This window comes from Podarcis melisellensis, assembly GCF_964234715.1.
Source record: "Podarcis melisellensis genome assembly, chromosome: 12".
In the NCBI taxonomy this organism is placed as follows: domain Eukaryota; kingdom Metazoa; phylum Chordata; class Lepidosauria; order Squamata; family Lacertidae; genus Podarcis; species Podarcis melisellensis.
Genome location: NC_138544.1, coordinates 7,371,738 through 7,515,195, shown reverse-complemented (window position 1 = coordinate 7,515,195; position 143,458 = coordinate 7,371,738). Strand labels below are relative to the sequence as shown.

General features: G+C 44.3%; 5 protein-coding genes across 9 annotated transcripts; 2 read left to right on the top strand and 3 right to left on the bottom strand.

Annotated features, from left to right (window-relative positions):
- Window positions 1-54,296: 54,296 nt before the first annotated feature.
- Window positions 54,297-60,114, bottom strand: LSM5 (LSM5 homolog, U6 small nuclear RNA and mRNA degradation associated). The gene is made up of 5 exons (XM_081883518.1): window positions 59,969-60,114; window positions 59,344-59,439; window positions 58,705-58,732; window positions 57,522-57,594; window positions 54,297-56,756 (listed from the first exon to the last, which is right to left on the bottom strand). The coding sequence occupies exons 1-5, from the start codon at window positions 60,012-60,014 to the stop codon at window positions 56,724-56,726; spliced, it is 276 nt and encodes a 91-aa protein (XP_081739644.1). The 5' UTR covers window positions 60,015-60,114; the 3' UTR covers window positions 54,297-56,723.
- Window positions 60,115-64,851: 4,737 nt separating this feature from the next.
- On the top strand, window positions 64,852-100,194 carry AVL9 (AVL9 cell migration associated). Its single transcript, XM_081931108.1, has 16 exons — window positions 64,852-65,077; window positions 72,853-72,973; window positions 74,984-75,069; window positions 77,937-78,008; window positions 79,499-79,588; window positions 80,968-81,034; window positions 81,574-81,614; window positions 83,364-83,402; window positions 85,423-85,492; window positions 86,131-86,681; window positions 89,680-89,814; window positions 91,115-91,334; window positions 92,647-92,764; window positions 93,693-93,746; window positions 95,002-95,090; window positions 96,330-100,194. Exons 1-16 carry the CDS (start codon window positions 64,973-64,975, stop codon window positions 96,422-96,424), a joined length of 1,953 nt encoding a protein of 650 aa, XP_081787234.1. The 5' UTR covers window positions 64,852-64,972; the 3' UTR covers window positions 96,425-100,194.
- Window positions 100,195-101,971: 1,777 nt separating this feature from the next.
- KBTBD2 (kelch repeat and BTB domain containing 2) lies at window positions 101,972-116,222 on the bottom strand. 2 transcript variants are annotated; one of them, XM_081931110.1, is made up of 4 exons: window positions 116,205-116,222; window positions 111,212-111,740; window positions 109,020-109,185; window positions 101,972-104,683 (listed from the first exon to the last, which is right to left on the bottom strand). In XM_081931110.1, exons 2-4 carry the CDS (start codon window positions 111,379-111,381, stop codon window positions 103,148-103,150), a joined length of 1,872 nt encoding a protein of 623 aa, XP_081787236.1. In that variant the 5' UTR covers window positions 111,382-111,740; window positions 116,205-116,222; the 3' UTR covers window positions 101,972-103,147. The 2 variants fall into 2 exon arrangements, with proteins under 2 accessions (XP_081787236.1, XP_081787235.1); XM_081931109.1 differs by lacking the exon at window positions 116,205-116,222 and adding an exon at window positions 116,039-116,160.
- Window positions 116,223-116,355: 133 nt separating this feature from the next.
- LOC309380883 (uncharacterized protein) lies at window positions 116,356-129,530 on the top strand. Of its 4 annotated transcripts, none has more exons than XM_081931054.1 (6): window positions 116,356-116,392; window positions 121,228-121,374; window positions 123,416-125,284; window positions 125,950-126,075; window positions 127,789-127,908; window positions 129,283-129,530. In XM_081931054.1, the coding sequence occupies exons 1-6, from the start codon at window positions 116,371-116,373 to the stop codon at window positions 129,318-129,320; spliced, it is 2,322 nt and encodes a 773-aa protein (XP_081787180.1). In that variant the 5' UTR covers window positions 116,356-116,370; the 3' UTR covers window positions 129,321-129,530. The 4 variants fall into 4 exon arrangements, with proteins under 4 accessions (XP_081787180.1, XP_081787179.1, XP_081787181.1 ...); XM_081931053.1 differs by lacking the exon at window positions 116,356-116,392 and adding an exon at window positions 118,288-118,509; XM_081931055.1 differs by lacking the exon at window positions 116,356-116,392 and adding an exon at window positions 119,324-119,506.
- Window positions 129,531-129,893: 363 nt separating this feature from the next.
- On the bottom strand, window positions 129,894-140,257 carry RP9 (RP9 pre-mRNA splicing factor; the record flags this gene model as incomplete). Its single annotated transcript, XM_081931179.1, is given in 7 exon segments — window positions 129,894-131,580; window positions 132,518-132,579; window positions 133,077-133,168; window positions 136,353-136,482; window positions 137,108-137,138; window positions 139,895-140,232; window positions 140,234-140,257. Coding segments are annotated over 7 exon segments (864 nt in total). The 3' UTR covers window positions 129,894-131,393.
- Window positions 140,258-143,458: the final 3,201 nt, after the last annotated feature.

Below are 143,458 nucleotides of genomic sequence, written 5' to 3'. Positions count from 1 at the left end.
CGAGTTTTTTCCCTTTCCCCCCCCCTTTTTCTAAGCCGCTAATAGCCGCTAAGCCGCTAATAGTGCTAATCCGCTAAGCCGCTAATGGCCGTGCTTCGCAAAACAAAAAAACCGCTAGACGAAGAGACTCGCGGAACGAATTATTTTCGTCTTGCGAGGCACCACTGTACCCACAAACAGGGTGGATAATTTCCCACAAATAAGGTGAAAGGATTTTGAGAGGCCATTTGGGCACAGCTATAATTCTCACCTGCTTTCTTGCCAAAGAGCCAGTGAGCAACTATGGGGTGGCATCCAGTGATCCTACTTCCCACCATTGCTGTCATTCACTTGCTCATCTCTTCGGGGCCAGAGGAAGAAAGCAGGTGAGCAGAGAGCAGCAACAAGAGGAGAAGCAGGAGCAGGTGGCGCTTGATGCCAAGTCGCTTGAAGATGCTTATCTGCTTGCACACCCAGAGCATGATCTTTCTCTGGGCCTCATTAAACTAGCTGGACGTGTCTTTTGTTGTGGGTGAAGGTGTGCATTCCTGTCTGTGATCAGCAGATGTGTGCAACTGGTTTAGGATAACGGTGCTCATCCCTAGACTGAATATGTCCACTTTCCTCAGTCTTTTCGGCACACCTGTTGCCGTTTACCTGTATATTTTGCCCTTCAGTAGTTGAAAACAGACCATCATGCTTCAAGAAGGGCTTCATTGCACTCTAGTGAAACATTCAAACAGACCTGCCAGGTGTTATGTACTAAGCTTGAACAATAGGCAAGTAGGATCCTAGAATGCAACAACTGATTGGCTTGCAGGAAAAGACCAATCAGGCTCCAGGAGGGAAGCAGAATCAGCCAATCAGACGGGACTCATTGTTTAAATAACGTATATAAAAGCCTGAGGTTTGGGGGAGCAATTCAATCGCTGTTTTACAAGCTGCAATAAAGAGCATGAAATCACTGAGGACTCCGAGTATATTTCACAAGTTTTGCATAGGGTTGCCATGTGCCCTAGTTTTCCTGGACATGTCCTCTTTTGGGGGGTCCAACATGTGGGCTTTTGCATTTTATAGGAAATATCCAGGTTTATTAGGGGAGTATTATTATTTTTTAATTTGTTTGCTGTGCCCCGGAAGCAGAAGCAGTTGCCTTGGCCTGAGGACAGTGCGTCACCAACTCTTTCCAGGCCTGGGCTCCCCCTTCCTGCTCTGTTCTGGCTGCCCGGAGCCCGAAGTCTGTGAGCAGTGGGGCTAGGAGTGCTGGAGGAGGAGGAGGAGGGCGGGGGGGCTGCTGGCGAGAGACCCGGGTGGCGGTGTTTAGGAGCTGCATTGGGACAGGAGGCAGGAGCAGCTTGCTGGAGCCCACCGAGGACCCAGAACTGCCTCTCTGGCTCTTCAAAGTCACTGCTGCTGCCTCTTCCCCAACAGGTGTACTGCCATGTTCAGCCCCCAGCAGCCCCGCATCCTCCCCATCCTTTGGGTCCAAGTTTTTGCTTTTAGGAATATGGCAACCCTAGTTTTGTACCACTACTAACCCACCATTTTGGCTTCACCATAGGCCACTTCTCAGTCTGCAACCATAACTCAAGGCAGCTTACAAAGGAAAACAACAATTGCCAAAATAATAATTAAAAATAGACAATAAAGCCACTTCCCCTTAAACGAAATATATATAAAAAAAATAAAAATGCCCAGTAGCACCTTTGTTGTTGTTGTTTCGTTTTTTAATCGTGTCCGACTCTTCGTGACCCCATGGACCAGAGCACGCCAGGCACTTCTGTCTTCCACTGCCTCCCGCAGTTCAGCCAAACTCATCCTGGTAGCTTCGAGAACACTGTCCCACCATCTCCTCCTCTGTCGTCCCCTTCTCCTTGTGCCTTCCATCTTTCCCAACGTCAGGGTCTTTTCCAGGGAGTCGTCTCTTCTCATGAGGTGGCCAAAGTATTGGAGCCTCAGCTTCAGGATCTGTCCTTCCAGTGAGCACTCAGGGCTGATTTCCTTCAGAATGGAGAGGTTTGATCTTCTTGCAGTCCATGGGACTCTCAAGAGTCTCCTCCAGCACCATAATTCAAAAGCATCAATTCTTTGGTGATCAGCCTTCTTTATGGTCCAGCTCTCACTTCCATACATCACTACTGGGAAAACCATAGCTTTAACTATACGGACCTTTGTTGGCAAGGTGATGTCTCTGCTTTTTAAGATGCTGTCTAGGTTTGTCATTGCTTTCCTAGTAGCACCTTATAGACCAACTAAGCTTTCGTGTGCATGCACACTTCTTCAGATACCTGCATGCACACAATAGCTTATACCAAGAACAAATTTAGTTGGTCTCTAAAGTGCTACTAGACCATTTTTGTATTTTTTTATATATTTTGACTGCATCAGACCAACATGGCTACCTACCTGAATCTAATCCCCCTAAACGTTTGTACAGCCGAGACTTGTTTGAGCAGATATAATAGTGGGGCAAAATTTTACGATTTTATGCCCTAATACTATCTCGAGCCAATGAGGCCAAAGTGAAGGGGATGCAAACATGTGCTTCTGCATACAAATGGGTCTGCAAAAAGACATTTCAGTCTGCAGGCCTGACGTGTTGGGTTTTCCATGCATAAGAAGTGAACACTGTGACTGTGTTACATGAGTGACTATTCAGTTGTGAATTGGCTATTTATAAACACTTCTTCGCAGTACTCTCTGCTGAGTCACTTTCCACACCATAAAGGCAGTCAAATGCTAATTAAAGAACGAAAAGCAACCATGCCAGAATTCTCATCCCTGTAGTTTTATCCTCCAAACACCCTACCGTTTGAAAGGATGGATTAGAAATAAAGATGCTGTTAAAAATAAATACCTGCGTGAAAATTCATCTTTTACAGTAAGCATCTTACCTACTAAGGTGGATGTGGTGCTACTCTTAAAGTCTTCTGTTGGAAGCAGGCTGTGAAATTCTGCTGCATGTCCCTTCCCTCCCCCTGGAAATCACATGCAACACAGGTGCATAGAGTTGGAAGAGACCCCAAGGGCCATCGAGTCCAACCCCCTGCCAAGCAGGAAACACCATCAGAGCACTCCTGACATATGGTTGTCAAGCCTCTGCTTAAAGACCTCCAAAGAAGGAGACTCCACCACACTCCTTGGCAGCAAATTCCACTGTCAAACAGCTCTTACTGTCAGGAAGTTATTCCTAATGTTTAGGTGGAATCTTCTTTCTTGTAGTTTGGATCCATTGCTCCGTGTCGGCTTCTCTGGAGCAGCAGAAAACAACCTTTCTCCCTCCTCTATGTGACATCCTTTTATATATTTGAACATGGCTATCATATCACCCCTTAACCTCCTCTTCTCCAGACTAAACATGCCCAGCTCCCTTAGCCGTTCCTTATAAGGCATCGTTTCCAGGCCTTTGACCATTTTGGTTGCCCTCCTCTGGACACGTTCCAGTTTGTCAGTGTCCTTCTTGAACTGTGGTGCCCAGAACTGGACACAGTACTCCAGGTGAGGTCTGACCAGAGCAGAATACAGTGGCACTATTACTTCCCTTGATCTAGATGCTATACGCCTATTGATGCAGCCCAGAATTGCATTGGCTTTTTTAGCTGCCGCGTCACACTGTTGGCTCATGTCAAGTTTGTGGTCAACCAAGACTTCTGGATCCTTTTCACATGTACTGCTCTCAAGCCAGGTGTCACCTATCTTGTATTTGTGCCTCTCATTTTTTTTGCCCAAGTGCAATACTTTACATTTCTCCCTGTTAAAATTCATCTTGTTTGTTTTGGCCCAGTTCTCTAATCTGTCAAGGTCGTTTCGAAGTGTGATCCTGTCCTCTGGGGTGTTAGCCACCCCTCCCAGTTTGGTGTCATCTGCAAATTTGATCAGGATGCCCTTGAGTCCATCACCCAAGTCGTTGATAAAGATGTTGAATAAGACCGGGCCCAAGACAGAACCCTGTGGCAATGTAAAATCCAAAAGGCATCAATTCATATGGAGATCCCCTTTCTGAGATCTTGGCTCCAGACATGAAGGTCAGGCATGGGGCCAGCAGGGTGCAGGACATGAGGCACAATCTTGTCACCCCAACCCTACTGTTCTCCACACATTTAATGTATACACATTTAATGTATAACACATTGTTATGTGTTATACTCAGGGCTACCTCTGAAGACGGTTTGGAAACCTCAGCTAGTGCAGAATTCAGCGGCCAGGTTGCTCACTGGAGCAAGAGGGTTTGAGGATATTACACCGATCCTGGTCCGACTGCACTGGCTACCAATTAGTTTCTGGACCCAATTCAAAGCGCTGGTTTTGACCTATAAAGCCTTAAATGGCTCAGGACCGCAATACTTCAAGGACTGCCTCTTTCCATATGAACTACCCGGACCCTGAGATAATCTTCTGAGGCCCTTCTTCGTGTGCCTCCTCTTTGAGAGGTCCAGAGGGTGGCAACATGAGAACGGGGCCTTCTCTGCGGTGGCTCCCCATCTGTGGAATGCTCTCCCCAGGGAAGTTCGCCTGGCGCCTTCATTATACACCTTTAGGCACCAGGCAAAAACATTCCTTTTAAACCAGACCTTTGGTTGATTTGATAGACATCCTATGCCCTTTTAGAATGTAGTGGGGTTTGTGGGGGGTTATTGGGTTGTTGTTTTTATTTTGATTATGTATTTTGTGGTTTTATATTTTGATTTTATTCTGTGAACCGCCCTGAGACCTCCGGGTATAGGGCGGTATACAAATTCAAAAAAAACCAATAAAATAATATACCGTGGAGTTCTTTGAACACTCTATCTGTAGTGCTACACAAAAGCTAAGTATTTAAAAATGTTTTAGAAATTATATGCTCAAAAAAATAAAAGCAAACGTTAACAAAGATGGCAAAACTGACTGGAAACTCAGAAACCAAGAGGACAAAAACTTTATAAAAGAATGGGGGAAATTTATAAGTTACTTAAAGGGGTAAAGAGGACCCCTGACCATTAGGTCCAGTTGTGGCCGACTCTGGGGTTGTGGTGCTCATCTCGCTTTATTGGCCGAGGGAGCCGGCGTACAGCTTCCGGGTCATGTGGCCAGCATGACTAAGCTGCTTCTGGTGAACCAGAGCAGTGCACGGAAACACCGTTTACCTTCCCGCCAGAGCAGTACCTATTTATCTATTTGCACTTTGACATGCTTTTGAACTGCTAGGTTGGCAGGAGCAGGGAGCTCACCCCGTCGTGGGGATTCAAACCACCAACCTTCTGATCGGCAAGTCCTAGGCTCTGTGGTTTAACCCACAGCGCCACCCATGTATCCATAAGTTACTTAGGAGACCACTGTAAACAGATGGAAACATTAGCAGGATTCTGACTCACTTGTAGCATAACACTGACCATGGATAATATGGCTTGATATAAAGACTGGAGGATCGAAGAATATGTAGTAATAAATATTTAAAATGAGACCACCATGGAGGGGATGGGGGGAACTCTATATTTAAAAATATTTTAGAAATTATATGCTCAAAAAAATAAAAGCAAACGTTAACAAAGTAATTTAAGACATTATTTCAGAATCCTGAATCAACAGTTTAATCTAGCTGCTACTTGCCACACCGGTCCAGTGTTTTCACATCCTATTTCTGAATGGAAACATTTGGCTCCATCCACATAATTTGGTCAGAATTTGGCATTAACCTTTCGCCCAGCAGCTTGGTCTGTCTCTGTCAAGACAGAAACACAACCGGCTTTCTCTCTAAAGGTCGCATCACGCTCAGAGACCTTTGGCCATCGCTGTTCATCATTTAAAAGAGGAGATGAGCACTTTCTGCAACATCTTCTTGTGTTTTTGTTAAATGTTAATTCACTTTGTGATATATAGGGTATCTGGAAGTGGAATATGATTAGCAAGATGGGAAGCCTTGACAGAGCTGTGCCATTTGTTGCTGTGGTTACAAGTATCAAAGGCCACAATAAAACACACTAAAGACCGGATATGAAAAAAACATGGATTATTTCTTTCATTTCCCCATCTCCTTACACAAAAGCCCTCCAATTGGGTTTGAAAATGAGTTTTGCCAGAGCTGGCTTCAAAGGAAAAGTGCATTTCATCACTAAGCATATTTCTGATACAAACGACTCAACATTTGTTTTAGACAACCGAAGGGAGGGAGAAATGGAAACTTGATGTCGTCAAGAACAGGCCAGAGGCACCGGCGACCATACCTAAATCTATTCCCTGACAACCCAATCAGTCTTTGAAAGTGGAGCTGAAAGCTGGGAACATGCAGCAGGCAGGGGCTAAATAAGACTTGTCCAATCCAGAGGTTCCAAATTTCTTGCCCATCACAGGGGCTGATGTTGCGCTTAAACTGCTCCGGTACAGCAGTTGCCAGAACTGACAATCTGTGCATCTTACAGTATGGTGTAGTGGTTAAGAGCGGTAGTCTCGTAATCTGGGAAACCGGGTTCGTGTCTCCGCTCCTCCACATGCAGCTGCTGGGTGACCTTGGGCCAGTCACACTTCTTTGAAGTCTCTCAGCCCCACTCACCCCACAGAGTGTTTGTTGTGGGGGAGGAAGGGAAAGGAGAATGTTAGCTGCTTTGAGACTCCTTAAAGGGAGTGAAAGGCGGAATATCAAATCCAAACTCTTCTTCTTCTTCTTCTTCCTGAACCTCCTCCCCATCTAGCTGTTTTTCCTGCAGTCTTACACTCCATCAGGGAGGGGGCCACTGTGTTCTCTGTGTAGGAGGGGAGCTGAATACAATAGGACTGGCAGGCTCCTGTGATTCTGTTGCAGCCTCAGTTCCCGCCTCCTCCTCAGCTGCCTGTCCTATGTCTGCAGTGTCTTCTGCCTCTTCGTCTCTCTCTCACTCTAGCCTGTTAGTTATGCAGCCGCCCCACCTCCCCAACCTTTCTTCCATGTCCCACCACTACTCCCCTCGCTCAGAGCCTTCCTCTTCTGAGACTTCCCTAAGGGGTTCTCAGGCTGCAGCTTTCCATCACTCTTCCTCACCCAGCCAGTCCCTGACTTCAGGGTCGCTCATTTAGATTGGTCCTATCTTCATGGCCAGGTACAACTTCCAGAGCCCAGGATGCATTTCGGGGGGGAGTTTATTCAAACAGCATGACCCGACTGCAGAGTTCATGTATCAGCAGAACTGAACCAGAGGCATAAATGCCACATTCAGATAAGATTGACAGAACTGTGTTCCTCCACCATTGTGCACAAGTCCAATGTGGTGGACTTGTAAGGTAATAAAAGCTTTCTGGGAGATGATATATAATGAAATGGGAAAAAAATGCTTCAAGTTATTGGGCATTGAAACATGTCACAGAGTGCGTGCAGAGTGGACCACACAGATGGAAACACTGAAGAGACGCAAAGATATCTTTGCAAGGTTTAATAACAACTTCCCAAACATACATCTTACGTAGTGTCTATAATCGTCACCCATCCATCCACCAGGGCAGAATAAGGCACATACTGCACATGATATATCATTCACAATTGCTGACACAGTGACTTATCAGCACTTGCTACACTGCTGTAAAAACTAAGTCAAGATATGCACCCTGGCTTTAAAAGTGGTACACATCCTGTGAAACAATAATGAACCATAACATTTAAACAAACTATTCAACACAAATAACCTTTGTTAAGAAACCAGAAACTTTTCTATTAGGAATTACAGGGAATGACATCCCAAAAGAACAGAAAAGACTTTTTATGTATGGCACAACAGCCGCCCAGATGCTACTAGCCCAGTGATGGAAAGAAGACAAAGTCGCTACCAGAGAGGAGTGGCAAACCAAGCTGATGGGCTATTCCGAGATTGCAAAACTGACTGGAAACTCAGAAACCAAGAGGACAAAAACTTTATAAAATAAGGGGTAAAAGGGACCCCTGACCATTAGGTCCAGTAGTGGCTGACTCTGGGGTTGCGGCGCTCATCTCGCTTTATTGGCCGAGGGAGCCGGCGTACAGCTTCCGGGTCATGTGGCCAGCATGACTAAGCTGCTAATGGCGAACCAGAGCAGCGCACAAAAACGCCGTTTACCTTCCCGCCGGAGCGGTACCTATTTATCTACTTGCACTTTGACGTGCTTTCAAACTGCTAGGTTGGCAGGAGCAGGGACCGAGCAACGGGAGCTCACCCCGTCGCAGGGATTCAAACCGCCGACCTTCTGATCAGCAAGTCCTAGGCTCTGTGGTTTAACCCACAGTGCCACCCGCGTCTCCATAAGTTACTTAGCAGACCACTGTAAACAGATGGAAACATTAGCAGGATTCTGACTCACTTGTAGCATAACACTGACCATGGATAATATGGTTTGATATAAAAACTGGAGGCTCGAAGAATATGTAGTAATAAATGTTTAAAATGAGACCACCATTGAGGGGATGGGGGGAACTCTGTAGGTTCGGAGGAATCTCTCTATGTGGATCCTTTTTTTCAATTTATTGTTTATAATTTTGCATTTGTAAAACCAAATAAAAATGATTTCAAAGAAAAGAAAAGAAATTTGCTGGAAACTGATTAAAATCCTGTGTTTTGAAAAGTATTGATGCTTGTCAGCTGTTGTTGATCACATTTCTCCATGCCCTGCCCCACCCCCTGCACATTTCATTTTTAACCATTTTAACCTCGACCTGATGGACATACCTTTTCCTAACTTGTAAGAGTGCTTTTGACAAGTTAATTCCTCGCTCTGCCATTCTCGCCTGGCAGCCCTGTGACAATGGCAATGTCTCCTTCGGCTGTGAACTTGCAAGCATGAATGGAAGGTGGAGAGATAAGGTGGGAATGAAAAAAACTTTTGTGTGGGTGGAATAAAGTAAGAGCCACAGCCACTGTGCCGCTCGCCCCAATTCTGCCTCTGGCCCCTCCTGTCCTTGGTATGTGGCCCTTGGAAGGTTGCCCATGAGAGAAGGTGGCCCTCCAGCTGCAAAGGCTCTCCATCCCTGGCCCCTGTTGAACTGGTAGCTGCAGAGCCACCCTCTTTTCGAGCATAGCAAAGTACATTTCCAAGCACAATTCAAAGTGTTGGTGCTGACCTTTAAAGCCCTAAATGGCCTCGGTCCAGTATACCTGAAGGAGCGTCTCCACCCCCATCATTCTGCCCGGACACTGAGGTCCAGCACCGAGGGCCTTCTGGCGGTTCCCTCACTGTGAGAAGCCAAGTTACAGGGAACCAGGCAGAGGGCCTTCTCGGTAGTGGCACCCGCCCTGTGGAACGCCCTTCCACCAGATATCAAAGAGAAAAACAACTACCAGACTTTTAGAAGACACCTGAAGGCAGCCCTGTTTAGGGAAGCTTTTAATGTTTGATATATTACTGTATTTTAATATTTGGTTGGAAGCCGCCCAGAGTGGCTGGGGAGGTCCAGCCAGATGGGCGGTGTATAAACAATGAATTATTATTATTATTATTATTATTATTATTATTATTATTATTATTATTATTATTAAATTATGTTCAGCCATAACAAGCAGAGCAAAGTCCTCTTCCAAGTGTCCACCAAGCTACCTGGCAGCTGCCAATCTCTACCCTTGGAACTCAAACAAAAACAAAATTATGTTCTTGTCTTCTTCAACAGACTCATTGTCTAACAAAATCATTCTGCTCTTTTTATTGCAGACTGGTGCCTTAGGTCTGCAGGTACAAAGCGCTGTTGGGAAATAATGAGACTAGCTCTGGTTTATAGTAAGGGACACAATGGAAGGCCAATTCGCAGCCAGCATAAAGCACTTCTACTGCTGAATCATTCACAGTATTCACAGTCTAAGCCATCATTAATTCAGACACGAGCTCATTCAGAATTTGGAACTGCTGCCAGCATCCTAGGCTCCGGGTTGTAAACAACCGGATCTGAATAGAGGTCTTCTGGCAACAAGATGTTGAAAGAGCTGCATTTAGCCACAATCCTATAAAGGAATGATTGGGAGTATCTTGAGCTGAAATCAGTGGGCAAAGTCCTGCCAAAAGTAAGCAAGTTTAAGTCTCGTCTGTCTTACTGGGAGCAATTTAAGCAAATAACACTATTTACCATTTAAATGTAATGTGAACAAGCATAATTTGAATTGTGGTCAATGTGGTGAAAGCCACATTGCAGCAGAGTGAGGTGGTAAATAATAATAATAATAATAATAATAATAATAATAATAATAATAATAATAATAATTTATTATTTATACCCCGCCCATCTGGCTGAGTTTCCCCAGCCACTCTGGGCGGCTCCCAATCAAGTGTTAAAAACAGTACAGCGTTAAATATTAAAAACTTCCCTGAACAGGGCTGCCTTCAGATGTCTTTTAAAGATATGATAGCTGCTTATTTCCTTCACATCTGAAGGGAGGGTGTTCCACAGGGTGGGCGCCACTACCAAGAAGGCCCTCTGTCTGATTCTTAAAGTAGGGTGAGGATGATGATTAATTTAAATTTGTTAGTTGCTTCATCTTGCCCTGGGTGACCAAAAGCAACGTACAAACCAAACCGACAGACAAAAAAAACCCCCACATAAATACATTAAAACTATCCCTCTGGGCCGTGGGTGTAGACTCTCATTTTTTGAACACTCCCTAACTGGACAAACACAAAATACCATTCCTGCAAAAATAATTGTTTAAAAGAACAGGGAGAAATATTAGAGTCCAGCCTGTGGTGGTCTCATCCATCTCATGGTGAAACTGTACTATCACATTATGCTGCATGTGCTGCTCCACACTTTAGAGGTGCAAGGTCCACACCAAACATACATACATACATTTATTTATTTATTTATTTATTTATTTATTTATTGGAATTTTATTTACAACATAACATAACCCCCCAATACAAAAATCCACCCTCATTAAATGTGAACATAACATACAATGAGCATAACATACAACAATACAAACAGCCAAATAAAAGACTTCCTTTATCCTGCATTTGGCCTCCTTATTTACTTCTTATAAACTGTTTCCTTTATGAAGAATTATTAAGATTTTTCTAATGATAACTTAAATATCCACAAAGTCTCCTGCAGGAGCTTCTCTCTCTCTTTTTAAAGATATTTATTAAAGTTTTCAATATTAATACAATAAAAAAGTCAAAAAGAAAAATATAACAAAAATACAAAAACAAAAAATACTTAAAAACACACAAAGTTTCAATAACTTATTTTTCATTAGCTTATTTCCCAGACCTCCTCGTACCTCCCTTTTTTGTATTCCAATTCAATTGTTAGTTCAGCAAATCCTTATCAATAAGTTTTAACCTGCTTCTAAACCTTTTTTCCATATTCTCTTAAAACATTACAGCTGGAAACCGCTTAATTTCTATCCGACATCATTCTAACATTCATTAATCCACACCAAACATTTAAAGCACATCTAACACACATTTAAAGCATATGACTTCTCCCAAGGAATTATGGGAACGGTAGCTTGTTAAGGTTGCTATGAGGGGGAAACCACACTTCTGTGAGGGGGAAACCACAGTTCCCAGCGTGCTTGGGGGGGAGCCATGGGTTTTAAATGTGTGTTTGATGTGATTTTAATACATGGTGTAGATCTATACCTGCTGAGACTAAGAGTGGGAGACTGGTGTGGCTGGGGTATTAAAAAGCTTTGTGTCAGCATTATGATTAAGGAACAACAATATGGTTGCCAGATTTTTTCAATGAATCTTGGGACACTTTTTTTTTTTAAAGTTGAGTAGCAACAGGGAGTCATTAGTGGGGATGGTGAGGCAGAAGACCCTGGGCCCAAGCACACATGCATATTGTATAAAGGTGCAAAGCCCTTCTTTCACACCCTGTGAAACACAAATGCACAGTTTTTAAAAAACTGGGCAAAGGCCTTCCCGTGACACCCAAGCCTTCCCTGAGCTCCTGCCCCCTCCCCCATTTGTTTTGACAGCTCAGGGGAGGCTCAGGAATCACAGGCAGTTTTTTAAAAATTTTGTGCATTTATGTTTCTCAGGGTGTGAAAGAAGGGCTTTGCACCTTGCCCGGCAGAGAAACAGCGCGCCTTGCGCCCCTCCTGGGCAACAGCCACCCTCCCGTGACTCCTGAGCCTCCCCCGATCTGTTAAAACCAAGGGGGGGAGCAGGAGATATGACCCGTCGGACGTCCCCGGTTCACCTTCGGCAGTGGCAGCAGCAGCGAGCAGCTCCTGAAGCCAGCCAGAGCCAACTGAGCTACCAGGCTGGCTCTGGGCTGCTAAGGCTGCCGCTGCCACATTTTCCGGGGACAGATTTGCAAATCTAGGGACATTCCAGGGATGGAATTTGTCCAGGGACAGATTTTCAAATCCGGGGACTGTCCCCAGGAACCGGGGACGTCTGGTAAGCCTAAACAACAGTTACTTTGTGAGCATACATCTTCAGTTTTTGTGGAGTGCAGGCAGATTTTGAAAGGCCTACTGCTATTTTCTTTCTGGCCAAACCTCTTGGCCTCCACTCTCTCCTCTGCATGCTTCCTTTTCTCCCCCTCACCCATTCTGACAGTAAGAGCTCTTCAACAGTGGAACAGACTCCTTCAGAAGGTGGTGGACCTTCATTGGAGGTTTTTCAGCAGAGGTTGGATCGTTGCCTGTCATGGAGGCTTTAGCTGAGTGTTATGTACTGAAGTTCTCACCCTGGGCCAGCAGGGGGATACTGTAGATAGTTCAGGTCCACATATGCAAATAAGGGATCGAAAGTGACGTTTAGTGATTGGATAGTTACAGAAAGTTGTTACAATTATGTTGTTCTGGAGCTCTATATAAGCAGGCTGGCTGAACCCTTCAGTCCAGTTCTGTTCTGGCCTGTGAATAAACAAGAGCTGTTTGAAGAATCGCTGCGTTGTCTGCTATGTCTACCCAAAACTTAACACTGAGATTTCTGCATTGCAGGGGAGTTGAACGCTATGACCCTTGGGATCTTTTCCAGCTCTACAATTCTGTGATTCACACACAGCTATCTCCATCTCACTGCCACTTCTCTCACCACATCCCTTAATCTAGAACAGAGTTTAGTAACTGGCCTGGCATTTGTTGGTGGCAAGAAAAAAAGTAGGCATATAAAAGAAAATTCCCCAGATACCAAGATCCAGGTTTGAGGCAGGTACTCTTTGATGGGAGAACACCAGAAGATACGATACAATAATCTTTACTCTCATTGTCCCATACAGAAAGATAGAATTGAAAAAAATCTACATCAGTCATTCAAAAACCAACAAGCCTGCTATCCCAGCTTGGTTAACCCCCTAAAAACTCTGATAGCCCATAATTAAATACAATATACTCCCACAGAGACTACCTTACACTGCATTTAAAACTAAAATCGCATTTGGATAAAAACTGTTTCTCAGGCGGCTAGTCCTAGTCTTTATAACCCTGTACCTTCTTCCAGAAGGCAGAAGCTGAAAGAAGTACGCACTATCCTGCACTACCTCTGCAGCTTTCTTATGACACCCGGAAGCATAGAAATGATGCAAAGTGGGAAGAGTGCAAGGTGGGAAGATATTTAAAACCATAAAATATGCAACAAAGTAAAGCAGGCTTCCTCAGCCTCGGCCCTCTAGATGTTTTTGGCTTACAACTCCCATGATCCCTAGCTAGCAGGACCAGTGGTCAGGGATGATGGGACTTCCGGAGGCGGCGCGAAGGGTAATGGCTGCCCTTTCCTAACCGGGAAGGGAACTCCGCTCGAGATCGGGTCGTCCGCTACGGCGAAGCGGAGACCCACACTGGAAAACTGCAGGCGGCAGAAGCCTGCAGCCTTGGGACCCGGCGGGCGCCAGAAGCTGCCCCCGAAACGTGGAAGGAACCCCGTAAGGGGCTCCGAACCGTGAAGGAGGCAGCGGTGCTGAGGGTCGTTCCGCGATCGGCGGAGAGAAGCCGCGAAGCCGTTGCCGGTGAGCGCCGACCTTTCTTCCTGGATTTGGCTCTTAAACTAAGCAACCCGTGAGTAAAAGAGACTTTTAATCGATTGGAGATCAATTCGAGACCAAAGTAGTTGTATTTGGCTGAAAGCGGTGGACGAAAAAGAAAAAGGAAGTCCGTCTTCCGCCGCCATTGAACTTGAACGCAAAGAGCTGGAGGAGTGGAGGCTGTGAGTAACCTTGTTTTTTATGATTGGATCTGGGCATTCACTGAGCTGTATTTAAAGACAGAAAAGGAGCTTAAGTACTGGACTTACATGCTAGCATGGACTTTGAAATCTTTTTCTGCTAAAGTTACAATTTTAAAGAGAGAAACCAGGGCTGGAACTGCCTGATAACAGTAACAATCAGTTTGCAGACCCAAGCAGTTTGATACAATAACTGGGAAAATCTGAGAGGTATGAACTTTGTTACTTTATAACACCAATTGAAGTACCAGCAAGCACTGTTTTGAGACATTGTGATTATATATTACCAACTCTGCTAAAAACTTAATATTGGAAGGTTTTTGGACTTTAACTTTTATTTTTGAGTAATCCTTCTGAGAAGACATTTTAGGCTCCCCCTAGAGGTTTTTGGACTGAACGGCAGTGACTTTATTTTACTCTCTATTTCTTGGCCTGCTGGCTGAGTGCTGCACCTGGGTTGTCTCTTTCTCATGGGAACAGTCAGTTTGACCTTGACTATTAGATAAGTTTGGAATGAGTGGCGCAAAGAAAAAGGAGATTAAGGAGACTAAGGAAAAAGAACAAAGACCAAGAACAAGACAAACAACTTTAGCCTCAACTTTACAGCAACGTAGATCGTCTGTGCCTATTTTACTCTCTGAAGAAGAAGCTGCCTCCTTGCCACAGGCAGGGGGAGGAGAGACAGAGGATTTACAACTGGAGGATATGGCCTCAGGATCAGCTTCCTCTATTTTAGAAAAAATCTATGAAAAATTGGAATCTTTGGACAAGAGAGTGGAATCTTTGGACAAGAAGGCCGATGAGCAAACTGCGAAAATAGACCAGAACACAGAATGCCTAAATAGAATAACTGGGCAGGTGGCACAGAACACTCAATCGATTGCAAAATTGGAGGAGGCTTCAGGGGAAAACAGGAAATTGGTTGAAGACACGAGCCAAAGACTTGGGCAGTTGGAAAAAGAAGTAAGACCACTCAACAAACAAGTGGGTGAACATCAGACCTACCTTTCGATGATTGAATTGAAGAATAGGGAGACTAATTTAAGGATAAGATCTGTATCTGAAGTAGAAGAAGACAAACTGGCTGAGTTCCTGACCAAAATAATTTCTGTGCAGTGGAAACTTGAGGAAAAAGACTTTAAAATTATATCAGCTTTCAGGCTGGGAAGATTGATAAGAAAAGACAAACCCAGAGATTGCTTGATAACACTGAGATCAAGGGAGGAAAGGGACAAGATTCTGGGCCTACATTACAAAAACCCATTGGACATTCTGGGTAAAAGAATTGAAATTTATAAGGATATTCCTAGACAGCTGTTGGACTTGAGATCTGAATACTCGGAACTAGCAAAACTACTGAGGAGTAACTCAATCATCTTTAGGTGGGACTTCCCTCAAGGACTATCATTTACTTTTACAGGAAGGAAGATCAAAATCAGAACATTGGAAGACAGAGATAAATTTCTGAACCAGTACGGAGAAGACCTTCACAAAGGACTTGGATCATTGCCGGAGCCTGGAGCACCAAAGGAACCGGCACCCTTGGTTGACAAAGTTCCACTCCCGGAAAAATAACCAGATTCTTACAGGATGTCTCTGCAACTTCTGAGCTGGAACATAAATGGCTGTAACATTCCCGAGAAAAGGAAGAAAATTTTCCACATATTAAAAAAGGAACAATTGGACATTATTTGCTTGCAAGAAACACATGTGACCAGGCTCCACAGAAAAATTCTGGTAAATAAAAGACTAGGCCAGGAATTTATATCTTCAGACAGAGTCAAGAAGAGAGGGGTGGTGATATATGCAAAGGAGAGCCTTGCACCTAAATTATTATTTAAAGGTGAACAAGGCAGAATTTTGGCAGTTGAAATACAGCATCAAGGAGAAAAAATTTTACTATTAGGAGTTTATGCACCAAATGAAGGGAAATCGGAATTTTATAAGAAGTTGCATGAGAGCATGCTGGACTATCTGGACTTTGACAACATCATCATGATGGGAGATATGAACGGGATTGTATCAACTAACATGGATAAGTCGCAAAGCCAAAAAGTTACCAAAGATGGCAGACTACCAAAGACCTTTTTTGAAATGACAGACAATATGGATTGGATTGACATTTGGAGAACGAGAAACCCCTTGGAAAAGGAAGGAACATTCTTCTCTGAAGCCCATCTGACTTGGACAAGAATCGACCAAATATGGATTACTAGATGTCTGGCACCTAAGGTCAGAAAAGTGGAAATCTGCCCAAAGACCTGCTCCGACCATAACGCTTTGAAAATGGATTTGACATTACTACCAACCGGCTCCTTTCGATGGAAGATGAATGACAATTTATTCAGAGATCAGGAGATTGTTAAAAAGGCCCAAAAAGTTTTGAAAGACTATTTTGAAATAAATTTGAACACAACGGTGGAAAAAAGAATAATTTGGGACGCAAGCAAAGCTGTGATGAGAGGGTTCCTAATACAGCAGAATGCTATCAAGAAAAGGAAACAAAATGAAAAGAAAGACAAGATTTTGGAAAAAATAAAAGAATTAGAAAAGAAGCTAAGAGGAAATCCGAAGTCGCAGCCGACTCTGAGAGAAATTAAACTCCATCAGGCGCAATATTCTAAACTGATAAATCAGGAAATAGAATGGAAGATTAAGTCAATGAAACAAAAAATGTTTGAATCGGCAAATAAATGTGGGAAACTGCTGGCCTGGCAGTTGAAGAAGAGACAAAAGTTGAATACAGTAACAAATTTAGAAATTGAAGGAAGAAATATTCAGAACCCTCTGGAAATCAGGAAATCTTTCCAGAAATATTTTAAGAAATTATATACTCAAGGGCCGCAAAATGAGGTTGAGATTGAACAATTTTTGAAGAAAAACAGTCTTAAAAAACTCACACAAGAAAATAGATCACTCCTGAACAGCCAAATAACACGACAGGAAATTGAACTTGCCATTCAGAACATGAAGCTGGGCAAATCTCCAGGACCAGATGGACTGACCTCCAAGTATTATAAGACAATGAGTGACTATTTGATCCAACCTTTGATGGAGGTCAGCAATGAAATTCTGGAGGGAAAGAAGGCGCCGGAATCGTGGAAGGAAGCTTTTATCACGTTGATACCAAAATCAGAAACTGAAAAAACACAACTTAAGAACTACCGCCCCATCTCCCTTCTAAATGTGGATTACAAAATATTTGCTGATGTTTTAGCAGGCAGACTTAAAAGAGTTTTAAATGAAGTAATCCATAAAGACCAGGCCGGCTTTCTCCCAGGTAGACACATGTTTGCAAACACAAGGAACATTATTGACATTTTGGAACTTTTGCAAACAGATATAAACACTAAAGCAGTACTGATATTTATAGACGCGGAGAAGGCCTTCGACAACATCTCTTGGAAATTTATGAAGGGAAATCTAAAAGAAATGGGAGTGGGGCGGGGTTTCGAAAATGGGATTGATGCAATATATTCAGAACAAAAAGCTAAATTGATAGTTAACAATGTGGTAACAGAAGAATTTAAAATTGAAAAAGGAACACGACAAGGCTGCCCGATTTCCCCTCTGTTATTTATCTCAGTTCTGGAGGTGCTCTTGAATTTGATTAGAGGGGACCGGCTGGTGCAGGGGATCCAGGTCGGAGCGAAACAATATAAACTAAAAGCTTTTGCAGATGACCTAGTATTGACATTGCAGGAGCCAGAATCTAGTACGAAAAGAGTATTACAACTGATACATGATTTCGGTCAGGTGGCAGGATTTAAGTTAAATAAACAAAAAACGAAGGTGCTAGGGAAAAACATGACAGACACAGAGTCAGAACGGTTTCAGAGAGAAACAGAATTATCGCTAGTGAAAAGGGTAAAATACCTAGGGGTAAATATAACAGCCAAAAATCTGAGTCTATTTAAAGATAATTATGAAAAATGTTGGTCGGAAATTAAGAGAGACTTGGAAAGTTGGGCAAAGCTGAAGCTTTCTTTGTTAGGCCGAATTGCTGCAATTAAGATGAATGTGCTGCCAAAGATGTTGTTTTTGTTTCAAACATTGCAAATTGTGGACAAAACAGAGTGTTTCCGGAAGTGGCAGAGAGATATTTCCAAATTTGTCTGGCAGGGCAAAAAGCCCAGAATCAAGTTTAAGATACTAACAGATGCGAAGGAAAGAGGGGGCTTTGCCCTGCCAGACTTAAGGTTGTATTATGAAGCCGCAGCTTTCTGCTGGCTAAAGGATTGGCTACTTCTTGAGGACACTGATGTGCTAGATCTCGAAGGTTACAACAATGCTTTTGGTTGGCATGCATATTTGTGGTATGATAAAGTTAAGATCAATAAGGCCTTTAAGAACCATATTGTCAGAAAAGCAGTGTTTAATGTCTGGACTAAATATAAAGACTTACTGGAAAATAAAACACCAAGGTGGCTTTCACCTTTGGAAGCTAAGGCCCGAAAAGGAACCAATATGGAAGCCTACTGGCCAAAATATTGGGAACTGTTAGAAAAAGACGGAGATAATTGGAAATTGCAGAGTATGGAGAAAATGAAGGACAAAGTGCGAGACTGGTTACACTACGCTCAGATTAAGGAAACTTTTAAAAGTGACAAAAAGTTAGGATTCCAGGTGGAGAAATCGAAGTTGGAAACAGAACTGTTAGAACCTAAGACCAAGGTACTTTCAAGAATGTATAACTTGCTGTTGAAATGGAATACACAAGACGAAATGGTTAAATCGGCTATGATAAAATGGGCACAGGATATTGGGCATAATATTATGTTTGAGGATTGGGAAAGGTTGTGGACCACTGGGCTGAACTTTACTGCATGTAATGCTTTGAAAGAAAATGTAATGAAAATGATATACAGATGGTACATGACCCCAGTTAAACTTGCTAAAATATACCATTCGTCAGACAATAAATGTTGGAAATGTAAGGAAAATGAAGGAACATTTTACCACCTCTGGTGGACTTGCCCTAAGGTGAAGGCCTTCTGGGAAATGATATATAATGAGTTGAAAAAGGTGTTTAAGTATACCTTTACCAAGAAACCAGAGGCCTTTCTTCTGGGCATTGTCGACCAGAAGGTGTTAAAGAAAGATAGAACATTCTTTATGTATGCGACAACAGCAGCAAGGATATTACTCGCTAAGAATTGGAAAACTCAAGATCTACCCACACTGGAAGAATGGCAGATGCAACTGATGAACTATATGCAACTGGCGGAGATGACTGGCAGAATCCGAGACCTGGGAGAAGAAAGGATGGAAGAAGACTGGAAGAAATTCAAGATTTATTTACAAAAATATTATGATTTATCGGAATGTTAAAAAAGATGCTTAGTTATAAATAATTGGCCATCACTAAAATAGATCAGGAACTGATGATAAGAGAGATTAAGAAAAACAAATTCGCAGGAGAACAATTTTATTGTAATTAAATAAGCGGTTTTAAAATTTGGAAATAAGAGGATAATTTGCTGGACAAAATTTATCAATGATGCAAATGGGAGTGGGAGGCGTGAGGAAGCTCAAAGAGGATATGAAATTTTGTTAAACAAAGTAATATTGTATATTGTTATTGGATGTTTTCTTTCTTTCTGTAAAAACCTTAATAAATATTTATTAAAAAAAGAAAAAAAAAGGGATGATGGGAATTGTAGTCTCAAAAACATCCGGAGGGCCGAGGCTGAGGAAGCCTGAAGTAAAGCATGGAAATATAGGCTTTTAGACCTTTAAAATATCCTCTTTCTTAGTTGCTTCCAAAGTTTCCCATTTCCCCTAGCATAGAAAAAGACCATAGATTTGGTGTGTTAAAAATGGTTTACTTACAAACCCTCTAAAGGTCAGGTTCATGTGCTTTTCCATACAGTAATCAGAAAACACAGGCAGTAAAACTTGGCTTAGTGACAGTTGTGGAAGTTTCTAAATTATTGGTACAGGAACACAAGAATGGCTTGTAAGAGCCATGCGGCTAAGCTGCTGCAACCTGCCTAGCTTCTCTGGCAGAGTTTCTCAGGTACAACAATAGGCTTGAATACCTTCCTCCTAAGGTGAGGGTGAGTGACCAAAGTAAGCCTGGCAGGCAACTTACTCTATGGTATTAACCCCTCCCTGCACTGATTAGATTTAAGCATGTTGGCTCTCTGAGGCTGGTTATCCCACAGAATTTGCCTTTTGTTCACTTTATCCTTAAGACCCAATTTCTAGAAGAATTCAGATCTAAGAATCCTTTTCCTTTTGGGGAACTATACAAGGGCACTTCACTATTCAGATCAAAGTTCTCATCTCGATACACACTGTTCTTCCGTGTATTTGGTGAAACGTGCATGTTTCCAGGCCAGGTGTACGAGACAGACGGTAACCCGTCTTCCGACAGAACAGCTCCAGAGCTCTCGGACGAAAGAGGTTCCCCTAGCAACCAACTCATTTCCCTCCAGGCACTCAGGTTCCTGAAGGGTTTGCTCCCTGAAGAACACAGAAGAACAGGCTTCAAAGACACATGTTCTGAGCACATGTGTTAACAGGGGGGCTGAGGTACCTTCGCTCTTGCGCCCATGTCTGTCAGTACACACAGCTGGGCATAAAGAATGAGTATTCTGTTTACCTTCCACAACCAACCAACCTAGAGAGTAAACGTTGCAGGCTGTGTTTGACTTCAAGAGAGATTCCCCCCAGGTTTTGAATCAGCTGGTCTTGTTTCCAAAGTGGAAGCAACGTGTTCGGGAATCCTCCGTTGTTCCTTCTGCAACTACCCAATAACAACATGCTTCTCTGCACGGACGGTTGGGTTCAGATTTCAGTTCATTACTGATGCGCACGTACACAGTGGCAGGTACAGTGCCACAAAGGCAAGAAGCAGTTTCGATGCAATTGTCTCTATGAGTGGATCAAATTTCTCAATTGCATTGGGCCAACGAGCACGTGGCAATTCTGTGCATCGATGAAACAAGAAAAGAAAAAAAAGTAATTGTGATAGAATGACACAATAAGTCCACTTACCCCCTTTTAGGGGTGCGGCGGCTTTGTGGGACGGCCAGCACCTCCCCCCCACCCTGGCCAACAATGCAGGGCTGTGTGTTGAGTCAGCCTTCTTTCTTATACAGGGGTACCTCGAGTTACAGACCGTAACAGCAGGCAGGGTGAGGCCCGAAGGCATGACCCTCGACTCCTCCCTGTAGTCATGCTTATATGACGCATTTATACAGCTCTAGGTAACCACGCAAATATCCGTGAATAAGGAGCTGGAGCTCTGGGAAGCATAGCAGTGGGGGATGAAGTTAGCAGTTGCCGTATTGACAACTCCAGAGCAGCTGCAGCTGAGCTTTCGACTTGCTCTGCCTATTAACAGTTTCACTTAATAATAACTATCAGGTTCTCTTCGAGACCAAATGGGGTAGAATGAACACTTAATTGTAGCCGGGAACAATAATTTTGAGTCATTTCTGAAAATCACAGTTGGATGCTTGTGTAATTATACCCTTGGTAGTCAACTGTACTGTGCAAGTATTAAGAGCTACTAGTAACCTTTTGTTCCCCAGCAACAGGGATGCAGGACATAGTGCGAATGGGCTTTCCATGTGCTCTTCTCAGCATCATCTTCCCCACAACCATGTACTGTACCAACCCTGTTATCACCTCTAGTTACCATGTTCCCATTTGAATAGGGTTCTACACAGCCATCAAAACATGTTTCAAAGGTGTTAATAATGCAGTGGTTGTTGCAAGTGAAAGCAGTTGTTCCAGCTTTTCACACGATTAAACACTATGAAAATGGGAAATCCCCCTAAATGTTAGAATTCCTGCTCCACGATTGCAGTCATGGGATTGCTGTCTATCACATGATGGTATATGTTTTGACTCCACAGAGTGGGAAGTGACAGAGACAGGATGTTTGTGTTACTGTGTTCCATGAAGTGGGACTATTGTCCTTTGTTCTTTTTCTCTTTGCTGTCTGATGCTTGAGAGATAGGGAGCCATGTTGCAATGCTCTGTGTGTGTTTATATGTAAATAAAGTAGATTAGCCAAAATGCTGAGTTGCTGAGGTCTGTTACACAAATGCGCAAACTCTGCGGGTCCCTAAGTGTGCTGTTGTCGGTTGGCATTGGTCGCTGTGATGTTTGGGCCAAAGAAAGCTTTTGAAGCTCTCGAACAATTGACCAGGAGGGAGAGAACATGCCATTCGGATATGTGTCTCTGCCAGGGTCCTACTCGAGTGTAGACTGAACTCCTGACACTAAAACCCAATGCAGAAGTGGTCAATGTTGTGCCTTCAAGATCAGGGAGGTCCAATTTTTCATACTGACTGGGCCACAAAAATACTTCAACACAGAGCCTGCAGACCCCGCACTGAATTAAACTCCATGTTGTAATTTAAAGTGCTCACAATGTCTTCAATATTATTAAATATACACAATCAATAGATCTAATTACATACACAATTAATTGATTTAACAAATTTAATGTTTAAACAGATTTAATACACAAACAGGTGTATGCACTTTTGTGAACAACGCATGTCAGAAAAAAAATACTCTTTTTAGGCTTTAAAATGTTTTTTTCTTGAATGTTGCCAAGGGCTGCCAAAAATGGCCTTGTAGGCTACATGTGGCCCACGGGCCACAGATTGGGCCACCCTGTTCTAGAAGTTGCTAAGACTACATTAACTTCATCCCTGACCATTAGGCATGCTGGCTAGGGGGGGGATGGAAATTGGAGTCCAACAAGTTCACCACCCCATATTGCACCAGGGAATGAGTACATGCAGTCTATGCCCAGAGACCCATGCTATTTCCAAGACCAGCCTCCTGCATCCCAAAAAATCCCCAATAATTTCCAGAGCATCTGGATGCTTCGGGCTATTCATCTTTAGCACTTATTACACCTAGAGAATTTTATTTGGATCAAAGATCAACCACAGAATTGCAGCAGGTGACACTTTTAGCATTATATTTTCTTAGTAAGTTGCTGGCTTTCCTGGTTGAGGACTGTGGAGGCAGGCGTATGTCAGGGAGCTTTCAAACGCTACCTAGTTGTGCCATGGGAGCAATGTTTAAAGACCCACAACCATGTGGGCAGAGTCAACAGCCTGAGGTCTTTATCTGTAACGTGAAATCATCACCCAGCTGGGATCAGGCTGTCAATTTCACATTGAAATTGTGCCCAAATAGCTTGGGTGAAATTATGGAAGGAAGGTTTAAAATTTACTGCATGCAATGCCCTAAAAGAAAATGTGATGAAAATGATGTATAGATGGTATATTACACCTGTTAAGTTAGTGGAAATGTATAAAGTCAGTAATAAATGTTGGAAATGTAAAGAAAAAGAGGGAACATTTTATCACGTGTGGTGGGAATGTAAAAAGGTGAAATGCTTCTGGGAGATGATATATAATGAGTTGAAAAAAATGTTGAAATATACATTTATAAAGAAACCAGAAGCATTTCTGTTGGGCATTGTGGGGAGTGATATAAATAGAAAGGAATGTAAGCTCTTCTTATATGCAATAACAGCAGCAAGAATATTATTGGCCCAAAAATGGAAGCAAGAAGAGTTAGCATCAATTGAAGAATGGAGGATGAAGTTAATGGACTATGCAGAATTAGATAAACTAACAGGAAGGATTCAAAACCGGCAAGACCAGAAATTCACGGAAGACTGGAGTAAATTTACGGACTATTTGACAAGTAATTGTGAAGAACAGACGATGTTTGTAGGGTTGCAAGAAGTTTTGTGAGGAGTATTATTAGAAGTATTGTAAAAATGGGCAAGGGGGAGGATGATTTGTTAAGAGATGTAAAGGCAATATAAAGTTAAGAAATGCATAAGAAGTGGTTAAAATGGTGGATCATCAGAGGTGCTGATGGAAATCCAAAAAGATTGTATAAGTGAAAAGTTTTGTGGTACATTTTATAATTTATATGTTAAAATTAATAAAAAATATTATTTTTTAAAAAAGAAAGAAATTGTGCCCAAATAGCTATGGTGACTTTAAAAGTTCCAGCCAATTTATGGAATGAAGCTACAGAAAAGTGACTCTGTGACAAGCAAACAGGCCCCAGAAATATACAAAGCAGTGCAGAACTGGACCATGTCAAGAGCTTCAATTCTTCTGCATCGTCCATGACCTCAAGTCACCAGACATTACTTTAAATACAGCTTTGAATCACATGTTTGGGGTTCTCCCCCATGCCTATTTTAAAATCAAAGCAGCTGCAGATCAGAGGCCCGTGCAGCTCTTTTTCCTTTTTGAAGAAGGCATGGAGAATCCCATTTTGTCCTACCAATATGCACACCTCCCTCGACTACTCTGTTTCGTTCCTCCTTCTGTTAATCGCCCCTTCCCACCCACCCACAAAATCACAAAGGGAATTCTGCCACAGCTGCAACATCTTCAGACTCAAGCATAACCAAAACAATATTTAAGAGGCAACTTTGCATCAATATGCAATGTATTCTCAGGACAGAGTTGTGGCTGGTTTTTGTTTGTTTTTATCACACAGCTTGGGCCAAGCTGGGGGATAAAATTCTTTTTCAATCTCATTCTGGCTGCTTGGGATTTTGGAAATCTGGCAAAGAATGGCTTTTTCACTTCTTAAATAGTGTTTACATTTCCAGCTCTCTCTCTTTTAGCACAGGGTGTGTGTTTAAATCTTACATTTTCTCTTCTTCCGTTTTGTACGCTCACCCCCTGGAGAGTTTCCCCTTGATTAGTTTTTGTCTCAGTTGCCTTGGTTTGTTTCCTGAGAGATCGTGGCATGACATTCACATTCCTACATTTGTAAATGCAGCCTACAGTCTTTTATACCCATCTGTGCACTAGCACACTCCATTTGATCTCTGTGCGGGGCTATTAAAGTTAAGGCCACAGCCTGCTGTGCAACTAACCAAAGCCAAAGAGCATGAAATAGAAATATGTGAGCACGCCTTGGCCAGAGCATGGAAGCTTGCTTTGAAGAACTTGAATCTTGTGTGCATTTGCAAAACAAAGAACCATCTTTTAAAATGTTTGATGAGTTCTTCGGCAAAAAAAGACATGTGCACTCATGCACATTATTATTACTCTATTATGCTAGCAGGGGAAAAGCTGTTCAATCCTTTATGCCCCAAAATAAATTCCTACATTTAATTGCAATTGTCAATAAACTTGTCATCCTTAAAATACAGCAACAACCATTGCAGCTGCTTTGATGATAAAGTCTATAGGTAAAAGGAAGGTAAAGGACCCCTGGTTGGTTAAGTCCAGTCAAAGATGACTATGGGGTTGTAGCACTCATCTTGTTTCAGGCCAAGGGAGCCGGCATTTGTCCATAGACAGCTTTCCATGCCATGTGGCCAGCATGGCTAAACTGCTTCTGGTACACTGGAACACCATGATGGAAACCAGAGCACATGGAAACACCGTTTACCTTTACACCCCAGTGGTATCTATTTATCTACTTGCCCTGGCATGCTTTTGAGCTGCTAGGTTGGCAGGAGCTGGGACAGAGCAATGGGAGCTCACTCCATCATGGGGATTCGAACCGCCGACCTTCTAATCGGCAAGCCCAAGAGACTCGGTGGTTTAGACCACAGTGCCACCCCGTCCCTAAGGTCTGTAGGAGCAGTACGATGTCTCCCTGGGCTGCTCTTTAAGTAGTACTATGCTCTGAAGAAGGTATTTTATGGCTTCTTTGCTCTTGGATATGGAGCACACAAACAAAGAATCATGGAACTGTAGAGTTAGCAGGGACCCTGAGGATCATCTAGAACCCTCTGAAATGCAGGCATATGCAGCTGCCCCATATGGGGACTGAGCACCTCCTCCTCCTGCCCCCACCTCTCCTCCTCCACTGTCTCTCAGGACCAGAAAAGGGTTGGAGTGGGAGGAGCAGAAGATGACATGCAGGCGAAGTCTTCGTTTGCTTTCGGGGCTTCTCTGTTGTGGCAACTGGTGAAAGACATAGGACTGGTGGACATGCCTCTTCCTAACTTGGAAGCATAGTAGTGACAATACAGAGTTAATTCCTCACTGTGAACATTCTGTGCCCTGTGAGTCACACAGTCCAGGAGTCACACTCTCAGGTTTGCTTCCCATGCCATCTCTGTTCAGAGAAGTGGAGGGATTCCATGGGGTGAACCATGGTTGTACAGCACTGGCCCATCTCTGAAATGGTCCCTGATGGTAGCCTACATTCTTCCCTGGTAGTCACAACCCTCCCATGTGGATCCTCCATTCCTCCATTACTGGACTTGCACGGGGACAACTATGAAGAACCAGAAGGGTAAGAGAGGGAAGCCACCACAGAGAAGCAGCTCCCATGCTGTTGCTAGGAAGTAGGCTAGAGAACTACATTGCCATAGCTACTTCCTACTAATGCCATTCCACTCAGCTGTAAGAAACAGGACTGTGTGCAAAGTGGCCTTAAAAGTAGCCTCGGCCTTGCAGCAGCCCAGCAGTTAACTGAATTCAAGGAAGCAGATGCCTGATGGTTGCCCTGCCCTATCAGAGAGATGTGTCCAAATGCATTGATTACAGTTATCTCAAAACTTCCTTCCCAGTTAGTAAAGGTAAAGGGATCCCTGACTATTAGGTCCAGTCGCAGACAACTCTGGGTTTGTGGTGCTCATCTCACTTTACTGGCCGAGGGAGCCAGCGTACAGCTTTCAGGTCATGTGGCCAGCATGGCAAACCAGAGCAGCGCACAGAAACGCCGTTTACCTTCCCGTCAGAGCGGTACCCATTTATCTACTTGCACTTTGTCCTTTCGAACTGCTAGGTTGGCAGGAGCAGGGACCAAGCAACGGGAGCTCACCCCATCATGGGGATTTGAACCGCCAACCTTCTGATCAGCAAGCCCTAGGCTCTGTGGTTTAACCCACAGCGCCACCGGCGTCCCTCCTTCCCAGTTAACTGCATCCAATTTTTCTTATTGACATAGCTGTAATCTCCTATTTGGTTTGCTAAGCAATGTATGATGGAGTCCTTTTCAACAGCTGAAACAGCCAAGAGTCATTTGACAGAGTTATCCCTAGGTGCCAGATATCTTCCTCTAGATTCTTGGGTACAAGCCATGACTGATTTAAGCACATCCAAACGATGTATGATTGCATACATGTGCACAGTGCCGAACCCAGAAGTAGCCCCAAAAGACATCATGAAGAGGGGCAGGGTGGGAGCATGGTAGACTTATAAGCACTCAGCCAATAAGGGGGGTGTCCAGAACGGAACCCCTGTGTAAAACAATAATTGTGTGTTCTGGGGTTTAATCAGAGCTTTGATAATTAAAGTATGCTGAGCTTATTTTAATGCCGGACAGAGGGAGATGATGGCCTTGCCATAAACCCACCGTCAATCCATCTACAAGACAAAAGACCCGACCAGTAACCAAGGGGGAGGTTGCCCCAGAAATGTAAGTGAGATGTCACAAGGAAAGAAAAGTTGTCCTTTTACACAGAGGTTTTGGGCAAGGTGTTGTGAGAACAAGGAGGAGGAAATTGGACATGTGGCGTTGGCTGAAAGAGACTTTACCAAGAGACATGGGGCCATGACTAGTTGCTGGTTTGGACCCAAGCATGTTGAAGCTATGAAGAGAGCAATGAGAGACACTAATGGGGTGTAATGTTCTGCACCCCCTCCACAGAAGGCTTCAGGTGTAAGTGTGTGTGAATAAACCATAATTCTAAGACACCGCAGGCTCCGCTGTGCCTTGATTTTCCAACAGAAACACAGCCCTGGTTGTGTGTCTGGAACCCCCTGGAATCTTGCTGCTGCTTGGCAGAGATTGGAGGTGGTGTGTAAGAATACATTGTGGCATGAGCTTCATAAGAAGTATCTGGTGCAGGACAAGTCTGTGCTGGTGAAAGCGGAACAAGGCATACTTAACTGTGGGTTGACTTTTGTGCATGGCTAGCATCTAACAAAGAGGGATGCGGGTGGCGCTGTGGGCTAAACCACTGAGCCTCTTGGGCTTGCCGATCAGATGGTTGGCGGTTTGAATCCCCGCAACAAGGTGAGCTCCTGTTGCTCGGTCCCTGCTCCTGCCAACCTAGCAGTTTGAAAGCACGTCAAAGTGCAAGTAGATAAATAGGTACCGCTCCAGCAGGAAGGTAAACGGCGTTTCCATGCGCTGCTCTGGTTCGCCAGAAGCGGCTTAGTCATGCTGGCCACATGACCCAGAAGCTGTACGCCGGCTCCCTCGGCCAGTAAAGCGAGATGAGCGCCGCAACCCCAGAATTGGTCACGACTGGACCTAATGGTCAGGGGTCCCTTTACCCTTTACCTTTAGCATCTAACAAACCATATAAACATACAATTTTTATTTTTCTAAACAGAACTTGCTAGTCATTTGGGAATGGAGGAAAGGTGAATGAACCTCCTCCCTCAATGGATTGATGCGTGTGGTTTTAAGAACAAAGTTTTCAACTCCCTCCCTCCCTCTCTTCCTCAGCAACTAAATAAAACATGTTTGCCATTGTCAAAACAGCATTTCCTTTCTAAATCCCATGTTGTTCAATTACAAGTGCACTTTTACCCTCATTAGCTGATCAGTTTAAAAGCGGGTTTTTTTCAAGCGCCCAATATCTCAGACATGATTATTTCATTTTTTTAAGAGACTGGACAATATGAGGGATACAGTTCCCTAAGATGTTCTGCCTACTAGCACAACATTGCTCTAAAAATGAATCCCTTTCCCCTTGTAAGTGCAAACTCAAATGTATCTGGAGTTATACAAAAAGAGCCTGGGCTGGCGAATATATAGGAAAATATGAAGATGAAGATCCAGAGGGAGTAAAGGAAAGGACCCCTGGACAGTTAAGCCCAGTCAAAGGCGACTCTGGGGTTGCTGCGCTCATCTCGCTTTCAGGCCGAGGGAGCTGGTGTTTGTCCACAGACAGCTTCCCGGCTCATGTGGCCAGCATGACTAAACCACTGTTGGTGCAATAGGACACTGTGGTAAGTGCCAGTGTGCACGAAAACACCGTTTACCTTCCCCGCTGCAGTGGTACCTATTTATCTACTTGCACTGGTATGCTTTCAAACTGCTAGGTTAGCAGGAGCTAACAGGAGCTCATCCCATCACCCGGATTCAAACTGCCAACCTTCTGATCGGCAAGCCGAAGAGGCTCAGTGGTTTAGACCACAGCACCACTCACGTCCCTAGGTTCAAATGGTTCAGATCTAGCATTCCATGTTTGCAACCTGCTCACCTTGCCAAACAGTGATGAGTATATTCCATGAGCTCTGCATGTCCTCACCCATAAATAAACCCTCAAGAGGCCAATTTAGAAGTATACATCTCTTGATGTCTTAAAATAATTTTAGTCTAATTATGCATTTCCTTTGTGATAAGTGGAATGGGCTTTGATGAGCTGCTAGTTAGTGAACTGGAAAACTTTGCACTGATGGTGTGCAACTTTTGCCATTTTCTCTATTCATTCAGCTTATTGCATTATCATGAGGATGTATTCTAATAAATGTGTGCAAAATAATAATGGTGAGCTGGATACACGTCATCAGCAGAGAATTGACAGGAAAGCATTCATTGCCAAGATGATTATTTTATATCACACCCTATATGAGTCAGACTGTTGGTCTATCTACCCAGGCATTGGCTAGATTGAGTGGCTCTTGCTCTCCAATGGTCTTTCCTTGCTCTGCTACCTGTATGGTTTTTAGCAGGAGATATGCTTTTGAATTATGGTGCTGGAGGAGACTCTTGAGAGTCCCATGGACTGCAAGAAGATCAAACCTCTCCATTCTGAAGAAAATCAGCCCTGAGTGCTCACTGAAAGGACAGATCCTGAAGCTGAGGCTCCAATACTTTGGCCACCTCATGAGAAGAGAAGACTCCCTGGAAAAGACCCTGATGGAAAGATGGAGGGCACAAGGAGAAGGGGACGACAGAGGACAAGATGCTTGGACAGTGTTCTTGAAGCTACCAGCATGAGTTTGACCAAACTGCGGGATGCAGTGGAAGACAGGAGTGCCTGGCGTGCTCTGGTCCATGGGGTCACAAAGAGTCGGACACGACAAAACGACTAAACAACAACAACACAATGTGGATCAAACCTGATGCCTTTTGAATACAAAGCTTGCACTCTACCATTGAGCTATGGGATCTCCCATGTTGTTGAAGCCAAGAGAAGGGAGCAGCGGTCAAGAAAAAGAAAAATTTAAAGAGAAGGGATGCAAAGATCATGCTTACAGCTCCAGTGGCTTTTGAGCTGCTGTCAGCTTGTCTTCTCAGGATCTGTCATATTGTTTCTCTTCCCAAGTGCATCTCCATATCAATTGGGGGTGCTAACAGACCACGTAAACGAGGGTTACCAGATGTCCCCGTTTCCCGGGGACAGTCCCCGGAATTGCGATTAAGTCCCCGGACAAATTCCAACCCCAGAATATCCCCGGATTTCATCTAATGTTCCCGGGAAATGCAGCGGCGGCAGTCTCAGCAGCCCAGAGCAGTTGGCTCTGGCTGGCTTCAGGAGCTGCTCAGAAGTCCCCATATGATGGTGGTGCAGGAGCTCTAAGAAGCAGCTTCCGGGCTGCCTCCTCCGTCCCTGACCCCAGCAACTAAGCTGTGAAGGGAGGCTTCATGCTACCTATCAGAGCAGCCTCCCAACTCCTACTTGCGTGCAAGCAGGAGCAGGGCAGGGATCTCTCAGCTGTGAAGGGAGGCTTCACGCTGTCTATCAGAGCTTGCATGCAAGCAGGAGGGAGCAGGGATCTCTCAGTTAGGCAACGGGAAGCCTCCCTTCCCAGCTGAGGGATCCCCCCCCCTCCTGCTTGCATGCAAGTAGGAATGGGATTGGGGCTGCTCCGACTGGAAGGCAGGCATCGTGCTGCCTGAGAGATCCCTGCCCCCTCCTGCTTGCACGCAAGTAGGAGTTGGGATGGGGCTACTGCGAAAGGCAGTGTGAAGCCTCGCTTCCCAGCTGAGGGATCCCTGCCCCCTCCTGCTTGCATGCAAGTAGGAATGGGATTGGGGCTGCTCTGATGGGAAAGGAGGCATCGCATTGCCCAAGCCTCGCCGCTGCCGCTGCTCTAGCACTCTGCCTTCCATGCCCGACCCATGCACTTCTCCCACCACCAAAGAACCAACAACCCAGGGGCTGCCCAGGCTCGTAGAGAAAGGAGACAGAAGCCTCGGAGGAAGGGGAAACATGGTGGTTGAGGTCAAGGCGGTGGCCGCCCCTTTGCCACTGCCATCGCTGCAGCATCAATGTCCTGAACATGTAGTATTTATTTATTTAAAGTGCCCCCGGATTCATTGAAAAAAATCCGGTAACCTTGACGTAAACTAGTGTGCAGCTGATTACTGTGCTCCCATTGGGAGGAAGAATGGGATAGAACATGGGTAGACAAACTAAGGTCCGCAGGCCGGATCAGGCCCAATTGCCTTCTGGATGTGGCCCGCGGATGGTCTGGAAATCATCGCGTGGATCGCCAACGCGCATGTTCTTTCCCTCTCCCTCACACGGCGGCGGCGGCGGCGCCTCCTCCCTCCCTCCCTCCTCCTGGCTTCTCCCCGCCCTGCCTAGAGGAGGAAGGGGGCTGGGCTTTGTTGGTGCCAGCAACAGCAGCGCTTGAGCGATGGCGATTTAAAGCAGCCCCTCTCCGGAGCACTTTCGTGCGCCACTCATCATCCCTCTGCTGCTGCCGCTGCCAGCCCCTGCTACTCGCAGGACACAGGTAAGCAGCCACCGGGGCTCGTGGTGCTCTTGCATCATTTTTTATTTATTTTTTCAAAATATAATCCGGCCCCCCACAAGGTCTGAGGGACAGTGGACCGGTCCCCTGCTGAAAAAGTTTGCTGACCCCTGGGATAGAAATACAAGGAAACAAGTATAATATGTGTGTTGTAATCACAACAATATTAACTCATTCAAAGTCTTGCACATTCCTATGCAGCATTATCTGCTTTCATAAAAGTTGACAAAATAGATCAGATAAGCCCTTCAGGATCAATACAAAGCCTATCTAATCCACTATCTTGTATCACACAGTGGTCAATTAAATGCTTTGAGGCATATATATATTATATATATGGACCAGCTCAGCTACCTGCAATTAATTCTTTGTACAGTGGTACCTCGGGCTACATACGCTTCAGGTTACAGACTCCGCTAACCCAGAAATAGTACCTCGGGTTAAGAACTTTGCTTCAGGATGAGAACAGAAATTGTGTTCTTGGGGCGCAGCGGCAGCAGGAGGCCCCATTAGCTAAAGTGGTGCTTCAGGTTAAGAACAGTTTCAGGTTAAGAACGGACCTCCAGAACGAATTAAGTACTTAACCCAAGGTACTACTGTACTGGGTTACCTGGATGTGAGACCAGCATTCTCCAAGAGTTCATGTTCATTTCCCTGTGACCTCTCTCTCTCTCTCTCTCTCTCTCTCTCTCTCTCTCTCTCTCTCTCTCTCTCTCTCTCTCTCTCTCTGTCTCTCTTTCCCTGCACACATATGTAGGCTGTCAAGGATAACACTTCATCCACCTAATGACGCAAACTCCATTCACTGCAAAAGCTTATGCCATGATGAATCTGCTGCTCTTTACAATGCAAAAGGATTCTTAGCTTCCACCGTGGTTGAAAAAAGTTGCAGCACATTTTTTCAAAGGCGGGGCTTTTTCAAAATCACATGACTCTTAATTGTTTGCCATATCAATGTACTGTATTCTGCCCTTGCCAGCACCTTGGGCTTTTAAAAGCTCATTCTTTCCCTCCTCCCACCCCTTAAATTATTGTTTCGCGAAACACACGGCAGTCATTTGCTAACAGCTCAAGCAACATTCATTTATACACAGCATAACATAACCATGGTCTCTTACCATCCTGTCTCCACCCAACCATGGTTGGGATGGGAATGGGAGAGGCGGCAAAGAAATTAAATCAAGCATTTAAAAAATGAATGAGTATTTGAAGTGCAAGGGACAGTATGCTTATGAATTCTCTGACTGGGGGAGTGAATCATAGAATCACAGAGTTGGAAGAGACCACAAGGGCCATCGAGTCCAACCCCCTGCCAAGCAGGAAACACCATCAGAGCACTCCTGACATATGGTTGTCAAGCCTCTGCTTAAAGACCTCCAAAGAAGGAGACTCCACCACACTCCTTGGCAGCAAATTCCACTGTCGAACAGCTCTTACTGTCAGGAAGTTCTTCCTAATGTTTAGGTGGAATCTTCTTTCTTGTAGTTTGGATCCATTGCTCCCCTCATAAGGCATCGTTTCCAGGCCTTTGACCATTTTGGTTGCCCTCCTCTGGACACATTCCAGTTTGTCAGTGTCCTTCTTGAACTGTGGTGCCCAAGTGCAATAGTTTACATTTCTCCCTGTTAAAATTCATCTTGTTTGTTTTGGCACGGTTTTGTATTGGAAGGTCTTCCTGGAAGAACATGCTGTAAGTCACAGCTTCATTGTAACCTATCCTCATTCCTCAGCTTGCAAACTGCTAGAAGGTATGCTGTGAGGCTGCTGTCGGCCAAAACTGTTGAATCAACATCCAAGCCCTCCTGTAACTAAAGCTTATTGCACGCGTTTCCTCCTATTGTTTACTCCTGCCTGCACTTCCCCTGCTGTCTCCCCTGTGCCAGATACAGTCTGCACATTTTCTGGGCAGGGACCAACCCTCCTGCCTTTCATTGCTCTGCAGAAACAAATATATATCACTTTAGTGCGTGCAAAAGGACACCCATCAGATATAACCACACCACGGAGCGCTGGGCAGCAAACCCAGATAGAAACCTCCATTCAGCAGCGAGCGGACTTTGTGTAGCTCCGTAGAACTGTTGAGAGGCTACAGTGCCACTCTGAGCTGCTTGAATAACCAGATGCTAAACAATTTGTAAAAATATGCAACTATCCTTTGATACAGGGGGAAGGGATTTCAGCCGGCGCCGCTTGCCATGTCACAGCGTTGGAGAGCGCTGCGCTTTCCCCTGCCTGAAGTGGTTTCAAGCCAGTCACCTCGGTTACCGCTGTCTCTCTCAACTCAACTTCCAAGCAAGTTTTGCCCGACTCAGAAAGCCGAGCAGATTCAAAAGTCCTGAGCGGGGAGGTCCGTGGAGTGGCTCCGATTGAAGCGCGAGGGTAGCAGAGAGAGGCGCATAGTATGAGAGGGAAGAGAGAGAGAGAGAGAGAGAGAGAGAGAGAGAGAGAGAGAGAGAGAGAGAGAGAGAGAGAGAGAGAGAGAGAGAGAAGGAGCGAGGCACAATCGTCAAATACTCACAGGCGCTCTGGCAGCGGCGGGGATTCAGGGGCAAGGCCAGCACCACGGACAGCTCCTGTTCCTCTTCGGGGCGCTTCAGCACCACGGACAGCTCCTGGCGGGCTTCCTTGTGCTCCGCCTGGCCCGGCCGGTCGCTCCCTTCCCAGGCGCCCGGAGCTGGGGGCGGGCGGCGGGCAGGCGCGGCCGCGGTGGCCGCCTTGCTCGCCCCTTTGCCTCGGGGCGCGCGCGGCTTGCTGCCGGCCGCCGGCGGAGCCCCCGACGGCTCCGAGCGCACCTGGACCACGGCGTTGCGCGAGCGCGTCAGCGCGGAGGCGATGGAGCCCATGGCTCCGCGGGGAAGAACTGAGCGCCCGGGTCCGCGGCCAAGGCAGGTAGGTAGGGAGGCAGGCGCCCCGTCCGCGCTCGCTCCGCCTTTGCCTCGCTCGGCAAACGCAACTCCCGGGTTCTTCCGGGCAGCTTCGGGCGCCAAGCTCTGCCTTGCGCGCCAGTGCGCGGAAACCGGCAGGCTGCTACCCCCCCCACCCCACCCCACGCGCTTTTGGACGTCCCACTGGTGGTGCCAGCGCGCAAAGGGCCGCCCCCTCGGCGCTCAGAGGCGCTGCTTGCTGAGCCGGTGGACAAAGTTGTTCCAACTTGGCTTGCTCGGCAGAAGAATCTGAAAAATATTGTTCTCTTTTAAAAAAAGAGGAAGACCTAGCCTGGCTTACCGGCTCCATAGTCTAATCGTTTTTCTTATTATTTTGTTATTTTATTGAAAACATTTCAGCTAAAAAGGTTTTTTGAAAATGAAAAACAAACGGTGCATAGAAACACTATAATTCTGTACATACCAGTCTAATACAGAGGTATATGAATGAAATTACTATTCTAATGCATTTATTTATAACCTACTTTTTATATACAAAAGCTTTCCAAATGTCATAATATTTGTCGATACATAGTCTGTGTCTATAAGATATCCATTCATCTAATCTCACTAAGTCGATAGGACTAGTTTGTAACTGCTTGCTGTGATGTGCAGGGGGGGCAGCTTAAATAAAATATTGGGGGGTGGGCAGGTAAGTCCCACCCTTCATAATCGATCACATGATGTGGCACACACAGTATTTGAATGGCAATGTCCATCGACTTGTGGGGGGGGTTGGCCCCCTCAAGTATTTTATGGGGAGAGATGAAGGGACCTTGGCTCCTATTGCAAATCATAACAAGTTGATTTGCTTTTTACCATTTGAAGCTGCAGATCTACTGTTTTGTTTCCTCTGCATGCTTCTTCTCCCTCGATCTTTCAAGTGTTGGCGGAAGAGTCATTTGGACCAGGACATCAAGCCAGCTGCAGAGCTTCATGCTCTGGCACTGGGGGGCGGAGAGCATCCCGGGGGCATGGTGTGCGTCCTGGGGGCGTGGCATGCCGTCTGTGGGGGTGTGGCACCCAGCGCGGGCAGGGGGGCAGCCTCAATGGCACCCCACCAGGATCGCGCTGCCGGGGGTGGTGCGCTACCCCCTCACTCCTCTTCCTCCCCCAGTGCGTCAAGCTCAAATATGGCCTCAAATTTAGACTCATGTCATTTATTGTTGTCACTTGGTAAGTTTCACAACTTTTTTTATCTGCAACAGACCAAACTGTGGCATGCACACACACTCAGTTTGGAGCTGCAAATGAGAGATGTGGTTTAGTAAAAGACTTGCTTTGTTGTTCCCTGTCAAATTAACTAATTTTTAAAATCCCTAATATTAACGATATATATATCAGTTCTGATGGCACAAGTTTAGACTGAGGTGAACATGCCCTCTCATATCAAATAACTCACTCATGTTTCCTGCCTTATTTTGGTTTTTTGTGTTGTCATTTTATATTTTTTATTTATTTTTGGCAGAAGCCAGAAGTGGCCCAAGTCACTATGGTCCTCAGAGGGCCTGGTCTTCATGGCTGAACTGAACTCAGCCATTTGCTTCTCACATAAGTATGTGAGCCTCATACTCTCTGCTTGGGAAGCCTTTTCTCAAATCCTCATATATGGGAACTACTTGAAGTCATTTGCTAACTAAGAGGTAAACGTTCTGCATATGTTCTACTCTTTATAATTTCTGAGAATCTAGTACTACAGAACAGGTTGTGGGACTGCGCCCTGATGGAGATGGAGATATATTAAGGTTTCAAATAAATGTCTGTGTGGCTCATTTTCAGTCTTGCAGTCACTTTTGATTAATTGTTTCTTTGAGCAAGCTACTGCAAAATACAAATCTCTATCTACATCCATCTTATCCCATCCTGACACACATGCACAATTCATTTGTGTGCAGCTGTGGGAGGGCCTGTTTATACAATCTGTCATACGGGGCTAACAAACCTCTGAGTCATTTTCATGACCTGGTTTGTTTACATGTTTGAGGGGATATGAATTGCAGGTTGACACGAGCTGAGAGTAAGCAAAACCAGGAAAAAATCAGGGTACAACTGGATGTAGCCGGTGTTGTTATGGGGAGGGACAGAGGGAAACTGTAATTGTTATTTTGATGAGTGTATTTAATAGTTACATATAGTGGCACAGAGTGACCAATAAGTTACCAAAGAGATTGGCAAAATATTCTGCAATGCAATCTCTAAAGCAAGTAACAATATTTGTATGCTGACATTGTAAACAAGCAATGACTTAACTAAAAGATTACTTTTCCTCTCTCTCTCTCTCTCTCTCTCTCTCTCTCTCTCTCTCATCAGCTCACCTGCTGATGTTTCTTCATTCTTGTCTCTGCCACAGAGTGGATTTGAACATGCATGTATGTATGTCAAACACACCAATATGAGCGAGTGACTTGCCTCCACAAAACTACCACTTGAGACCAACACCACAGATGCTTCCTCTGACACGACACCTTTCAGTGGTGGCAGTTTAGACATTGATTCATGTTCAAGACCAACATGGGCAACCCAACCACAGAGTCTTGTGGCACTTTTAAGACTAGCATGTCTACTGTAACATATGTTTTCCTGCACCATTTCATCAGATGCACAAATAATTATCCTGAGTTACAGGCATATGTACACCTGGCATGTGCAGAGAAGGAGGGGTCAAGAGAATGTTCCTTTCCATCTGCCTCACCCCAATCCCACCCTCTGTTTGGACATCTTCCAACCATTATTCTGCAAATAAAAGAGTCTAGCCTCCTACTATGAAGTTGCACTTCCGTCCACGATCATCTCTGCAAGTCAACTGATACAATCCCAAGTCACAGCCTGTCACAAGCACAGAGCTGTTTGCAGAACAAACATCTCATGGTAATTCCCATAAATGAGATGTGCAATGTGCTGTGAGGGAAGGGAACACCATTGCAACCAAGTCATTGGCCAACCTGACATTGGGGGACACTACCAAATATGACAATCAGTCAGATTTGACTTGAACAAAGCCAGTCTACAAAGACAGTCCAACATACGTAAAGGTAAAGGGACCCCTGACCATTAGGTCCAGTCGTGGCCAACTCTGGGGTTGCGGCGCTCATCTCGCTATACTGGCCGAGGGAGCCGACGTACAGCTTCCGGGCCATGTGGCCAGCATGACGAACCAGAGCAGCACACGGAAACACCTTCCCGCCAGAGCGGTACCTATTTATCTACTTGCACTTTGACATGCTTTCGAACTGCTAGGTTGACAGGAGCAGGGACTGAGCAATGGGAGCTCACCCCGTCATGGGGATTTGAACCGCCGACCTTCTGATCAGCAAGTCCTAGGTTCTGTGGTTTAACCCACATGTACATACATTTAATTAGGCCCATATCTCACATCACCCAACATCCTGTCCCAAATAATAGCAGTTCCTGCAGACCAAGCCTGATATTTACATGAAATTCACAGCTGCTGAAAACAGCAAATGTATCTCACTTCCTATCTCCTTTCATAACATGTAGCAGAACTTGCTTAATTGCATTACATTACACTGTATTGCATTTCACACCCTGTTGACATCACTGGATGCCTCCCGTAGGGAGTGGGGAAACACTTAACATCACGATGACATAGAGATGGAGGAGACCCTAAACTCTGTGCCTATGTTTAATCTATCAAATTCCAAAACAATATGCAAACCAAAACACAGCCATTCTTCAAAATTTGTACTTATTTGAATTTTGCAATGCAATTCTCCAACCAACGTTTCCAAAAATGAATTTATATGGGGAAATTGCTTGCAAAAAAAAATGTGTGCATTAGTCAAAACTGCATATGTTTATCAGGAGAAAATTGCACTGAGAGGCTGGTGAATTTTCATTAGGTTTTTTCTTTAAAATAAATTGTGAATTGCTGCCTATTTGGAGAAGTGAAATTAAGGTTAGAAGCATTGGAAACTGAGAGAACCCAAACAGAACGCTATTTCCAACCTTATGAAGCCATAACACAAGTAAAGTTGACTAGATGGTACAGAGGAGGGACAAATGGTGCAACTGCCCTTTTCAGTGGCTGCAGAACACCTCATGTAACATTGGGTTTGGCCTCGGGACCAAAAGTGGGGGATGTAACATCACAAAAGCAGTCAAATACAGCATTTCCTGTTTGCCCAGAGGGGACACACAGGGGAATGTTGGTCTAGTCAGGAGGACTTCCTGTCTCACCTGGTCTGGAACATCCTCTCCCTGCGTGTGACCAGGTAGATAGATGGGCATGACCCTGATAAAAGGGCTTGTCACACAGCCATCTTCCTCCTGGTGCTCTCTCTTCCTCTTGATGCTATTCCTCTCGACTTTCTTGATGCTTTTGCTGTGTACCAGCTCTCAGCCAGCAGCAGATGGGCTCATCCCTCACAAGAGGATAAACCCACACCTTTCTTTGTAACTGTAACTAAAAGCTAAAGCCTTCCTTCAGGATCACACTGTGAACTGTATGTAAATAAACCTTATAATTACTTTCTAAAAGAAGACTGTTGTTTCATTATTTTTAAGAGGGAACTAAAGGGTGGTGCTGTGGTCTAAACCACAGAGCCTAGAGCTTGCCGATCAGAAAGTCGGCAGTTCGAATCCCCGCGATGGGGTGAGCTCCTGTTGCTTGGTCCCAGCTCCTGCCAACCTAGCAGTTCGAAAGCACGTCAAAGTGCAAGTAGATAAATAGGTACCACTCCAGTGGGAAGGTAAACGGCATTTCCATGTGCTGCTCTGGTTTGCCAGAAGCAGTTTAGTCATGCTGGCCACATGAGCCGGAAGCTGTCTGCAGACAAACGCCAGCTCCCTTGGCCAGTAAAGCGAGATCAGCGCCGCAACCCCAGAGTCGTCCTCGAGTGGGCTTAACAGTCTTGGGTCCCTTTTCCTTTACCTTAAAGGGGCTTTATCAGGAACAGTCCAATCTGAACAAGCCAGACTGGATTGTTTAACTCAAATGGTTCTAATGAATCTATCAACTAGCTTTCTGCTATGTACAAGGGAATGTGTTCTGTACTCTGTACTACTACTGTAGCTCACTAGCGTAACGGAGGAACGATAATATTTAATCAATATATCCTCTCCTACTATCCTCAACGTTCCCACAAAAGAGGGTAGACAAACAATGATGTTCACCACTCCACTGATTTCTCTGCTGTGCTTCAAGGACTGCTTGTCTCTTGCAAGGCTTTTATTAAGGAGAGCTTGTGAAAAAGCCGGAGGTGCTAGAAGGGGTTAAACTGAGTGGCTCAGCTCCTCTCCTTTCAGTGGAGTTGACAAAGGCACCAAACAGATTTTCTTATTCCCTTTTGAGGAGCAACAAACACCCTCACACTTTTCGCTTTATAATTTCAGCCTTCCTGGATCTTTGCTCGCCCTGCAAAGCTGAACATTCAGGAAAGTCTCACTTGTGGGCTGCTAGGAGCAGCCTTCCCAGCATTTCATAGAAAATCTGAGGATTATGTTAAGTCATAATTACTGTAATACAACACTTCGTCTCTGCTAAGGGGCTGATAATAGACTTGGGAGAAACTGCCTATGCTAGAGATGTGATTAAACACTGAGCACACCTCTGTAATTTCCAAGAAGGGAAATATATGATTACAGTCTTGCCTACGCCAACATGCAATGCTGTGTGTATGTATTAGGTTGGCTGGCTGATGTGCGATGGCTAATATAAATGCATATTATTTATCCACTTATGCATTACATCTGTTTTTCCTGGGTAGCATAAGTGCTGTGGAAATTTCCATAGCAAAAATGTAGCAATTAGAGCTATCCAGGCAACTCTCATTAGCATCCGTGCCCTTTTCTGCCATATTAACAGTGCAGTCCTAAGTAACTCAGTCTCATTGTGTTCAAGAGGGGGGCTTATGCATGAGTTAGCATGTTTGGGTCTGAAGCCTTAGGATGCTGTCCTATACAGAGGGCACCACGTTGGATAACTCCTGCAATCTGTCAAGAGCAAGTCCTGTTGAATTTAGTTAGAGCCGACATGTATGGGATTTATAACACAAAACACAAAGACTTTATAATATGATCATGGGACATTCATAAACATTCATAATTATAAACAAGCCTCTTAGATATGTGCCTTAAGAATGTATACAAGCTCAGTGAGATGGCTGAGCTTGCTTTTGTATCTCATTTATATTAGGTCTAATTTGAGACAAACCAGCTCTCATTTCCTCATTGACACAAAGAGCACTTCCTCTTTTTCTGATTTTTCATATTTATCAGAGTTGAAAATCCCTGTTCACAACAATACGTTGTGGAGAACTGTAGAAAAATAGCCAGTGCTCTTGACTATCGATCCATATTCTGCAGATAAAAATCATTTTGTTACTATACTATACTTCGCTACCCTACACTGAAATGTTGAAATGTTTAATAATAATAATAATAATAATAATAATAATAATAATAATAATAATTTATTATTTATACCCCGCCCATCTGGCTGAGTTTCCCCAGCCACTCTGGGCGGCTCCCAATCAGTGTTAAAAACAGTACAGCATTACATATTAAAAACTTCCCTGAACAGGGCTGCCTTAAGATGTCTTCTGAATGTCAGGTAATTATTTATCTCTTTGACATCTGATGGGAGGGCGTTCCACAGGGCGGGCGCCACTACCAAGAAGGCCCTCTGTCTGGTTCCCTGTAGCCTCACTTCTCGCAATGAGGGAACCGCCAGAAGGCCCTCGGCACTGGATCTCAGTGTCCAGGCTGAACGATGGGGGTGGAGACACTCCTTCAGGTATACAGGACCGAGGCCGTTTAGGGCTTTAAAGGTCAGCACCAACACTTTGAATCATGCTCGGAAACGTACTGGAAGCCAATGCAGATCTCTCAGAACCGGTGTTATGTGGTTCCGGCGGCTACTCCCAGTCACCAGTCTAGCTGCCGCATTCTGGATTAATTTCTTTGATTGTCCTTGAGGCTTCCTGCCACACTTGCCACCTTCACCTGCCCCACCAGTGTGGCGTGCCAAACCCTTTGAGGACCATTGTTCTAGACCAGGGTTTCCCAAACTTGGGTTTTTGGACTACAACTCCCATCATCCCTAGCTAGCAGGACCAGTGGTCAGGGATGGTGGGAATTGTAGTCCAAAAAAACATCTGGAGACCCAAGTTTGGGAAAAACTGTTAGACAAACCCAAAGAAGGCAGGTGTGAGGCATGGCCAGTATAGGTGCGCTTTGGGAAGCATTCCCCACCACCAACCCTCGCCATATTGGAATAAACTTTATCCTATTGCCATGCTGTTATCCAAGGCAACTCGGCCCCACTGACATCATCACAGGGAGTTTCCACTGCTAATGGAATTGTCCCTTATGTGAACATATAAACAATGCTAATGCACTCAGCCTAAGACACAAAACAAAGCACAGACGTGCTGCTTTCCTTTGCAGATCTATGTCTCCAGTGTCTGTCTCTGGGGCTTTTCCCGAAGGGAAGAAACACAGACTAGCATCATGAGAGATAACATGATAGGTGGCAAAAAAAGAATCCTTTCATCCCAGGAGATGCCACTTTGCTGGTGATTAAAAAATGGGGCTTCCTTATTATAAGTGGGAGTGGGGGAGGTGGAAACAGGCTGCAAGTTTTGACACGTATATTTCAGATTATTCACCACTCTCTTATTGCTACCTGCCCGGATTTTAACTTGTTTGAATTAATTTTAAGATGTATTTTAATTAATTGATGTCTGTTTTTATGCTTATTGTGTTGTTTTTATGATGTTCGCCACTCTGAGCCCGGCCTCGGCCAGGGAGGGCAGGATACAAATCAAATAAATTATTATTATTATTATTATTATTATTATTATTATTATTATTATTATTATTATTTTGGCTCGATGGCACTCACCATTACCAAGACCATCTAGCAAGCAGCAATATTTCTTAGAGTCTTAGATAATTTATTACAGTCGGAGACCAGCTTATAAAACACACCCGGGGCTACAATCCCAGAAGGAAAACAAACATTTAAAACAATGTACAACAATAAACTTAAAATTTATAAGTGCGATAAGCGTATAGACACTTAAAACTTTAAGATAAGCTACCGCAGAGAGATGACCCAGAGTCACCCATGGAATCAAATTTGGGGATTTTCTTAACGAACTAGTTTGGGTCGGAGGATGGTCTACGTCTGCAGATCTGTACACAGAATCTGGCGACCATCCGGGCCGTCTTATGATCTTTGCCTAACAGGAAAAGGTCAATTTTTTGCAGCAATATTTCTTTTTCTCATAAACACTCAGAGCAACCCGTATGAGGCGATCACAGCTGCTGCCGTTTAACATGGGCTGCCCACCAATTAAATTGCTTTACCTACTCAACCAGCTTTTAACCAACTGAAAAATCCTGGCAGGTAGAGCCAGCCCACCCATGAGGCAGAGTGAAGCAGCTGCCTCAGGCAGCAGAAAGCCCCAAGATGGTGCCCCGCAAGTGCTCACAAGATAATACTGGAACCTGCTGCCATGGCTGATTCTTGCCACCACCACACAAGCTAGGTAAGGGATGCTTCAGTGGGAGGTGGCACTGCAATGGCAAGACAGCACAGCACTTTCCTGTTTCACCTCAAGCGACAAAATGGGACAGACTGCCCTGTTGGCAGGTGGGACTTATCTAGAATCCACTGCAGTTCTGTGATTCTATGATGCGGCTCTATGATTCTGTGCCAACCACAGAACAGAGAAATGGCAGGAACATCTGTTCCTGTGTCGACATATTGTCCACTAGCCCTTCCCTCATCCTCCTCACCAAGAGGATTTGTGTAGCTTCTTGCTGAGAGTGGAACAACAGGAAGGGCCCCCATCTTCAATGTTTATTGTACATAGGGTAAATGGCCCTAGTGAGAATGGGTGTATGGGCTTTAAATCTCAAAGCCCTCGCATTTTTAAAATGTTTATTTTGTTTGGAAACTCTCTTGTGGTGTGGTGTACTGGTTAAGAGCGGTGGACTTGTAATCTGGTGAACCAGGTTCGCGTCACCGCTCCTCTACATGCAGCTGCTGGGTGACCTTGGGCCAGTCACACATCTCTGAAGTCTCTCAGCCCCACTCACCCCACAGAGTGTTTCTTGTGGGGGAGGAAGGGAAAGGAGAATGTTGACTGCTTTGAGATTCCTTCGGGTAGTGATAAAGCGGGATATCAAATCCAAACTACTATTCCTCCTCCTCCTCCTCCTCCTCCTCCTCCTCCTCCTCCTCCTCCTCCTCCTCCTCCTCCTCCTCTTCTTCTTCTTCTTCTTCTTCTTCTTCTTCTTCTTCATAATGAAAACAAAAAAACTTCCTTCCAGTAGCACCTTAAAGACCAACTAAGTTAGTTCTTGGTATGAGCTTTCGTGTGCACACACACTTCTTCAGAAGTGTGTATCTGAAGAAGTGTGCATGCACACGAAAGCTCATACCAAGAACTAACTTAGTTGGTCTTTAAGGTGCTACTGGAAGGAAGTTTTTTTGTTTTGACTATGGCAGACCAACACGGCTACCTATCTGTAACTTCTTCATAATGGTACAGCCTTGCCCTATTGATTGAAACTGTTGGGTTTTGCTCTGTGGTGCTTTCTTCAGAGCTTGCATTTAATAAACTGGAGAGGGGTTGCAGGATCTGTAACGGAGGTTACTGGTAGGGGGGATATGAAGTATCTGAGCCAAACAACAACCCAGTGTTCTTGTTGGTTCAAATGGTGTCAACAGACCAGAGCTGAAAACCAGCCCTGTGAGGTAGTACAACTGTCACCACTCCTGTAGTTTGACCAGCCTGAGTCAGGAGACTCACAGACTTTACTGAATGTCCTTAAGATTCCAATAAGCAAGTTCTTAAAATGTCATTTTCTGCTTCTGAGGCCTAAAGCAGAAAACCATCCCACAAACTATACAATTGCAGGTTTGACCAAAAGGCTAAGTCGCTGGCTTAGTAACCGAGGATCAATCCAAGGAACCGCAACAAAATAGAAGAGGTGGCACTGTGGTCTAAACCACAGAGCCTAGGGCTTGCCAATCAGAAGGTCAGCGGTTTGAATCCCTGCAACGGGGTGAGCTTTTGTTGCTCGGTCCCTGCTCCTGCCCACCTAGCAGTTTGAAAGCACATCAAAGTGCAAGTAGATAAATAGGTACCTCTCTGGCGGGAAGGTAAACAGAATTTCCATGTGCTACTCTGGTTTTGCCAGAAGCAGCTTAGCCATGCTGGCCACATGACTCGGAAGCTGTCTGCGGACAAACGCCAGCTCCCTCGGCCTATAGAGAGAGATGAGCACGAAACCCCAGAGTCGTCCACGATTGTACCTAACAGTCAGGGGTACCTTTAATTATTATTAATAAAATAAAAAGATAAAACAGCAGCATATGAAGCCTAGAGCCCGTAAGCCAATAGGAAAATATAGTTGGAGAATACAGGAAAGAAATATAAAAATATAATTTGAAGTTACAAAACAATAAAACTACCTTGTCTCAACTGTTCTTCGCCAATAGAGCAACGACCCCACAGAAGGCAGCAGGCAGCACAGATTGAAGGAATGAAGTTGGACGTCCAAAACTAAGATGAAATGCCCAGCAACAGATGTGTTGTGCAAACTTCAAAACTAAAAATGTTGGGCCTTGCACAAAGAAATATAGAATACTTTTAGGCTTTGACCCGGCAACAGGCCAGTGTCTTCTTAGCCAGCCAGAAGTTACACTCCAGAACTGAGTGTGTTTGTGTGTGTCTGTGGCTCCACAGCTGAGGTAAGTCAGCTCTAATTAGCAAGGCAACAGAATCGCCTTGACACCCTGGCACACATGACACAACACAGGTGCAATCCATGAGACCATTTGCAATGATTGTGAGAAAGAAACTGCTTTTGCATTAGCTGAGTTCTTTCCCGAGAAGCCTGAGCAAAAAGGAAAGAAACCACATTTCTGGGGAAATCTAAGAAACCAAAAACTCAATGCAGTACAGTGGTACCTCGGGTTAAGTACTTAATCCGTTCCAGAGGTTCGTTCTTAACCTGAAACTGTTCTTAACCTGAAGCATCACTTTAGTTAATGGGGCCGCCCACGGCTGCCGCGCCACAATTTCTGTTCTCATCCTGAAGCAAAGTTCTTAACCCGGGGTACTATTTCTGGGTTAGTGGCGTCTGTAACCTGAAGCGTATGTAACCTGAGCTACCACTGTATTGAAAGGTTCAGTCCACCATCTTTATCCAAAATGGTACAGTCAAACCTTGGTTTCCAAATTCCTCTGTTATTGTACATTTCAGATCCCGGAAGGAAATGCTCTGGTTTTTGAACAATTTCCAGAAGCCAAACGTCCGACACGGCTTCTGCTTGAGTGCAGGAAGCTCTTGCAACCAATCGGAAGCCACGCCTTGGTTGTCAAACGTTTTGGAAGCCAAACAGGCTTCCGGAACAGATTACATTCGACAACCGAAGTTTGGCTGTATCCATTAAAGCAGAGGCTAAAACTTGCTTCCTCATCTCAGGAGAAAGCAGCAGTAAACGGCAGATTTTTTAGTAAGTCTTAAAAGCCCTGGTGGTAGTGGGAGTAGGAAAAGGACAGGGGTTGCCTGGCCAAAATCAATGAACATTCTTTTGAATTTCAACTCAGCTGGTGACCCTAAAGGAACACAGTCTAGGTCTAGGCTTTGGACTACATACACAGCTAACAATGACCAACTTTGTTTGTTCCTCGTTTTGGAAGATGAGGTTGTTTCAAATGCTGCCCTGAATCATGTCACAAACATCATACCACTTACTATACATACCTAGAGACATGGGCGTAGCCAGGGGACAGCTGCCCTCCCACCCCCCAATCAACAAAAATCAATACAGTGGTACCTCTGGTTATGTACTTAATTCGTTCCGTAGGTCCGTTCTTAACCTGAAACTGTTCTTAACCTGAGGTACCACTGTAGCTAATGGGGCCTCCTGCTGCCGCCATGCCGCCGGAGCACGATTTCTGTTCACATCCTGAAGCAAAGTTCTTAACCCGAGGTACTATTTCTGGGTTAGCAGAGTCTATAACCTGAAGCGTCTGTAACCTGAAGCGTATGTAACCCGAGGTACCACTGTACAAATCTGAGATTCTGCCCCCCCCCCAAAAAAAATCCTGACTATGCCCACGTCTAGAGAGCTTGTGCCAGTTTCATCGCAGGCCAGTGTAATCAAGAAACCCCACCCAGAAATTGAATGATGTCCTGCGCTGATCGCAATAACCTTGATTCTCCAGTGCCTGAGTCACCAAGAATAGGAGTCACCAAGATTAGCTTCTGCTTTTTCCCCAAGTGTCCAAGACACAAGTACACCTCATTCTCCCACATCAGCGAATGGCTATCATTCACTGCCACATGGGTAGGCAAAACCCAACCCTTCCAGTGTCCCCATTTTCCAGGGACAGTCCTGGCTTTACTGAAGCCGTCCCAGCTTCTGATTTGAACCAAGAATGTCCCACTTTTCCTTGGGACTCCCCTATTTTCATCGGAGAAATGTTGGAGGGTGTGGAGTTACGTAGCCCCCGAGCCAAGGAGATAAGTAACTATACAACCTTTAGAAGACATCTCAAGGCAGCCCTGTATAGGGAAGGTTTTTTTAAGAATGGTTAATGTTTTATTATTATTTTTATATGTTGGAATCTGCTCAGTGTGGATAGGGCAACCGAGTTAGATGGGCAGGGAATAATCACACTAACTATTATTGAATAGAACAAGATCATATTGTACCAACCACACCATATCAGCAGAACTTGAGTGATACTTGTAAACACAACAAATACCGTTTGTGGAGTAGACAGAAAAGAATATAAAACTGTGCGGAAAAAACGCCGACAGTATAAACAGTACAATGAGAATGACGTCATTTTGTCTGACGTCTTTTTTATTTAAGTGTTTATTTAAGTTATTAATTAGGATGATTAAGGTTTTTTATGCACGTAAATCTTTTTCTTCTTTCTTTTTTCTGTATTTTCTTCTTTTCTTTTTTTCTTAATTCTTTAATTTTCTTTTTGTAGTATGAGATAGTAAATTCTTTGTATATGTGTGTAATTTAAATTAATAAAGATTATTTTTTTAAAAAAAATTATTATTGAACAGGACACCCCTATTTTCATCAGAAGAATGTTGGAGGGTATGCAAAATACTGCACTGTAATGTCTGAACCCCCACCAATGGGTGTCTCGCAAGGTGATAGGGTCCCTGCCTCTTTCTACAGTGTGAATAGTGGTACAACACATCTCCCAGGGGTCCCTGCTGTATTGCAATTCTCACTGCACACAGACACATTTTGCTAAACCCCCCACATTAATTTAGCAGCTTCATCAGCTCGTTCCAAAAGGCCTTGCTTCTTATAGATCCTCTGTTCCGAAAGGGACCCAGAGCTTTTGAAACAAGCTGCACAATTCCCCATCACCGCCCTCAAGCATTTCAAAGCTAACCACCTTGTTTTCAGAACACTGCTAATCCTCTGCCCACTAGGAAATATAACTCCTTTGTGCCCCACACAATGTAGAGAACCAGCCGTACAGCATGTGAAACATGGAAAGTGGTTATTTCAGTTTCTGGAGGCAAACGCCCTGACATTTTAGTGAGTTATGAGCTAGTGTTCATTATTTGCACCTACGATATAAACCTTATGACTTTTAGTTCTGGACTATATCCAACCACTAAAAAAAAGAAAAAGAAAATCAAATTAAGTGTTTGCTGAAAGCACAATTCCATAAAACAGCAAAGCCTCGAGACTGTTGAAACACATTTACTTTATTTGAAGGAAGACATCTGCCAGAGATACATTTCCTGTTTGGGGTTTGCAGAAAGAAATTACAGTTTTAGTTGAATTCAAGATGTCCATTTACTCATAACTCCTTTGAGGGTTTTCTTCAATCACTAAACAACGTCAATAGGACAGGAAAATATTTTGCAAAGAGACAAGTGCTCCCCTGGCTTAATACAGATACCGGTTGTGTTCATGCAACAATTAATTCCCAATGGATAAGCTCATAATGAATGGTAATGATTTTTTAATATAGGAAAGAGCATCTTTTAATACGTGTAAAGTTTTATAAACAAAATATATATTACAGAGAAGTTACTAGATGAAATGGTTATTCCGTTGCTAATTATCCAGTTAAATATTGTATATTGATAATTAAACTAGGTAAGTAAAGGAATCACCATACAATAGTTTTCAGGCAACTGAAAATAAACATTGTTTTGAAAGAGTCATCTCTACAGAAATGTCAGGTTCTCCCTGTGAAATATACTCAGAGTCGAGAGTGGATTTCATGCTCTTTATTCAGCTCATAGTGGTGAAGAGGAATGTAAGTCCTCTCAAAGTATCTGCTTTATATACATTATTTACACAATGGGCTGCACGTGATTGGCTAATTCCGGAATTCTCCTATAGGCCAATCAGGTTGTGGATTCAATTCCATCTGGGGCTGGATTGGGTGGCTCCTGCAGACCAATCAGACTGCTGCATCCTGAATCCTATTGTTCTAGGACCAATCAGACTGCTGCATTTTGGATCCTATTGTTCTAGGACCAATCAGACTGCTGCATTTTGGATCCTATTCAACTCAGTACATAACCCTGCATTCAGGGAGACCGTATCTCACAATGTGGACTTATTTGAGGAGAACCTAGTGTAGTGTAAAGTGACTGGAAATGCAGTTAGATCCCATGTGTTGTTTAAAATTGTATCACACCACAAAATGAAACATAATCCATTACTACCCTCAATGTTCATTGAAGAAATATAGACTTAAAACGCCACTCGCTTAGCAGACATGTTTTTATTTCGTCATAGAAACCATTAGCTCCTGTCAAGTATTTCATACTGCGAAGCCAATTCTATCTTACATTTTCTCTGCACCAGAAAAAGTAGTTGCATAACAGCATCATTTTCACCCAGTGTTCTCTTCTCATAAAGTGTTCTCGTCTCTCTTACTGATCAGTAACTAGACAGTGTAAATCCCACCCTGTCATGTTATATAAATCTTTGCGGCAAAGATTTTTGTTTTAACCAAGCGATGAACATTGCGGACTACACTTTTCATAAAGCAGTGTATATTGGGGAACCCTGCCACAACAATGACTAGGCTAGTTAGCGCTAAATACAAGCAAGGCAGGCAGCTGCTATTATTCTGCAGACCATAAACCCCCATCCTAACATCTCATATATTGTGGCTGTTGTGATAAAAGGCCATATTTTCAGCTCTCCTTTATTTCCAAGAGCAGCTGAAAATTCAACGCCCTGGACAAACATGGATAAATTTCACATTGGCAGAGCCTAACAAATAGATCCTGCCTGGAGACAAGTCACTGTGTTCTGATTAACACTGCAAACCCCTGGGCAGGATGAATCACTCACATGATTTTCTCTTAGGAGGTAACTTTTCCATGTTCCCCTACCAAAGGCAGCTGAGATTTTCAGAATTAACCTCATGTTCCTATTGATACATAAGGGACACGGGTGAGTTAAACCACAGAGCCTAGGACTTGCCGATCAGAAGGTCAGTGGTTCGAATCCCCGCGACGGGGTGAGCTCCCGTTGCTCGGTCCCTGCTCCTGCCAACCTAGCAGTTTGAAAGCATGTCAAAGTGCAAGTAGATAAATAGGTACCGCTGCAGCGGGAAGGTAAACGGCGTTTCCATGTGCTGCGCTGGTTCACCAGAAGCAGCCTAGTCATGCTGGCCACATGACCCGGAAGCTGTAGGCCGGCTCCCTCGGCCAGTAAAGCAAGATGAGTGCCACAACCCCAGAGTCGGCCATGACTGGACTTAATGGTCAGGGGTCCCTTTACCTTTACCTCCTATTGATACATAGCAATTTAACCACAAATAAGTGACTTAGATAAGCTTAGGAGTAATTCTTTATGCAACGTTTTGGAACATCATTCACACATGCATGGGCATCACTTGACTTATTCATGAAGACCAATAAGATACAGCTGTGTGGTTATTCCCTCTAAGGCAGGCATGGTCAAACTTGGCCCTCCAGATGTTTTGGGGCTACAATTCCCATCATCCCTGACCACTGGTCCTGTTAGCTAGGGATGATGGGAGTTGTAGTCCCAAAACATCTGGAGGGATGAGTTTGGGCGTGCCTGGTATTAAGTGTCAAGCTAAAAATTGGCTGTTCCTTTTCAGCTGGTCCTTCTCTCAAACCATTGGCTAAGCTGCTGTGATGTCACAACATTCCAATAACTCAAGGTGAAGTAATACTCATGGAAAGTTGGACAGTCGCTGAGAGGGAAATGAGTGAATTGGAAAAAGGTTGGCAACTGGCTTGCAACAAGACTAACATGTTGACAGTGGGGAGAAGATAGGAAGAGGCAGTGTACTATGTAAACTGGCAAACTGGGCAGAAAGAAGGAATATGAAGGGTGAAAGCTGTGATGCTGGGGCATAATTAAAACAAATGTCTGAAAGGAAGGAAAACAGAAGAGGCAAGGAGTATGTGGGATGGGGAAAGACAATCCTAACATAGGATTTAAAATGGATTAAATTACGTGCTTTTGAAAGCTAAGGGATTGTCAGCCAGGAGCACTAAGGGAAGGTTGAATTCTTTAAAGATTAACACACAAAAACTATAAAACTTGCATACTAGTATAAATGCATAAACATGTTAAAAAACTAGAGTCCAAGCCAGTAGATTAAAACACATACCAGAAAATATCATCTCATGGGTACTAAAAGTAATGTTGTCCTTCCAAAAATGTCCTACTGGCTTTCGAGGTACAACATGAGACTCTACATCTCAGGGCTGTGGGTTTGAGCCCCACGTTGTGCAAAACAATTCCTGCATTGCAGGGGGTTGGACTAGATGACCCCTGTGACCCCCTCCAGTTCTCCAATTCTATTATACAGAGCAAATTGAATTCTGCACGCTTGATCAAGTCACATGCCAACAATATGAATCACCATACATTTAAAGCACATCTCAGACCCCAAAGAATCCTGGGAAATATAGTTTACAAATGGTGATGGAATTTTGGCTCAGGATTCTCTGCAGGCATGAGGAGGTGCTTTATGTAAGAGTCATAGAACTGGAAGAGACCCTGAGCATCATCTAGTCCAGGCATCCCCAACCTTCAGCCCTCTAGATGTTTTAGACTACAATTCCCATCATCTCTGACCACTGGTCCTGTTAGCTAGGGATCATGGGAGTTGTAGGCCAAAACATCTGGAGGGCCACAGGTTGGGGATCCCTGATCTAGTCCAACCCCCTGCAATGCAGAAAAACGCAACTGTCCCATATGGGAATCGAACCTGCAACCATGGCATTATCAGCCCCACACCCTAACCAACTGAGTTATCCAGGCATGCAGGGTGTGTGTGTGTGCAGATCTGCTATCTGCTTCCAAGGAGTCAATTCCTTTGACCAGAGTTTTTATAGATGGTACATCACACCGGTAAAACTGTCAAAAATGTATAAGACGTGCAACAAATGTTGGAAATGTAAAGAAAAAGAAGGTACGTTTTACCATATGTGGTGGGAATGTAAAAAAGTGAAGGGTTTCTGGGAGATGATCTATAATGAAATGAAAAAGATGTTAAAATATACATTTGTAAAGAAACCAGAGACCTTTCTTTTAGGAATTACTGGGAATGAAATTAGAAGAAAAGACTGTAAACTTTTCCAATATGCAGCCACAGCAGCAAGAATTCTACTGGCCCAGAAATGGAAACAAGAGGAGATACCGACAGTAGAAGACTGGAGAATGAAGCTGACTGACTATGCAGAGCTGGACAGATTAACCGGAAAAATTAGATATCTTCAAGACCAAAAGTTCATCGAGGACTGGGGGAAATTTGTTGAATATCTGAAAAGATCATGTGATGTGCAAACAACACTGGTGGGGTTTCAAGAAGCACTGTGAAAACAGAGATATATTGTTAAAAAAACAAACAGGAGTGGGAGGGAAGTTTAATGGCAATATAAACAGAGAAATGCGTAACTGAGAAGTAAATATGGATGATTGTCAGAGAATCCGAAGGAAGTCTAAAATGTAACAAATTTGTGAAAATCTGTGAAAATTTGGCACAATTGTATTTTTTTTGTATTGGAAAATAATAAAAATTATATTTTTTTTAAAAAAAATTCCTTTGACCAGAGTAACAAAGACTGGCTACTCCCTTTAAGAGAAACAACTGAACAAGCAACATTACAGTGGTACCTTGGGTTAAGTACATAATTCGTTCCGGAGGTCTGTACTTAACCTGAAACTGTTCTTAACCTGAAGCACCTCTTTAGCTAATGGGGCCTCCTGCTGCTGCCACGCCGCCAGAGCACAATTTCTGTTCACATCCTGAAGCAAAGTGCTTAACCTGAAGCACTATATCTGGGTTAACAGAGTCTGTAACCTGAAGCGTATGTAACCCAAGGTACCACTGTAATCATCTTTATCCTAGTGGCATCGTGCAAAACTGAACAAAAAATAACTTACCAACCTGATCTTACAAGTTTAAATGCCTATCTTAAGAATGTCGCTGGAATTCAAATAAATTAACCCCCACTGAAAGGGCAATTACTACTGGAGTCAGGGCTGAAAGGCTCAAGCTCAGATGTGAGCCTTGAAACTCCCAGTGCATCTGGCTTGTGTAGTTGCCTGGTAACTTGTCATGTGGTACTGTACATATATTGCGTTTAAGGAGAGACACAGTTGCTGGCCTGGTAGTCTTTGGGGACGAAGAATTTGTCAAGTATTATATTGAAAATGCTTTGGCTTTATGCTGGATTGGAGTTAATGCAGGTTTCGTATAATTCATTGTCACTTTTTAAGGTCGAAGGGCTAAAAGCTTACCACCAGTCATTTTAATAAGTTCATGTGCTCTGGATAAATGAGGTCTTTATTTGAATATACTCTAAGAATAAGGTGCAAAAATGTTTGTAGAAATGAAGCTAAGGTTGATGACTTGCAGTTATCAATTCCTTATGTGATGCTCTGTAAAATCCTTACAGACACATCAGTCGTATGCACGTCTGCTCAGAAGTAAGTCCTGTTGAGTTCAGTGGAATTTACTCCTAGGTATGTATATACTGGGACGCGGGTGGTGCTGTGGGTTACAACCAGAGCCTAGGACTTGCCAATCAGAAGGTTGGCGGTTCGAATCCCTGCGACGGGGTGAGCTCCCGTTGCTCAGTCCCTGCTCCTGCCAACCTAGCAGTTCGAAAGCACGTCAAAGTGCATGTAGATAAATAGGTACCACTCCAGCGGGAAGGTAAACAGCGTTTTCGTGCGCTGCTCTGGTTCGCCAGAAGCGGCTTAGTCATGCTGGCCACATGACCCGGAAGCTATACGCCAGCTCCCTCGGCCAATAAAGCAAGATGAGCGCCGCAACCCCAGAGTCGGCCACAACTGGACCTAATGGTCAGGGGTCCCTTTACCTTTACCTTATGTATACACTGGATTATAGCAAGAATGGAATTAATCTCATCATGTCTATTCTTTAGCACATGTGCCACATGTCTTTTGGCCACAATATTCTACTTTTGTATATTCACTCAAGTAGCTCCCACTAAACAACTTCCTATAATTGGGGGGGGAAATAAATAATTCAGTTATAGCATCCTACTTTGCTTCTATCAAATGACAATGTGAACATTAATGCAGTCAGTACAGATGACAAGCAAGTACTTAGTAGAAGTATGAATTTTCAAAGAAAATATTTTAATGAAGCAATTAAGAAGCATAAGCTGGAGATTACGGGAAGAAGCATGAATGGATTTATATGCAAGTTTGGGCAAGACAAAACTTCCATGAACTCTCTTATGGTTCAGACTGGAGAGTATTGTTTTAAAGCCGCTGTAGTTCAGTTAAAATGCTAACTTCCATCGGCTCCCTCTAGTGGAAAGAATACCAGTGGAAAGAATACATTAGGAAACCAATGTAGCTTAGATCTGAAGGCACTTTCACATACAGGGAAGGAGTTTTCCCCCAATTTTCCTTCCTTGTTCCATCCCACTATGCTTTGGGGTCAATCTTTGGGAGGGCTTTTCAGTGGACATGGAGGGTTACCACCAGAAGGGCAGTGAAAAGAAGTCCCCTTGTACTGACAGAGGCAACCTCCTAGTCTGCTTCAAAGCCTATAGATACAGTGAACAGAATTCAAGGATAAACTTCCTTCAGTTTGCAATTTTTGCTTAATTAAAGCAGGACAAGATTTCATACAACAAGATCTAACATCTTGTTGAGTGCATTTTTAAAAAAGATGCTCTCAAGTCTGAAAACTGTTTAATTGTTTGTGTCTCTGTATAGAAAACTAAACTCTAGTTATCCTGCATAGTAACTTCACCTTTCTTATCATTATTTTCTAATGCCACAAACTGTCTACAGACAAGGCTTCTCTCTCAATTCCCTCCGGTTAACTAGAAATGTAAGCTGAGCAGCACAACTGTAAGGAAAAAACTTTAGCATCAAATCTGAAGATCATAGTAGTAGTCAGTAAACCAATTTCCAAGTAAATGCATTTAGGAATGGAAAGCTGGCTTTGTTAAAACACTGTAAAAAAAATCTCTCATATACTGACTGCAGTAATATTTTTTAAGAGGAAATATTTGCATTGTTTCTGTGTGGAAAGCTACTTAAAAATAAATAAATGCAGAGTAAGCATATATGACCAGGCTTTTTGTGCTTATTTTACATCAATCCATGGGTAGGCAAACTAAGGCCCGGAGGCCGGATCTGGCCCAATCGCCTTCTAAATCTGGCCCGCGGACAGTCCGGGCATCAGTGGAATGTGTCCTTTTATTTAAAATGCATCTCCGGGTTATTTGTGGGGCATAGGAATTCGTTCGTGAGTTTTTTCCCAAAATATAATCTGGCCCCCCACAAGGTCTGAGGGACAGTGGACCAGCCCCCTGCTGAAAAAGTTTGCTGACCCCTGGGTAGAGCATGAGACTCTTAAATCTCACAGTCGTGGGTTTGAGCCCTATGTGGACAAAAGATTCCTGCACTGCAAGGGGGTTGGACCCTCATGGTGCCTTTCAAATCAGCAATTCTATGAATAATGATAACATTGTACTATGAGACCAGTTTGGAATTGCTTTAAATATTATAGGAATTAACTGTGGTGTCTGTTGTTTAAAGGATACAGATACTGTACATTTTCTTCCTTCCATATACAGTCATACCTCGGGTTACAGATGCTACAGGTTGCGTTTTTCGGGTTACAGACCGCCGAAACCTGGAAGTACTGGAACACGTTACTTCCGGGGTTCGGTGGTCGCGCATGCGCAGAAGCACTAAACTGCACTTTGCGCATGCGCAGAATCACAACCCATGTGTGCGCAGACACGCTGCTGCAGGTTGCGAACATGCATCCCGCACGGATCACGTTCGCAACCCAAGCGTCCACTGTACTTTATTTGGTTCTTGAGAACATCTTTTAATTAGATAAGCCACTTCTCTGGCAAGGCAGAATAGTGTTTTAACGGTGAATGATATTGAGCAATTGGTACAATATGATAAGAATTTGGCGACAGAAATCTCTTCCTTTTAGTTATTTTTATCTCAACTTACTGAGCAGTTAACATTTGTTTTCATCTAAAGGAAATAAAATCACAACATATTTTAGCAAGGTATTTACTATCACAGCCTAAAACTCTAGGCTGTGGGGACGAGGAAGGAAAGCTGGAGAGAAATGCATGAGAAAACAATTCCCCCACACATTATGAACCACAGCTTAACCAGCTCATGTATGATATAGTTGAAAAGTAAGAAATATTTATAACCAGCTCATAACTTGCTCTAAGCAGCCTGACACAGAACCATTCAAAATTCCTGGTTTTATCTGACATCTAAAATGCCAGAGTTACAAAAACAACAACTGTGTTCAATATGGTTATTTTTTTAAAAAAAAACCTCTTTATTGCCTTGCTCTGAACAGCAAGTTAATTTTGCCTTTACAACAAAGTCATGATTTTAACTTACAAAGTCTTTGTTAACGATGCATTTTTCCTGAAATGGAAATTTGCCTTTATATAAATGTAAAAAATAAAAAACGCATCAGGTTTCATCAAAATATTCCTACAGAAGCTTTAACAGGAAGTCTTCAATGATGACATATGACTTTATTTACACTTCTGGTCCTTCTCCTCCGGGAACCAGCTGAAAAGAAAGTTCACATGAGAAGATGAAGAACATAAGCATTTCATCTAGAAAAGTTATGTACAACCATTCTACCCTCTCTCAAGGATCGAGCTACAGAAACATGCCCAGCAAGATCAGTTCTCTTGGCCTGTCTGGCAGAGCCACCCCCTGACTACCCGTCTCAGGCAGCAAGATTCCTCCCACCATTTGCAGTTTGGCTCATACAGCACACTAAGCCAAACAAGGTTCACACTTGGTTATAGCTCACAGTTACTGGGGAGAGAACTTAGCCGCAAGCTCTGGTGCAGATGGTAATATAAACCAAATCTTGGCAGCAAAAAAGGATGAAGGAGCAGCAAGGCAGCTGTGAGCTTGCCTCTGGGGACACCGGACACTCCCCCGTTCTCACCAAGTCAGGGTTAGGCTTAGCATGTTGTGTGAAGCAGGCCATTGTATAAGCCACCTTGAATTTTTCAGCTCAAAAAAGATTATATACATATGTGTGTCTGTAAATAAATTACATTAGAATAGCTTATATTCCTTTGTTTTACATTTATTGAGACCCGTCCCCACCCAAAATAGGCAGTATCTCCACCTCCCTGACTCAGAACATGCAACATCTCAGTTCTTTTTTAGGATACCACTTCAATTTTTTGGCATTTTATTGGATTCTGTTTCAGTTTCTGACAACAGTTTCTGAATTAACCAAGCTTCCACAGTTAACTAGTTTGGCTTAGTTAACAGGAATTAACTAGGGACAGAAATGTAAGACTAATTACTTACCATTGTTATGTTATTTCCATTTAGCAAAATCTGGTCTAGCTTTGTAATTCTTCGTCCTTCAGGTGTGATCTCACTGTTGAACACAAGACAAACAGAAAAAGGATACAAAACTGAAAAGTTTGATGAAAACTATTTTTCATTCAAGTCTTAATTATCTGATAAGAGACTGCTAGTCTCCATGCCAGAGTCACCCAAATGTCCCTGAAGGGGAAAACTGGTAAGATAAATAATTGCAGCAATCCTACCTACATTGTTCTGCAATTGGTACTTTCCTAGAATAGCATGGGAAGGGAAGTTGTTGCAATTATACAGTAGCTTATACAGTAGCTAACGGGAAAAGTAAGGAATGAGTACCTCTGAAAGATGCTGCCACAGTAGACTGGTTTGTAGAGAGGAGCACCCCAGTGTCAGGGGGCAGGTGCCAAGAGCAGGATAATAATAACTCACACAGCACCAATGAAGTTAACTCTTTCTTCAAAGAAACAAATAGCTCAGGAGACCAGGCCTAATGAACACAAAAACTCTTCCCAGTAGATCTTGCCTCAACGAGGCAGTTGTGAGGACTGAAGGTCCCTGTCTTCCCACAGCTGCCTAAGTCTCCACCTCCCCTGGGTCTTTCCCAAGCAATCAGACTCCATTGATGTGTCTGTCTCTGCTCCACCCTCTTCATACTTCTTTTGGTCCTGGGAGACCAGGAGGGAGGGGAGCTGGTCACAACAGGAGGGCTTCTTCAGAGGTCCACCTCATCTGCTTCTTGGCCCCCCTCCTCTCCAGCCCCGATTCTGGACTGCTCTCTACCACAGGCTCTTCCTGCTCACTAAACCCTGTTACCTCTTCAGCTTCTGACACCTCCTCCTCCTCCTAGTCTGCTCCCTCTTTCCCCTCTGACCCCTTATCGTAGTCCCACTACCAATTTCTGGGCTCTGAGCCTTGGGGGTTCCCCAGCTGGTGCCTCGTTCCACTAATATAATGCTCCACTCTCACCTTAGGAGAATTGCACTTTACTTTTTCTGAAAACTGGTGAACAGTATTACAGCATGCCTCACAAAAGTAGCTAATATTGTCAGCCTATGTCCAAGTGTGGGAAAAGTCAAGAGAGCAAGTTCTGAGGAGTGAGTCAAAGTAAAGACAACTGTTGGTACAAGATGTGCTGAGATTGAAAGCCAGAAGCAGCCATACTTACAATTCTGTAACATCTTCCAATACCATGTCTGAAGCCTGATGTCAAGGAAAAAGTTACTACGAAAGTAGTGATTCACATTTCCCCCTGCATTCATTAGATGAGTAGATATCCAAGAGAGCTAACAGTGTTTTTATATTATCAAGGTGTAGGTCCTGTTCATATAATACATGGCTGTCACACAAGTGGCTCAGAGCATGTGCAACAGGTACCAGGCTTGCAGCCTGAAGAATGATGTACAACAGGGGTAGGGAACATGTGATCTTGTTGGACTCCAATTCCCATCAGTCCCATTCAGCATGGCCAATTGCGAGGGGTGATATAATCCAGCAGCGTCTGGAGGACAAGGATATAATACCCCATCCATTATGTACAGGTACCATCTGTCAGTACTGCAGACACAGTAATCGCAGAAGCCCAGTGGCTGCAAATGATCTTGCACAGTTGCAGTGCAAACCACCAAATGTACGAACCTAAATGCAGATCTACTTTTCTCCAATTCAAAACACCAGAACAACTCCCTTTCCAGGGGAACATTATTTTAAACAGCTGCTTGCCAAAAAAAACCACCCCAACAACCCACACACACAACCCAAAAAGCAAACTGTCAAAAGCTTCCACATTATTTCCTGTAAAGGATACTGACAAAGTCATCAAATCCTAGGAGTGTGCCAACAATTTCTTTATCACTTTTCATCACGATGTGAATTCGTGAGCCTATGCACTTGTCCACCAGCTCTGTTAATCAGAAAAAAGCATTTAATTAGCAGTTACTAATGTATGTACAAATGTATGAGCATTTCTTCAAGATGTGTTTTCAGTTTCCAATGATTTTAAACATACTTCATGCACTTGCCCCCCACACCTTCTCTCATCTCCCTCATCCTCCCCCCACTCTCCCCCACCCCATTTCCCCTCCCCCTCCCTGTCCCACCAAATTTCCCCTCTCTCCCCCACCCCATTTCCCCCTCCCTCAGCCCTCTCCATTTCACCTCCCCCACCCCATTCCCCCTCCCCTCCCCGTCCCACCCCATTTCCCCCCTCTCCCCCACCCTGCCCCAACTCATTTCTCCCTTTCCCCACCTCATTTTCCCCCTCTCCCCCACCCCATTTCCCCACTCCCACCCTGCCCCAACCCATTTCAACCCTCTCTCCCCTCCCGCCCTCTCTTCATCCCTCTCCCCCATTTCTCCTCCCCCTCCCGCCCTCTCTTCATCCCTCTCCCCCGGCTTCACCGCTCAGAGACGAGCGCCCGCCATTCCTTTACCAAGAGGCAGCAGCTGAGACGGGTTGGTAGTCGCGTTGGCCGCCATTTTGCCGCGAGGCCTGACTAATCGAGTTCGCCGTCCTCTTATTGCTCACTGGCTTAATAAATAAATAAATAAATGCCGGGGGAGGCGGGCTCTTGCGTCCCCGGCCACTCATAAGAGAGCAGACTGTTCTAGCTTGAGCAGACTCAGCGAATCGATAAGAGAGCAATCGAACTAGGAAAGCCCTGGGAAAGGAGTCCCAGCGCAAGTCGAGGCTGAGGGGCACGTGACGACCGAGCGCTAACTTTAAAAGCTAAAGCCTACTCTGGTTTGTTTCTTTTTTAAAAGCGTACCTTGCTTTATATCCGAAACGCATCTCCTGGAACACTTTTTATTGCCTCCAAAGACCTAAAGGAGAAGGCACTCTGTGCATGCTCAAGGGTACCTTTTCACCCACCTGTTCCTAGATTGGACCCTGGTATGGAAAATCTCGGGCGCTTGGATTATGGCCGAAGGAGGACTCGAAAGGCCGGAGTTCTGAAAATGCACAAGCATCAGGCCTCCGAGGGTTGCATCCCTTTAAAATATGGGTTGCGTTATCCACCCGTTTTTTTAAATCTGCAGCATGTCAAAAAGATGGATTTTAGCCCGTCGTTTTGTGTTCTAACCTTGGAGATTAGTAAAGCAGTCAGTACCCACCCAATTCCTGTACCTGCCCTTCCTAAATACAACAAATAGCATTTGCAATAAGGTTTCCCAAACAAGCTAAAAGGCCACGGGCTTTGCTATGTATAATATATAGTCAGGGTCAAGGCTGCATTCTTATCTGCTCTCCACTTCCACACTTAGAAGACTGCTGCGGGTCGAGCAGTCAGGCCAAGGGATTTATGTGTATATATTGTCATATGCGCTACAGCAGGATTTCCCAAACTTGGGTCTCCAGGTGTTTTTGGACTACAACGCCCGCCATCCGTAGCTTGCTAGGGATTATGGGAATTGTAGTCCAAAAACATCTGGAGACCCAAGTTTGGGAAATCCTGCGCTAGACTGATGACAGGACAACTAGTGTAAATGAGCTCTAGTCTGCTTATTTTTTTGCTATGGGTACCAACTGATGCTAGTATATATCCCCTAGATGTACCCATGTTGCTGGTAAACTGCCAGCTTTTAATCCATAGTACCAAAGGTGACAAGTTTTCTAGCGCTGTATGTAATAATGCATGCCTTGTAAGCAGTAGCATACAACTGGCTTATTCAAGACACTTTCTCTCTACGACAGTTATAGAGGCTACCTTTTAAGGTAACATTAAACAAGTGTGCTGATTTTCATTGGCCAGATGTCACATGTTCCAGACTTGTGCCCTGACCTGTGCTATAGCCAAACACTTAATGGTCCCCACCCACCAATTTTATCTGCTGAGAGAGGAAAGAGAATCAGTTAACTTAATTGAAGAAAGGCAAATGATGGAAAGCAAAACACAAGCCCAGCCTCCTAACCACTGCAACCTCTTGTTGTGTATGTGGCGAGAGAACCCACAAAGGCACTGCAGTTGTCTATAGTAGTAGTAGCATTGGTAGTATGTAGTAATAATAATATTTTTTTATATGCCGCTCATCCAACTGGGTTGCCCCAGCCATTCTGGGTAGCTTCCAGCAAATTAAAACATCAAACACAGTCAAACATCAAACATTAAAAACTTCCCTGTGCAGGGCTGCCTACAGGGATTCCCACATGACAGGGATGATGTTGCCAGCCTTCATGTCATGTTTGCAGACATCTTTGTAATGCAGAGTTGGTCAGCCAGCTCTCCAATAGGAACGTGTGGACATGTTCCTATGAACATGTCCACATGTTCATTCTGTGGATATGACCAAGCCAGCATAGATGTTGCTGAGACAGGACTGCGAACATGCTGGGAATGTGGACTTGGGAGAGACTTTGTCCGAGGCTCTGTCCTGCCACGTGATACCCATAACTTTGGCCGTTGTGGTAAATCTTCCCATTTTGCAATCTGCCTTGAGCATAGTTTTCACTATGGACAGGTGGCATACAATGATATTGGCCAGTGTGGCATAGCGGTTAGAGCAGGGGTCAGCAACCTTTTTCAGCCATGGACCAGACCACCATCCCTCAGACCATGTGGTGGGCCAGACTATTTGGGGGGGGGGGGAATGAACGAATTCCTATGCCCCACAAATAACCCAGAGATGCATTTTAAATAAAAGCACACATTCTACTCATGTAAAAACCGTCTGATTCCTGGACCATCTGTGGGCCGGATTGAGGTGATTGGGCCACATCCAGCCCACGGGCCTTAGGTTGCCTACCCCTGAGTTAGAGCATAGCATTGAGTCCCCACTCAGCCATGAAGCTCCCTGGGTGACCGCTGTCGCTCAGCCTAACCTTCCTCACAGGGTTGCAGGAGTGCCAGCTTGGCCCCGTGACCAAGGATCCCCGGGGTCGTGGGTGCCATGCAACGTGCATGGCCCTGGCACCGAAATCTGTGGGTGCCTTTCAGAATTCATGAAGGGGAGGAGGGGAGTCCTAAGATTCAAAAGAATCTTGTTTTATTTGCAATGTTTTCAAGAATGTTAATTGTGTGATTTTGTAAAACCAAATAAAATTATTAAAAAAGAAAGAAAAAAGAAATCTGTGGGTGCCTGGCCCCTTCATGGGAAATTTCGTGGCTGCTTCAGGGCTCTGGCACCTATGCAGAGTTGTTGCTGTGAGGACAACAACATGGGGAGGGGGAGAACAGCGTGCCCCCTCAAGCTCCTTGGCAGAAAAAAAGGCAGTGTACAAACATGATAGAGAAAGAAATGCGCAAGCCTCTGGGCTACTTCAAGCAAACAGTCTAATTTGTCTACGCCTAAAAGATGTCGGGGATGCGGGTGGCACTGTGGGTTAAACCACAGAGCCTAGGACTTGCTCATCAGAAGGTTGGCGATTCAAATCCCCTCAACAGGGTGAGCTCCTGTTACTCGGTCCCTGCTCCTGCCAACCTAGCAGTTCGAAAGCACGTCAAAGTGCAACTAGATAAATAGGTACCGCTCCAGCGGGAAGGTAAAGGGTGTTTCTGTGTGCTGCTCTGGTTCACCGGCCAATAAAGCGAGATGAGCTCCGCAACCCCAGAGTCGTCCGCAACTGGACCTAATGGTCAGGGTTCCCTTTACCTTTTTAAATGATGTCAAGCATTAGAACAACCTGGCCACAATAAGGAAATTTTGCCCATGGTATGACTATTTTCCACCTTCCCATTTCGACCATCTGGCACCCTATCTGCATAACCTAGCAATTCTAAAATATAGACATGCTTTTACTCTCGCAAGATTGAATGTATTGCCCTCAGTTGTACTCAAGGGAGGGTTCCAACAGATTCCACACGAAAAACTCTTATGTCCCTGTGATGGCAGTACCGAATCAGTGGCACATGCCCTTCTGGCTTGCACTCTTTATAAAGACTTGAGGAATGAGGTTATCACCCCTCTTTTATTGTCCATTCCAGGTCGCCCAACCACTGCCCCAATGTCCTTTCTCTTGGCAGATCAGGATGCGCAGATGACAACAAAGGTTGCAGGGTTTTTAGCTGGGGCAATCAGAATTGTTGTTGTTTAGTCGTTTAGTCGTGTCCGACTCTTCGTGACCCCATGGACCAGAGCACGCCAGGAACTCCTGTCTTCCACTGCCTCCCGCAGTTTGGTCAGACTCATGTTTGTAGCTTCGAGAACACTGTCCAACCATCTCGTCCTCTGTCGTCCCCTTCTCCTTGTGCCCTCCATCTTTCCCAACATCAGGGTCTTTTCCAGGGAGTCTTCTCATTCATGAGGTGGCCAAAGTATTGGAGCCTCAGCTTCAGGATCTGTCCTTCCAGTGAGCACTCAGGGCTAATTTCCTTAAGAATGGATGCGTTTGATCTTCTTGCAGTCCATGGGACTCTCAAGAGTCTCCTCCAGCACCATAATTCAAAAGCATCAATTCTTCGGCAATCAGCCCTCTTTATGGTCCAGCTCTCACTTCCATACATCCCTACTGGGAAAACCATGGCTTTAACTATATGGACCTTTGTTGGCAAGGTGATGTCTCTGCTTTTTAAGATGCCGTCAAGGTTTGCCATCGCCTTTCTCCCAAGGAGCAGGCGTCTTTTAATTTCGTGGCTGCTGTCACCATCTGCAGTGATCACGGAGCCCAAGAAAGTAAAATCTCTCACTGCCTCCATTTCTTCCCCTTCTATTTGCCAGGAGGTGATGGGACCAGGGGCCATGATCTTCATTTTTTTGATGTTGAGCTTCAGACCATATTTTGCACTCCCCTCTTTCACCCTCAATAAAAGGTTAATTCCTCTTCACTTTCTGCCATCAAGGTTGTGTCATCTGCATATCTGAGGTTGTTGATATTTCTTCCGGATATTTTAATTCCGCCTTGGATTTGACTGCTGATTCAGGACCCTAAAGTGTGTTTTATATAATCGACTTTTTATTTCTTTTATTTGTATATCATGTTGTTTTATTGCTATGGCCCATGGCTGACGCAAATAAAGATTGATTGATTGATTGATTGATTCATTCTCTTTCCTCTGGGACAACACTGGGCTCCCCCGAGGTTTGGGGGGGGTCTGGCATTCTCCGCCGAGCTGCACCTTTAAGAACAGAGCCCTGGCCGCCGGTTGCCAGGAGGAACCATCCTGAGGTAACCGGGGAAGGCGGCCGCCCTGTTTTGGCAGCTTCCCCTCGGCTCCCCGCAGCAGCAGCCGCCTCTTCCTCCTCCTCTCGCGCCCGTGAGGCGGCCCTGGCTCCCGCGCGCCATTGAGGCCTGGCCGGCCGGGCCCGGCGCCTCTCTCCCCCCCCCCCCCCTGGCGCGGCTTCCTCGGCGGCCGCTACGGGGCGTGCTCGGCGGCCAGGGAGCATGCTCAGAGGACGGGCGCCGGCGGGCTGGGGAGGCCGGCCGCGGAAGGAAGCGGCGCCCGTAGCCCGCCGGTAAACAAGCTCCTCCTCCGGCGTCGCTGCTGCTCCCGGGCTCCTTGATGGAGCGAAGGGGCAGCTCCAAGGGCGACCTGCACCCCCGCGGCTCCCGGGGTCCCGTGCTGCACATCGCGGTGGTCGGCTTCCACCACAAGAAGGGCTGCCAGGTGAGGAGGCGTCTCCTTCTCCTTCTTCTCTTCCCTTAAGGTTCCCCCCCCCCTTTTCACGCGTGAGAATCGTAGACTGGGGATCCCAAGAGTCATCTAGACCGACCCCTTGCAGTGCACGGATCCTGCCCACAGCCGTGGGCTCCAACCACCAGTTATCAGCCAGAAGGAGAACAATTGTGGAGGTGCCTTTTCGCCTTGGGCAAGGCGAGGGTTATTATTATTATTATTATTATTATTATTATTATTATTATTATTATTTTAAACCGCTCGGCCTATTTATTAATTTATTTATTTTGTGAATAATTTGCACACCGCTTGATGGTCGTCCCCGTCCCCCCCGCAAAGAAAAACCACACACAACAACAACAACACCTCCAACGCAAAAGGAGGGTTTCTGTTGTTGGCCCAGGCTGGTCCTGTTTACACCTGCTTGCACGTAACACAGCCTCAAAAGGAAAATGTGCATTACAGCAGCACCCTTGATTTGATTCTACTTTGCATTTTTAGGCTGCAAAGCGTCCTGAGATCATGGGATGAAGGGCGGTATGCAAATTGAACAAATAATAAAAGAAATTAATAATAATAATAATACTGTAATAATAATAATAATGGCTGTGGAGATCATCGGATGAAGGGCGGTATGCAAATTGAACAAATAATAAAAGAAATTAATAATAATAATAATGGCTGTGGAGTGCAGGTTTTAGTTTACTTGTGTGAAGAAGGATATCTACCATCAGTCTGCGACAGAGCATGAGATTCTTCATCTCAAGGTTGCAAGTTCAGGTCCCACATTGGGCAAAAGATTCTTGCAGTGCAGGGAGTTGAATTAGATGGGCATCAAAGCCCCTTTACAATTCTATCATTCTGTGAAAGAATCCCAAACATACTTGCTAGCTATAGGACTCGCCATGCAATCCTGTGCATGGAGGTAAGTAAAATGAGGTGTGGGCTCACCTCTGTGGCGTTAGACACATATGCCGGCAGAATTATCTTTGTACTTGCTTGTGGAAGGCATTAAATAAGGGAATGAGGCAGTGAAAGGGACTTTAAAGGGTTGTCATCTGAAATGAATGCTCTTGAAAGCATGCTCTCCTGTCACAGAGCCCTCTCTGCTGCTGAAGTTAGACAAGATGAGCTTTGACCAGGGTGGATTTGATATAAATGATACCGATTTAAATCACTAGTCAGTAAGACTTGATTTAAATCATTTTTTTACAGAAAGACTCATTCTTGTTGGTATAATCTTAATATTTACAACCAGATGAAGGTTTCATTTTTGGAATAATGAATTTTCAGAGTAGTTTTTACAGTTATATCAAAAATTACTGATTTGGTTACACTATTAGAAATACATAGACAGATAATTATGAAATTATTGTGAGGTTTAAAAAGTTAAATGTTTATAGTTGGACAACTTTTCTGCTGTACTTTATTGGAAGGAGAAAAATAATATTTAACTAAAAGAATAATATTATAGCATATGTATCCATGTTTGTTAACTGATGTGGTTAAACGTTTTTGGGTTTTTTAAAAGAAACTTAGACTGAGCTTTAGCACACATGAAAAACTTAAAACAAATCCTTATTTCCTGATTTGGACTATAATGTAACTTAAATAGAAAACTATCTTTAGAAAGATTTTTCCTCCAAAAGCATTTTATTTTTAAAATCCCATTTAAATAAAACAAAATTTATTTTTATTTTTATTTTATTTTTAAAAACCATTGCTTTTTATCCACCCTGGCTTTTCAGACACATTTCCCTCTTGTCCAGTACCCTGTTTCCAGCAGTGACCCATCAGAATTTTTTTTAAGTCCACAAGTGGGACAAATTTTGTTAGTGCCTGCACTATATATAATTATTATTATTGTTGTACCTAAAAGTGGCCATAAAACCTGAGTAGCAAGTGAAAGAGTGTGATACTAGCTCAGCATGGCATCAGGTGAAGAGTTACAACAGAGGCTTCTTCTTTTCAGTCATAGAATATTTTATTGTTCTCTCCCCCCCCCCTTTGCTTAACTTGCAATATTTAACCTGCAAATAAAAAAGTACATTTCTTGAGCTGCAATACATTTGTGACATACTGTGAGACTCAGGTATGGCCTTTTATGATGAAGCACATTTCTATGGCTAAGATCCTATACCTTGGAAGTACCGTATGTGCTTTGAATTCAAGAGAGCTTCCTTCAGGATAGACATGTATAGAACTTAAGTGTAATAAATATGTGTATGTGTGATTAAGGCTGTTTCTTTTCCATGCTTTATGAATAGACTATGTCATTTTTTGTTTGACCTTGTTTAAATAATATATTGTGCTTTGTGGGTGAGGCTGTGATTACTTTGTCTGGCATCAACGGAACTTAGTTTGTAAAGAAGGAATGACTCAATTTGTCAGCTGTAGTTAATACGCTGCATTTATACACGGGAACATTTACTCAGTTAGAAGAAAGATTTTCTCAGGTTTCAGGCTCAAAAGGTTGTATGTTTAGCAGAAGGTGCCAAATTTCAGGTAGATCTGAAGAGAAGTGGCAGAACAAGTTGTGAGTATTATCAGGTAAAGGTATCTGGCAACTTAGCCGTTTTAAATGTAAAATAATGATTATGAATGGATAAAGACAGAAAATGGATTGTGAAAAACATGTTGCTAAACTTCATAGTCCTGAGCACCTTGACTAGGGAGTAAAATTCACTACTGAACTCAGTGGGAGTTGTTTATGGGTAAACTTGCCTGGGATTTGGTCACAGGCTGGCTGATTCTTTGTCTGTGTGTGTGTATTAATTCAATTGCTACATTCCTTTTGTGTATTCTTATGTTAAGTTCACTCAGACTTGTGTAACATTCTTCCTGGTGGGCACTTAATTGACTGACGAAAGTTGGCACAGTTTGATCATGTTTTATAGACATTTCTTGGGAAACAAGTTTTCTCCCTTCTGCTTCAACGGTTAAGAGTTGTTCAGCCATGGAACAGACTCCCTTGGACTCTCCTTCCTTGAAGGTGTTTAAGCAGAGGTTGGACGGCCATCTGTCATGTATGCTTTGAATTGAGATTCCTTCAGGGCAGAGGTCTAGGTCAGAAGATCCCTTCCAGCTATACAATACAATGATTGTGTTCTGTGAACACTGTTTCTTACTCAGTGGAGACACCTGTACTGTGTCTAAGAAGGAGGTTCTCAGAAACTGACCCCAGCACCTAACTGTTTGATGCAGCCAGCCAAGCGATGGTTGCCCTTCAGATTTGTTTGTTGTTGTTTAGTCATTTAGTCGTGTCCAACTCTTCATGGCCCCCTGGACCAGAGCACGCCAGGCACTCCTGTCTTCCACTGCCTCCCGCAGTTTGGTCAAACTCATCCTGGTAGCTTCGAGAACACTGTCCAACCATCTCGTCCTCTGTCGTCCCCTTCTCCTTGTGCCCTCCATCTTTCCCAACATCAGGGTCTTTTCCAGGGAGTCTTCTCTTCTCATGAGGTGGCCAAAGTATTGGAGCCTCAGCTTCAGGATCTGTCCTTCCAGTGAGCACTCAGGGCTGATTTCCTTAAGAATGGATCGGTTTGATCTTCTTGCAGTCCATGGGACTCTCAAGAGTCTCCTCCAGCACCATAATTCAAAAGCATCAATTCTTCGGCGATCAGCCTTCTTGGTACTAATTATTAAATTCTGCTGCCTTTTCCCGCTCGTCACACAGATTGTAACTTTCTAGGCAGTTATTGTCTCTCAAAGCAGCACACAGAATAGAAGGAGAAAAGGAGACAGACCTTTCCTTTAGGCTTACAAATTAAAAAAAGACAAGGCCCGTAAGGAAAAGGGAGTAGAGAGAAAAAGGGCAGAAGAGAGATCGGTTCATCAAGACCAAAACAAAATAAGAGAGCATATATATCCTGTTTGGCAAGCTGATTGTCCCTTAGTGCTGGTATTGCTTGAATAGTGATGGGCTCTTGTTCCTTTGACTGATGGATGGAGCCAGAGAGTCCTTTCCCCCCATGTATCTGCACTCCCAGGATAACAGACAGCTGCAGCTAAGTGGTCTTTCAGGCATGAAAGAGAAGAACAGTGATCTTCCTCTTAGTGTTCCTTCTGTGCTGATGGATGGAGCAAGTTGGTGCCCTTCTTGCCTTTATGCTATTCCTGAGAGGCATTGGGTCGGTGAGCTTCCCGTGACCCCAGCGCCCCTAGCTGATGGCAGAAGTTAGTGTGCACTTCCTTTCTTCAGTCCTGTTCCAATACTTTTTCTAGGAAGGCAGTTGAGCCAGAAACTGACAACAGTACCTGACGGTTTGGCATGATAAGTCACATGATGGTTGCCTTTCAGAGGGACCATTTGTTACTCATTAAATTATACTGCCCTTTCCCATCCAATACATAGGTTATTTCCTTTTTGATAGCTTTCCCTTCCTGAGTCCTGGATAGCTCAGTTGGTTAGAGTGTGGTGCTGATGATGCCAAGGTTGCAGGTTCAATCCTTGTATGGGGCAGCTGCATATTATTGCATTGCAGGGGGTTGGACTAAATGATCTACAGGGTCCCTTGCAGATCTACAATTCTATGATTCTAAATAACTATATACCAGTGGTGCTTTATGTTTATATCTCCCAAATAGCAGCCCTTCTGCTGCAGGACAAACAATTCTTTGAAACTGAAAGGAATATCAAATGCTGTTTGTTATAAGGTACACACTGTTTTTCAAAAAGCGAGAAATCCCACAGGGTTTATCTTGGGTGTGTCTAAAGTAGCCCTTTAACTCACAGGTAATTGAACTATCATTAGCTGTCTTGCTTCCTCACACTTATAAGACCAATTATATTTCTTCTCTGTAACTGGTTTGTGGCAACTATTTTCCCAGATGTGGTTGGAACTTGGAGGTTGGGTTACAATAGTATGTTTGCCATAATTCTTAACACACATTGTTTAATGTTTTCCCTATTCTTTTCTGCTCAATCACACAATTTCCCTAAAGATGTAAAGGTTACCTGTACTTGTTTTATAAGCAATTCTGGACTACATTCCTTGAGAACAAAAATATATTGTTTGTCAAAGCTCCAGTTTGAACTCATGTTCAGCTACAAGCTTGATTCTGCAATTGGTTGAGCACCTTTTTGGCCTGTGGGTGCTTCGTCATTTGTGATAATTAGCCTTAGCTAGAGCTAGCATAATCATAATCTTTCTTCCTCATCATTTCAAATATAAGCATAATGTGTAAATAAGCCATAATAGACTTCACTTTTTAAAAAAGGTAAAGGACCCCTGACAGTTAAGTCCAGTTGCAGACCACTCTCAGGTTGTGGTGCTCATCTCGATTTACAGGCCGAGGGAGCCGACATTAGTCCGCAGGCAGTTTTTCTGGGTCATGTGACCAGCATGACTAAGCCGCTTCTGGCACAACGGAACACCGAAACCAGAGTAGCGCATGGAAATGCCGTTTACCTTCCTGCCGGAGCAGTATCTATTTATCTACTTGCACTTTTTGGCGTGCTTTCGAACTGCTAGGTTGGCAGGAGCTAGGACCAAGCAACAGGAGCTCACCCCGTCGCAGGGATTCGAACCACCGATCTTCTGATCAGCAAGCCCAAGAGGCTCAGTTGTTTAGACCACAGCGCCACCCGCATCCCACTAGACTTCACTTAACTTGTTACAAATCTCATCTTTTTTCTGGGCGAGGGGTAAGAGTACACAAGGTGGCTTATGTAATTCCAAAATAAAACAAACTGATAAGTAAACATAAGAAACTTTTTTAAACAGCAGCAGAAGTATTAACATGTCTCTCTCCTGTGTACCCATTTGTACAAAGAAAAACCTCGAAAGTTAAGCAAAAAAACTGGGCATGCTCACAGCAAACTGTGCCTTCAGTTTGATTCAATCCTGACAAGACAGAAAAATGGTCATATAATTAGGCTTCAGTCATTTCTGGGGCATAGGACGCGGGTGGCGCTGTGGGTAAAATATCAGTGCCTAGGACTTGCCGATCACATGGTCGGCGGTTCGAATCCCCACGGCGGAGTGAGCTCCCGTCGTTCGATCCCAGCTCCTGCCCACCTAGCAGTTCGAAAGCACTCTTAAGTGCAAGTAGATAAATAGGGACCGCTTTATAGCAGGAAGGTAAACGGCGTTTCCGTGCGCTGCGCTGGTGCTGGCTTGCCAGCTGCAGCTTCGTCACGCTGGCCACGTGACCCAGAAGTGTCTTTGGACGGCGCCGGCTCACAGCCTATAGAGCGAGATGAGCACGCAACCCCAGAGTCGGACACGACTGGTCCGTATGGGCAGGGGTACCTTTACCATTTCTGGGGCATTCTTGAGTTCTGTATTCCATGGGTTACTGTCCCTGCTATGAATTAGAAATTTGTTCCTGACACAACATGGAATAAAGTTCTTACCCGATGTCTGGCAAATTGCTCCAATTAGAGTGAAGTGTCATAATTTCTGCTCCGATGCCTACCTTGTGACACTGATGTTTCCCATTCGGATAACTGCCTTTTGTGAATATGCTATAAGGAAGAAAGAGGTCATCTGCTTTTGAAATTGGATTAGGGAGATCTGTGGTAGAATCTTATATTAGCTGAATTTGCATTCCTTGATGAGCTTTTTGTACTGAAGCTATTATCATTGAATGATGATTCTGCAAAGAACTAGGGCTTTTCACCTTGAACCTATTTATTTTCCCAAATTGGATTTCCTGAAAACAGGGCTGTTCTATACTTGCATTACTCTGTGGTTTAAAAAATAAAATATAGTTCTTAATTGTGTTATTTTAGTGAATAAAAAAGTTACTTTTTGTGTACTGAGGTAGATTTTTAAAAGAATGACAAAGCTATATCTTTATGAAATTTTAGGTGGAATTTAGAGGCAACAAACAGGAAAGGATTTTGGGAAGAGCATAGTCAGCCTACATCTTGTGGACCTTCTTACACTAGCGGGGTCTGATGAACAGACAAGAGTTTTTTGCACGCAGAGTCTGGTTCATTAATTTCAGTGTCATTTTGTGTGTGTGTAAGAGCCTGACAGAACTTGGACTTTGACCACACCTTAACATGGCAATAATTCCTTAAATTGGTCTTACTTAAAAATATTAACTACTTCACCACCTTTTGGAGGATTTTGCTTTTTTAAAGTGGAGGGGAAGGAGATGGTCTGTATTTCAACCCCACTTCTGCTCTTAGGAATTAAAATTCACAACCCAAAATGTTCCATTTGTGAGTACGAAGGGCAACACCATGGCAGGAACCCCCCTTGCTATTTTGAGAAATAAAGTGAATTTGCACAATATTGGCCATTTAATATATGCTGTAATGAATTTGATCTCTTCACTAATACCGCTGTTTTGTTTTGTTTTGTTTTGTTATCACTGAATTTCATTCTGTGCATTTTATAGATGTTCCTATGTTCTAGCTTTCAACAAGTTTGAGGTTGTTGTGAGCGCTGCATTAGCTGGCAATCTCTTGAGAGGGATATGTACAATAAGCAAAGGTTTACGGAGGATTGTAAGGTGATTTGTTTTAGATATTGATGCAAAGCACATTCATACTTACAATTTTCCTTAGAGAAGGGATGCCCAATGTGGTGGTATCCATTATCCCCCATCATCCCTAATGTCTTACACTTTCACGCTTGTTTGTTTTTCATGTTGGCTGGATGGGAACAATTATTTGTTTTAGGGAAAAGAAGCAGGAAGGGATTACTTACCCATTTTTCACTTAGATCAGGTTACTGGCTGCTGGGTTTGGTGGGTCAGTCTTCTGTTCCCATGTAGCAATTCACTGAACATAGCATGCCTGTTTGCAGGTTGAGTTCTCTTACCCTCCCCTAATCCCAGGAGAAGGCCACGACAACCACAGTTTGCCAGAGGAATGGAAATACTTGCCTTTCCTAGCATTGCCAGATGGGGCTCACAACTATCAAGAAGGTAAGGAGTCATTTGGGATGTTTCTGCCCAATCTTGTGTTACGTGAACAAGCACAGAACTGGGCACTGTCTGAAGAATTCAGCACCCTGGGAATCTCAGCATTTTTATTTTATTTTATAGAAACCAGGTTTCTAGCCCCTGCGGCTGCAAAGGTAAGGCGCAAAATATTCCGCCGAGAAGAAATTAGGCAAGGCGACAGACATACGCAAATTTGGTACATAGACTAGTGGGCACACACTAACTAGTTAATGTTTACCTGCTTCTAACTGCACCAAGTGAAACATTCCTAGATGTCGCAGCCCCAAATGCAAAGGCAAAACACAGCTGCAGGCCAATCTGTTCCTATGGCAACGAGGCATTAGTGCATAGTTTTGGTAAAAGCAAAAGTAATGGTTACAAAGCTATCATAGCAACAAAGCAATCAGGCCTGTTCAGTTGAAAGCATTCTCCTGGGTATCTCTGCTCTCTGGCTGTAAAGTGTAAGGCAGCTGTTCTTAGAGCAAGTGCTTTCTTCTTGTAAGACTGCCATTCAAGCTTGACGTTCTTTGCCGATTAATACTGACAATTTAAAACAAAAAATCCAATTGGTCACAAGAAGCTTGATTTTATATCTGTAGAACCTTGGGCAGCAGCCTTTTTCTCCATTTGAAGTGGGAGTGAGAGATGGTGGACAGGAGCCCCACCCTGGCCAGCCCTTAAAGTAGCTGACAAGCAAGTTATTAGCAAACTTTTCTCTATACCTTTTTTGCCTCGGATTTGGCAGGAAGTATGCTTTAAGGTGCCAGATTTGGCTTATCCTGATGCACTTCTGACAATAAAGGTTCTAACACTGATTAGCTAAGTTTGCGGAAGGTGGGGTTTGGAATGTTCACTTAAACAGGAAACTTAAATTGTTTGCTGTCCATCTTCTGCGAGGAAAGCAAATGTCAGTTTGGCTGGGATTAAAACCTGACATATGGGTGGCTGTGGTGGATTGGGAAATCCAGGGAGGGAGTGAAGGCAAAGTGACTGAAAGAAGGGTGCATGGGTCCAAGCGGTTTTCTGTTTGCCCTGGCGCTTTCCCCAGGAAAACCTGCTCTTTACTGCTGAATCGGAGCACACATAAGTCTGTGAAAACTCTATTGACATTTGCTCCGATTCAGTGCTGAAGAGCAGGTTTTCCTGGTTGGAAGTGGAAGTGTGGATGAGCCCTTAGAAAGAGAAACCCTGGGGAGAAGATTAGAGGCAGTGTAGAATGACAAGAAACAGCTGATGAGGTTCTCCTATGGGACAGGGCTGGAGAGATTGGCTGGTCAACAAACAAAGTGATTAAAGAAAGTTCAGTAAAGTAAGCAGCATAATGAAAAGCCCGGAAGCCAAGGAAACAAGGGGTGGTGGAGGTGTGAAGTTGAGGAATAGCCAAAATAGGTAGGCCTCAGGCAAAACTTCAGTTAGGGCCTAGAAACGGGAGTAGTTCTCCTTACAGGCCAGAAGGAAATAAGCCAAGAAAGGAGACAAAGAGACTCATTGACAGAATTGGGATCACAGGCTGGTTGTGGTTTCTGCTGTCATTGCAGCATTGTGACCCGGTGATTTTGAGAGGGTGTCAAGAGTCAAGGAACGGTGGTGGTGCCAAGTTTCACCTGTAGATTTCAACTAACCAGCCAGTTCTTGGGCAGCAGGTTTATAGTTCCCTGGAATGGGATAGGGAGTAGCAGCTGCAAGATATCGCTGCTGACTGAGGTGCACTCCTGGCTGTTACAAAAAGATCCATTGATTGATGAGCAACATTAATTTCCCCCAGGGCAGTAAAATAGCTTGAGCAGGCTCTGCATGGTAATATAAAATACTCATGTAGACCCATGCTCTACCCATTATTCCACACCATAATGTTTTAGTTTTTCCTGGACATGTTAGGCTAGCTACCAAATTGGCTCTCAGGGTGATACTGAGCAGGATAACACTGTAGAAACTTCATACCTCTATGTGATACCTTTAGTGAATGCTAAGACCATTTCATTCCTCTTTCAGACACTGTGTTTTTTCACTTGCCACCAAGAAGCGGAGATCGAAGTACAGTGTATGGCGTCTCATGCTACAGGCAGATTGAAGCTAAGGTAATTATATTGCAATTGTGTCAACATTAAAAGAAAAAGGGTTTTGTGCAGGAACTTAGGTAGCTTCTCCAGTTTGGCACCCTCCAAATTTGACCATTTGTAGAAAGTACTGTTGCAGATATTGGTATAATGTGAACATTAAGTCTTTAAGGCCCTTCAGGGTAATATTCCTCCTGAATCTTTTTACGACAGAGCCTCTGTCATATGTTTGAGCTTTTTTCAGCTCTTGTGAATTGTTGGACTTAGCATTTGGCAATTGTCGAGGAACTTTTCATAGTGGCCTTTGTTTCAAACAAAATATAGTTAATATAAGCCACAGTTTGTTTGAGTGAAATGATAAACCATGGTTAAGCAAAACGAAAGACTCTGAATTCCTTCCTGTCACATGGGAGAAGAGGGGGGAGGAATGCATGAGCCTAAGGCTCTCCTGAGCTATGGTTTAGCATGATGTGCAAATATGAACATGGAAATATTAGCTAATAATCCAGCTGCAGATTTTTCTGACCTGTACAGTGGTACCTCGGGTTACATACACTTCAGGTTACAGACTCCGCTAACCCAGAAATAATACCTTGGGTTAAAAAAATTGCTTCAGGATGAGAACAGAAATCGTGCAGTGGTGGCGCAGCGGCAGCAGGAGGCCCCATTAGCTAAAGTGGTGCTTCAGGTTAAGAACAGTTTCAGGTTAAGAACAGACCTCCAGAACGAATTAAGTTCTTAACCCGAGGTACCACTGTATTGATACCATGAATGCAACTGCAGGAGTAATGTTCATTGTTTACACGGTAACGTCTCTTGATATCAAATGTTACGTGGGTAGTGATGTGAGGGGAGAATATTCTCCAGAGAATATTCTCAAGAATGAGAATTTTCTTTGCTAGAAAATTCTCCAGAGAATATTCTCCACAAACTGTAAATTCTAATGTAAGAACCAGTTTTACAAACCACATTAAAAAAATCTAGTAAATAATAAGTCAAGCTGTGATATTGCCAGTGTAAGTAATGAATACTGATTTTTTGATCCAGTTACATTACTGGGCATTGTGTCATTCACCATTGGCAGTTCTGAAATGCGAGCTACAGAAAACATTTATTTATTTAGTTTTTAAAGTGCTATTCATTTAATTTGATGAACATTTGAATTCATATGTATTTCAACTATATGTAATAGCCCTTTTTCTATTTTGGTGTGACCTTATTCTTAGCAATTCTATACCCTTGGCCATACAGTGTGCTTTTTTTTACAGAAAGTGGCCTTAATGCTTTATACACTTAAAATACCTAGGCCTAGCAAAGAATGTAAATTCACTGCATTGCCCCATTGAATAAAAGTATCTGTACAGTTTTTGTTTGCCATCTGAGCAAGTTTACCCATGAATAAATTTTCAATGCATTAAAATGATATCTTTTTCATTGCATTAAAATGAATATTCTCCTATTTTAAATGAAAATTCTCTAATACTCTCATTAATTGAGAACAGTCTCGAGAATATTCTCCAAAAGATTATTCTCGAGAATTTAACATCACTATACATTGGAACATATTTTTTTTACTTTCTGTCCATTTTAGTATACATTTAGCGATCAAATAGCACTTAATCTGCAACAAAATATCCAATAGCCTGGGATTCATAATCATATGTGCTTTAACCTCTTGCTCCATTACTGGCTGACTAACTCCTCTATTTACATAAACCCAGAGAAGTTGATAGAGATTATTTTGTTGATTCATGTTTAAATTAGCAGTTGGATGAAGCAGGTGGAAGTTGGCTGTGAGCATTAACTATTAATTTTCCAGGAGTTTTATGTTTAGAAATAGAGTCGTAAATATATGTCTTCCTTTTGTGGGAGAAACTGATTTGATCTTAACCTAAGAGATGTAACTCGGGTGGTATGACTATGAAGGTTTTGATATGTTTGGTAAAGACAGACCATTTTTCCTTTCTATGAAATGATAGTTTTAAAATTCTATAAATTATTCATTTATATTCTAATATTGTTGCCCTGTCATACTCCAGCAGCACTTATAGTCTGTTAAACCTCTGCAGCAATTTCATAACTCTAACTGGATATCACAGGATATTACAATAAAAGATTTATGGCAATGGAACTTCTGTTTTATTTCACTGTGACTGTTATAATTTTACTGGTCTTGTCTTCACTTACTACTATTTCTGCATTTAAAAAACAGATCTTACATTACATACCTGTCCATCTACACTCCCTTGCTTTTTTTGTGCAATTTGGGTGAATTGTATGGTGGTGCTATGTAATTTTGGCGAAGAAAGCAACTGACTTTGTGACTCTGTTCACACATGATGCAAAACCATGGTTTAGCATTACAATGTGTGAGTGTTAGGTTCACAGTCCCATGCATGCCTTCCTGAAAGTAAGCTCCACTGACCTCGACTGGGTAGATCCATGCATAGGATTGTTTGCCCTGTAAGGATAATATCTGCTTCAACATTCCTCTTACACAGGAAAAGTGCCTTATTTTTCAGAACTAATGTATGTCTTCACATGTAAACTTGTGGAAGCTTCATAAATACATTAAAGTTGATATGATTACTGGGGGTGCCAAAAATGTAGACAATGTATAGAAAAGGGATGGATCTCCTCTTCTATTATTGTATTCAAAGCAAATATTTTCACTTGGCTTTTCCTTATTGACCCCTTCTTCTCTCCCATCTTTTTACCTTCCTTCTCCTTTCTCCATAACATGCCTAGTCCTTTATTAGACAACATGCCTACAGGCAGAGCCTGTCCTATTTTTTATTTTGTAGAGTGCTCAGTTGTTTCTATGAATGCTGCGGCTAAATGAGTATTTGTTCCTTAAAAGCTTGTTCTCTCTTACTCTTTTTTCAAAGGCCTTGAAAGTACGGCAAGCAGATATTACCCGAGAAACAGTACAGAAAAGTGTCTGTGTTCTAAGTCAGCTGGTAAGAGATAGTTACATGCCTTAAAAATAGCCTGTTTGGGGATCTTTCTTTCATGTTAGGCACACTCCTGTTGAAATCCAAGACAAAGGCATTCTTTCAAAACTGTATTCTAGTAAACAGAAAAATGCCATTTGCAAGAAGAAGAAGAGTTTGGATTTGATATCCCGCTTTATCACTACCCTAAGGAGTCTCAAAGCGGCTAATAACTTCATTTCCCTTCCTCCCCCACAACAAACACTCTGTGAGGTGAGTGGGGCTGAGAGACTTCAAAGAAGTGTGACTAGCCCAAGGTCACCCAGCAGCTGCATGTGGAGGAGCGGAGACGCAAACCCGGTTCACCAGATTATGAGTCCACCGCTCTTAACCACTACACCACACTGGCTCTCTAAAATTTGCAAGCTCTTAAAATGACGGCATTTCTAATTTAATGCATCCCAGAGCATTTTCCTCCTTTAGCTTTGTACGGAAGTGAAATAGGACACACAACACTTCTGGTTACAATACTTGGTACTCTTTATCATTGTTCAGATCTGTGAGGTCCATCACTGTACAGTTGAGGAACTGAATCTGGAGCATGGTTTGCCCAGCTCCCAACCCAAGATCCGAAAATTTAGCTATTAGGCCACGTTAACTCCCACCCAGCATGCCTTTTCAATTCACACCTCATGTAACAACTGCCTGATGTGAAATACTTTTTGTGAGTGTGTACATGATACTCAGAGTTAGATTCTGGAGTTGAATTTCATAAGGAGAGAGAGAGAGAGATTCTTCATGGAGAAGTTGACTTGCGCAAGCACAGCTTATTTACGGCTGACTTGAACATTGGGTTTGAACCTGAGTTTGTCTAAACCACAGAGCCTAGGGCTTGCCGATCAGAAGGTCAGCGGTTCAAATCCCTGCGACAGGGTGAGCTCCCGTTGCTCAGTCCCAGCTCCTGCCAACCTAGCAGTTCGAAAGCACATCAAGTGCAAGTAGATAAATAGGTACTGCTCCAAACAGGAAGGTAAACGACGTTTCCATGTACTGCTCTGGTTCGCCAGAAGCGGCTTAGTCATGCTGGCCACACGACCCGGAAAAACTGTCTGCGGACAAACCCCGGCTCCCTTGGCTAGTAAAGTGAGATGAGCGCCACAACCCCAGAGTCGTCTGCAACTGGACTTAACAGTCAGGGGTTCCTTTACCTTCCCTGGTCTAACACTGTAACTCTACACCAGCTCTCAAATGGAGCAAGGCAGCCCAATTTTGCCTGTATTTTACCACACTACTCTGATCAGATAGGAACACTATCACATTAATAAACTATTGCTCATTTTGACCGCAGGATGACGGACATAATCAATCATTACAAATAAACTGTTACCTAATGTATGTGTAATTTGTCATCAATTTGAGATCAATATGTGTAATTTGTTTTGAAGGGTAGCTGTTTTTGTCCTTGACTGTCTGCCTGCCTTTCTCGATGTAACATGATGGTGTGTTTTCCTTTCAAGCCTCTGTATGGGCTACTCCAGGCTAAGCTGCAGCTAATTACACATGCCTACTTTGAAGAAAAAGACTTCTCACAAATTTCAATACTTAAGGTACGTTTTCTGTATAGAAATGCAAACTCTTGTGTGATACTGATCTGTGAACCATAGAGGGCCTTCATTATTATCCATTTGATTCCTAAACTTTAAAATCACCCTTCCTTCATTTCTACCTGCATAGCTTTCCTTTCCCTTGAAGCAAATGGGGAAGCCCATGCAGACTGAGAGATAGGTGAACTCACTGGAATCCACAGCCAAGATAGAAAAGAAGGCCCTTAGCTTACATTATTTGCATTCAGAAGGTTTCTTTTTCTTGATTTTCTTGTTTTATCTTTTTGCAAACCACTTTGAGGGGTGGGTGGGTGCACACACGTTTAAATCAAGCGATATATTCTTTTTATGAAGTAAAGAAAATAGACCAGGGGATATGAATGTTGTGCTTTCCAGATGTTGATGAACTTAATTCCCATAATCCCTGGACACGGACCATACCAGCTGGATGGAAGTTGGAGTCCAGCAGTATCTCAAGTGGACTATGTTAGCTACCACTGGTTAAGACCCAGCCTTGTGGTATCCTTGGGGTTTTCTTGCTATCACCCTGAGCTCCACCTGCTGCAAAAAAGGCACACACTTAGAATCAAAGAATTTTGACCCTGGGGTTGGTTTGTTTTTGAGGCCCAGAACCTCACAGTCCTTCCCCACCAAAGTCCATTCCTGGTTACTCCAAGCTTTTTTCATTTCAGCAAAGAGCCATTTTTGTTGCTACCTTTGTTTAATAGTTGTGAGTCAGAAATGCTTGTTGATCTACTGAAAATTACCCAGGGATCTATTAGGTAGGACCCAGTCTACTTTCTGCCCATCCCTGGTGTTGCCAATATTGAGCTAGGTAAATGAGGGGGTCTAGCTCAGTTTAAGGCAGTGCCCTATATCCCAAGATCAGCCTTTCTCAACCTTGGGTCCCCAGATATCGTTGGACTACAACTCCTATCATTCTTAGCCAGCATGGCCAGTGGTCAGGGTGTAGTTCAAGAACATCTGGGGACCCATAGTTGAGAAAGGCTGTCCTAGAATGAGCCCAGGGGATCTATGTGTTATTTTTCTCAACCAGTGCTTTCCTCCATACCCCATTGCAAATGAGAGGATTTTCAAATGCCATTGGTGGTATAGCACATTAAAAAGGGTCAAAGATCTCATTGGGTTTATAGCTACTCATTGGGTTCTACCAAAGGATCTTTTTGGATTCCAGCTGAAGCCTCTGGGAGTCCATTGGATCGATGTCTGTGCATTTAGTGACTCACTGAAAAAAAAGCCAGGAATCTTCTTCATAGCATAGTATTTTGGCAGATCCATGCTGTATGAAGCCTTTTCATTTATTTTCTAGGAGATGCCTTTAAAAAGTGTTTTTAATGCTGTCAAAATTTATGGCTTTGCAGGAACTTTATGAGCATATGAATAGTTCGCTGGGAGGAAGCCCCCTGGAAGGGTCACAAGTTTATCTTGGTAAGCAATATTTACTAAATAACACAACTGTTCCATTTTCATTTCCTAAAGTACTTTATTGGTACTAAAGTCTAATGCCAAGTCTGTGTGTGCCTAAATAATGCACTAATTATTGTGATTACTTTTCCCATCAGTCACAGGGCTAGATAAATCTGTCACTTTTCTCCTTTTACATAGAATGCTTGTCATTTTCGCTGCTGGGTGAGGAGAGCTGCTCAGATGCTTTTTCAAAATCATGTTTATTCAAAAGTAATGAGTGGATTATTAAAGGCCTATTAATAGGAGAAGGGCCAGATAATGTTCCTTCCTCCTGGCTTTAATGGGAGAAGGCAGTCAACTATTATTGGTAGTTAAAATCCAATTTGCATTTGTGATCAATGAACCATGTAAGCTCCCACAGATTCTTTGCCCCTAAGTGCTGGGAAAATAGTACAAAATCTTTTAATCCTGCTGCCAGCAGGTTTCTCCACATTTATAAGCAGGAAGAGTTGGTGGTTCTTACTAAGGTGTGCTAATTGTTTTGCTGTCCCTACTTTTAGGCCTGTCTCCACGAGATCTTGTCCTTCAGTTTAGACACAAGGTATGTTTCTTCCTGGTGTGAATCCTGAAGGAGGTACATCTACTTCTGCCTTTGCTCTGCTTTTGACAAACAGTGAAGATGCATCTTCTCCAGCAAGGTTTATTAGGGGATTCATTCTCAAATGTATTAAGACCGCTCAGTTTGTAAAGGTTACTGTTCTGTGGTTGATAGTTGGCTTAGTTCGTTTGGGCTGGATGTGATACTTAATAGTGAAGGGTTGTAGCTCATTGATAGAAGAACTGCTTTGCATACAGAAGGTCCCAGACCCCCTCCCTAAAAACATGGAAAACTGCTGCCAGTCAGTATTAGGGAGCACAATTAGTGCCAGCACCGTCCATTAAGAGTTTGGGTGTAATCTTCGACACCTCCCTTTCCATGGAGGCGCAGATTGCAGCTATAACAAAGGCGGCATTTCTCATCTCCGTCAAGCTAAGCAGTTGGCTCCGTACCTCTCTCGCCCTGACCTAGCCACTGTGATCCACGCGACGGTCACCTTAGACTGGATTATTGTAACTCGCTCTACGTGGGGCTGCCCTTGAGACTGACTCAGAAACTCCAGCGGGTGCAGAATGCCGCGGCGAGACTCCTTACGGGGTCTTCGCTGCGAGATCACATTCACCCGGTGCTATACCAGCTGCACTGGCTCCCGGTGGAGTACAGGATCAGGTTTAAGGTGCTGGTTTTAACCTTTAAAGCCCTATATTGCCTAAGACCCTCGTACCTACAGGACCGCCTCTCCCGTATGTCCCACAGAGGACCTTACGGTCTTCAAACAAAAACATCCTGGAGGTGCCGGGCCACAGAGAGGTTAGGGTGGCCACATGGATTACTGAGACAAGGTCCAGTCCCTCTAGATAGGGTCACAGGTGGCGTCCCGGTTTCCCCTGGAAAAAAGGCACATGTGCTTCCAAAAATAGTGCTGAGCCCAAGAGAATCCACAAACTTAGTCCTTCAGGGACGTCAAGGCCCATCAAACAGCAGTTGTACCCCTGTGTCCGGATCAGCTTGCTTCCCTAAGCATAGCACTTCTATATTATTTGGCCTGAGCTTCTGTTTATTCACCCTGATCCACCTCAGGACTGTCTCCAGACACCTATTTAGGATTTCCACAGCCTCCCTGAGATTGACAGGTGGAAAAGAGAAGCGGAGCTTGGCATCATCTGCAATTTGAGCTCAAGCTTCTGGGTGATTTCTCCCAATGGTTTGACTTAGAAGATAAACAGCATGCAGGACAGAATAGAATCTTTAGGGCCTCCAGAAGTCAGAGGTATAGGCTACAAGAGAAATCCTCCAATGTCATATTCTGGGACCAAACCTCCAGAAAGGACTGAGGCCGACGTAGTACCATTCCTCCCCTTTCCAATCCAGCTGCACGGGCCAGAATATACTGTGGTTAATGGTACTGAATGCCACTGAGAGGTCTAAGAAAATGAATCGTGTTGTGATCTTGTCTGGTTCTCATTGTAAGTCATCCACCAGGACAACCAAAGCTGTTTCTGCCCCGTATCTGGGCCTAAAACCAAGAAATGTATAATGTCTCATTACTACAGTGAGTTGTTTAATTGGTTGATTGATCCTTTCAGGTGCTTTGAGTATTTTAAAAGAAAAGCCAAATTATAAAAGTAGATGAAATCATTTGTTCAGATATTTATTGTGCATTTCTGAAGTGTCAAATGGAAATGATATTAAGAAATATTAATATGCATACCTATTGCTGTTGTTTAAGATTTGTGTCTCTTTGTTTTGAAGGTCTTAATACTTTTTAAGCTGATTCTCCTAGAGAAAAAGGTAAGATCTCTTCCTTCTCCCCAAGTTGGCAGAAAGAACCGAAATGGACTTGCTTAATGACGTAGTTTAATGGAATATGGATAGATGTTATCCTCTGTGGATAGATGTTATGAGCTATCCCACGCATGCAGTTAGCTGAGACATGCCTGTTCTGTTTGCCTGCTTTTTAATGTTTCAATTCAGCAGTAGTTGCCATGGCAAAGGTAAGCGAACTTTGCTAAGGTTGTGGTGTGGCTATATGGATACAGATATGCAGATGTACAGAGACAGCTGTATGCAAGGCAGCATAACACAAAATGGCTGCCAAGTAGAAAAGAGCAGAAAAGGAAAGTACCCCAAAATGGTACAGGCATGTCTCCTTCCGCCCCACTGGGGAAAAGGCAGCCACATCAGCCAACACTGTGCTCACTCCCAGAGAGAAGCTCTCTGCACCTTTCCTTTGCTCAGACCATGTCACAGCCTTGACATGTAATAAAATACGGGCAGGCTTATAAGAGTGTGCGTTCAGTGTAGTAGAAGCCAGGCCAATGTAAATAGGAACTGGGCAGGAAGAACAAATTGTCTCTCAAGCATTGTAGATTTTTGAGAAGATATTTACTGAGATCATTTGTGGGAACCGTAGGAGGTTAGGGTGCGCCTGTGGGTATCCTTGGTTTATATTCATCCAGTAGCCACGTATGTTTAAAAATGAAGGATGGAAGGGATTAATTCATGGGTAGGCAAACTAAGGCCCAGGGGCCAGATCCGGCCCAATCGCCTTCTAAATCTGGCCCGCGAACGGTCTGGGAATCAGCCTGTTTTTACATGAATAGAATGTGTGCTTTTATTTAAAATGCATCTCTGAGTTATTTGTGGGGCATAGGAATTCATTCATTTTATTTTATTTTTCAAAATATAGTCCACTGCCCCCGCGCCCCCCCCCCAAGGTCTGAGGGACAGTGGACCGGCCCCCTGCTGAAAAAGTTTGCTGACCTCTGGATTAAATGCTGTATACTATTATAGCTACAGCAGCATGGGAAGATGATTATTAATCTGAACTTTTTACATGTCACAAAGCATAAAAGCAAGAGTACTCCAGAGCATCGAGTCATACTTGCCCTTCCTGTTTTAATGCACTGGAATCTGTGGGATGTTTCCTGGAACCTATGAGGAAGGAAGACCAAATGCAGAGTAGCATATCCTCTGCTTCTAGGTTCAGTCTTCAGTGGAGGTACTAATGTTGCAGAAGAAGAGGGGATAGGGTCATGAAACAAAAGAGCAGGTGAACCTCTTTGAAGAATAGGTCTTAACTAAGAGCAGGTCCATGCTGACTCAGACTATATACCTTGAGACCTGGCTCCAGATGCATTCAAGAACTATTAACAGCACACAGTACTCTGTTGGCTCCTAGGCTCTGGATATAGATGGAGTTGGGGCATCCTTGAATAATTTAGCTAAACTGCAATATGGGAAAGATTGTGTCTAATGCTTACAAAAAATTGCTGCTTGTGATTCCTATTTCCAGTGCTGTAGAGTTCTGCATGCTGTTCTTTAAACATCTAAACCACTGAGCCTCTTGGGCTTGCCGATCAGAAGGTCGGCGGTTCGAATCCCCACAACGGGGTGAGCTTCCGTTGCTTGGTCCTAGCTCCTGCCAACCTAGCAGTTCAAAAGCATGCCAAAAAGTGCAAGTAGATAAATAGGTACCGCTCCAAGTGGGAAGGTAAACGGCATTTCCGTGCGCTACTCTGGTTTCTGTGTTCTGTTGTGCCAGAAGCGGCTTAGTCATGCTGGCCATATGACCCGGAAAAACTGTCCGCGGACAAATGTCGGCTCACTCAGCCTGTAAAGCGAGATAAGTGCCACAACCCCAGAGTCATCAACGACTAGACTTAACTGTCAGGGGTCCTTTACCTTTTTATGCCTCAGAAAGTCATGTGCTGCTGTCATTCTGGGTGTTATGAACTGGAATTTTTGTTTTTCGTTCTTCTCTTTCTCTAGAAATTAACATTTGTCATTCCCACCCACCCCTCCCTTTCAGGTTCTGTTTTATATCTCTCCAGTGAATAGGCTGGTGGGAGCACTAATGACAGTCTTATCACTCTTTCCTGGTAAGTGAGAGTAAAGCATTTACAACAACAGAAAGCATGTTACACAGTTTCCCATGTCACCTGAACCTAGAACTGTGATTAGCTATGGTTGGTTTCAACAAGTCATTTTTAGAAATCACTGTTCGAAGTTGGATTGTTTGAAACAAACCATTGTTAATGTTAACCACAGTTTGCTGGCCCAGACCATGTGAAAAATCACAGTTAACCAGAACTACTCCTCCCAGTCATACAGTAAGAGGAGAGGAAGGGAAATGTCAAGGTTGAAAGAAGGCTATGTTCATTCAGGTATTGCTAAACCATAGATTTAGAATGACATTCGGATGCAGCTTGTCTCATGGAAGATCACTAGTATGGTATATTTTAGCAAGTATAAGGAACTGTGCCTCAAGCTATAAATATACTGTGCATGGAAATCTAAGATCATTCTTAGAATCGTAGAATCGGAAGGGACCCCCAGAGACATCTAGTCCAACCCCCTGCTATGCAGGAATATTAACTAAAGCATTTTTGCTCAGGAAAAAGGGAGCCTTCAGATACAGAGCTGTAAGGTAGCTTTCAAAGTATGCAATGTGTTTTGCATTATGATAAACTCACTTTTCTTGATGCTGTTATCCAAGAGATTTTTTTATAATTTCCAGGTATGATAGAGCATGGTCTCACTGACTGTTCACAGTACCGGCCAAGGAAGAGTGTTTCAGAGGATGTCGGCCAACAGGAAGTCCCACCTCCTACAGATTATTATGTTTCCTTGTCCACTGTGGCGCTCTCAAACGAAAACGTGGAAACAGATGCAGAAGGCCTAACGTTGTCCGGAAACCAAGAACGGGACACTGAGAAAGTAGATGTACCTTTATTTCAGACTGAGGACAATCTCAACGGAGCACACGTCTCCAGGGACAATGGGCAGCATTTGAAACCTCCCTCACGCACTTCTCCAGAATCATCTGAAAGTGACTGGGAAACCCTGGATCCTAACATCCTGGAGGACCCCAGTTTGAAAGAAGGAGAAGGTGAAATCACTGCAGTAGCAGCACAGACTGAAATCCTTCCAAAGGAACCTGCAGTCTCTGAAAGCATTCCCATTACTGTGCAGCCTCAATCTAACACAGGGCACGCTGTCTTTGTTCCTGGCCTTATATCAGGTTTGGAAGAGGACCAGTATGGCATGCCGCTAGCTGTTTTCACTAAGGTAACCTGGCATGTTTTGGCTTCTGGAAAGTTTCCACGTTGCTTTTTATCTTGTTTCAAAGTTGCATTTTTATCCTCTCGTTGGGTAAGCTGTCCTGGAGCAAGTGCTACTCATAAAGGTGGACTGCAAAATTTTTTAAAAACAAATAAGCAATTCCTTTAGTAAATCAGTCAACAAAACATTATGGCCCCTCTTTTGAAAAGGTGAGGACCTGTTTTCCACAAGGTCTCCTTTTTTGGATGGTGAATGCCATGGGGTCATAACAAACCTTGCACAGTTTAAATTTGCCACAGTTGTAGAGAGATGAATGAGGTATCTGATCAAAGCTCCACAATTAGAGGAGGGGGGAAATACAATAATGTGACAGGGGGGGAAAGCACAGCACAAGTCTTCCAGCTCTCTCTGTCCTGGTAATACAAGCCGGGCAGCTGTGCTGACAGAATCAGTGGTGTTAACTTTTTGGGAAACTGCAAGGATATCTTAATACCCAAAGGGAGTGGGACAAAAAAAACAAAACAGACAGAACACCCCAGAGTCTTTGTGCCATCACCAGGAACTGGGGTGTACTCACTCATGGCAGGGCCCTGCTAGGATGGAAGTAGCAAACACTTTCTCTGATCTGGCCAGGGTCATAGGTCATTGGTGGAGAACTACTTTGCATGCAGAAGGTCCCAGGTTCAGTCCCCAACATCTCCAGGAAAGACTAGGAATTTCCCCTGTCTGAAACCCAGAAGAGCCATTGCTGGTCAGTGTAGGGACCATAATGAGCTAGATGGGCTGTTGGTCAGACCTGGTATAAGGCAGCTTCCTATTCAGCTCAGAATAGGCCCACCCAAGTTAATGCACATGGCTTAGTTTCAGTAATGTTAATGTGTGTGCTCTGAGCAAGACTTGGTTGAATATTGCCCTGTTCCATACAAAGAGTCTCAAAAGAGCAGCACTGACTTTGTGAGTCTGGGACCTAGCCTAGCTCTGCGTTTCCAGCACGTTTCCAGCACTTGCCATGTATGAATCACTCATTAAATTCTCACTACTAAGGGATTCTCTATCCAGTAGTGTAAAACAGTGGTTTTATTGTCACATGAATTGTGGTCCTCAGGTCTTCAGCAGTCATTAGCTTCATGCATTTTAACTGCATGTTTGCCGATTTTATATCTGTAACTTGAGACATCCAAGCAAGAATCCTAAAGCCCATGACCCACTTGCAGGTCACAACCCACAGATTGGGAAATGCTGGTCTAAAAGAGACCTCCAGAATATCTGGGTCCCGTTGACTACTATGGTTGACAGATACAGTGGTATCTCGGGTTACATAGGCTTCAGGTTACAGACGCTGCTAACCCAGAAATATTACCTCAGGTTAAGAACTTTGCTTCAGGATGAGAACAGAAATTGCGCAGCGGCAGCAAGAGGCCCCATTAGCTAAAGTGGTATCACAGGTTAAGAACAGTTTCAGGTTAAGAACGGACCTCCGGAACGAATTAAGTACGTAACCAGAGGTACCACTGTACTGTATAAATAAATCTATCACGAACAACTTGAGTGCTGGTGGCTCCTGTAAGTAAGATAATGTCAGGAGCATGTTGATACCTTAGGCCAGAGGTAGCCAAGGTGGAGGTCTTCAGATGAACTCCTACTCTCCTAAGCCCCTGCCAGCAAGGCCAATGGTCGAGGGTGACACGGGAGCTTTGGACCGAAACATTGGAAGGGCACCATGCGAAGCGGTCTGAAGGGCTAAACAACATTACAGATGTTATAGTATGGGAATTCTTGTCTCTCATGCCCAGATTGTATGAGGCAGTGCCCTAGTTCATGTTTCCTTTCCCCCCTATGTGTCTTTAGTCTTTCAAGTCAACAGCACAATTTTTATAACAGCTGGAAGTGGGCTAGAGTTACTGATTCTATTTATAAGTTAAAATCATGCTTTCAATAGCATCAGTTAAAATTGGGGTATAATCTACATAAAAGTGTTTTGTTCAAAGACTTCTTAAAAATAGTAAACTTTCCTGGAGAATACTGGCGTAATTGATGGCAGACACACTCAAACTATAGCCATGTGCTCTGTAATCTTAAATATTGTGAAACTCTAGCTGGAAAACCTGATATCAACTTCTTTTAGAATGAGTTTACTTACTCAGTTTTTATAGGATACTGTTGTATCATAAGCTTGACTTCCTGTAATTCTTCCATGGTTACTCATTTAAAAACAGTTCTCCTTCCTCCACCATAAATTTTCCATGTTAAACACACAGTGTTACTGCAATATTACTTGGGGGGGTGTATTTCTAAAAGTGAGTAGTCACAAAGCAAGAGTGTTCTAGTGGTGACAGTTTCCTATAAAATTTAATAATGAAACAATCAACTTTTTGCCTTACTCAGATACAACTTCCCAGCATAGTACATTTTGTCCTTATGTTCTTTGCTGAGACTCCGAAGGTCACAGTAATTGGGCTTGCAGTCAGATCAATCCGTTCTCATTGCCCTTTATCTGACAGCTATAAAATGCAGGCACCATCAACTGGACGCATTTAAAGCAAGGAACCACAAGACACTGGTTTGGCGTTACTACAAAAAAGCCTTGCAGTTCTATGTTCCCTCCCTCCCACACTTCTCCTTTCATATTCACTTCCAATTTAACCCACAGCAAAGGCTTCAAGCCACAGTTTGTCTGCTTTAGATTTAATTCATATTTGCTCCCATGTATGTCTGGGAGGAGGCAGTGTCTGGGCACAGGGTGTGTTCATACAATTTGCTGAATCTGTATCCTGCCTAGATTTCCTGCTAATTTATTGACAGTAATAGTTTAACTCAACAGAGCAATATTCCACCGAGGTGTAATTGTTAACTGACGAGGAAGTAACAGTTCAAGTTGCAATTACAACCTTCATTATTTTTTCCTTGTTCATTAGAACATCACAGCATTTTAAAGTATCAGCTCCTGCTCTTCAACCTTTTTCTTTCTCACATTAATCTCCTTCCTCCCTTTTCTCTGTTTCAGGGATACCTTTGCTTGCCGTACATGGCGCTGCAACAACACCATCTCCTGTCTGATATAACCATTCGTGGGTTTGTTGCAGGAGCCACCAACATCCTTTTCCGTCAGCAAAAGCATCTAAGTGATGCTATTGTAGAGGTATGAATCATTTTCTTTTATATCATAGGCTGGTAACTGAATGGCAGCTTTTTTTTTAAAAAAAAAGAGGGTTTTTTTTGGTAAAATGTGCCATAAAAATAAGGATACAACCAGCAAAGGATCATACTTCCTAGCAAATACAATTGCTTAACTACTGAGTATATTCTACCCAACAGGAAGATTCTTCCTATCCCAAGTCCTATTTCGTCTCTTTATGGTAGGAGGGAAGCAGATCTTAAACATAATTTCCAGGACCGCATTTGGGCAGAGAAGAAGAAGAAGAGTTTGGATTTGATATCCCGCCTTTCACTCCCTTTAAGGAGTCTCAAAGCGGCTAACATTCTCCTTTCTCTTCCTCCCCCACAACAAGCACTCTATGAGGTGAGTGGGGCCGAGAGACTTCAGAGAAGTGTGACTGGCCCAAGGTCACCCAGCAGCTGCATGTGGAGGAGCAGGGAATCAAACCCGGTTCCCCAGATTACGAGACTACCGCTCTTAACCACTACACCACACTGGCTCTCTTCAAATACTCAGAGTAAAACTAATGGCTCTTTCCACTCATACAGAACTGTTCCAGAAATGACTGCCTTGATGTCCAGTCTACAGACTGCAGCTCCCACATGGTAGTTGCTTGAAACAACCTTCCTCAGATTTTCCTTGTAAACACATAGTGACCTGCCCCATGGAGTGGCAACATTGCTTGGAGAACTTCCCTTCTATCTCCAGCAATCCAGTTGTAGAGTTGAAATAGACCCAGAGAGAGACTGTTCATCCCTGCCTCCCCAGAACAGGACCCGTACCCCGAATTCACTCTGTGGTCTGTTCTATATCTCAGTTTATCACAAGGAAAAAGCTGATTGCTTGTTGTAGGGACTAAAGATGGTTGACCGGTGACTGAGTTAGTTATAAGAGTAGTGGACTCGTAATCTGGTGAACCGGGTTCGATTCCCCGCTCCTCCACATGCAGCTGCTGGGTGACCCTGGGCTAGTCACACTTCTCTGAAGTCTCTCAGCCCCACTCACCTCACAGAGTGTTTGTTGTGGGGGAGGAAGGGAAAGGAGAATGTTAGCCGCTTTGAGACTCCTTAGGGTAGTGATAAAGTGGGATATCGAATCCAAACTCCTCTGTTGCCACCTGCCACTCTGCAGTCAGACTGAGTTCCATCTCCAAACGCTGCAGCACTGCACATCACTTGTGGCTTGTGGTTCAACAGAAGTGAGTAGCTTCTCTTAAGAGTTCAGCTCAGGTTGTTTAGTTTGTCCTCTGCACTGCTTTATCATGTTGGGTTTTTCTCAACAGATTGAGGAAGCTCTGGTTCAAGTCCATGATCCAGAGCTCAGGAAGGTTCTGAATCCCACAACAGCTGACTTGAGGTTTGCAGACTTTTTGGTAAAGCACGTAACTGAGAACCGGGACGACGTCTTCCTAGACGGCACTGGCTGGGAAGGAGGAGATGAGTGGATCCGAGCCCAGTTTGGCTCATATCTCCATGCGCTGCTCGCTGCTACTCTGCAGCCAGGTAAACCCTGGTGTCATTGCTTCCATTTTTTATTTTTTAAAAAATCCTCTAAGATTATACTTAGCAGCTGTAACTAGGACGAGTAAAAGGAAAGGACAAAGAAATATAGGGACCTGGGTCTGACCTAGCTAGTAACCGTATGGAAGTTCTGATGCTGTATTAAAAAGAGGGACTGCTTTTCACAGGCCCATGCAGAGGTTGTCTGAGGCCCGAGAGTCTTGTCCATGAGACTTGCTGCCGCCTAATCTCAGTGGCGGGTCTTGGGGTCTCAAATATTAGCAGCACCCTTTGCGATGCCAAAATTTGCTGCCCCCTCGCCTCTCTCCTTCCATTCTACATCATAGTTGCAGCACCCCCGGGGCTCTGCACTTAGCACAGCCCTATATCTGCCTCTTAATCTGATCTGATGCTACATGCTAGCACACAATAATGCAGATCCAGGTTTTACTATCAAAGCACTTGGCTCTGTCTAAAGGACTTTGTGGTGATTTGGAGTGTTTTATATCAGATGCAAGGGAAGAGATGGTCCTACCTCTCCAAATCCAGTTATAATCCAGATTAGTTCCTTCTTAAAATTCTGTCTCTTTTCAAGCTGTTTTTTATTTCTTAATTGCATAATCTGCTTAGTTTTAACTTCCCATCAATTTCACTAATTAAACCTTTTATTCCCAGTTGTTTATTTTCTTCCTGGCAGTTGCAGCTGCCACTGCGCACTGAGTGGGGAAGGATAGATTTGCCTGTTTGCCAATTGGTCCCAAGTCCACACTCCTATTCTTGAATGCTAGCCCAGGTGCATGTTTATATATGAGGGTGGTGTCTTTCTTCTGTCTGCTGACACCATGCCATTGAAAAACAGCTGTGGAGGAGCTGTCTTTCAGTGACTTGGTATGTCATAGACCAGGCCCTCCTGCTGTTTTGGGACTACAACTCCCATCATCCCTAGCCAACAGGACCAGTGGTCAGGGATGATGGGAACTGTAGTCCTAAAACAGCTGGAGGGCCAAGTTTGGCCATCACTGTCATAGACGTAATCAGGGATGACACCAGCCATTGCACACCTGTATTTACAGTGATGCACAACACATCAAGGAGGGAAATTAGATTTTTGGGCTTTCAAAGATGTGGAAATCCAGTCTGTTAGCCAGCACCATCCACTTTCTATTTGTTGCTGTATTGCATTGACAGTATTACTGTGCAGAAGGTGCACACTGCCTTTAAAAAAATTTAAATGTGCTCGCTTCTTTGCATGCACACACATAGCATGCAAAGTACTGAAACTGCTTAGGTTTCTCTTATCTATTTTATCCATCAGACAGTGAAAAAATATTATCAGACTTTGGAACAACCTTTGTAGCAGCTTGGAAAAATACACACAATTACAGAGTGTGGAACAGCAATAAACACCCAGCTCTCGCAGAGGTAAATCCCAGGTAAGAAATTTTAGCTTTAATGTTTGCATGGAAGAAGTAGAGAGAGGAGTGCTGTCGTCTTGAGCACCTGTGACTTCCTAGGTCTGCCATTTAATTTCCAGGAAGCACAGGCAAGAATTCTCCGTTTGCTAGTAGTACCAGGCTTCGAAAATTACAAACTTCTAGTTCTGGAACTCACTTTCCCCCCATTTCTTTCTCCTTGCTTGTGCTTCAGATGTTGCATGTTCTGCATTTAGCTTGCCTTGAACGCTGTTCTTTAGGTAAACAAAAATATGGTACTCTCTGCCTGCTTGCCTGGTGTAAGGTGGCCAAAATTCGTCCTGTTTCTGAAGATCAGAACACAACACCGTTCAAACAATTAGTGCTTCCAAGCCCCTAACAGCAGGATGTATCTGTGCTCTTGATGTTGCTTTGACCATTTTATCTGAATGTAATTCTAACTGAACTTCAGAGGCTTTTAGCCAAGAATTTAATTTCTTCCATATCGCTGCACTGTCACACCAACAAGTACTTACTTAAACAGTTGTTTGGAGGTACAGAGGCCCTTGGCTCCTGATTGTGGTCACTGTCCCAAAGAGTCAGAAGTAGGAGAGAAGACTGGAAGACATTGGAAATGACTGTGGGTGTAACCGAACAGCCACTTTAATATGGAAGGCATTTCAGAGGAGCAGCAGGGAAGAAACCCAGGGAAGAAATTCAGAGATGGATCAGTGCCAAATGTTTTGTCCACTGGGGCCTCTGAGATCTCCCCCTCCCCCCAATGCAAACTGATCAGACCAGGAGTCAAGAAATGTTAATGTTTTCAGTCTAGTTAGAGAGGAATGGCTTATGGTTTCTGTTTTTATTGTTACAACCCACACAACATTTTAAATTTGTCTTCTGTTTTTCTCTTCTCTTTTCTTCCACCTCCTTACAAAACACTTTCCAGTCACCCATTCCAAGGCCAATACTCGGTTTCAGATGTGAAATTAAGATTGTCACAGTAAGTAGTATACCTGAATATGCTTTTCAAGGCTGGGATTTTTATAAATTGGCGAGCATAGTTTCATGTTAAACTGGGGTTTGGTATTCTGGCAGGCGATGACTGTTGAAAGGTTCACAGTAATTGTCAGATTGACTCTGTGGCCGTTTACACATAACACTAAACCATGGTTTTCAAATAACGTGAACAAGGAACATGCTGCTGCACATTGCTCAAAAGTCCCCACTTCACTCATCCCTCATGCCTGCCTGTGCCACACTTACGCGAACACAGTACAGACTTTGTGTTCTGCACAAAGCAGCACTCGATGGAATAGTTTGTTGACCATAATAAATTACATTTATTTGAATTGGGTCTGTAATCTTATGGCCCAGGACAAACCAACTAGATCCAGATGAATGCATTTTCCAATAAAAAAAAAAATTACATTCTATTGACCATTCTGCTGTAGAAAGAATTCTATGTTTCCAGATTGGTGGTGATAGGTCTCAGTTAGAACGTCAATATATAGTTTGGTCATATGTGTAACCATCAGATTTAAATGCTTTATAAAATACTGTGGAGAACCTATCTGGGCCTGGGGTTTGCCTACCTTTTTTTTTTAAAAAAAATTGAATTTCTTCTTCTATAATCAGCTCTTCCATAAGTTTTGCCTCTGCATCCCCCAGAGTTGGTGTTGTTATTGTGTCCAGAAATTCTTGTATCTCTTCTGAGTGGAGGGGACTTGGAAGAGTACAGAGATGAGGAAAAACTCCTTAAATCTTCACAAAATTTTAGTAGAAAATAATTTCCCCCGTTTTGGTCTTTGTACCTGTTAAAGTTGTTTTATTCCCCCCACCCACCCCTGTTGGCTAGTTTAGGTCTCTTCCCTCCAAATTCATAAAACTTTTGCTTTAAATATAGTAGTTGTATCATTGCTTTCTATATTTCTATGGTTTCTAATTCTTTCCATTTTTTAAGTGCCCTTTTTTGGTAGCTGAGTTGAGTTTTACAACTATGGTTTAACAGTATGTGCAAACTAGATCTATATCTATGCTTACAATATTATAAAGAACCTTTATTATTGTTTGAGAGTTAGTGACCACGGGGCTTAATACCTGCCATTTAAATCTAGTACCTAATAAAAGTATCTGCCTACTAGGTGTGTTTTTCTTGCTTTATTGCCAACTCCTTTGTTTAGTTTCATGATCAGTTTACATAGTTGGAAACAGTGAAAGTCAGTTGTATGATGCTATGACATTTCCCTCTCGTTTAGTTCTGTACAGAATAGTGAACGGGGCAAGAAGATTGGAAATGCCATGGTTACAACGAGCCGGAACGTTGTACAGACAGGAAGAGCCGTAGGTAAGATGCTTCATAACTGGAAATCAGTTTGTGCTGTGACATTTGTATGCTACAAACATAAACCTTAACTTCCACAGCCTGTTTCAAGAATCTTGTTGGTGGTATATATCTCCACCAACAGCACGCAAATGTTGCTACCTTCTGTAAATGAAGGGATAGCTGGAAACTAGCTGAAGCTCTATGTATGGAGAAGTGAAACAGGAAACTTCATGCACAACACTCATAGGACGTGTCACTCGGGGAGGTGAAACCTTATCGCATATTTCTTCAGTAAGAGGTCTTAAAAATATGCTTTTGGGTGTGAGGAATTCAAATCTTACTATTTTTGTGATTGGACAACATCTAGCTTGGTAAAAACCACATAAACCAACGAATTTTAATTTCACCTTCTGAAAATGTCAGGTAATGCTAAATAATAAGAAGTAATATATAAATGCAAGTACTTGGCAATCATTTTCAATGATTTCTGTACAATTTTACACACACCTAACTTACCAAGCAGAAGGAAATTATATTAACTTAAACAAAATATATTTGGGATTCCCAAGTCATGTTACATCTTTTTAGCACCCCTCATTTTTGGAATTTGAAAGCTGTAAGATTCCACATGCCTATCATCTCGGCCATCAAGTTTACTACTGCAATGAGGAGAGCCCCTCAGCCTTGCATACTCCTCAGCCCACTTTCCCCAAACCACCAATTCCAGAGCTAGCTATGAGTGTTGCATACTTACACAGACCTATGGAGCGTTCATCCCAAGTTTCGCCAATCTGAACCAGCTTTAAAAATGTCGTAGAGAATGCCAAAATAAGAGGCTGTCTGTTCGAGAAATCTGCTTTTTACACATAGATGTACAGTGGTACCTCACAAGATGAATGCCTCGCTAGACGAAAAACGCGCAAGACGAAAGGGTTTTTCGTTTTTTGAGTTGCTTCGCAAGACGATTTTCCCTATGGGCTTGCTTCGCAAGACGAAAATGTCTTGCGAGTTTGCTTCCTTTTTCTTAAAGCCGTTAATACCCAGAGAATCCGCGCTCCGCAAGACGAAGCAACTCGAGGAATGAATTAATTTTGTCTTGCAAGGCACCACTGTAAGTGCCCTTGCACTACAATCCCATATATACTTTTCAAGTCCTATTAAACTTAATGGGAATTACTTCTAAGTAAGCATGGTGCTATTAATTGCTCTCATCTTAGCCTTACCTTTGCCTAACCTTCCCCTTTTTCCTACAAAATCCAGGTCAGTCAGTTGGAGGAGCTCTCACGAGTGCAAAATCAGCCATGTCCTCATGGCTTTCTACTTTCACCCAGTCAACACAAAGCCTTGGGGAATAACTGTTCTGCCGCGGACCAAGCCCTTACATTCATTTTGAGAGACCTGTGGTTTTGCTTTAAAAAACACACCCATGAATTCAAGCAGCATGAGGATGAAGGAATGGCCTTTAAAGCTGCATCGCAGGATGTCATTGCAGTTTGCATTAATGCCTCTTTTTAAAAATCTGAGCCTTTGTAACAACAGTAGCATACAAGCCTTGTTGTAAGACGGGCTTTATTTTTCAATGTGTGCTGTTCTTTGGTTGTTGATAATGATTTATGTAAATTTTGTTGTATTAACTCCAGCTGTCTAGACTTTTTCTTGGAAAAAAAGAGTGGGGCTGACTAGGTTTGGAACAGAAAACTGACCTCTCACTTCCACCCTCCCATACCAAATGCAGAACTAAGATCTTTTCATTTCAGTGGAACCAACTTGTGCAAATGATTGCAGCCTAACGTTGCAACCTTTTGCAACTGTGGGTGGAATGAAGTGAAACAAATCCAGATTAAATGAGACGTTCACACCCAGTTTAACACTTAAAGCACCTAAATGACAGCTGATCTGAACAGCTGTTGGCAGTTTTGCACCAGCTCATTTCAACTTTCTAGCTGCTAGCACTTAGGTTTTAAAAAGTTTGTTTTTAAAGGTCATGGATAAAATGGAAGTAAGATACTGACTAAAATACACAGGTTTACCATATTTTTGTTACCTCTTTGGAATTAACACCCAAGATACCTCTTAGCAGAAAAACAACTCTTGCAACTCTTGCTCAGTAACTGCAGTTTCCTTGTTTTCAAGTTGTGTGTGTGAATTTAGCTTTCATCTTTCACGTTCCCATTTGCTTGTGTTGCATCAAACAGTGGCTGTTCGAAAACTTTCACTAGTGAATACCTATAACCAAATACCTACCTCTCTGGCACAGTTAAGACTCCAAATGCAAGAGTCGGAAGTGCTTTTCCCCTTTCCTAGCTGCTTTTAGGGTTTTCTAATTTAATGTGTAGGTTAGCAGACATTTGAGAAATGACTGTAACGAGATATTACTTGGCTTTCTGCCAGCGATAGTTTTATGGATTGTAATATAGGCAGCCATGAGATTGCCTTGGACTTTAAGTAATTCATCTTAGTGTAGGACATTACAATATGAATGATTTACCAAAATAAAGAATTCCAGGACTTCCCTTAGATCATATTTTTGCTTACAACTGCCAGTTCAAGTCTCCTCCCCTTTCCTTCTTGGTTTTCTTCTCCAAACTGCAATGATTTAAATGGATGTGGCGTATAAAGTGTTAATTCAGGTGCACTATAGCTAGACTGCTTTACTTCATATCCAATATTTATTAATGATGTAACATTCTGCACCAAAGTAGTCGCATCATACCCCAACCAGAATTCCTGTATTCTGGCCACATCTCAAAAACCCAGTTTTCAGAGATGGCTATGGTTGCACTTCAAGAAAGATTTTCATATAAGCAGTTTCACCCAACTTTTCTGTAGATTAACTTCCCAAGAGAGAAGCATGTATACCACTGTGTGCAGCTGTTTTCACACCTGTTCCACATACGCATTATGAAAATTAATGACCAATTGTGGACTGCAACCAGTACACAGGTGCAATTTTCACACACCTGTGTATTTTTCATAGGTGCTGTACAAGGGAGGTTGTTATAAAGTGGCAGGTGCCCTGCTATAATCCATGTATATAGTACTGTTTGCAAGACACATCTTATGCTTTCAAGCTTACTCAGATATCTGAAATAATATAGCCAGCATAAAAAACCCTTGTATGTTTTCTTCTACACTACTTTGCTCAAATGAATGAGCCCATAAATTAGAGTTAGAGTTTTCTAACCACAGAAGTTGACTGTGCTCCTAAAGAAAACATTTTACAAGGATGCTGTGGCTTGGAGATGCTACCCTTTTATTGAAACTACAGAACTAGGCACGCCATGAGTGTCATTACACTGCAGGCAAGCTGATACAGCTTGTAAACAGACTTTTTTTCTTGGGAGTTCCTTGGTTGGAATTGTTACATCCAGTTGTTGGTTTCCATCCTTCCCTAAAGGGAGCACAAATTAGGAGGCATCTGACTAACACCTTTTGCCAATTAATCCACAGGCACCATAACGAGGGATGAGCAAAATCCTTAGGGACAAGATAGAATGAAAAGCTGGTGATTCTTTTAAAATGTCTTCTCTTCTTTGGCGATCGCTAGTAGTACATGACAATACGCTGTATAAGTGTTTATAGTAGCCATCATCTTGGAGTGACCAATTTATATTTATAATTTTGCTACAGGGAAAAATTTGGCAGTAGTTAATTGTACAAGTCAAATGCAGGAATAAACTGTAAAACCTATTGAAAATGATTACTGTGTGTACTGCAGTAGTTACAATCACATAATTTGGATTCAGCAGGTAGTCATAATATACACTGGAAAAAACCGGCATAAGCACATAGTGTGGTACAAATGTGTGGGGTCACATACATATCTTTGCAAAAGGGTATTGAAAGACTAGATTAGATGGAGGTCTGTAAGGGAAAATAATTCAAATTTAATATGACTAGCATTTGTTTCCTAGCCACTGATTTCAGTTTGGAGGTTTGAGTTTAATTTATTCTGGAAAACGTAAAAAGCAGTGCTGCTTGTATTATTGAAACATCACATGTAGCGCATTGAAGCACTCTTGCTTGAAGTTCTTCACATCAAGAAAGCACCAGCTAAAATGCAAGCACTGTCATTTACTCTAGTATTGTAGTGACAATTCTAGTGACTTAAGCCTTGCTGTTCCTGTAATGCAGAGGTAGTCAATGTTGTACCCTCCAGATGATGTTGGATTCACACCAGCATCAGCCAGCATGGCTAGTAGGAATGGTTATGAGCTCAGTATCATCCAGGGCACACTCACTGGCTACCCCTATTTTCAAGTTACATTCTTTAAGGGCTGGTTAGTACCGCATGCAAATTCTACCCGTAATAGGGCACACAATGTTGATGTGATCTAAAGCCAAATTAAGATCACGAAGTGCTTCAAATTCAAATAATACATGTGCTGTTCTATAGAAAATGGCAAGAGCATGTTAAAGTAAAATATATTTTAAAAAATTCCCTTCCAAATGTAAAAGCATTGCCCAGCCCAAAGGAACACCTCCACCCCGAGTTATATCTAACAGTATGAGCTTAATACTTGCTCCACAAGCAAGTAAATGTTCAGGATGCAACACCTTGACTGGTGCCAACATACTGCATAGTACAGTGCTTTATGGCTACTGAAAGAGTATTATGCTGGTGTTTGAACATTTTGTCCCACACAAGTATTTAGAATCAGGCCGCTAACTTGGTATTTTGTAAGGCTGTTTTATGTGCTGGTGCTCCCTATTACAAACGTATATATTTGCATCATGCACAGTAGAGAAACTGATTTTTATATTTTTTTAAATGTTACAAGTATTTGGAAATGTGTATCATATTACAGTATGAAATAGACTAGAAATACCTCTATTCCAGTTTCTATACCACTTAACAAATTAATATCAATCATTCAAGGCTGGTTTTGAGACATAAACCTGAAATCAGTTATCTAATCATGGCTTAAGTGAAATGAAACCTAAGTTTATTTCCATATGGTTTTTACTGCTACCAGCCTGTTGGAAGAGGAGGGTTGGTAAATATTAGGTATTTCATCTATCATCAATGTGTAAAAAAATAGGTTGCTATGTTCAAAAGACTATTAATGCTTCTGCTGTATATTTTGTTCTAAAGAAAATAAAGATTGTTCTTGTTTTGCTTGAATGTAACTTGTTTGGCACAAGGGTTTACTTGCAGTTTGAATTGCAAAAGCTTGAGACCTACTCTCTCTCACAACCTAGACAGGGGAAGAGAAACAGGCAAGAAACACTAACAAGTGTGAACAGGCTGTCCCCATTGCCAGCTATATCAGACTAATTTTGGTGGTTTAAAAATGGGTATTCATGTTTTAACTCTTTTCACTCATGACTTTCTCATACCGGTTTGTTTTCAAGAGTATGCTAAAATTATCTGCCTCATGCAAATCAGCAGCAGCTTTTAATTATATAGCCCTGATTTTCACCTGCTGCAGTCAAAATTACAGCTGACATTCTGAATACCAAATATGAATCCGTGTCTTCTCCTTGTTAAAGTTGCCCAAGACATTCAGTTGACACTGAGCAAAATCTCAAAGAAACTGATCCATTCTAGACCACAGGTTAGGTGCACTGATATTACAGGAACAAAATCATCTTCATAAAAAATACAAACCAGTTACTTGTTTATCTTCATGAACTTGCAATCAATCTGATAATAATTTCCTCCAGTATTTCTTTCCTATACTGTTTTCTTCCAAGAAATCTATTGGCTAGTTAGTATTAGTTATAAATTTCTGAATAATATTTCCTCCTGTTCTGTTAGAAGGGCAGATTTACAGTGGTACCTCGGAAGTAAAGCGGAATCCATTTCGGAAGTCCGTTCAACTTCCAAAACGTTTGGAAACGAAGGCGCGGCCCCCGATTGGCTGCAGGAAGTTCCTGCAGCCAGTGGGACGCTTAGGTTCCAAAAAAGTTTGCAAACCAGAACACTCACTTCCGGGTTTGCGGCATTAGGAAGCCACAATGTTCCGACTCGCAAGGCGTTCGGGATCCAAGGTATGACTGTATTCAACTTAAGTTTAGAAGCAAAGCCAGCCTTATTTTAACAAGTTGGAAGTGGGATTTTTTTTTTAATAGGTTCAATTTTTTTACCAAAAACAATTGGCAGAAAAGTGCTGGACAAGAATCTTTCAGCTACTGAAAAGAACTATGCAAGTTTTAACAGTGGCCTGGTTCACACGTCGTGCCAAGCCAAACCACAGCTTAGGGAGATGATTGTGGCCACCTCACTCCTCACCAGCTGTTTTGTGCCATGTTCAGCCAAGCTATGGTTTGTCTTAGCATGCTATCCAAACCTGGGCTTGTGGTTGGTTTGCTGTGGACAAAAGGTAATCAAGAACAAACCTTGGTTAGTTCATGGTTCCTTCTGGAGTTAAACCAAGGTTTGTTCTTGGTCTCAGAATGACACAGCAGCAATGCAATGAGTAAGGCAGGCACCATCTCCCTGGAAGACCGCACACTCACATGTAGCCACTGTTTGGCTTAGCATGACATGTGAACCAGCTATCAGAAAGCATGCATTTTAAATACGATTTTCAGCACCTTGCCTATGATTCCAAAGTGTAGTGAGTGCACTGTACAGCATCATCTGTCCCCTCTACACCTTGTGGCCCTCAGAGGAAAACAAACTTGTATACTGTAACTTACCTCTCTGGAATATTTCAGAACACAAGGCACTTGCACTTCCTGTTGCGCCTAATTTTCTGAGCCACCCAGTACCAGAATATTTTTTGACATTAAGAGTTTGAGGGAACATACTGTGCTACAAACATGAGTCTGACCAAACTGCGGGAGGCAGTGGAAGACAGAAGTGCCTGGCGTGCTCTGGTCCATGGGGTCACGAAGAGTCGGACACGACTAAACAACAACAACAACTGTGTTGCAGAAAACGCGGGAAACAAATCTTTGACTCAGGTTTTTTTTTTTTAATAAATTAATATCATTCAAAATACAGTGCCAGAACATGATGCAGCTGAACATGCTAGTATGATCCATCATGAAGCACCTGTGCTCATGTAAGATTGGCGGCGCTCCGCTACTGCTAGTGGTTCCTGGGATTAATGCCAGAGCAGCACTACTGAACTGCTCTCCTGCACAGAGTATTCCTGAAAAAAAATAAATTGTCCCCCCCCCCAAAAAAAAACAAAAACAAAAGAGAGACAACTAAGGGATATCTATACACAGTCACACTACAGTAATGCTTGTTATTAAATTAACAAAAATAAAAACCTGGTTAATCCACACTATATCTTGGTTAACATTGGGGCAGGGGGACATAAGCAGCAGGAAGTAATATGCATGAGCCATTGTTTCTGAAATACAGAATGTGGAACTGTTTACTGAGCAAAAGCTCCACACAGACCCGCACTAGGTAGGGCTGGCAATTCTTACTGCAAGCCCAGCAACGTAAGTTCACACCTGGCAAACTACCAGCTGCTCGGAAGACCTGTATTCTAAATAGACAGGTATAAGTTAGTGAAAATACATGCACCTAATAATAATAAAATAATAATAATAATACAGCTTGACTGAGCCTGCAGTCATTTTGCCCTGCATGTCACCGTAAATTGGAAGATCTACCCTTCCTACCACAGGTAGATCCATGGGATTTGTTTCTCTCTTTACATGGCATTATTATACCAACACGGCTGTTGTGTAATAGGTGTAGCACATTCCATTAGGCCACACAATCTATAATAACTAGCACATACAAAGATTTCCAGAACTCACTCAAATATAACTGGAAGATACTTTGAGCAATTAACATACCATCCTAGAAATAGAAGCTGCTTTTGTGAAAGTTTCCTGAACTAAAAGTCTTCACAAGACTAAAAATTTAGACAATAAGCAGATGCTTTAAGCTTGCAATATACATACGGATCCCATCAGCTACCAGAGGGATTGTTTCAGATTATGGAAGCATATCTGCTTATAAATTCCACCGATTTACACTCAATGGCCACAAAATGTTAAATAGGGCATACATACAAGACAGCTTATTGTTTCATATTCCAGCCCTGTTCTCTCAAAGGGTTTTCATGATAACCAGTTATAGGCATGCAGTCTCTTAATTTGGGGAGCTATACAGGTGGCAGTGTCAGCATCTCTCCATCAATCTCAAACTCATCAGCTCCATCTGGTGAAAAGAGATACGGTGGAGGCTTCCATGGGGATTCTTCAAGGCAAGATGGATATAGCTTTCCCACAGTGCACCGAAAGTCTTTCCCCAAATCCCAGAGCACCCGTTCAGATATATGCTGGCGCAAGAACCACCGGTCAAGTTCCATATCATACTGGTAGGTGGCATACTTGGCTCTCTCATTCATGTGGGTTTCTCGTATGAAGACACATAAGGAGTTGGAAATTACAACAGCTCTGACACAGGGGTCAGAATATCGTTTGGCAGGGATGTTGGCTGCCATTCGCCATTCATTTTTATTCACATCATAAACTTCCACAGTAACGGAAGACCCATCAACAGTGCTAGTAGGGAGCCTTATACCAGAGTTGCTGCCAACGTGCAAGCCTCCGATATAAAATATTTTATCCCCAAAAGCAGCAGCCGAAGCAAAGCATCTACTAGTTTGTCTCATAGCCATTTCAACCCAAGCATCTGACCTGGGGAAGTAACAGTACATCAGGTTGTGTGCCATTACATAAATGCAGTTATGAACAGCAACAGCTGTGCTCCATTGCCACGCACAGGGCAGTGGGCTTACCATTGTCCATTCATCTCTCTCAGTATCATACCTTTCAACAGTTCTCCTGTTGAGCTCTCCACCTACACTGTCTCCTCCAATTGCATAGATGTGGCCTTCACAGCAAACTAGGGATGGCTTTATACGAACAAACAGCATTGGACTCTTTGGAAACCAAGTGTTTTGTTGGGCATCAAACCAGTAAAAGCAATTCACAGTTCGGAAGGCAACCTGAAGTCTGCTCGTTTTACTGTGGTTTGTTTTTGCATTTTTCAATGGGATCTGCCCCCCTGCTATATAAATATCATTATCAGGAGTTACAAGTGTCCCAACCTTATGCAAGTCAGCAGGAGGGCTGCAGAGCTTGTAAACTTTTTCAGCCTGTGGGCTGTAGCAAACTGAAGAGTAAAGACCACCAGGGTTTTCAGAAGCAGCTTCAATGAAGATCATCATTTCCTCTTTAGTCATTCCAAGTCTTGGTTTAAAAAACTTCGGCATAGATTTATATAATCCTTGAACCACTACTGATTTATCGTTCGGCGGTAAGCCTTGAAACCAAGCTCTTTGTGTAACTTCAGAAAGCGCATCAATTCTTATTTGGCTAAGAACAGACGACAAATACTGTGATCGAGATTCTGTGTTGTATTCCAGCCATAACATAGCAGCTTCACGAACGGTTTCCTCCTTTTCCACATTTAAGTTGTCACTACTCAAAATGTCTATCAACAGATCATGTGAGAGCTGCATGAATGCCTCCTGGTGGCATACAGCTGTGAACTTGTGTTCTACCATTCTTTTAGCACTCTGTTTTAACTCCTCACAGCTGAAAAGATCAGCGAAGCTCAACAGCCGCACACAGTTCTCTGCATTTATTTTTTTAATTAAGTATTCTCTGCAACGATGTAACACATCTTCTACCTGCAATAAAACACAATGCAATGCTTACATTAACTTCAAATTTAAGGTCAACAGAAAAGAAAAAGAAACAGGAAAAGAAACAAATTTTCCTACATTTCTATAAAAGCAACCTCTCCTTAACTTATTCTATGTTTAAGATAATATTTTATTTTCTTGCCATTTACAGTGTTTTAAATGTGTATTCTATACTTCACCTTCCCTTGTAATATCTTATTTTGAAATCTTTAAGAAAATATTTTAGTTTCCTGTTAATTACATTGCTTCGACTGTATATTTTGCATTTGAGCTTCTTTTGAAATGCTTTATAGCGTAATACTTTATTTGATGTTTTAATGTAGGTTGAAAACTGATTGGAGATTTTTTCTTAAAAATATAAAGCAGTATAGAAATGAAATGAAGCAACAACTTCTACTGAACAAAGGTGAAGGGATCATTTACAGAATGTGCCTCAACATACAGTGGTGCCTCGCAAGACGAAATTAATTCGTTCCGCAAGTCTCTTCGTCTTGCGAGTTTTTCGTCTTGCGATGCACGGTTTTCCATAGGAATGCATTGAAAATCAATTAATGCGTTCCTATGGAAACCGCCTTCCCCCGACCTCTTCTGGCGGGCGGCATTTTAAAATCGCCCGGGACAGCGGAGGACTTCTCCGCTGTCCGGGGCGATTTAAAAGCCCCTGGGAAGGCAGGCAGGGGGGACAAAGGCTTTCTCGCCCCGCCGCTCGGCTTCGGGACATCGTTCCGATGCCGGGCGGCGGGGGGAGGCGTTCCTGCCCCACCGCCCGGCATCGGGACGATGCCCCGAAGCCGGGCGGCTGGGGGAGGCGTTCCTGCCCCACCGCCCGGCATCGGGACGATGCCCCGAAGCCGGGCGGCTGGGGGAGGCGTTCCTGCCCCACCGCCCGGCATCGGGACGATGCCCCGAAGCCGGGCGGCTGGGGGAGGCGTTCCTGCCCCACCGCCCGGCATCGGGACGATGCCCCGAAGCCGGGCGGCTGGGGGAGGCTTTCCCGCCCCGCCGCCGGGCTTCGGGACATCGTTCCGATGCCGGGCGGCTGGGGGAGGCGTTCCTGCCCCACCGCCCGGCATCGGGACGATGCCCCGAAGCCGGGCGGCTGGGGGAGGCTTTCCCGCCCCGCCGCCGGGCTTCGGGACATCGTTCCGATGCCGGGCGGCTGGGGGAGGCGTTCCCGCCCCACCGCCCGGCATCGGGACGATGCCCCGAAGCCGGGCGGCTGGGGGAGGCGTTCCTGCCCCACCGCCCGGCATCGGGACGATGCCCCGAAGCCGGGCGGCTGGGGGAGGCGTTCCTGCCCCACCGCCCGGCATCGGGACGATGCCCCGAAGCCGGGCGGCTGGGGGAGGCGTTCCTGCCCCACCGCCCGGCATCGGGACGATGCCCCGAAGCCGGGCGGCTGGGGGAGGCTTTCCCGCCCCGCCGCCGGGCTTCGGGACATCGTTCCGATGCCGGGCGGCTGGGGGAGGCGTTCCTGCCCCACCGCCCGGCATCGGGACGATGCCCCGAAGCCGGGCGGCTGGGGGAGGCTTTCCCGCCCGGCCGCCCGGCTTCGGGACATCGTTCCGATGCCGGGCGGCTGGGGGAGGCGTTCCTGCCCCACCGCCCGGCATCGGGACGATGCCCCGAAGCCGGGCGGCTGGGGGAGGCGTTCCTGCCCCACCGCCCGGCATCGGGACGATGCCCCGAAGCCGGGCGGCTGGGGGAGGCTTTCCCGCCCCGCCGCCGGGCTTCGGGACATCGTTCCGATGCCGGGCGGCTGGGGGAGGCTTTCCCGCCCCGCCGCCGGGCTTCGGGACATCGTTCCGATGCCGGGCGGCTGGGGGAGGCTTTCCCGCCCCGCCGCCGGGCTTCGGGACATCATTCCGATGCCGGGCGGCTGGGGGAGGCGTTCCTGCCCCGCCGCCCGGCATCGGGACGATGCCCCGAAGCCGGGCGGCTGGGGGAGGCTTTCCCGCCCCGCCGCCGGGCTTCGGGACATCGTTCCGATGCCGGGCGGCTGGGGGAGGCGTTCCTGCCCCGCCGCCCGGCATCGGGACGATGCCCCGAAGCTGGGCGGCTGGGGGAGGCTTTCCCGCCCCGCCGCCGGGCTTCGGGACATCGTTCCGATGCCGGGCGGCTGGGGGAGGCGTTCCTGCCCCACCGCCCGGCATCGGGACGATGCCCCGAAGCCGGGCGGCTGGGGGAGGCGTTCCTGCCCCACCGCCCGGCATCGGGACGATGCCCCGAAGCCGGGCGGCTGGGGGAGGCGTTCCTGCCCCACCGCCCGGCATCGGGACGATGCCCCGAAGCCGGGCGGCTGGGGGAGGCGTTCCTGCCCCACCGCCCGGCATCGGGACGATGCCCCGAAGCCGGGCGGCTGGGGGAGGCGTTCCTGCCCCACCGCCCGGCATCGGGACGATGCCCCGAAGCCGGGCGGCTGGGGGAGGCGTTCCTGCCCCACCGCCCGGCATCGGGACGATGCCCCGAAGCCGGGCGGCGGGGGGAGGCTTCAAAAGCCGTCCGGGGGCTTTTAAATCGCCCCGGACAGTCCCGGGGCGATTTAAAAGCCCCCGGTTAGGCAGGCAGCCTTCAAAAGCCTGCCTTCAAAAGCCGTCCGGGATAGCGGGAAGCGCTTCCCTGCTATCCCGGACCGCTTTTAAAATGCTGGCGGTGGGGAGCAAAGCCTTTCGCCCCCGCCGGCCTTCCTGGACCTCTTCTGAAGTCTGGAGGGGGGGAAAAGGCTTTGCTCCCCACCGCCAGCATTTAAAAAAAGGTCCCCGAGATTTCCCTATGGGCTTTCGTCTTGCGATGCAAGCCCATAGGGAAAATCGTCTAGCGAAGCGTCGCAAAAACCGAAAAACCCTTTCGTCTTGCGGGTTTTTCGTCTTGCGAGGCATTCGTCTTGCGGGGCACCACTGTACTGGCTACAACATACAATTGTTCACAAAAAGGAAAGCGAGAAAGTGCCCCAGTTCATCTGCAAAGGCCAAAGTCTATTGGTTACTGAAGAAACTGACCATCTTTCAGTGATCAGGGGTCTTCCCTATTTACCTCTGTAGATAATAGGGAGAGAAGTTTTCCCTATTGCTGGTCAAATTGTTACATACCTCAAAACTAAACAAAACAAAATCCCTGCTTTCCCACCTCACTAGGTATGACAGCTCCAATCTCTGCAGGGATGGCACTGAACAGAAAAAGCTGAATCAAACCTTCTGCTAGTTCACTGGCTAATACAGTCATTCTACTGTTAGCTGTAAACATCAGTCTCCAAAGAATTTCAGGTAGTAATGATGTCCATAACAAGGTAACAGATGCAAATCTGGGAGGTTCCACTTCCTTTTACTGCACTACTGCCTCTTATCCTAGAATGTTGCAATGTATTCAAGTACCTCTAGATTATCACTTCCCTTATAAGCTTCCTTAGTCTCTTGAGATAAACATATAAAAAAAATTCCCGTGTGCCTCCAAGAGATGTTTGGAGGGTGGCATCAAACCTTTTCTGTAGTAGTGCTTCAGTTGTACAATTCTCTCCCTAGAGAAGTTCATCAATATCTCTTCTGTGTTGTGGTTAAGACATTATTTTATTATCCCAGGCATGTGGGCCTTAAGTTAGTGTACTTAGGTATGTATCTGGCCATTAGTGGGAGGGATATTTGTGTTTTATGGCTTCTGTGGCTGAACACTTTTAACGTGTATCATTATTTTTAATTGGTCTGTAATATATTGCATTTTGGTTGTAAAGAGGTTAACAAATTAAATATATAAAATTAATCATACTGCAAATTCCCTTTAGAAAGCTCATGACAGTGCATGGCTCCCTGAAATCATGAGTAACTAAACATTTGTGGCCTGGGGGATCCATTCACCATTGGCCACCCTCTGAAAGTGGCATCCATGCAAGACAATAGAGGAGTAGGGCTATTGTTTCCCCTCTGCTCAAATGATCAATCCTATGATCAATCACTCCTTTCTGAACACTGGGCTCCACCCAGTGCAGCACAACTTAGTTAAATTGTCATTACCAAAAATCAGCAGTCTTAAGGGGCCAAAAAAATGCTTAGGGGGCCACATTAGGCTCTCAAATCGAGGGTTAGCTATCCTTGCCCTATATCAATACATCAATTTTACATCTTAATTCTAGAAGTATGTAATGGAGAGCAAACTCATTTGAACCAAATAGAAATAGATTGTAATTAGTTTATAGTAGCACCATTAGGGCAGAAAATGCAAATACATCCATGGCAGTTTCTGTTAAATGTAAAAGAAAGTAAAAAGTTAAATATTCAGAAAGATACATTTTTTAAAGGGTCTTAGAAAAGTTAGCATATAACATTCCTACCTGTAAGAAGCAAGCCGTTTCATAAAGCTGTTCGACTGTAGTGTCACTTATTGCCAAATTACCCGTGTATGCGTAAATTATTATGATTTGCAAAGTGGCTGCATCCACATTCCTTAGATGGACGTGCGTTTGCTTGCTTTCACTCAACCCACTCATAAACATAGCCCTGAAAGATAAAACAAAATACATTAACTTCAAGCTTCTATCTTACTTTCTCCAACTCTTTGAAGCCTGGAGCTGGATAAAATTCAGTACGTATAAGAGCATTCAAAACTATTAAATGGTTCACAAAGGCTGCATTCCAAGGATTGGGATTTCACACCATTTACATCCAGTTTCATGGATAAGCTACTGTCCAGTTCATGTGCAAGTGGACTCCCTGATCTTATTGAGGTACAAATCAGTTTAGAAAACATATTAATAAATGCCATATATCAACTTCCTCTGTGTTTAGGTTACATTAAGCAGATATACCATCTTTTTCAGTGTATAAGACTATGTTTGGCTAAATTTGCTTTAAAAACAGTAGTCAAAAATTGGTGGTCATCTTATACACAGGGGTGTATACACAAGGGTTTGGGTTTGGACTCTGGTGTGGGCAGCATGGGCTCAAGTTTGTGTTTGGGCTCTGGTGCAGGCAGCCTGGGCTTGGGTTCAGGCTCTGGTGGGGGCGCCCCAGGCTCAGGTGGTCTAGGCTCTGGCGACACAGGCTCAGATTTCTTCATTTTGGGTTCAAAAAAATAGGGGTTGTCTTATACAATGAAAAATATGGTATGTAATCTCTCCCATAAGAGCAATGCTGACTGAAATCCAACCATTCTGCCCTTCTTTAAAGTATAAAAACAGTTATTACTTTCGAAATCTCCTGTTTAGAACAACTGTCAATGGTCAAAATCTTTTTTGGGTCAAACACATTCTGACATCAGTCAATAGCTTGTAGTAAGCACCAGAACACTTAGTCCTACATACACAAAATTGCAGATTTCTGTAAACTAGTTTCATTTGAGTATTTCACACTCAGCTGCAACTTTCTAGTAATTTTAACTTCATCTTTCATGCAGTCACCAGAGACACACAGGCATAAAATTTAATTTAGTTCGATGTTAGTATTCCTTGAGTACTTGCATGTTACTGGTGTGAAAATCATTTTGTTTTGGGACAAGTTTCAAGTTTTCAAAAGGTCTGGAATTGCCAGTATGTCTTGGTACACACAGCACAATTGAAAGCCAAGAGGAGCCACTGATGCTGTGCTTTTATTTCATTTCATTAATACTCTCTGAGATATCAACCATACCAGGAGTTTCAAATACACAATGGAACAAAGCACATGGAAAATGCAGCATGTCCCAACATCTTCTACGATATGTATAAGATAATTTTATTTATAAAGGTATTAGTTGCACAAGCTATTTTGCTCTTGTACAATAAACATCACAGCAGATATTGAGCCAGAACTCTGGACATATTCCCCATGGTCAATTTGCTCTCGAGGTTGCCTAATTCTTCTAGATTAGTGGTAGCCAGTGTGGTGCTTTCTGTAAATTATGGACTACATACACATGGCAAATTGTAAACAATGATTGATGGAAGTTGTAGTCCACGACAGCTGGAGGGCCCCACTGGCTACTCCTGTAAGTAGAATGCACTCTTCTCCCTAACCTGCCATGGAATAGTGGAATCATGCTCTTATTTCATGCAAGTATTCTATTTCCGTGCCTCATTTCCTAACACACAACACAGCAATGGGATTTTACATGCATGTGCACACACACACACACTTTAGATCTGTTCACACACAACTCTACGGCAAGAGGGGCAGTTGTCCTTCTCCCCCCCGCTCAAAAAGAAACAAACTGCAAACCTCAAAACTGTAAAAAGAAGGAAAACCTCCTTCTCCTGTGAAATTGAGCTGGAGACATTTCAGACCTTGTTTTCATTAACTAAGCTTCCCTCCATAACGCAAATGTCATGTTTGGCACTCAAACATCACTCCTACAATAGATATTCCACACTTTGTGAAGCCATCAAAGTAGTTTTACATCCCCGTTTAGCTATTCCACATCCACAACTCCATTCACTTCAAATTACCCAGTAGAACCATTTTAAAATTATATTATACACTGTAGTCTTAGACATAAGTGATGAACAGAATACATTTTAATGGAAGAAATAACACTACTTTAATCACATACCTGAAGTAAGAGCTGCATGTAGCAAGAACCATCTTATGGCATGGGAATTCAGTGCCCTCAACAATTAAAACAATGTCAGTTAGCAACTGCTGTTCATAGAACAACTTTAACTGCTCCAGTAAGGATACAGCATATTCCGTATTGATCTGCCTTTCTTCCTGGGTAGACATGATTGCATTCCATTAATATTTCCAGAAACAGGTTACAGAAGCCACTTTACTTCAGCAGGAAAGAGGTCAAGCAACCATTTTTTGAAGAACTCAGAAGAAGCTACAAGGGATATTTTGAATCCTTTGCTTGCTAACTTTATTAAGACATTCAGCAATGACAGATTGGACTGTTGAATCAATACTTCAGATGGCAACCCACTACTTGGATGCAATAAACTGACTTGGTGTCCATCCGTTCGCCTGAGACTTTCAAGAACGACCGCCAAGTTCCTGTTCAGATTTCCAGTGATGCAGTTCATGGACAAACGAATGCAATTTGTGAGGTAGATTTTCTTGAACCATCTCTCAATCACTTGTGACTAGAAGAAAAAAAAATCATGTCAGCATTTTTTCTAAGCCTGTTCTACCATTGTTCTGCCTAGAGCACTGTTTGGTATGCTACTTTAAACCATAAAGTTGCTGTTATGAAGGTCATTCATAAATGCAAAGACTAACAGTGAAGAACACATTTGATGCCTTCTCAACTCCTCTGATGATTTAAGAATGCCCAGAAGCAATGAAGCATTGGATAGGAGTAGCAGCGTAGAAATGTTATTAAACCCATCTATTGTGGTCCTAACTGGTCCTCCCTCTCCTAGCATTGGCAATGTCTCCTTAATAACTGCAATAATGGATCAAATTTTTGTCTCTCTTCACAATATTCAATATGGCCACAAATGTCATTGGACTCTAGATCTTATCTATACCACAGAAGCTTTGTGATCTCTGTGACACAGTAAACATTTCTCTAATGCTGTTTAGGCTAGTTGAGAGGTACCAACTAATTTCACATATTTAACATTATTTGAGACAGATTTCAATCAAGATGAAACTACATCTGCAATGTCACATTCAAGTATTTTAGTTTATGCACGTGGCAATCCTACAGAGGGGGCTACGACCACTTCCTATGCCCTACTGGCTCATTACTGTCAGACTACCTTTTCCCTTTCTGTTTTGACACCCACAACCAGGCGCCATGTGGAGAATAGCTTTCCTATCCCAGTTTCTAAACTGGTGGAGACAGAAAGGATGGCCAATGTTTTTGAACTGGGTAATAGAGATGCTATGAGAATCTCAGCAGCCTATCCTAGCTGTCCTCTCTGGTTCAAGTTCACTCCAACTGTGGGGGAGATCACCCCCCAGTGTTCAAAACTCCCATTGTTCTAGGCACATTTTGCAACAGGGAATTTCATTAGTGCAGTTTCTGAGCTCTGGGCGCAGTACTATGCTGAAGATTTCAGATTAAAACTGCAGAGTGGAAGGAAAAGAGTACTTTTTTTGCCTTTTTGCTACTCTCTGAAGACTGGAGAAAATACCCTCTTATTCTTAAGAGGGTGAGCAAGGTGGGTGAGCAAGGAAAGGACTATACTATGTGAAAAATGGACATCATATTTTAGCTGCAGTTCATTCAGTTTCAGCTTTGTATTCTTGTTATAAAAAAGTGTGCCTAGACATTCAGTTGTTGTACCTAGGTTTAAGGCGCCATTTAGCTCCTGGCTTTTCATATCTCAGTTTCTAATACTGCCATCACCACTGAGAAAGTGGGGCTCACTGTCATGGCAAGCCACTTTCCAATTCAAGGGTAGTGAGCAGCTGGTTCTTAGCCTGTTCCCAATCAAGATTAACGTTTCCCCGTTAAACACCAGCAAGGTCTCCATAACTTGAAAGCTAAATACTTTCAACCTTTGCTTATACTATTTGTTTTCTAGCAGTGATGTGGAGAAGAAAAAATTCCAGTGCTTTATTTTTCTGTCAAAATTTTTCTCTTTTTTAACTTCATTAATAACAATGGGTGGATGCCAACTACAAATACAGTATTAGGCAAGCTTGGCAGTTTCAAAGTTTTTAGCTTGTTTACTAAATACAAGTGGAACATACATACTCCTTTGATTCCCTCCAAACATCCTTCTTAAACCATAGTACTAAGGAAAAAAGAATACCAAAGCTCAAATGTAGCCAAATACTACTACTCCTAAAGTCTTGGAAATACAGTACTGCTTTTATTAGAACTATACTGTGACAGCACCAACTACTGGCTCATGCACAGACAGCCACTACATCTCTAAATATCTTCTGGGAGTTCTGTAGCCTAACTAGTTACAGTACATCCTATCAAAACTTGTACACAATTTGGTGGCTTCATTTCAGAAACTTGTCCAACTTATCTCTGTCAACACAGCTTACATAAGATGGAGGGCACAAGGAGAAGGGGACGGCAGAGGACGAGATGGTTGGATAGTGTTTTCGAGGTTACCAGCATGAGTTTGACCAAACTGCGGGAGGCAGTGGAGGACAGAGGTGCCTGGCGTTCTCTGGTCCATGGGGTCACGAAGAGTCGGACACGACTAAACGACTAAACAACAACAACTACTTTCCCATATCATTGAACTTATTTTGAACTTTTAGACAACATTCATTTCAGCTACTCCCATACACCTACAAATCTCAAATGCTACTCTTTCAACCATGTCTTAACAAGGCTGCTCAGCTGCACCAAACTTCAGTTCGGATCCCTCTGTAATACCAAATGACATCTTTTCTGATCACTACCATCACCAATCACTTATACTTATGGTCCATGCTATTTCTCTAGAAAAAGAAGTGCTGGTGCTCACCTTGTTCTCTCATAATGGCAACGGTGTCCACTTGAAAGGTGCCAGAACTGAGTTTTGGCAAGTTCTGGCTAAAAAAAGCCCTGCTTGTGGTTTCTGTAAGTATTATACTGGCATACACTTCAAATGGCATACACTTCAAATTTCCAAATAGGATGACTCTGCAAGACTGAACTCTCCAACCTTCAGTCTTTCAGATCAAGAGAAATCTGATTTCTAAACAAGAATTGCAAGATGTGTTATAAATCACACACACAATCCTATTCAAAACTATTTTTCTTTTAAAGCCTATATACAGAACTGCACTTTATATTATTTTTATTAAAACACCATCATCTGAAATTAAGCTGTATGAATTGTCCTTCTGATCCTCGGTTATTAACCCAGCCAATAATCGCTGTTAAAAAGTAAGATATCAATTAAAGCTCAATATGAATTGTAGTGCCAGCACAGAAACACATACTATTGCTGAAATATGAGCCCTTGGGAACAGCAATAGCACCAGTCACTAAACCTGGCAAAATTAAGAATGCCAAGCAAGCCCTATGATGCCATGCCCACTCCCTACCTCCCCCCACAAAAAAATTCTTGCAGCAACAGCTATATCAAATGCACAATATATTTCTTTACACCTCTGCAAAGACTGAACTTGTTACTTCAACTCAGTAGTTAAAATTTGCATCTGCTCTATGTAGAACAGGTGAAAAAGTAACCTGATCACCATTCTCAAAACATTACAACCCAAACATCCATTTACATGCCAAGTTCACAATGCAACTATATAATTATGCCAAGCCAATATAAATCATCATTAAATTTATGTGTGTGCGTGTGAGATCGAGATTAAAACCAAAGAAGAAAAGGAGTCTGTTGCTCAGTTTCAATTAAGTACCTCCATTTCAACATCATTAATTGTAACTTTACACCTACAATTCATTTTTTGGGGAGGAGGGGGAGCGGAATCCCATCCTCACCCTCTTTGCTAAGCAACGCCAACCTCTTTCCGCTAGGAGGCTGTGGTGTCAAAAACACCCACCTGCTTTTCTCATCAGGGAGGGGAACAAGGTGTGTTTCTAAATAGCAGCTCTGTAAGGATGACCACCCAAAACCAGTACAGTGGTACTTTGGGTTAAGAACTTAATTCTGTTCTTAACCTGAAGACCACTTTAGCTAATGGGGCCTCCTACTGCCGCTGCACGATTCATGTTCTCATCCTGAAGCAACGTTCTTAACTCGAGGTAATATTTCTGGGTTAGTGGAGTCTGTTACCTGAAGCGTCTGTAACCCGAGGTACCGCTGTATTTTTATGCAGCGGCGTCAGGATGCAGGAAGGCAGACACCCTGACCATGGCTTCACCTGGATGCGATGCTAAGCCAGGCCGGGCCCACTCATCAGCTTTCCCCTCCACACCCACCATAACACCCCTCCCTCCCCAAAGCCACGCACCCCCCTCCCCAAAAGAAAAACAGCAACCCCTCCGCCCACCCCTTCGGAACAAAGACCTTGGGCGCCCGCTGCCCGGAGCCGCAGCCTGACATTGGAGGCGGCAGGCGCGGAGGATGCGCCGCTGCGGAGGCCCAGAGCGGGGAATTCCGCGCTCCCCCCCCCGGAAGCACCTACTCTCCAGTCGCGTCGCCGCAAGAGGCGGAGTCGGGGGGGGAGAGCCGTTCACGGCGCGTGGGCCCCCGAGAACAACACACCGACACAAACACACGTCGCTCAGGCGCCTCACACCCCCGCGGCCTTCCTCCTCCTCCTCCTCTCCCCCCATCACCGTCCGCGGAAGCCGGCGCCGACCACCCTCAACCGGGCCAGGAAGGAGCCCAGGCCCCTTTGTCCAGGCCAACGGGGGGGGGGAGAATAGGAGTCTATGGCGGATTTTCTTTTTTGAGGGGGGGGGGTCGCGCGCGTTTCCTGTCAGGGAAGGGCCGACAGAGGCCTAGGAGATACTGCTCGCCATCCCTTCACCCGCTCCCACAGTACAGACCTGCCCCTCACAAACCTGCGCCACCCTCTCCCCTCCCGCGGCGGCCGCGTCGCCTTCCTCCCCTCAGGATCCTCCCGGGCGAAAAGGAAAGCGGAAGGAGGGGGGGAGGTGGATGGGGGAGGGGAAGGGCCCCGGGGCGGAGGGACACACAGGGCGGCTGCGCACGCGCGGGAGGCCTTACCTAGCTCTCCGCCCGCCCGCCTGCTTGCCCGCCCCGACGTCCGTTGAAAGGAGCGCAGCGCGCGCGCGGGCGCACCCTCTCGGCGTTCGAGCCCGCCTTCCTGCGCATGCTCGGAGGGAGAGGAGCGCGACGCGGGCGGGGGAGAGAGAGGGAGAGAGAGAGAGAAATGGCAAGGAGGCGGAGCTTGGGTGGGTGGGTGGGAAATGTTTTCGCGCATGGGCAGGGCCGCCTCCGCCCGGCGCGGCCTTTCTCCCTTCGTGCGCACGCGCCTCACGCCCCACCTGCCGCCGCCGCTTCTCGGAGAAAGAGGCTCCTTCCCAGAATGCACCGTGTTTGCAGCGCGCCTTGGGCGCCAGGCGGAAGAGGCTGTTTTCCCTGCTTTGCGCCCCCTGCCGGCCGGTTGATGTAACTGCAGCCGCCTGGTGCCACCTGGAAGGCGCAAGAAATGGTTGTGAGAGTCGCCCTTGTGGAATAACTAAGGAAGCATCTTTCCTGCCCTCAGGAACACAAACGACGGTTTTGAAACCGTATTCTACATGTACACAGGACACCGGAGAGGTGTCCCCAGCTACCCATGCAAACAGTTATAAACCACAAACCCAATGTGCATTATTTACATTTGTATATGCAGGGAATGTTTCTATGGGACCACAAATTTACACAGTGATTTTTTTCTGGGGGGATGCAGGGGTACCGCCTCTTCTGGTATGTCCCTCAGGAGACCCTAAGGTCCATTAATAGTAATAGGGAAGTTTTAAATATTTAATGCTGTATTGTTTTTAACACTCCATTGGAAGCCACCCAGAGTGGCTGGGGAAACCCAGCCAGATGGGCAGGGTATAAATAAATTATTATTATTAGTAGTAGTAGTAGTAGCTTAAAGGTCCTGGGCCCTAAGGAAGCCAGACTATCCCAGAGCCAGGGCTTTTTCAGTGACGGCTCCAACCTGGTGGAATGCTCTGACTTGATCTGATTTGATCTCCTTCCTCAGGGCCTGTAAGACAGAGGTATATTCCGCCTGGCCTTCAATCTGAATTAGCCTGACCCTCTATTCCCTTTTCCCTTTCCTCTTCTATGAAGAAACCCATTCTGGGACCCCACATTTAAATTCTTCCCTGGTCTCCTTGCTGGCCCTAGTAGGACCAATTTGGCCAGTTAGCCCTGGTGATCATTTGATGTCTACTGACTGGGTTCCCCCCCCCAAAAAAAATGACCCCTGAATTTTTGAATTTTATTGATATTGATGCAGCATTTTATGTTGTATATTATGCTGTTTTATGCTGTTTTTAAGTCACATTTTAATCAATGTTTTATATTTGCTGTTAGCCACTCTGAGCCCGATTTTTAAGGGCGGGGTAGAAATAAAAATGTATTGTTATTATTATTAAACATTTTGTGAATCTAAGTTTGGCCTCACTGAGGGGCAGTATTTCAATATGAATAGGAAAATGAAAGTACCCCTAAGCATTTTTTAAGGGGGGAAAAGCACAAAATTTACACATCTGTTTTCTACTACTACTTACTTCAAAGTCCCATCCATTCAATGAGCCTTCCTCTCTGAGGTAAGTAGCCAGAGGATTACAGGCCTGGCCAGTTATTTTACCTTCTTAGCTGACTGCAAGTACTGGTGGAAAGCTATGCTCCAGAAAACTCCCCATGTTAACCACATTTGCTGCTGCTCCCTGTTTGTGCATTGCCATAATTCACACCAGCACAATAAAGTGTCCCACCTTGGGACAGTGAGCAGCAAATTGTGTGGAACAAGTGCACATGCTTTGAATGCATTCCATGCACGCTACTGTGCCACTGAGATACAGTTTGCATCTCTTTCTTGAGAGCCAGTGTGGTGTAGTGGTTAAGAGCAGTAGGCTCGTAATCTGGTGAACCGGGTTCGCTTCCCCGCTCCTCCACCTGCAGCTGCTGGGTGACCTTGGGCCAGTCACACTTCTCTGAAGTCTTTCAGCCCTACTCACCTCACAGAGTGTTTGTTGTGGGGGAGGAAGGGAAGGAGAATGATTGTTAGCCACCTTAGGGTAGTGATAAAGCGGGATATCAAATCCAAACTCTTCTTTTTGTCCTTAAGGGGAAAGAAACAGGCCATTTTGGAGGTGGTATTGAGCCAGACTGCACGATGTGTTTCAGTCTCCCCATTGCCTACATGGAACCTTGCATTCTGTTAAGTCAGTATTTACCCTATTTTACCCTACGTTCTCTCAGCAGATGAGGACTAGTGCAATAATCAGCATCTTAGGCAGGCAGACTGAATTGGAGGCAAGGTGTAGGACACCAGATCGCCAACAGCAGAGTGAGACTCCTTTCCATGAAGGAAAGTCTGTACATGCACAGGGGAACTTTTGACACTAGGTCATTGAAACTTCATTTTTCCCCCAGGGGGGCTTTGCACATGCTCAGAGGCACTCAGTCCAAAGTGGTAGAACTTTTTAGGGTGAATTGGGTCAGGCATTCTGTTGGAAAGCTGCCTTTATGGCCTTAGCAGGGATGGCAAGTATATCCCACGATCTTTTCTTGTCATTTACTTGCAACTGTAACTTCATTAGGTAAGGGGTCCCAGACTGGTTCTGTTAGCCTGACCCTATGCAGAGTAAGGGAGACATGAGAGTGAGTTTACTGGATGCAGAGTGGCACTAAGTATTTGCAGGATCAAAGTGCAAATGAAATGCAGTGCCTTACTGTGTCTCTACCTTGGCTCTACTGTGTCTCTACCTAAGCCTGAACTTTATAGGTTGAGGATGAGTGAATGCATGCAGCCATTGTTGTTGTTTAGGCATGTCCTACCCTTTATGACCCCATGGACCAGAGCACACCAGGCACTCCTGTCTTCCACTGCCATCCGCAGTTTGGTCAAACTCATGCTGGTAGCTTCGAGAACACTATCCAACCATCTCGTCCTCTGTTGTCCCCTTCTCCTTGTGCTCTCCATCTTTCCCAACATCAGGGTCTTTTCCAAGGAGTCTTCTCTTCTCATGAGGTGGCCAAAGTATTGGAGCCTCAGCTTCACGATCTGTCCTTCCAGCAAGCACTCAGGGCTGATTTACTTAAGAATGGAGAGGTTTGATCTTCTTGCACTTTATGGGACTCTCAAGAGTCTCCTCCAGCACCATAATTCAAATGCATCAATTCTTCGGCAATCAGCCTTCTTTATGGTCCAGCTCTCACTTCCATACATCACTACTGGGAAAACCATAGCTATAACTTTAAGCAGCCATACCTTATGTGCATCAGCCCATTGAAATTAATCAACTTCCATGCACTCAAATTTGCACAGGACCAGACTGTTAGCTGTAAGTCTCCTGTTGCTTTAAAGTAAGGGCCTCAATTAGCCACAGGTGTGGTGTGCTGAGGAAGGGCTTGTGTTTAAGAGAGAGGAGAGAGGTGTTAGCAATTAGTTCTTTGCTGGGCTGTCTTCGGATGCAGCAGCAGCATGGATACCTGGTTTGGGGCCAAATACAGGAAGGGCAGGAATGACTTGGCTTCGTAGAGCTTGCATTTAAGGAGTAAAAAGCAATTGGAAGGTGGGGATTCTTGGATTATAGAAAGGTGTAGAAAGATGGTGAGAGCTTTAGTGGAAGCCTGGAAGAGGCTGGCCTGTTGTTGAAAGAATTTTCTGTATTGTTGGACTGTCTGGGTTTCAGGTGAGGTTTGTAGGCTTTTTGTTACCTTTGAATAAGTGTATTTCTCTTCGTGTCGTGCTTTTTCTATGTTTATAAACTTACAACCCCTTTCTTAAAATACAAAACTATAGTTTGAATGAGGTATCCTGGATAAGTTATCATGTGGGCAGTTACTGCTAAATTTTTGTGTATGTGTTAAATCCTAGAAATAATGTTAACAACAGCAATAATGATACTTGAGGGGTAATGGGAGGTTTATTGTCTTTGCCTAGGAGGGAAGAAGAAAACTTGACTGTAATGAATTGAGACGGGTGTGTTCACTGTAATAGCCTTCTGCCATTTTAGAAATAGATGTATTTCTGATTACCGTAGTCATTAAGCAAGCTGGGTCAACATTGTGCCCTCTATACTTTGAAATTGGTCCTACTGAAATTTTGAAATTGAAGGGACTCAGTTCTGAGTGAGCTTGCACAGGAGTGAGCTATAATGTATCTGTGGGATGTGAAATGTATTATTTCAAAGTTATATGCATTTTCCATTTCTAGTATTGCCTTTAAGCAGTGGCCATAGTCTCTGCTAATACTTATGGTTTCTCTGCAACAGTTTGCACACAATAGTCAGGTTTGAGTGGAAAAGGTGATGATTAAAGTAGGAGAAAGTGTATTTGCTTGTATGTTTGTGTGATTAAATAGAGCACTTATGGCATAAGATTCACAGAGAGCAATGCGGCTTAAGGACATGGTTTCACAAAAATCTGTTAGGAGGACTTTTCCAATAATAAATGATAGAGTTCTCTGAACATTGCAGGGATCAGTCAGGCTGAAGTTGTTTTTATCTTAAATGCAAGAATGGCTTTAAGGTCACAAGGGAGCCTGCTGAATGGTCAATACCCGCCTGTCCCATAAAGCCCCCTTAAGGCTCTCTACTTTAAGAGGGCTTTTTCCAAAAATGTGGGGGGAAAGAACAGGGGAATGATATCTAGATGAATGGGTATCAAGCCCATGCCCCCCCCCAGCCTTACGTCCCACTTTCCCTCTGCTTCCCTTTAATTATATTAATTTATTCATACATACATACATACCCCACCCATTTGGCTGGGTTTCCCAAATACATTGCATACAGGGCAGCCGGTTGCACTGCAGAACAGAGTGCTGGTGGGACCCCAGCCACCCATCAACTTAAGTTCTCCAGATAACATAGAAATTAGCATTTGTTTCCTGTTCCCTGAGCCCTGCCTGAGTCCTTTAAATGCGTAATGGAACCACCATTCCATGGGGAGTGTTGAATCTGTTTCATCCCCAGAAAACCCAGGCCGTCCACGAACTTAACAAAGGTGGTGTGTGTGGTTTTTGTCTGTGTGTTTTTTAAAGTGCTGCTTTTCTGTTTTCCAGCCTACAAAATGAAAGCTTCCTCGGAAAACGGACCCTATTCCACAAACCAAAGGCCCTTTTTTTACGCACAACCGACGGCACAGCAACCTTTCCCTAATCCATGGTTCCTTGGCCCAATGTACAACCCGTACGGCATCCCTACAGCAGGTAAGGCTGAGGAAGAGGTACAGGTTGGGCCACGGATGAAATAAGAATTGAATCCATTTATGTAGCATTGGTCTTGCAGTTCATATTCAGGTTTGGATTTAATGTTGGTATTTCCCTAGTCCAGCCTTGGCCAACCTGGTCCTCTGCCGGTCAGAACTGAATAGCGTTGTAGTCCAAACCACCTGGAGGGCATAAAGTTGGCGAAGGCAGTTCCAGTTTGTTTTTTAACTGGCTATCTGTGATATAATAGAGAATTCTACAGAGACCTTCATGATTGCAGCAATTACAACTGTGGTTTTGCCATGTTGGGGTGCTCCCTTCCTGGCAGGAATCCTCTGTGCACCAGCGGAATTGCAATGGGTAATGCTTTCAGTAACAAGCAATAGTGATGGAAAACGATTCGCCTACTGAACTTCTGCATGTTGTCCTGTAAGAAGAAGAAAAAGGAAACCCTAAAGCAATTTTTATCATAGCCATTATTTTAATACTTCATTACTCAAGTTGCTTTATTTCAACAAACTTTATCTCATTTTTGCTTTGAACCTACCTGGCAACAGTGTGAGGCTCTAAGTTAGAGAATGCCGCCCCTGACCCTAAAAAGGTTGATCCCTTGGCGGGGGGTGGGGAACAAGAGCACCCCTGAGCTAAAGGAATCCCCTTCAGAGCTAGACATTTGAACAGACCAGATTTCCTCAACCCCGACATTCCAGATGTTTTGAGACTACAATTTCCCTCATCCCTGACCACTGGTCCTGCTAGCTAGGGATCATGGGAGTTGTAGTCCCAAAACATCTGGAGGGCTGAGGTTGAGGAAGCCTGGAACAGACGATAAGAAGCTTACTCCAGGTGAACTAAATAAATCAAATGGTGGTCTCTTCACCATCTCATTTGTCTATCCAGAGCCAACAAACAATTGGTGTAAATAACTACCTGCAATCTCTTTAAATTGGGGACATGCCCAAGATTAATGGTTGCCTCAGTGGGAGAGAAGCTAGCCCCTTGCCTTATGCTCTCTAGGCAAGTTCAAGCCTCCAAAAGGCTAAAGCTGAAAAGTATGTGACTCTTCAGTTTGTAACCTGAAGGAGCATCTCCACCTCCATCGTTCTGCCCGGGCACTGAGGTCGCTCGCTGCGAGAAGCCAAGTTACAGGGAACCAGGCAGAGGGCCTTCTCGGTAGTGGCACCCGCCCTGTGGAACGCCCTCCCATCAGATGTCAAAGAGAAAAATAACTACCAGACTTTTAGAAGACATCTGAAGGCAGCCCTGTTTAGGGAAGCTTTTAATGTTTAATAGGTTATTGTATTTTACTGTTTTGTTGGAAGCCGCCCAGAGTGGCTGGGGAAACCCAGCCAAATGGGCGGGGTATAAATAAATTATTATTATTATTATTATTATTATTTTATTTATTACAGCTCAGCAGAGTGATCCAATCCACTGGAGGTGTTGGGTCATCCCCAAATGCCCCTGAGCGCGCCAGGATGGCTGTGGTGTAAATGCAGTTGTGTAAATATAGGACAGGACAGGGCTTCCTTCCATACCATGCTGGTCTGTTGTCTGCTGCTGTTTACCCCTGACAGCCAGGCATTTATCAAGTTTTAAGTGCTGCCCCTCTGGCAGCCGACGTCTGCAAGGTCCCCAAGGTCCCTGCAAGGGTGGGGGGAAGTGGGGCAGAGCACATGGGCCAGTTCACCCCAGATGGTTCCAAATACAGGCCTCTTACCCGAATGTTGGGGTTCCTTGTGCTACCCTGTTCTTGATTCCCCCAACTGCTGTATTCAGTGCATATTGCAGCAGAAATAAAGAACCCTGATTTCTTTACATGATGCCGAGGAGGAACAGAAGCGACCTGAAGAGGTTGCTTTGGTAATGATAGATGCAACCTTTTTTCATCCTTGAACATCACAGAGGGATTTCAATTAGCTTTTGCTGATCAAAAGTAGGTCTTGTTAAAGGTCTGAACGTCTTCTATGAAAGAATGAATCTTAAGGTTGTTTGGGCAAAACTTACATTGGTGGGAAATGCATGTTTCTATTCTTTTTAGGCTTAAGAAGTGGGAGTCCATATTTCCCCTTTTACTCCGTTCCTGTTCAAGAGTATCCTGGATATCTTATTCCACAGCACCCCATGCAGATGAGAGTGAACAGGAGACCCTATTTCAATGGTCCTCCGCCCTCATCACCCATGTTTTTCCAAGCCACACGCTTCAGGCACTATAATCCCGGCAAGCGAACAGAGACCAAAGAAACTCAGACTGACCCTAGGCAGGCTGAAAGTAAACCGAAAAAACATCAGGATCATGGTATAGAAGTCAGAGACTGTGAAATGGGGAACATGGCCTGTGTCTCATCTGGTGTGGGTAAAGATGCTGATATCTCTTTGGAAAAGCCAGAGAGGGCTGTATCTCCTCTGATTGCAGAGAGAGACTTTGCCAAGGGCTCTGCAGGTTCATTACAGTTCCGAAGCCTTCCCCCGTCAGGTTACGCTTTTGAGAAAGAGGAAGTGAGAATAGAGTATGGGAACAGTGGTGGTCCCGCCATTCAACTATGGAAGTCCTTCAAAGAAACAATTCCTCTTTATGACGTGGTGAAGAAACCAGTGCCGGAGAACGTGATGCAAAGGGATATGTTTGCTATGAGTTCCTGCGAAGGCGTTGCCTATGGGCCTCGTGAACAAACTGAATTGGTGCCGAGCATTTCTTACCCAGAAGAGCAAGAGGCTGTTGAAGATGTGCAAGAGACGGAGCCTCCATATAAATCGAAGCTGGATTTGGAAAAACAAGGAGCTACTACTCATGGGCCAAAGTCTCCTCTAGACGAAGCCAGAACAGTGCAGCTGGCTGAACAGAACAGACCCGACCAGTTAGGTACGAGGCAAGAGGCTTTGATGTCGAAAAGATCTGGCTTGAAGAGGTTCGGTGGTTCCAGAGCTGCTCATGATGTGTCCAACCTGGTTCGGCAAAGGGAACTGTTTCCGTCTGGCATGGAGATAATGAATGATTCGTATTTCCCTCGCAAGTTGAATGAAAACAATGATGCGAGTGAAGAACACGTGCCAACTTCAGAAAAAAGCATGTGGTGTGACGAGTCAGAGAAATACATTCCTCCTGAGGGCTGGTTAGCTTGCTTAAACAGCATGGATTCCAACTCAAATTACAATCCACATTTCTCCCGAAGGAAACGTCCGAGTGTACTTAGTTTTACCTCCGATGAGATGTCTTCTGGAGATGAAGACTCGTCGATGGACGATGCACCGCTGTCATATTTTGCTTCTGACTACATGCTTCAGAATATGTATACCTTTAAGAAAAGCGTCGAAGGTTTGGAGATAGATAAAATAAAAAGTGGAGGCTCCCTCAATGAAGATGAGGAAATGGTGGGGATGGAACAGGCCAATACCACCTGCAGCCAGAACTTGAAGGGCAGTTCACGGGTCAAGATCAAAGAGGTTTCCAGTCCAAGTGGCAAGCTGGGTGCTCTCCCCAGGACTTCCAGTAAAAGGCATCTCCAGTCTCTCAAGAAGAAAGCTACTAAGAGTTTGTCTCCATCAGAAGCAGATGAGTCTGAAGAATACTGGGTAAAGGAACCAGAAGAAGAGGAGGAAGAGGGGGAAGAGGAGGAGGACAACGACGACTACTTGAATCAAAGAGGCTCCAGAAGAACCTTGACCCCCACCAGAAGTTGCCCTTACAGGCAGACCGGCCAGCAAGTGATCTGGAGAGTACCAAAAAATGCTGTGCCGGCACACCTCCTTAGTTGGCCTGTGCAAGATAAAATGAAAACGGCAACTAAACTGAAGAAGGATCAAGAACAAGTTGAGGATCTCTTCGGTGACTACAGCTTCTGGCTGCAGAGGCCTACGTCCCAGCAACTAGAATCGCTTGAGGCACGAAGAAATTCACAAAAGAGTTCAGGTAAATAGCAAACACACAAGTGGCATTCCTGCATGTTGGGACATGCAGTATTCATTTTCTCACACACTATGGGCCTTGCCAGTTTGGAAGGGGGGCAGGAACTGAAGCTTTAAAGTACCTTTTAATAGACTGGTGTATGTGGGGTCTACATTCTTCTTGTCCCAATGTATATTCAGTACATTTATACATACCGTATTTTTTGCTCTATAAGACTCACTTTTTCCCTCCTAAAAAGTAAGGGGAAATGTGTGTGCATCTTATGGAGCGAATGCAGGCTGCACAACTATCCCAGAAGCCAGAACAGGAAGAGGGGTCGCTGCTTTCGCTGCGCAGCAATCCCTCTTGTTGTTCTGGCTTCTGAGATTCAGAATATTCAGATCTTTGTACATGTGGTTGTGATCCTGCTCTGCAGTTAAATCAATGCATGAAGTGGGTGGGGGGAACCGGAAAGATGGTGATACTTGAAGGTTGAAATGTCTTGGCCCAGAACCCTAGAAAACTGGATGTCGGTGGTAGAATTCAGTTCAATAAGGCTTTCTGGATTAAATGATCTTGAATGCTTGTTGGGAGGGGGGCGCTGGCAAGGGGGGTGGAGAGCATTAAGGCTAGTGTAACAGCAGGAAACACAATGACTGACTTGGATTCTTCTTCCTTATCTTGCCCAGGAAGGCTACAAAAGGAAGGTGGGAGGACTGCATCTGCTGAATACTGGGTGAAAAGTGGAGCTAGGCCCAAATTTGCTAACCTCGTACATGGTGACCACTTCCCCGTTATCAGAAGCAGAGAGAGAGGTATGGCATTGTCTATATAAATGTTTTAGGAAAGTGCACCTGTTAAACGTAAGGCAGAAAGTACTTTCTTCTGTCCTTGTAGCGATTCATCTAAACTTGGTTGCTATCTCTGTTACGGCCCAAAGGAGGGGAAAAAACACATTGTCAACACGACAGCTTGAATGCACACATAAAGCAAGTAGAGGCAAAGCTGGATTTGGCACAGATAAGGTAGATGCAGCTGCAGTTCATCACAGGGTTCAGGTCAGTGTATCTAATACAACACATGTATTTGCAAATATGCAATATGATGCACTTGACTCCCTGGTCCTGAATGGGGTAACTGTGACCCTGAAGCACCAGGTGCGCAGCCTGGGAGTCATTCTGGACGCACAGCTGTCCATGGAGGCGCAGGTCAATTCTGTGTCCAGGGCAGCTGTTTATCAGCTCCATCTGGTACGCAGGCTGAGACCCTACCTGCCCGCAGACTGTCTCGCCAGAGTGGTGCATGCTCTAGTTATCTCTCGCTTGGACTACTGCAATGTGCTTTATGTGGGGCTACCTTTGTAGGTGACCCGGAAACTACAACTAATCCAGAATGCGGCACCTAGATTGGGAGCGGCCGCCAAGACCATATAACACCGGTCTTGAAACACCTACACTGGCTCTCAGTACGTTTCCAAGCACAATTCAAAGTGTTGGTGCTGACCTTTAAAGCCCTAAACGGTCTTGGTCCAGTATACCTGAAGGAGCATCTCCACCTCCACCGTTCTGCCTGGACACTGAGGTCCAGTGCCGAGGGTCTTCTGGTGGTTCCCTCGCTGCGAGAAGCCAAGTTACAGGGAACCAGACAGAGGGACTTCTTCTCGGTAGTGGCACCCGCCCTGTGGAACGCCCTCCCACCGGATGTCAAAGAGAAAAATAACTACCAAACTTTTAGAAGACATCTGAAGGCAGCCCTGCTTAGGGAAGCTTTTAATGTTTAACAAGTTATTGTATTTCGATGTTCTGTTGGAAGCCACCCAGAGAGGCTGGGGAAACCCTACCAGATGGGCGGGATATAAATAATAAATTATTATTATTATTTTTAATTTTCATTGACCTTTTAATGTATCCCGAGGGCCAATCTACACAAGGCAAAAGTTCATAGGGTTTAGAGTTGGAAGGGACCCCCAAGGCGCATCTAGTCCAGCCCCCTTCCAATGCAGGAATCTCAGCTAGAGCATCCATGGCAGATGGCTCTCCAACCTCTGCTTAAAAACCTCCAAGGAAGGAGAGTCCACAACCTCCCAAGGGATACCATCCCACTGTGAAACAGCTCTTAATGTCAGAAAATTCTTCCTGATGTTTAGTCATAATCTCTTGTAACTTGAAGCCATTGTTTCGAGTCCTACCCTCCAGAGCAGGAGAGAAAGTTGCCCATGTTGCTACAAATGAGATTAATCCACACCATTCTCCATAGCTGTCCATGAAACTATTAACAGTATAAGCCCAGCTTTATAGCATAATCAGTCATTCATCAGTGGAGGGAATAAACAGCTCTCTGGTCTAAACTGGGTTAATAAAACTGGCATTATTTAAAGCATTTGCATATTCTCTTCAACCAAACAGCAGATGGTACATCTGTGATAAGGCTTCATAGAAAAGGGAGAGGGATTGGGAGGGAGAAAGGGGTTGCAGAAGCAAACTCTGGAATATTTTGGATGAAGAAATATTTGTTCCCTTTTTCTTCAGGTGACTTGCTTCTAGGCATGCCAAAGAGAAAAGCACGGAAGCCTCCACATAAGCGTAGAGACACAAGACATGACATAGAAGTTGAAGAATGGGAGAAGCCGAAAGCCACCCAACACAAGGGTAGGTTTATTAAGTCTAACCTAAGACTTAGTCCAGTGGTCTTCAGAGTGTAGGTGCCAGAATAGATTCTCAGAAGAAATTGCGGGTCAGTAGACACGGGTGGCGCTGTGGGTTAAACCACAGAGCCTAGGACTTGCCGATCAGAAGGTTGGTGGTTCGAATCTCCATGAAGGGGTGAGCTCCCGTTGTTCGGTCCCTGCTCCTGCCCACCTAGCAGTTTGAAAGCACCTCAAAGTGCAAGTAGACAAATAGGTACCGCTACGGCAGGTAAACGGCGTTTCCGTGCGCTGCTCTGGTTCGCCAAAAGCGGCTTAGTCATGCCGGCCACATGACCCGGAAGCTGTACGCCGGCTCCCTCGGCCAATAAAGCGAGATGAGCGTCGCAACCCCAGAGTCGGTCACGACTGGACCTAATGGTCAGGGGTCCCTTTACCTTTACCTTAGAACTGGAAAACTTACCGTAATTATGAGAACTTCACTGTGAATCTGTGCATGGGATGCTCCTAGGAAGTCGGATTTGAAACACAGGTCTGGGGAAATATGAAAGGGCACATGAATCTGAATCTTCAGGTGTTTTTCTATAGTGATTTGGCTTATCTCTGATGATAAGAGAGGCCACAGACACTTTCAACATGGATATCTGAAATACCAGCCCTGCTTTGTAGGATGTAGAAGAGATGAGCAACCTGATTTCAGGTGTTGGCTAAGGTGACTTTGTATACTCAGCTTGCTATAGCTTTGCATGTATTCTGACTCACCAAGCTGGAAAAGTATTTTGTGCATTGGGAAGGGCACATGTGCTTAAGATACCTTGCTCAATCCTTGGCACCTCCAGGTAGGGCAGGGAGTATTCTCTGCCCGAAATCCTGCACAGCTGCTGCAAGTTAGATGGACCAAATCAGTCATGACATGGTATAAGGCAGCTTCTCATTCAAACTCACCTTATTTTTGCTGCATTTTACCCTGTTGCCTGCTAAATTGCACCTATTGTGTATGCAAAGAGTTTGTAGCTGCAAGAATGAGTGAGACGCAAGTATCTGTTGTGCCACAATACTGGCTGTCTTGTGGGGCTTAGCACTGAGTTAACATTTAAGACTTGGGGACAAGTCAAACGTTTAGAAAGTGTGTGGTGCACACAGGTGAGCTCTTGAGAATAGATTTTTTTAGGAGTCCTGCAAGCTTCCCCAAACAGGTATTGCTTTCTCAACACTCTTGCACATGACCCATGTTTAGGCTCTGCCTCATCTAAGGTGTGCAGGTGAATCTCGGACAACTCCTTTAGTAGGTCAGTGTCCATCAAAATGTGATTGGAGAAAAAGAGAGCCTGCAGCAGAGTCCCTTAATAATTAGCCTTCTTTAATATCATTTGTGCAGGACGTGGAACAAGGAGATCTCTCTATAAAAGAAGATAATCATAACCGAACTGTAAACCCCAGATATCATTCGGATGAGTCCTATTTAACGGTTGCAAGTGGCTCGGCAAGATTAAAGTTGCACTGTAAAGGTTTCTGAGCACACGTCTGACAAAATGTATAAAAAAATGAACACCAAAACAAAGGCACTTGGTTTTGTAAATAACACAACTGATATTTAACCAAAATAAAAGTTTAAAATTGCACTAATGGGATGTCTTCAGAATATTAATTGTAGCGCCTCAAACATTTACTTTGAAGCAAGTAAGTTTTCTGTTTGGAAACTGCAACTTAGTTTGAGAAACTTTCATTTAGGGTTGGATGAAGTTCCATTTTCAGAAGAACTCTGTGGGATGTTATTCCCTTGCTCAAGCATTGTGAAATCCAGGGACAGGAAGAGTTGTTTCAATTTTTGTGGCCCAAAAGCTCCTGTTGCCCTCTCATTGTTACCTGTTTTTCATTGGCACGTATCTTCAATCCAATACAGGTGAATGAGTTTTTTATTTGAGAAATCAGCTGCAACAATATTAACGTTTCTACCCTTATAAGGTTTCTCTTCTTCTTTTTTTAAAAAACAAAAGAGAGCCTGAATTTATGTTCTAGTGGTGCTACGTAAAAGTATATTCTGATTATAACCACTTCACAAACATTTTCTGATATCCCAAAAGAATACATCTTGCTAACTTATTTTACAGACAATGTTTAGCTTTTCAAGCAATCTTTCTAGCAGTCAACCTGTTTGCTGCTTATTATTTTAAAAACATAGCAGCAAGATTATTTTTAACGCTTAAGGGTTCAGTTCCATAGGGCAGCAGAACTATTTTATGTGCTCTGCATAATGATATTTGCAGGAAAAAGCGCAAATGAAATTTAAGTCTAGATTTCAGTTGTAGTAATGCCAATCTTGTTATATGCTTTTGGTATGATGAAGCACACCTCTTTAAAATTACTGCTTGCAAGATGGCGTCATATGCAAAATTTGCATCATTTTGCCCTGTGAACAGAAAAGGCTTGTTGTGGCTCCCTATGTTATATCATATACACAACGCTTTCAAGTATAGAATTATCAGACAAAACAACTGTGCCATAATTCACATGGGACAAAACTTTAAATCTGGTTCTCTACAGCTTGTGATCCTGCAAACTGAATGCAGACCACTAACCCCGTTCCATTGATTGATGACCCCTTCTGCTGCAGCTCCAAGCAGACGGCCCAAACAGGAGATTTGAAGAGCCCCTCGTGGTCTGTCATAAAAGGCTGCTGGACTGCATTTGGCTGAGTGGGTCACCTATTTCACAGGCTGGCATTAAGTTAAAGCAAAAATGTTTACACTGAAGTCCAACTGCAGCCATGAAGACATTTCCTCCCAATGGCAGAAAACAAACCACTTTCCACAATACTGTGATCTGTGTTTAATCACACTGTTCTGTACAATAATAAAAAGTCAACTACAGTACAGGCAATTGGAGTGAAGGTCACACCAAGTTCCTTTGTAGTTCTCTCGATTTTTCCCATTGTATTGCCTCAAATTGAGTGGCCAGAGGCATTCCTTGTTAGTCTTCCTTCAACAAAGCCCAGGTATTGGCTGTGCAGGACCACAGAGACCATGTTTACATGCCACTAAAGGAATCCCTTTCTCCATATTCTCCAGGAAATACCACGGGGCGCTTCTCTACGCCTTGGGAGCTATGTGCCTTGCTTCTCCACTGGCTGCTTCCCCCTGCCTGAAAATTCTAGATTTAATTTTTGACCTCTCAGGAGGCTAAAAAATTTTTGGGGGGAGGGCGGAGCACAACACGGCCCAAGAACTGCCAAAAAGGGAAGTTGCAAGGGGTGGAGAGAAAAACATTTAAGACGCCAGAGGCTCTTTATCTCAGGTACAGCCCTCTGTGCTCAAAGAACCAAACTTTGTCAAACCCGAACAATGAGAAAAATGCAATGTGGAGGGACAGTGGGGGAGACCTGATAGGACGACTCACAAAATGACACCAAGGAGCACCTAAAACACGCCCTTTGCAGAGAATTGTTCTCCGAATGCTTTGCAAGATATTACAAGCTTGCCACAAGTCTCCTCAATGCACTTTGGACCTCTTGCTTGGTTTAGATTTGTGCTTTCTCTTCTTCTTCTTCTTTTCTTTCCTCTTCCTCTTCCTCTTGTGTTTTCCTTTATATCCCGAAGAGCTGGAGCTGCTGCTGCTGCTACTACTGCCTTCTTCATCCGATGTGGAATCCTCTAGCAGTTGCTTCAACTGTTGTATCCTAAATGTACAAATGGCCAATGAACACAAAATCAAATTCCCCCTTTTGCCTGGCAGGGCAAACCCCCTGTAGTTTTGTTTTTTAGGTGGGTGGTAGTCTTAAATGGAAATTATGACAGGAAAAGTGGAGGTCTCTACCCTTGAAAGCAACACTGAACTTTTCAAACCATCACCATTAAATGAGCTACTGAAATGTAGTGGCAGACACACTGAGCTTTGAATCAAAAGTTCCCCTGGGTTAAAAAAATATGCATAACTGGTAATCTCAGCCTCATTCAAACACATGCCCTGGCCTGAGGGTAAGACTGATTTTTTTTTTAAAAAAACTGATTATTATTAGGGGAAGGGGTGTAACTCACTGGTAAAGCATTTGTTTTACAGAAGGTTCAATGCCTGGGGTCTCCAGGTAGCCTGGAAATGTCTCCTTTTCTGAAACCCTGGAGAGCCTCTGCAATTCAGTGCAGACAATACAGAGCTGGAAGCACCCAATGGTCTGGTGCAGTGAAGACAGCTTCCTATGTTCCTATAGCACAGGGGTAGGCAACCTAAGGCCCGGGGGCCGGATCCGGCCCAAGCGCCTTCTAAATCCAGCTGGGAATCTGTGTGTTTTTACATGAGTAGAACGTGTCCTTTTATTTCAAATTCCTCTCTGGGTTATTTGTGGGGCATAGGAATTCGTTCATTATTTTTTCCTTCAAAATATAGTCCGGCCCACCACATGGTCTGAAGGACGGTGGACCGGCCCACGGCTGAAAAAGGTTGCTGACCTCTGCTATAGCATATGGAGGCCTCCAAACACACTATAGAGCGCTATTATCTGTACACATTGCGGCAACCTTTGGCTATGTGCAATAAAACTGACTGACTGACTGAGTGCTATTATGACTGTGGTTATTATTGGATGCATGGACCCAGATTAAAACAGGAATCAGTCTTACCGCATTTCCTTCTCATGGCGTTTATTTTCCCTTATAATATCATACATGGGGTCTTCGTGCGCCTTTAAAGAAAAAGGGGGATGGAAGCTCAGTGCCCAATAGAATAACTTGCAATTGATTTGTTTTTAAATAATTGCTGTTTCCTAAGGATTCAAGCAAAGACCTTGCCAGCCTATGTCCTCATGAAGAATCATTGGTGATTTTTTCATCCATATTAACTGCTCTTCTTTAATTTAGAGTCAGAACCAAGGGGTATAGGTATCTAAAATCAATGAATGAATCAATTGAATAGGTGCCTTACCCCTTTTGTACTTGCAAACTCTCTCTTATAAGTTCCCCTTCTCAACTGTTTTTTCTTACAGCTGGGCTTCTTTACTGGGGATAAAAACCTTAAAAGCAGCAGTAGGGAACATTTGATGGGGGAAATCCTACCTCTACCTAACAGCACACTGCAGAAGGTACAAAGTTCCCTAGTTATAAGAAAGAATTCAGACATCCTTAACGTGGCAGAATTTTCAAAAACACCATTAATAAACTAATGCCGCAATGTTTTACTTACTACTCTGAATTGTTCTAGCTTCTGGTTGCCTTTAATAAAGAATGGGCATTCTTTGTCTCCCGTTCTGTGTCCATAACGTTTACATCTCCAGCCTTGAGGGAGAAATGAGAAATATTAACATAGTGCTGTGCCCCAAAAAAGTAAATATTCAGTACCTTTAAAACCCAGTATCTAAAAATGATTGGCTTTTCTTTACAAAACAAAGCACTGACCATTAGTTGCTTGCCCTCACATGACCAGATTTCTCCCTGCCCTTGTCGTGCAGAGGGAACGCAGTTGTGGCATGAGGGCACATATAGAGCAAGACTGACATGCCCCCCCACTCTGTTTTAAGCAGGCACTGAAAAAGATTACATGCATTCCCACCCCCCTTACCCGGGGATTACATTCCGGGGCACAGCACATGTAAGCAGAGCCGTAGCTAGGTGATTTTGCGTCCCTGGCAGAACCGTTCAGATTGCACCCCCTAAAGGTAAAGGGACCCCTGACTGTAAGGTCTAGTCGCGGACGACTCTGGGGTTGCAGTGCTCATCTCGCTTTATTGGCCGAGGGAGCCGGCGTACAGCTTCCAGGTCATGTGGCCAGCAGGACTAAGCCGCTTCTGGCGAACCAGAGCAGCGCACGGAAACGCCGTTTACCTTCCCACCGGAGCAGTACCTATTTATCTATTTGCACTTTGACATGCTTTCAAACTGCTAGGTTGGCAGGAGCAGGGACCGAGCAACTAGAGCTCACCCCATCGCGGGGATTCGAACCACCGACAAATTTGCCATGGACAAATTAGCTGCTCTTTCTGCCTCTCCTCCAACCACCCCACTCCACCCATTCAATTCACCCTCTATTTAAAACCTTTTCTTATGAGGTAAGAATCAATATTTTTATTTATAGACATATTTATGGACATGGGACGTGGGTGCTGCTGTGGGTTAAACCACAGAGCCTAGAACCTGCTGATCAGAAGGTTGGCAGTTCGAATCCCTGTGACGGGGTGAGCTCTAGTTGCTCGGTCCCTGCTCCTGCCAACCTAGCAGTTTGAAAGCATGTCAAAGTGCAAATAGATAAATAGGTACTGCTCCGGTGGGAAGGTAAACGGCGTTTCCGTGCGCTGCTCTGGTTCGCCAGGAGCGGCACAGTCATGATGGCCACATGACACAGAAGCTGTATGCCGGCTCCCTCGGCCAATAAAGCGAGATGAGCGCTGCAACCCCAGAGTCGGCCACGACTGGACCTAATGGTCAGGGGTCCCTTTACCTTTACTATTTATGGACATATTTTAGCCAGTTTTGCCCTCCCCCTCACCTGAGCCCCTGGCGGGGGGGGGGGCACCTCACCACCCCCTAGCTACGGCCCTGCACATAAGTAAAATCGCATAAATTGGGGTGCACCCTCTAAATGCCCTCTCTGCCATTCTCTCTCCAATCCAGACAAAAAAATACTGTATCCAAAAATACCCACCACTATATTTGCAGCTCTGGGGCTGTAAAAATGGCTGGTGCTGGTGTGCTACCGCAAACATCAGCTGTTAGATGGGATGGCTCAGCAGCCTAAACAAAGCCCCACTGAGCCTCTGGTCTCTCTGGGGCTTCCTTCGCCCTCACAGATGTGGTCTTTCGGTCAGTTCAAAGCAGACAAGTCGGCACAAATGGCGCAAGGCGATCACACAGGTAAACTGGTTCCTAGCTGTAAATGGCTTCATATACCAACAGTATCACTTCCAACATGTCCAAGTACTGGATGAGCAGCCAGCATAGATCTGCTGAGTAGAGATGCTACAAGCTATCAGCAACCGTGCTGCAGCATTCTGCATTGACTGTGGGAAGCCCCACATAGATGGCTCAGGACCACGATACCTCAAGGACTGCCTCTTCCCATATGAACCTACCCGGACCCTGAGATCATCTTCTGAGGCCCTTCTTTGTGTGCCTCCTCAGCAAGAGGTCAGAAGGGTGGCAACACGAGAACGGGGCCTTCTCTGCAGTGGCTCCCCGTCTGTAGAATGCTCTCCCCAGGGAAGTTTGCCTGGCACCTTCTCTATACACCTTTAGGCGCCAGGCAAAAACGTTCCTTTTTGACTAGGCCTTTGCCTGACTTGATCTACATCCTATACCCTTTTTTAAAATGCTGGCTCTTAAAAAAAATATATATGCTGGCTCTTTTGGGGTTTTTTAATTGGGTTGTTGGGTTTTGTTTTGATTTTATGTATTTTATGTGAACCGCCCTGAGACCTTCGGGTATAGGGCAGTATAGAAATTAAATAATAATAATAATAATTACAGTGGTATCTTGGGTTACATACGCTTCAGGTTACATATGCTTCAGGTTACAGACTCCCCTAATCCAGAAATAGTACCTCGGGTTAAGAACTTTGCTTCAGGATGAGAACAGAAATCGTGCTCCAGCAGTGTGGCGGCAGCAGGAGGCCCCATTAGCTAAAGTGGTGCTTCAGGTTAAGAACAGTTTCAGGTTAAGAACGGACCTCCGGAACGAATTAAGTACTTAACCCGAGGTAAAGGTAAAGGTACCCCTGCGCGTACGGGCCAGTCATGCCCGACTCTAGGGTTGTGCGTCCATCTCACTTAAGAGGCCAGGGGCCAGTGCTGTCCGCAGACACTTCCGGGTCACGTGGCCAGCGTGACAAAGCTGCATCTGGCGAGCCAGCGCAGCACACAAAAACGCCGTTTACCTTCCCGCTAGTAAGCGGTCCCCATTTATCTACTTGCACCCGGAGGTGCTTTCGAACTGCTAGGTTGGCAGGCGCTGGGACCGAGCAACGAGAGTGCACCCCGCCACGGGGATTCGAACCGCCGACCTGACGATCGGCAAGTCCTAGGCACTGAGGTTTTACCCACAGCGCCACCCACGTCCCGAGGTACCACTATATTATTATTAATAGAGTACATTGCAGAAATCCAGTCTCGAAATCACCAGTACCTGAACTGCTGTGGTCAAGCTTTCCTGATCCAGGGATGGTCAAAGCTGCCGTACCAACCACAACCAGAAGTGCAATATGAAAAATGACAGCAAGAAAAAAGAAGCCATTGCCTCTTCTGCCAAGATTTTCCTAAACCCTTCTAGGATTTCCTTGTCTGCATATCAGTTGACTCCTGCCTCTGAATCCTCATTCCTTCTCTCCAGCCTGTCAAGTCCAGCTTGTCATCAACTTGGTCCTCTACAGATTTTTAAACTACAATTCCCATCAGCCCCAGCCAGCAAAGCCATCCATTCTTTGTTCCCCATTCCCCAAAAGCTGCACAGAAATCTACTTCGCTCACTCACATTGCATAACTTTGACCTCCTTCCCCAATGGCATCCAAAGCCCTTTGGTTGGGGCGTGAGCAAGGAATTCTCGGGCATTTTCATTGCCAGGTACGTCAGGAATGCAGTCCTCCGGTTTAGTCTCATCTTCCTGTACGAAAAAGAAGCAAATCAAATGAAACGAAGCCGCGAAAACAAAATGGGACGAACTGGTCTAACCTCCACCCCTGCAAGGTGGGACGGACTGCAAGACACTCTTCATTTCTTACAGCTGATCTGCTATCTCCTCCAACTTTTTAGCCCACAACCAATTCAGACTTATGGTTTGCACTTCTGGAGAAAGGCAGACCTTTTAACAGGGCTTCCTCCAAATTCTGCAGAACCAGGCCGGTGTGTGAACCAAGACGTCTAGGCAGGCTGAGTAAAGAATTTGGCTTCCAATTCCGATCTGTTAACTACATGGCTGCCACAAACAAACTCACTCACCTCAGGGTACATGAGATTGCAATAGGGAGCTTTGGGGTCATCTAATTCAACCCCCCCATCTAATTCAATTTTATCTATACCACAGATAAGTATAGTTTTACTCTAGTTTCATTTAGCTTTTCAAGTCTTGCGCTGTATTTTTACATATTGTGTGTCCCTCAGTTATATTTTGTGTAAAACACTTCAAGGTTTCTTTTTGTATAAAGTGGTAGAGAAACTCCATCTTTATTCCTGGCTTACTGTATTTTCATTTTTTTTAAAAGAACAGTTTTACAAGCTACCCAACCTACCTTAATAAACCCTGGAGGAAGTTTCTCATAGCTGAAAAAAGATTGAAAATATACTTTAGTGTCATAAAAAAAAAATACAAAGCAATGCAGAAAGTTCAGCTGAAGCAAAAACAGAGAAGGGAGTAATGTTTTTTAACACCTGTCACTCAGTCTCCCCTTCCTTATCTAAAGAGGACAGGGAGAACCACAGCAAGCGAGCTTATTATTTATGTCATTTATTTTTCACGAAAGTCACAAACTGGTTTACAAGTAAAAATATAAGATAATTGATCATAAGCAGCTAATAAAAAGCATCCTTATTAAAATCTCAAGCCAACTCATCAACTCCAAACAGTAGTGTAATAATACATAGTAAAATATGATTTAATAAACGAGAAATCTTGAAGCAACATCAAAAAGGCCTCAACTATCTGTTGATGCTGGTAATGGTATTAAGAAAAAAGAAAAGAAAAAAAGGTACCCCCTGGTATGTTACAGAGTTCAGGATAACTGCAAATCTTGATCTGAGTTTGGCTGAAAATGGCTATATCCCAGAAACTATTTCAAGCAACAACCTATTTGTCAGACATAGTGCAGCCATCTCTGAGAAAACAATATTTATTTTCACCATCTTGCCACAAATGAGAAATTTTGAAAGCTTTTGTGTGTGTTTTTTTTAGTGGCAGAAATGTAATATTGACTTGAAGCAGCCTGCCTGTTCCTTTTAAAAATAAAATAAAATTCTGTGTCATGGATTTGAAGCGATGCCATTTCATGGGTACAGGTGGCTGTGCTAATTTGACAGCAAAATAGCAACTCTGATCGACAAAGTCAGAATGGGTAAATAAAAACAGCACTAGACAGGATTTAAACCTTTGATCACTTCCTGTGATCATAAGGCTATGTCTAGAAAGGAGGGAACATTTCCACAAACACCCCCAAAAAGAATATTGGGAACTTCTCAGTGGCTACTCCTAGACGCTGGAACTCCCTCCCTGCAGAAGCTAGAATTTCCAACCCCTGGCAATGCAGAAATCACAACACCTGGTACCCTAACCTTACTGGACCCTGCTTGGCTTTGCAAATATGCCAGCAATTTTATTGCTTCCTGTCCTTCCACCAACAGCTGAACAAATGCCTTCTTGTTAAAACTGAGTTTTGGGAACTGACTGCTTTTAATGAAAAAGGTCTGGTGCTGTGCTGTTTTTTATTGTATTTGTATGGTTTTAATAAATTATACACATATTCATGTATAAAATAAACCCAGATAGATAGAAATAACTGAAGCTAACCATTATTATTATTGCTATTATTTATGAAACCACCCTTCATCCGAAGATCTCGGGGCAGTTCACGGAATGAACATACGAGACAAAACCACGAAATACGTAATAATAAAAACAAAGGCCAAAAATATGGAATTGTTTTTTAAGGATTGTTTTTTCCTATGTTTCTGACTGTTCGTATTTTATCAGCAAGCCATCTTGAATCCTGTCAAGGGAATAGGTGGTAGTGTGTGTATATGTGCTATCTATCTATCATCTATCATCTATCATCTATATCTGTAGTTTGTTAAGATTTCTGAGAAGAGCAGCTGAGCCACTTCCCGGAATTATTGGTCTTTTTTTGGGGGGGGGAGGTTGCTTTCAACGCAGATCGCGTGCATCACCCACAGCTCTGCCTAGCCTACCTCACAGGGCTGTTTTGAAGGTTGGGGATTAGGGCAGGCAGCCCCAAACTCTGCCCTCCTCCAGATGATTTGGGACTACAATTCCCATCATCCCTGCCCATTGGTCCTGCTAGCTAGGGATGATGGGAGTTGTAGTCCCCAAACATCTGGAGGGCCGAGTTTGCCTATGCCTGACCCCTTGATGGGGGGGGGGGAATAAGAGAGCACCCCTGAGCTAAAGGATCCCCTTCAGAGCCAGAACATTTGCGCAGACCAGATTTCCTCGACCCTCCAGATGTTTTTTGAGACTACAATTCCCATCATCCCTGCCCACTGGTCCTGCTAGCTAGGGATGATGGGAGTTTTAGTCCCAAAAGATTTGGAGGGCCAAGTCTGGGGATGTCTGGATTCGGGTGAGGGATGCCGTGCGCCTCCCCGCTGCCCTCGGAGGAAGGCGGAGGGTTCAAGCCGCCCCCCAAACCCAGGCATCCCCAAACTCGGCCCTCCAGATGTTTTGGGACTACAACTCCCATCATCCCTAGCTAACAGGACCAGTAGTCAGGGATGATGGGAATTGTAGTCTCAAAACATCTGGAGGGTGGAGGTTGAGGAAATCTTGCCTATGCCTGACCCCTTGACGGGGGTGGGGAATAAGAGAGCACCCCTGAGCTAAAGGATCCCCTTCAGAGCTAGAACATTTGCGCAGACCAGATTTCCTCGACCCTCCAGATGTTTTGGGACTACAATTCCCATCATCCCTGCCCACTGGTCCTGCTAGCTAGGGATGATGGGAGATTTAGTCCCCAAACATTTGGAGGGCCAAGTTTGGGGATGCCTGGATTCGGGTGAGGGATGCCGTGCGCCTCCCCGCTGCCCTCGGAGGAAGGCGGAGGGTTCAAGCCGCCCCCCAAACTCAGGCACCCCCAAACTTGGCCCTCCAGATGTTTTGGGACTACAACTCCCATCATCCCTGCCCACTGGTCCTGCTAGCTAGGGATGATGGGAGTTGTAGTCCCCAAACATTTGGAGGGTTAAGTTTGGGGATGCCTGGATTCGGGATGCCGTGCGCCTCCCCGCTGCCCTGGGAGGAAGGCGGAGGGTTCAAGCCACCCCCCCCAGCGACCCCCCCCCAGCCTTACAAGGACTCCAGGTGCTGGATCTGCTGGATCTGCTGCACTTCCCGCTTCTTCCTCTTCTGCTCCTTCCGCTCGTGGCCTCGGCTGCTGGAGCCGGCCGGGCTGCCGCCGGGCAACGACGACGACTCGCTGCGGCTCCGGTGCCGCTTCGGGCCTCCGCCCTCGCCGCGCCGGGACATGGTGCGCCGGGGGAGCCGCCTCAGCCCGGCCCGACCGCCTGCCTGGCGCGCCTCACTTCCAGGCGAGGCCAAGCGAGCACTTCCTCCGGCCCGACGGGGCCGCCTCGCCCTCGGCAGCGCCCCCGCGACGCGGCGCTCGGCGGAGCGGCTTCCCAGCGCCGCCCTGCTCAGGCCGGATCGAAGCCATCCATGAGCGATCCCTAACGAAACCCGATCAGTTCACAATAAAACCCGGTTTGCAGCGCCGGATTTAGCTCGTCTCTGAGCAGCGCCGGATTTCCGTGTAAGCTAAGCAAGCTAAGCACGCTCTTGAGAAGCTCCCAAAAATATAATGGGGGGAAACTGGATGTACATTTCCGAAATGTAAGGTGGGAAACAAATAAAATAAAACCTACATGCAGCAACAGTGTTTTGTGTTGTGCAGGATCTTACGATGCAAGAAAAGGCCTGCTAGTCTGCTCACTAAAATATCACTGGTTTGCTCATTTCTCTATATACTGTATGGTGATACAGTGGTGCCTCGCAAGACGAAATTAATTCGTTCCGCAAGTCTCTTCGTCTTGCGGTTTTTTCGTCTTGCGATGCACGGTTTCCCATAGGAATGCATTGAAAATCAATTAATGCGTTCCTAGGGAAACCGCCTTCAGACCAGGTCCGGGGACAGTCTGTCCCCGGACCTCTTCTGAAGGCTGGGGGGCGCGGGCTTCGCAGCAGCGCTACGAAGCCCGGCGGCTGGGGCAGGTGTTCCCGCCCCCCCACCCCGCTTCGGAGCAGCGTTCCGAAGCGGGGTGGCTGGGGCAGGTGTTCCCGCCCCCCGCCCGGCTTCGCAGCAGCGCTACGAAGCCCAGCGGCTGGGGCAGGTGTCCGGGATCTCTTTTGAAGCAAGCGGCTGCGGAGAGACGCGATCTCCCCGCAGCCGCTTGCTTCAAAAGAGGTCTGGGATCTCTTTTGAAGCAAGCGGCTGCGGAGAGACGCGATCTCCCCGCAGCCGCTTGCTTCAAAAGAGGTCCGGGATCTCTTTTGAAGCAAGCGGCTGCGGAGAGAAGCGATCTCCCTGCAGCCGCTTGCTTCAAAAGAGGTCCGGGGGCAGCGGGAAGAGCTGCCCCCGGACCTCTTTTGAAGCAAGGGGCGGTGGGGAGAAGCGATCTCCCCGCCGCCCCTTGCTTCAAAAGAGAAGACCCGCTGTCCCCGGGGCAAGCTTCGTTTTGTGAAGCAAGCCCATAGGGAAATTCGTCTTGCGAGGCAACTCGAAAACGAAAAAACCTTTCGTTTTGCGAGTTTTTCGTCTCGCGAGGCGTTCGTCTTGCAGGGTACCACTGTATAACTGTCAGCTTTTCCCTTTTCTTGCGAGGAATCCTATTCGGAATAAGGAAATTTCCCTTTAAAAAAAAGGAAACGTTGACAGCTATGATTCTGCATGTGCAAATGGCTTTAGATACCTATTAGGTCCATAAATTAGCATATAGCATATATTCAGCACAAAAAGTGTAGAATAGTGGGTAGACATGGCAGACGACACAGCGATTTCTCCAAAGCAGCTCTTTATTTTGTAAGCTGGAACAGAAAACTGAACAGCAAACAGCTCAGCCGGCCTGCTTTTATAGGCAGCCGGCTGTCAACATTGTAGCAACAACAACCCAGAGTTTCCCGCCTAAAATAACTGACGTGGACCTGAGTGAAAACTATCTACAGACCTGAGTGAAAACTATCTCCAGTATCCCCTTTGCTGGCCCAGGGTGAACTTCACTACATAACAAAAAGCAGCGACAATTTGTTGCTGACAAAGGACAGCTGGGCATATAAAGGGCCCCATTACCTTCATTAGCTTACAGCCTCATCAAACCTAAATCAGCCCTGGCTAGGCCATCTCTTTCCCCAGACCATTCCTTCTCTTCCCTGAGCACACCTCTTGCTGTCCCCACTCCACAACTTTCTCCATATCCTTCAACATTTCTCTGATTAAAGTAGGGACGTCCCATTCTATTATTATTATTATTATTATTATTATCATCATCATCATCATCATCATTTTATAGGAATTCTAAGGTCTCAGATATATATATAAATCATATGTTCCTAAATCTACAAGGCAAATATAAAATATAAGTATATAAACCACGTCTGAAATAGTACAGAAGAGGAATCCTGAAGCCATTCTGACTCTTCCAGTGACCTCAGATATTCTCTGCAGCGAGGAAGGAAATTGGAAAAGCCTCCCCATTGTCTCTTTATTCACAAATCCTATCTTAAGGGTATACTATGGAGAACCTGTGACCTGGATTCAGGAACTAAGTACAGTGGTACAGTACCTTGGTTCTCAAATGGCAAAAACCCAGAAGTGTTCCAGTTTTCGAACGTTTTTCGGAAGCCAAATGTCTGATGCAGCTGTCGGCTATTGTTTCTTGGGCGCCTGCAGCGATCAGAAGTTGCGCCTTGGTTTTTGAACATTTCGGAAGTCAAACAGATTTCCGGAATGGATTAAGTTTGGCGCTTTTGTTTTTGCTATTTATTTTGCATTTTTGAGGCTTTTTCGGTTAATTTGTTTTTGTGACTGCAATCAGCTACTGATTGATTGTGTGACTGCGGAAATGGATAAAAGCCCCCCTTCCAAACAATGACTATCATCAGTGCAGGTAAGAAAATAATAATTTTAATTTTTCTCCTCTACAATACTGCCTTATTTATTTTATAGTATGCAGGTGGCGCTGTGGTCTAAACCACAGAGCCTGAGCCTTGTCAATCAAAAGGTCTGCGGTTCGAATCCCCGCGATGGGGTGAGCTCCCGTTGCTCGATCCCAGCTCCTGCCCACCTAGCAGTTCAACAGCACGTCAAAGTGCAAGTAGATAAATAGGTACCACTCTGGCGAGAAGGTAAACAGCATTTCCGTGCGCTGCTCTGGTTTCACCAGAAGTGGCTTAGTTATGCTGGCCACATGACCCAGAAGCTCTCTGTAGACAAACGCCGGCTCCCTCGGCCTATAGAGCGAGATGAGCGCGCAACCCCAGAGTCGTCTGCGACTGGACCGCTAACAGTCAGGGATACCTGTACCCTTACAGTACATTGATTATTGCTTTCATTTTATGGATCAATGGTTTCGTTGGATAGTAAAATTCATGTTAAATTGTTGTTTTAGGGGTTGTTTTTAAAAGTCTGGAACGGATTAATCCTTTTTCCATGACTTTCTATGGGAAAGCGCGCCTTGGTTTTGGAATGCTTTGGTTCTGGAACGGATTAAGTTTGAGAACCAAGGTACCCCTGTATATACAGCATCTCAGAAGGAATGGCCTGGCTGTCCAGGTATAGCAATCAAGTGACCATTATCAGTATCCTGCCAGACAGGATTTCTGCTGTAGCCTGCCTCCTTCTGTGATGTAGGTATGATGTTTT

Coding starts and splice junctions, on each gene's coding strand:
- AVL9 (XM_081931108.1), top strand. CDS start 64,973: ATGGAGCGAAGGGGCAGCTCCAAGGGCGACCTGCACCCCCGCGGCTCC. Junction 85,493..86,130: donor AGTCTTATCACTCTTTCCTG/GTAAGTGAGAGT, acceptor TATAATTTCCAG/GTATGATAGAGCATGGTCTC. Junction 92,765..93,692: donor CTCGCAGAGGTAAATCCCAG/GTAAGAAATTTT, acceptor AACACTTTCCAG/TCACCCATTCCAAGGCCAAT.
- LSM5 (XM_081883518.1), bottom strand. CDS start 60,014: ATGGCGGCCAACGCGACTACCAACCCGTCTCAGCTGCTGCCTCTTG. Junction 57,595..58,704: donor TTGGAAGATGTTACAGAATT/GTAAGTATGGCT, acceptor TGTGTTCAACAG/TGAGATCACACCTGAAGGAC. Junction 56,757..57,521: donor ATGGAAATAACATAACAATG/GTAAGTAATTAG, acceptor CTTTCTTTTCAG/CTGGTTCCCGGAGGAGAAGG.
- KBTBD2 (XM_081931110.1), bottom strand. CDS start 111,381: ATGTCTACCCAGGAAGAAAGGCAGATCAATACGGAATATGCTGTATCC. Junction 109,186..111,211: donor ACATGCAGCTCTTACTTCAG/GTATGTGATTAA, acceptor TTTATCTTTCAG/GGCTATGTTTATGAGTGGGT. Junction 104,684..109,019: donor AAACGGCTTGCTTCTTACAG/GTAGGAATGTTA, acceptor GTTTTATTGCAG/GTAGAAGATGTGTTACATCG.
- LOC309380883 (XM_081931053.1), top strand. CDS start 118,425: ATGAGGACTAGTGCAATAATCAGCATCTTAGGCAGGCAGACTGAATTG. Junction 125,285..125,949: donor AAATTCACAAAAGAGTTCAG/GTAAATAGCAAA, acceptor TATCTTGCCCAG/GAAGGCTACAAAAGGAAGGT. Junction 126,076..127,788: donor TATCAGAAGCAGAGAGAGAG/GTATGGCATTGT, acceptor CTTTTTCTTCAG/GTGACTTGCTTCTAGGCATG.